Source organism: Labrus bergylta, chromosome 2, assembly GCF_963930695.1.
Source record: "Labrus bergylta chromosome 2, fLabBer1.1, whole genome shotgun sequence".
In the NCBI taxonomy this organism is placed as follows: domain Eukaryota; kingdom Metazoa; phylum Chordata; class Actinopteri; order Labriformes; family Labridae; genus Labrus; species Labrus bergylta.
Window position 1 is genome coordinate 11,747,232 of NC_089196.1, and position 125,327 is coordinate 11,872,558.

A 125,327-nucleotide genomic window follows, 5' to 3' on the forward strand; every position below is an offset into this window, starting at 1 on the left:
CAGATGATATTATTGTAATTATGCACCCTTGCAGGCATACACCCATGCAGGAGAAAAGAAAACTAAGTGGAACAAATGAAAGAAAACACAAAAACAATTAAAATGCTAATTGTTTTGTATGATTCCAACATGTGGAGAGGGGAGTCTGGAGGCCTTTTCCTTGAGAGCCTCCTCCAACATGGACGGCTGCTGCATCTGCTGTGTGAACATGTAAGGAGTGCTGTTGTGCAAATGTATGAAAATGAAAGGGAGAAAACTGTTTAGGGGCATTTTTGAACTTTTTCTTTTGCATCATATGCTGCAGACTAAAGATGATCTTTTGCTACCGGGGCACACCCACAGATCGCCACATGCAGCTTTGATTGACAGCTCATCAGAATAATAGGCTCTGATGTGAGGGACGCGTAACCTCCTTGCACTAAAACATTCCAAACACACAGCCCTGCTAGTGCTGAGCAAACAGAAAGTGTAAACGCTGGTTATTTAACAAGCCTCCACCTCTCCTCAATCCTCACCCCCACTCCTTCTCCTCCCACCTCCTGCCCTCGTCCTGCACCCCTGCCACAGCATCCCCGCCTCTTTACACATTAAGTATGCATTGATTCAGCCTTCCCCTGTGTTATAAATACAGCATCGATCCGCCCTGCGATCAATACACTCATTCACATGCATAGAGCCACTTTGATAACTCTCCTACTCTGAGCCACTCGCAAGCATCCTCCTCCCTCCCTCCCTCGCCCTCCTCCTTCTCTCTTCCATCTAAATAGCTTGACATATTCCTCCACATCATTCATTATTTCATCCCTATAAATATATATATGTGCGTAAAGACACTTAAAATCACCTGAACAAATCCCTTAGATGATAGATAGCTAATCCATAATTCATTCAAATCACTATAACTGTGCACAAGCATGAATATATACAGGCCATTTTAACCTACTGTTAATATTGATGCAGAGAGTAACTGAATGCAGCTGAAATCGGACATTATTTTTTTGGAGTCCAGACCTGCATCCATCTCTGATTTCCTCTATCAATGCAAATATACTAAATAATACAATGAAATAATTAAAATAAAAGTCAACAAAACACCTGTACGCTATGGCTGCAGAACACATCTTTGGAAACACCAACTTATATAAAAGTAGAAAATAAAAATGTTATTGAGTGACAGAGCTGACCTCCACTCTACAATTGTTCTCCTTTCTTTCCAGATTGCTGCATGGAAAAGCCATTTCCAGAAAAAAAAACTGCCCCTGCTGTAAAAGAAAGAAATTTAGTAACAACTGCATTTGTAATCAAAAAGATGGAAACAACTCTGCCAGTTGTAATCAGGCTGCACGTGGTTCGCTGTAGATAACATCCAGGTGCTTTATTGCCTCTATATGTGAATAAAAGCGATGCGGAAACTCTCCCTATCGCTCCAGCTGCTTCACATGACTGAGGCACTAAAAAGCAGGACTTAGAAAACTGCCTTTTTCACAATCACTTCCATTTTTATTTACCATCTTTTGGTACATCTTTGACATTCCTATATTATCCTCCCAGCACTCTCCCCGCTGCAGGATGTGAAGGCTGAGGACGGTTGTTGATGATCTTTACAGGGCTCTGTCCCTGTCGTGCACTTAAGTAGCTCCTCATTGCTTTTATGGCGACTCACTAAAACCTGTCTTGTAAAAAGCAGTCGGGGAAGGTAAGGAAAGGTGGAACACATTCATAAAAAGGCAAAGAAAGTGGGGAAAAAATCAATGCCCATTTCTTCACCAGCTATGAATTTTATTGACGCAGCCCCTCCCTCTCACCCGCCTGTCACTTGGTCACAAATTTACCAGAAAAAAAGCAGATATCCGAATTGTAGATTTGTAGTTTTGTTCTTCTTAGTGCTAACATTTAGAATAAATGGGTAGAGTCAACATGAAACAAGCCTCTTTGGAAGAGGCAGTGGTACATTGGAAATGACTCCTCTTAATGTCAGAAGCTCACTTTACATTAGTCTGGGTGTAGAACAAGCAGACAGATAATGTCATTTTGTCGCTGTGCTTTACAGCTCCTCCATTTTGACGGGGAGAGCCGTGCCTGGCAGTGTGTCTCATCTTAAAGATCAGCTTTAATTGTGCCAATGTGCAGGGAGACCCCGCCGTCCTCAGTGGGACTCTAATTGGCTTAAACTTAACTTAACCTTTCTGCAGCTTCATAGACAAGCAGCAGTCAAAATGGCATTATAAATGGATCTTTTGTAAAGCAACACAATGTTAGGAATCAGTGCACACCTCTAATGCAACACCGTAGAGCGATAGAGGCAAGGTGCAGTGCATCGTGCAATTCTGTGGAAAAAGATGAAATCAAGGGTTTGAGCCTTTAAAGATACTTCAGGTTTCATTAATCCACCTCTGTCAAGATACATCATATGTTCACAAAAAAGTACAAAAAAAAAAACTCAGGCGCAGTCATTACTCTCCATCAGCATGCTCAAATGTTTCAGATTTCTGTTTCTCAGGTTAAAGGCTACACCTTTTTTATTCTTCAAAGACATGCAAATGCTCCGTCTCTCTGTCTCTCACCTTCTTTCCAATAAAGCAGGCTTATTAAATGCATTAAGGAGAATCAAAGTTGAGGTGTGCTTTGAGTGCATTGAAAGTGGTCGCTGATTGGAGCTGCAAAAAAGGGGAAATGATGGGAACCCCTTTTAGTGTCCCTGTGCACATCACTGTACACTACTTCATTTAGCACCAATTAGATTTCCACTTCCCTCTCTGCGCCTAATGCCCAGGCTTGCAGGGTCCATGCTAAATTAAGCACTAGATCTTCATTGCAGGGTGCAAACCAATTGATTTCGTCCTTTAATCAATTTATTTCATTAGTCATACATTCCTCTTTTTCTCCCTCTCTCCGCCGTCTCGTCTCTGGAGCCGGCGTGAGCAGAGTGACCTATCCTGCAGTGTGACACGGAGGAGAGTGATTTGAATGATAACCAAATAGCTAGCACGGCCTCGGCGGTGTTTAAAGATCATATGTAAATCAAATGTCGGGGGGGGGGGGTGGGGGGGGAGAAATTGCTTGGTGGGGTTCTGTCAGAAAACAATTTAGTGATCGTTAAAAGGGAGGCCTCGCCGCCGTGCAAACCTCCGCAAATTAAATCAATGCAGCCACTGGTCTCTGCCCCCTTTCAGTTCTCTCAAACCCCCCTCCTCTCTCTCTCTCTCACACTTTCTCTCTCTCACTTTCTCACACACACACACACACACACACACACACACACACACACACACACAAACACACACACACACACACACATAAAGAGACCCACAGAGGAAGATAGGGAGTGAGAGACTAAACCTGAAAGATTTTGTGGATAAGGATGTTTTTATTACTCTGCTCAAACACACCATGGAGTTTTTGGGGGAACAACTGTGCAAAGCTGAGCGGCGGTGTAAATAACACAAAGGGACAAAGTGTGGCACATGCATGATGACAGGCGTGATAATGCAACATGAGATGCAGGGAGATTGAAACAGACCCCACCCAGGATGAGCTCACCGTTTATCTTAATGAGATGAGTTACCAGAGGCATTGCCACAGAAGACATCACTACAGCAGCAGTTAGGGAGAAAAATACTCTAAAATGTTTGCCCCCCCCCCCCCCCCCCCCCATGAGAGCAAGTCATGCTTGACTCCAATCCTGAAAGCCTGTATGTGTCAATCACAGTCCCAGGAGAGAGGCTGCGTGTTTCATAAGACTAAAGGAAATAAAAACATGTTGTGGAAAATCTACATTTGGAAGATGGAGGCGACATCACTCGCTTGAACATGTTTGCAGAGTTGTGTGCAGGCTACAGATGTGGTTTGCAGTTAAAAAGCAGAGTGTGTTTTTTTTCTTATTTGCAGCCTTATAAAGCAGGGAATGTGCAGGCAGAGATGTGGGTGGGCTGGCATGTATGCATGCCCACACGTACGTTTGCTGTGCTGTCTGCAGGGTGTGCAGTCATACACAGTGTCACCATGAACACATACTGTGAGAAAGAAAGAGAACTACCCCATGTGTTGTCTTAGAGGCTTGTAGCAGCACCGGGGATGAGGATAACACACACACACACACACACACACACACACACACACACACACACACACACACACACATAGATTCGGCTTGTCAAATGGCACCTGATATCCGCCAGCGTCTGGGAATCAAATTAAGTGAGCGATTGTTGCCGAGGCCTCCTCCTCTTTTTTCCTCATCCGCCGTCCCTGGGCATAATTAATTTTATCATCAGCGTCATTATTATTGTTAAATTGTTTTTCATATTTCTTCATTTTTTTCTCCCCCCTCCCTTGCCTGACTGGAATACCAAGTGTATGCTAATGTGTTTTTGAGATTGCCAGCGTGCATGCACACACAGAGATGGAGGGAGGTAGAGAGGAATGAGAATGAGAGAGAGGGTCTGAGATGAGCAGAGGGGTTGGAGACGTAGGTGAGGAGAGAGAAGGAGGAGGAGGAGGAGGAGGAGGGGGGAGCAGGGAGCAATGAGGTTGGAAGGCAGGTGGAGGAGAGGGAAGGGAGGGGAGGGGAAGGTGGGGGGGGGCTGTTGTGAGGGAGCGCATTACGTATTCCGTCGGCATATTTGGAACCCAATTAATCAAGCAGAGGAGAGGAGAGATGCAGAAAGGATGAGATCGCCCTTCACGTTGATGAGGCCTGGCCGGGGCAAACGCTCAACCACCTGAGCTCCTAACAGCCATGCCGACACACAGGAATTATGGCAATATCTTCACTCCTTTCTCTCTCTCTCTCTCTCTCTCTCTCTCTCTCTCTCTCTCTCTCTCTCTCTCTCTCTCCCGCTCAAACATACACTCCCCAGCTCTCTCTCTCCTCCCTCCTCTCTTCCCTCGTCTCTCTCTCTTTGTGCAAATGCAACTTCCAGTCACACCTTCTTCTTCTACCACAGATATTTACCTTGCACATTTTCACTTCATGGAGGAAAGTCCAACTGTTCATTTCTTTATTTGAGCTTAAAAATAAAATTGGTAAAACAAATATTGGAATACTTTGAAAAGTTATATTGAAGGGAAAAGTTAGATAGGTTAGAAAAGAAATGGATTTATATTTCCTTTAAGAAAAGGTGACGGAAGAGTTTTTTTTGCAGCACTACCTTTACTGACTAAGACCTAAGACTTGGGGTCAAGCCCGTGGCGTCCAGCCACCACCAGCGATCGTTGGGAAATTGACTGTCTCATAGAGGAAGAAGAGAGGGGAGAAAAACTCCAGTCCCTCGTTGACTTAATTTGATTCCCCTCCCTAGAATGCGAGCCAATAGATCCCGTATCTACATAGAGCTCTGTGCGGGGTCTATAAATATTGACCCTCCATTTCCTGTGTGTGGCGTTAATGAAGCATTTAGTATACCCACAGCATTATGGAGGACCTATGTAAAGCCACCTCTCCCTCTGTCAATGCCAAATCCTCCCACACACACAAATACACACTGACACAAACACAATAGATGGACTAAGGTGTAGACAGACTAAGATGAAAGCACATGTCAACAGACATATGTGATTACAACTTTAAACACCCTCATATCAAGCAAAACAGAATCAAGTGCTCATGATGTTTTAAATTAGTTTTAAAAAGAACCTGACCTCTTTTTCTTTGACTCAAACTTTGAAACTTTTAATTCAGTTAGGTTAAGGCTGAAAGCAAATGCATCTACTGTTCCAGCACTCTTTAGTCCTTTTGCCCCTGTATTCCATCCCATTTTATACATACTGCAAGATATTGCAGTAAATTAAATACTTTTTAATTTTGCTTTGCTCTTTTATCATGAAGTTAATCATTACGCAGAAAAAAGTCCATGTGAAGGATGAGAGGTGGAAAGCATCGGCCTTATTGAAACTGTAGGACCCAGCAGCTATTGTGAGACAACAATTTTGCTTTATATTAATCTAGAGCTAACAATGTAGACATTGTCTATCAACCCTGATCCTATTCTCTCATCTCCAGTTGCAAGTCTGACTGTAGTAAATTGTATCCCATGGAAAAGTACGCCTCAGACAGATGTATTTCATTTGTAACCACCATCTACTGGAAGTGTTGACAAGTTTCTTTGCTATGTCGTAATGGATTGATGATGTTTGATCAGAGATTATGGAGAAAATAATGACTAACATGACTGTTATGGGAAAAGTTTGTGTCCGTCTATTAAAAGCGATGTGTAAAGGGGGTTAAAACAAACTGCTGATGTACAACATAAATGAACAGCAGATGGACATTTGACCCACACTGAACTTTGTTTTGGCCGAAGCTGGCAGCACCCACCCCCCAGCTCTGAGTCCTCACAAGCCTTTATTTCATCGCACATTGAGTGTGAAGGACAGTTTTCCCCCCCAAACGTCCTCTTGCACTCCTTCTCTCTATCACATTGCTTCCCACATCTTTCTGCTGCACCTTCTCTCTGTCTGTCACCCCCACTTCTCACCTGTCACCCCCCCCCCCCCCCCCCCACCCCCCCCCCCCCACCTCACAACCAAACAACCTCTGTCCTTTTTTTGGGGGAAAAATGAAATAATTTTGTTGTGGGGTCCCCGGGCGGTTTTGTAATTTCATGCCTGTGTATGATAATTTTATGCTGTCCTGCGTCGCGTAACTCAGGGCTGCCAAATGCTGACAGGTGATAAATACGATCTTTTCCGCCCCGTGTGCAACAGACCTTAAAGAAAAAGACAGACAGGAGGGGGTCTGGGGTTTGGGAGCTGAGGGTTTGGGTGGGGGGGGGGGGGTGTAAAGGTGGGCTCCTGGCTGAGGCCTTGGTGTCGTCGGTGTTGGAGCAATTTCACGGCTTGCCCACCCCACCTTCCTTCACCCACATACTTTCATTCACTTACAACCTGCCTACTCACATCTCCCTTATCTCTCCCTCTTTCTCTCTTTCTCCCTCTCTTCTCCTCCAATCTTTTTCCATCTCTCTCTCCCTTTTCCTCCCCTCTTTCCCCTCCCTCTGTCCTCCTGAGACACTGAGAGGACAGGAACCTTCAGGTAGCCTTGAACAGCAGGGATAGTGATCAGTGCATTTTTTCGCTACTCTCAGGAAATCACAGGAAATAAACATGCGGACAAGGGGCAGTTTTCCACCCTGTCAAGGAGACTTTTATGTGGGGAAGGGGCTGAAAAACAGACAGAAAGGAGGGGGGGGGAGAAGAGGGAGGACAAGGAAGTGACCCAAGCGTGGAGGACTGATGGTTTTCTGAGTGACGTAATTATTCGCATGCTTGCATCCTGCAGTTAGAATGATGATATCCAGAGGAAAAAAGTGCACACATGTCACGCGTACGCAGAGTACACTGCGACCTTCACATTATACCTGCATGTCATGTGCATTATAGTTTATAGGTTAAGGCAAACACATCATAAAGCAAGATCCTTACCTACTTGAAATTCCCCTTTTGACTTAATTATATTAATTCCGTCAATGTTTTTTCCTTAGTGCAGGTACAGGATCCTGATGGCATTTTAACTTGCAGTAATAAGAAAATTGAATATCATCATTCCTTGCAGCATATCTGTGGATTCTGCACCATGTCCAAGAAATCCACTCAATCAATCTGGAGATGTGGGCGAGGGGAGGCGGGGGTCTGCACCGCCGAGGTTCCAAGTCATTAAGCAGCCAGAAATTAATTGACTTCACGGTGCTTATGCTCCTGAGCGTGGGTTTAACCCAGGCACAGCAGCCACTATTAGCATTGTACTGCATGTACTCAGAGCTGCAGAAATGGAGGGACACCGAGCGATACCAGTCAGCAAAAAAATGTGTCCTGATGTCCCGTATAGTGTGATTAATAAGGTGATCAGGTAGTGATAAATCGCCTCAATGATACATTGTAAGCCAAAGGTTAATAATGTGCATGTACGCATATGATCTGAGCTCATTAAGCTGCAACTAGGTTTATGTCAATAAATTCTGCAATGAGGTTTCTCAAGTTACTTTTAATTGTGAAAGTGCACATGAATTGACTCAATCAGGCATGTGACACACACACACACACACACACACACACACACACACACCCACACACACACACACACACACACACACACACACACACACACACACACACACACACACACACACACACACACTCACACACTGAGATGAGGACTGCCCTGAAGGCTCTGTTTGACCTCTATGTTCGATCTCTCTTTTAGAATCCAATCAGGCTGAAGTCTCCAGAGGGAGAACAGAAGGGGGGGGGGGTGAATGAAGTTTGGAGCATTGAGTCAGAGAGCAACAGGAGCTTTAACACAAACTGTATGTTCATGCATGCAGATGGTAAGCAGAGGTAGCAGGGGGTGTGTGCTGGGTGTTGCAGTGTAACATCAGGATCAAGAGTTCACTAGAGGAGATAAAGAGTAACTGTACATGTGAGGATAGTTCTGTTCAGATCTTATCTTATTTATATGCAGTCTGCCACTTGGGTGTTTGGTTTTATTTATTTTCTGATTCTGGTGAATCTAAAGTGAGTTTGGGTGCTCACCTTGTTATGTGTGGAGCCCATAAGACCCTGCTGCTTTTGCTGTCCTTGCTGCAGCAGCCTGGATTTGATTCTGGTCCAGGCCCCTTTTGACGTGTCATGCCCTCTATCCCTTCGTTGCATTAACAGTCTTTCTTTTACATTGCTCAATATACAGACAGAAGCACAGACAATGGTTACACAGGCATTGAAACACTAAACTAAAATGTACAGGCCTATAGATGTCTATATTAGTGCATTGGAGAGTGCAAAGATGCAAAAATGATTGTTATGTATGAGGTTATTATGTCACAAGAGGAGGAAGGTTTGTAGTATTTCCTGTATTTACAGAGAGCATGGATTTGAATGACAATAATTGATAAGGAAATATAATGTACAGTGAATGTTTCTTTCCTCGGGTTATTCCACATGAATTGTTCCTTGACACTTTGCGACTGAGTAAACTGTTCATCAGAGGCACGGCCTGAAAAATAAACTATTTTTGTGTCTGTTTTTGGAAAGAAAAATCTAAACGCCCAAAAAACGAACAGGAAAAAAAGTTGAAGACATTTTTCAATACCACCTTTGTGAACAAGAATAAGTCAATGAAAATGTCAGCAGCTGTGGCTCAGGAGTCTGACCTTGTTAGTTTGATGCCCTGTACCTTCCATGCATCAAGTCCTTGAGCAAGACACTGTGGCCAAAAATATGAACCCCAGCCCCTCACATTGAGTGTATGAATGAATGAATAATATGTATTATAAATAAATGCAATGGACTCTAAATAATCTAAAATATTTGTTTTCAGTTGTTAAATCTTTGAATTCAAACCACTTCACTCGATAAAGGCAGTTGCATGTTTAGATAGATAGAATAACAAATGATCAAGGGTGTGATATACAATACAATAACACTCAAGTAAAAATCTATATGATCTGCAGTGATGCATAAAAAAAACAATGGTATAAATCAAATCAAATCAAATCTGTATGAGCAACACATTCTTCTGACCTACACACAATGTGGTTACAACACAGCCAGCATGCTGGACAAATCATTAAAACTATGTCAGGGAAAAAAATCCCAGAGAGCTTAATAAAACAGTATGATTAAAATTCAAGCAAGGATGGACGTTTCTGCGCACACAACGGCTGTCTGCTTAACATACAGTATGCAGGCCCTGGGTCTCTGTGTCCCAGACAGAGCAAGGTTCTTTTTTACATTTTCAACAGCAGGTCTGAGAAAACAAGCAGCTCACACATTCACTGTCCACAGCGGAGGAGAGGTTTGGATGACGGGCTGCTTCACCTACACATTCCTCCTGCTCCAGCCCACAACACCTGAATGCATCATCTTTCTTTCTCTCTTCCCCCCTGTCTGCCTCTCTTATAGTACACTCTCTTGCTCTTTTTTTTTCTTTCCTCTTCTGCTGTATTTCTGTCTCAGAGGCAGCTTTCACCTTCAGAAAACAAAACAAAAAAGTCAAACAGGTCTGAATGTCAAGGAGAGAAGCGGTCTCTAGCTCCTGAAACTTCTTTTTCTTTTCCTTTTTTCCCCCCCGATAAAGAAGAATACGTGAGTGGTTCGAGGTCCACACTTGACTGACAGTCTATAGCAATGCAGTGTAATGTGGGAGGTTGATGGAGATTTTCTTGAAAGGAGTGTGTATGGGTTTATGTTTTGAGAATATGCTTTGAATACACTTTTTCACATAGCTGGTTTGTGAAGCGTTAGTACAGCCATTGATTGCAGAGTGCTTCATATAAAAAAATATATTTTAAGATGAGTGTTGAAAGCTATTAAAGCTATCTTCTTCCCAGGAATATTCCCATTGAGAAACATCATAATTTTTTTGAAGGGAGTCCTGATAAAGACAGCGGGGGGTAAAAAAAGAGAGAGAGAAATTACATTTAACAATGAATCGGCAGCATTAAAGTCAGGTCAAACAACACGTGCATTCACTGGTCAAATAATCATGTTTTTGTCAACTCCTAGTGAGGGAGTCTAGTTTCAGGTGACTTTGTAGCATAGAACAAGACGAGGGATCATGAACACATTAAAACAGAACAAGTTCATGGAGTATCATACAAAATGTGTTCGTGTGAGCAGAGTCTGCAGCTTCTGAGAGTTTTAGGAGTCAGACCATAAATAAGAAGGCTGTACATGTTGTATGGCCTTCATGTCCATGTAATTTCCCCTGGGTCATTGTTAATATAAACAACATGTTATTTTTGTAAAGAAATTCTGTGTTTCCAACCTTTTTGGAAATATTGTTTTTGCTCTCATTTCAAGGTTTACTCACTGTACTGATAGTAAGTACTTTGATGCTGAAAAGCTACTTCAAGGGAAAGTTGCCTAAAATGAGTCCTTTATATCCTATTTCAAGATTTTATTATTTTTAATGACAGGTATTATCTCACTTATTTCAAGGCATCTTCACTACACAAATTTGCTTAAAGGAGCACTATGTAACTCTGACACATAGTGTTTAAAATTGGTACTGCAGTCCAAATTCAAAAAGTATTGGAGAGACCTGTCTCCCCCAGCCCCCTCCTCCCTACCTCCTCCCTAGAGTCGATGTGCACGACTCTCCATTTTTAAGAAAGCATCTCCAATATTTATCCTAGTCTTACCTCGTTTCTGATCGTGGAGCTTATTTAAAATGATGAGGTTTTTTTTGGATCACTTATAACTGAACCACTTGGCTTGCTCGCTTCCATCGCTGCAACACCTGTTGGTTTGATGATTGCTTTGCAAACCGAGGGGGGTCCTAAACGGCCGTGTAGGGGTGCTTGAAAACTGCCTACATTCTTTCATCAAAACAAGTAGAGACTATTTTTCGCAACGGAGTCAAAACCTAGAAGGAGAACATGACTGCTGCATTGTTGTTAGAGAAGCCAGCCCTTCAACAAAGCATGTTTCCTCTATGTCTAATGATATGGTTAGATCTTTTTATAATTTAATTCAGGAGCTATCTTACATATTGGTCCTTTTAGCATTGATATACTTAAAATGTTCTGTCTTACATTTGAAAGTGTACACTATATGTGCATGTACTGAGCATGTGTATGCTCTGTCAGTTCCAGCTAAAGGGAGCTCCTGAACGGATTGGGTCACTGCTGATCACATGGCAGAGATAATGGTCCAAACAACCTTGACGAGAGTGGAAGAGGTCTCTCTATTTAATTAGAAACTTTAATATTTCATTCTCTGCTATGCCTCATTAGAGCCCTTCCATCACACCCTCCCAGGCCTACACTCACCACTCACCACTGTCTGTCTGTCTTTGATGATTCTCATTGGCCAGAGCTTCTGAAGTGGCATTGAATATCAAGCTAAAACAATAAGAAAGAAAACACAGTTTGTCTTTGGTTCACAGTTTGTCAGTTGCTGGATGATTTTGTTTTGCCCTCAGAGTTTTACCAAATTGATTTGTTGCAGAAACCTCAACATTGAGTTGTGCTTTCTTTACAAGTGTGACAGGAGATAAAAAAAAAAGAAGTGGGAGCCCATTCCTCTTTATTATTTGATGCGATTCTTGCTTCTTTAGCAGAAAATTCAAGGTGATAAGGTAGGAGACCTTGGACCGACCACAACAACCTGAAGGTGAGAGCCAAGATGAGACAGACAGATAGCTGGATCCATTATTGGCCGTCTTTTTTGTACTAGTTTCTCAGTAGAAGAAGACAAAGGTAAACAGTGAGAAAAAAACACAACTGTCCTTCCAGAATAATTAAAACTCCACACAGAAAAGTGCCAGTTTCTCACATTGCTTACTGTTTAAGATTTTATTTGAAATCCATATAAAGGTCTTTGTGTTTAAAAAACCATAACATTTTTTCACAACCAAAAACAAGTAGAATGCCAGATGTATGATGTACAGTATGCACAAAGATGTATGCAGAACTATCATTCATTTTAAATGTATGGAACCAGGAAAACCTCATTGATATTTAGAATCTCTTTGACCAGATGGACATGGGAGCAGCACCACTGAACAAAGTAACAGACATACAACACAAAACAATTACAACCAATCCCAGGTCACAGAGCAGAAAGTCATTAGTCACAGCATCTACAACCTGATGCATCTTCCTCCAACGCCTTCAGTCCACTTTTAACTAGATGTAAAGAGACCAGCTCCCCCAGACCCTAAATGGATTCCAAGCTGCAAGAGCAGCGTACCTGAAACTTCTTCTCCCCATTTCAAGACCCTTTTTGTGGACAGATAGCAAAACTAAGTCTTGTTAATGGGTCACAGAGTGAAGATTGTAGCCTCCAGCATTTTACAACTAAATAAAATCACACAAGTATGAGGAAAGCAAGTTAAGTATTGTGTTTTTATAAACTGAGAGTGCATTGACAATCTATGCCTTAAGATTAGTGATGAACCTCAATGCTCCATATTCCAAAAAAATAATTTAGTGGATGCACAAATCTATAAAACATCCCTGTAGTCAATCAGAGGTTTGAAAGTAGCAGCAACAAGTCTTTCTTTTATGCAGCAAAAGAAAAACAAGACTATAAAAACTCAGTTTGTAAAAAGAGGCTTGGCTGCCACAAATCACACACAGGCGTGTGGTCCTGTACAAAAAACTATAAATCCATCTATGGCAAAAGAATGAACCATTCAACTCTGCCTCTGATTAACTAGTATTCATTATGACCTTTATAGTTGTGGTTGGTGAGATTTAGGACTGAGATTGATTAAGGTTAAAGTAGAGCAGAGAATATTAGGCTAAGCCCACTTGATGTAGACATGTGCTGTCTTCCCCATAGATTGGGGAAAAACTCCCATCATTGATTGTGTTGGTAAGCTATCTATAGCTTGTCTCCAACATCTGTACAGTTGATGTACAGAAGGGAAGAATAGGAAAGAATTTTCTTCAAAGAATACTACTCATGAATGTTCAGGACAAGATCAGTGAAGAGATCGGACACTTCACTTTGGCCCCTTTGGGTGTGCCATAATCCACACAAAATGAAACTCTTCACAGTATCTTTTATGAACTAGTCCGTCACCAAGGCTAAGGCTTCACTATACTCTCAACTAACTCACATTGTGAAATGGAAGATAGAAAAGATGAACATCTTGCTTGTATTGTAAAAAAACAAACCGATTTCTTACAAATAAATTCTTACTGTTATTTCTAAATCAGTAAATGTGGAGCTGATGGTTTTTTAGCAGATTATTAGTGCTACCTCCACACTCTCCGTCAGTTTTGTGAATCTCCACTGGCAGGCGATTCTGGTAGATCAGCAGAAAAAAAGCGTTGGCACTAGTTTAATGATATGTGGCTCATATGTGGAGGCTCTTCACACAGAACTCGTGCAGGTATTCCACTCAGTTTCATAAACGTCTCTGCCTTGGGACCAATAAGACCTCATCTACTGCCTCTCCTTTTTATCTTTTGTCTGGCACCACGGGGTGCTCAAACCCGGTTAGGAGAGGGAACGCTTCGCCCAATCACTCTCTGTCGTCCCAGCGGCCCCCCTGGCCCTGGTAATGGGAGGCAGGAATGTGATGACAGGACACTTTAAGGGTGATTCTGTTCAAGGGCACGTCACTCTGTCAGTGACAACACTTTAATCCTGATCAAGGTGTCTGAACGACCACTTTACACCCTTGCTGCCTCTGCTGTTTCACTGTACATACAGTACATACTGAAAAAACACCAAGGAAAGAAACCAAAACATTTCTTTTAAATAAAAGAAGTGGAAAAACTCTGGTTTTCTACGACTAAGAATAGTATTTAATTGCAAAATACCAGTCTTAGTAAATATTAAAAAGGATTTATGCAAAACAGTATTTCAATTGTTCGTCTCTGAATGATTGCATGAGATTTTCTGTGTGTGAAAATGTTTGCGACCAATATGGTATGTGTGTGTTTATTTGCATGTGTGGCACATAATATGTTTGTGTGTAAGCAGGCATGGAGGGGGGCATAAAATATGAAGGATAATTACCAGGAAGAGGTTGGGCCGCAGATGAAAGGCCTCGTATTGATTCTTGAAAGGACCTGACAGCTTGCCTGAATGTTTTATTTCCTCCGCATTGTTTGTTTTGCATATAAAGGATTCCATTTTCTTGTGAATTTTGATTGCAGTGAAGGCGGCGCACCCTCTGCCTGCTGCGGGGAGGACAAGAGCCGAGTTAACTGTTTAGAGACAGAAAAGAGATGTGAAATTGTGTGTGACCCCTGCAGCGGGCCCTCTACCTGTCAAATCACCAAGCAGCAGAGCGAGATGACAGACATGTGTGAAAATATCCTGAAACAAAGAAAAAGGGATGGAAGCAGAGACACCAGAATCCTACATGTTCCTGCTCAGAAGCTACAGAGCGTTCTGCTTTTATGAGAGAACACAGAATCTTGTGACACACTCATTTAACACGTTTAGGTAATGAAAAGTCAAGCGTGAAAACATGGATCCGGATCTGGTGAGCCCACCGTGAGCGCTGGAATGCATCGGCGTGTAGCGTCCAGGCCCAATGTAAACAGCTAGAGCACGTGTGTGCATGCCTCTCTCCTCAAAAGCTGCTTTCCATTTCCCCCTGGTACCCGTTTCTCCTCATTCAGACCTTTGTTCCAACGGCTACCACAGATGCAATCCCACCACAGGATTTCATACACAAACACAGCATCGGATCCTCCCTCCTGAGCCCTCCGAGTCCACCGAGTCCAGCTGTCATCATCATCAGGGTGTAAGAGGAGGAGACGTTTGAGATTTTGGTGAGTTTTACACTCATCAGAAATCATTTGAAAACAGAAGAAGAATTTGATCATCAACTCCAAAGTAGAGATATTTCAGTTGTTTATATTTGCATTTTATGGGATAATATATTTTGAATCACTCTCTTGTTACTTTATTTTTTTAAGATTTATTTTTGGGCTTTTTGTGTCTTTATTGGAGAGATAGGAGAGTGGATAGAGTCAGAAGTCAGGGAGAGAGAGTGGGGATCGACATGCAGGAAAGGAGCCACAGGTGGGATTCGAACCTGGGCCCATACATGGGGCGTGCGCAATTTTTTTTTTTCAAATAAAAAACAAAACAATACTGTTTTTAATGCGGAAAACGATGCTTTACCCTCCGACGTCAGAGGCTGAGTGGTTATTTCGCACAACCCATGTAAAGAGGCTGTAGTCCTTGAAGCAGGCGGCCCGGGTTCCTTCGGCACCTGTGGCTCCTTTCCCGCATATCATTCCCCTCTCTCTCTCTCTCTCTCTCTTTTTTCCAACTCAATCCACTGTCATGTCTCTCAGATAAATGCACAAAAAAGACCAAAAATAGATCTTATAATAAAGAGAAAAAGATATTCAATCCTTGATACAAACGTATTCAATCAGCGATACGGATAAATCATGTGAAATTATAAAACTCCTATCAAAAACTAAATGTCATGTTTTTTTTTGCCATAAAAAATGGCCCGCTGCATTAAATAATAAAATCTCTTTGTAGTTAGCTAACATCCAGACATTTAGAGAAAATAGAGGAAAAACCTTCTGCAAGGTTTAAGCATCATCTTAATAATACCCTAATTTTAAATGGTTATGCATTTATTTATGTTTTTTAAATCCAGATGTTTAACTTACCTTTCTTATTTTTTCACCATAGATGCTCGCTTGGCTGCGCAACTAAAGCTAGCCATATCTATAAAGATAATAATTTTTGCCTTAGTTGGCTTCAATCACTTTAAAACTCATAAAATCACATTTATGTAAGGATGCAGACATCTCAAAATCACAATGAATTACTGTTTTATTTATATGCTCTTCCTTAATCATTTCCAGATTGAATTTGCAGGCCTTTGAACCGTAATAAATATGCAATACGGTATTGATCTTTAAAGGAAATTCTCCTTTTGCTTATGCAGCAGGGTCAAAGGTCTGGGTCAGTCACAGCACATTGACTCTGGAGCTGATGTGGAAGATGTGTGTTTCTGGGGAAGGCTTCAGAGAGAGCAGATACATTTACTGGAGCATGATGTTTCTCTGGGTGAAGGATTCTCTCATTAAACAGCAGGCCATGGCAGTGCCCCATCATCTATTTATCAGAGGATGAATGTGCAGTACGACATGTTCTCAGTGTAATAGACCTTCAAGCCCACACTCTTGCTGTGTCTAAGCCTGACTTGTTTTGCAGCATTAGAACAACTTGAGGAATTTTCCAACAAATTCTTGTGGTGTTGAGTGCAGCTGGATAGTGAACAAATGCAGCTGACTGGTTGTAGAGGAGGTGCAGCACACAAGTAATCCAATCAGACGTGTGCTTCCAAAATTTTCCATCCAGCAAGATGTCTTTAAAATTGTACAATCTGTTCTACACATTCATCTCTAACTCCAACCACGAAATTGTGAATTTCGTATTCATATTTAAATTTGTTCGCACAGGTTTGAACCCGCTAATTTATTTTTCTGCCTTATTATGAAGGACTTTAGGAATTCTGAAGCAATAAAAAGATTTAACACTTTCATCAGCTGACAGGAAAAAAACATCTCAGATTAAAGTGAGCTAAGGGACATGAATAGTACTTTTATTCTGCATGCAGAGATCTATTCCAGGTTATTGAAGCACAGGAACATAATGTTTGACACATCCTCTACTTTTTCAAAGCCTGATCCCCGCTGGAAAGATACGTTTTACAAGTTGATACACTTTTTTTTTTGGTGCTTACACGTACTCATTCAGCCTCACACCCCCTGATTCTTGTTCAACCTCTCATAAAGTTAAATTCGTAACGCACACTTAACAGTTCCACATTCGAAAATGCCAGTCCTCATCTCACCGTCACCCCCATTTCCAACCATCACCCCCATCAATGCCATTTGGCTCCTGGGCTGAAAAGCAATTGAAACAATTTTCTTGCCGAGAATTATTGTCCTTAATTGCAATGAAGGGCACATTTTCCCGTCATTCCTTGGGAGTTTTTCTCTCTCTCTCTCTCTCTCTCTCTCTCTCTCTCTCTGGTTAGAAATGGAGGCACTGCCACTGAGCGTGGTCTCTCTGAAAGAGGTCATAATTACATCCTTCAGTATGCTCGCCGTCGGCAAGGATTTTACGCCTCATAATTATTAAATGGCAGATTCTCTCTCTTTGTGGGTGTGTGTGTGCATGCCTCTCTGCGTGTGCATGTGTGTGTGTTTAAATGCAGGGTGATAAGAGTTTGAATTTGTTCTCCAATACAAGACTGAGAAGAGACTATTTAAGTATTCTTTGGGCACACTTGCCAAAAGTTGTCCCCGGTGAGAGAGGTTAAAGAAACTTTGTATTATATCTCCAATTACACTCAGTGTTATTGACTCTCACTGAGCTAAACAAAGCACAAACAGCATTCAACTCATTTATCTGTTTCAAGAAGCACATCAAATTGATTGCAAGTGTATTAATATTATCGCTTAGTTCTAAATGAATGCATTAATTTGTAATTGTTATTATAGTAATTGATATTTGAAATGATGGGCAATCCCAGCAATTTAAAGCGCCAGTCTCCTCAACTGTCCTCTTTCAGAATGGTTTCCATATCATGATTGTATCGTCTCGTTCACAGCTGAGATAACATCCCACACTCTACATTCTTAATCTCTCTCCAATCTCTCCCCTCTCTGTCATGCTGGCTCGGGCTGCTGTTACAAACTTTACACTTGAGAAAAAAGAAGAGATCTTAGAAAGTCATTAAGTTCTTATTTGGTTAACGAAACAGGCAAGCTCTCCAAGACATATCTCCTTATTGATAAGCCATTGGAAACTGCTGAAAGCCGCTTAAACAACCTAAAACAGAGGACACTACGCTGATCACTCTGGTCTCATAATAAGCAGAAAACAATCATATAGTTTTTTTTGCTAATTACAGCATATTTACTTTGACTGCCAAATAACTAAGATGATTTAGATTGAACACAACATGAAAAGTGTCAATAAAAGTGATGTTTTTTTTATTTGTTAAAAGGAGGCGCTAGAAGGAAGTTAAACTGGGGCTGATGAATGATTTCTAAACATTACAGACCTTGCAGAGGCCCACTCCTCATGTCACTCCATTCCCTCCTGCAGGAATTTATTATGCAAACACAACATTTCACTTTATTAAAAGAAAAAGGAGAGTAAACAATTAAACTGCACCATTATACCCTCCCTCCAGCTTTTTTTTTTATTCAACAAACTCTATGTGCATGTGATATATACAAATACATACATAATGACATTTATATACTGTACACATACACACCACTAATTACTCTCCCTCCCTCTCGTTGTGTACTGTCCACTGACTCTACTAACATGGTCCCCAGTGAGAGCTATTAGAGGTAATTAGGAGAATAAAATTATATATGTGCTGATGGGAAGCAACACAATCTGTAACCATGGAATCGCTGGGTTTATTTGTGAACTTTAGCTTACTATGTATGTATAGATATTATTCTCTGAGAGCTGGGGAGGGAAGCCAGTAGAAGTCTGGAAAAGTTTACATTTTCACAAAGAGGGCCAAACACCTGGTTTACATTGTCAAAAAATGTTCAAATGGCTGCAAATTTTCAACTTTAGAACTGAATGTTGCAAACTTTGCCAGTACTGTTAAGTTAACTTTTGCAGTTCAGTGAAGGTTCATTAGGTGGGCGAATGATTTCAAACCAAGAGTGAAAGCCTGAAATTAAAGATCCGTATGTAGTTTCTCAAAAAGAGTCCAGTGTCCTTAAAAAAAAAAAACGTACCCGCACCTTTTCTACCAAGACTTACACATCCAAAGGTTGCAAAAGATAAAGAATAAACACGTTAACTTTATAAAATACTTTTACAGTACACTTTTTTTTATCTGATCTTTGAGTAGTCGCTGAATAGTCTTTGTTGAAGTTGCACGCCATATCTTAGACTTTATTTGATCTTTTATTGGGGGTTTGTGGGACTGAGTAATTGATATATTTACCTGAGTCTCTTACGCTCACGTTTTTGTTTTTAAGGGGTCTTTTTTAGATGTTTTCTCAAGGTGTCTTTCTCAAGAGAAACTGTCCATGCTTTTACAGTTATACTGCTAAAAAAAAACCTTGCAATCCACAATTTACACACAACACAGACTTGGAGAACAAATCTAAGAAACAATGATAGCAGTTGGAACACATATGATAACAGTTTATTCACATTAGGGCTGAAGACTGTGAAAGATTTAGTCGCCTCATTCATCATTGTGCAAAAAATGTCTGGTGCATGTACACTATAAAGAATGTCCAGCATATAGGAAAGTGGTTGCAGAAATGTCCTTAGGTCCTTGGAATTGTGTTTAACCTCTGATGTAGCTCAGATTTTACACCTTGGATGTACACTGTGCTGCAGTGTGATGTGTCTAAAGGTTATCTATGAAGGTGAAGTCATTCTGTGGGTTAGTCACTCAGTAATGATGCTACTTTGAAGCACAAGTCAAGTCTCTGAGCAGCATGACTTCACCCTCAAACAGGAAACCACTTCAATGTGGAGCCATTTTGAAAATAATAAAATAAGTGTGTCTCTGGGGAAAAAAACAAACATTTCCTGCAACAAATCAAAACTTTCTCCCACTTCTGCGGAGCGGGTGTCGAAAACGCCCTGTTTAGTCGTGTTCTATTTCTTCACAAACGTGCATTTTTCTGGTGAAAAGGAGGAATCAAGACTTTTCAGTTGTCTCTCTGGAAACAGACACCTGAGTTGGAAAGTGGGAGAGAAGTTGAGCTGTTAGATCTCAGTAGCACACGCTCCCCTGGGGAAAGCCACAGCTCAGGGTACTCATCCTACGCTGCTGTGGAGCTAGCTTAAAATACTGTTGTCACATAGCGATCACAGGCTTCCACTGATGGTACACAAATAGTCCCCTTGCGAAGCTCTTAAAAGCCCATTAGACGTCACCACACACACGCAGCACTAAAGATGCCTATGCTAAGTGCTCCTGATGCCAAAGGGAACACATGAAGAACAGACCTGATGCAGAACAATTCCAGATTTCACCTGTTTTTTTTCCCTCCTTCCATCTGAATATGTTTGTTGACTTTTTTGCTCATTTTATGTGGTAAACATGTGAGAGAGTGGCAGCCGGTCTCAGATCAGGTGGTGACATCTCTTTATGTGTAAAGTGCGACACAGATGTGTTGAAAGCAGAATTCTCCGGAGTATTTCACTCATATCTGTCTGCTAACATCTCACAGTGTGCAGTGCAGAGCTGACTACTAACCTGCGCCAGCGTAGAGGTCAATGGTGACCTCTGACCTCAGGGAGGAAGCTGCAGCTGAAGTTCTGCATGAGAGGAAACAAGTATTAACATGTTCTTGTTGAAATCTTCATGCAGCATGTGGAAGCTAAATAGTGCCATCTGGTGACTTTTGAGAATCAGGTGGTAAACAGAGCAGATAATTAAAATGATATCATAAAGCAGCAATAATGAAGATGTACTGTATTCATTAGGAGAGCTCATACAAAGAATAAAGCTCATCGCTAACTTACTTTTACAGCTAATAAATCTGCCATTACGATAGAAACAAGTGAAATCCAAAACAGGTGCTGTGTGTGATAAACAGAAGTTTGAAATGTCATCTGTCATTCAGCTCAGCGGTGCCTCATCTTTGAAACTGCAAACGCCACGAAATCTATTTGAAATACAAAATCAACTCTAGAAAAGAGCTCCTAACACGTCGCTTGTTTGGTAGCAAAATGAGGAAGCAATAAGAGGCAGAGGTGAAAATGTGAGAAACTGTAGAGCAGAGTGTGTGGTGGTGCAGGTGGTGTGTGTGTGTGTGTGTGTGTGTGTGTGTGAACTCTGTTTGAGTGTGAAAATGCGTTGGCAGCCTCAGGAGCTCAGCGATCACTCCTCCAAACGGTTGCTGTGGGGATTGTGGCTCCTGGAAGTGGAAAAACTAACAGGTTCTAAAGAGGCGCAAGCCCGAGGGGAGGGAAACAGTGCTTACAGCGAAGAACGGGCCCAGCCAGAGACTCTAATTGCACTTCATTATCTCATATTGATTTAATTAGCAGCTGCCTAGCCCTGTGTGCTCAGGGTTATGGTATGCCTTCACACAAAAGATACATATCCTCCGCTGCATAGGAGCACCTACTCAATAAAGCATGTCATATGACAACACTTAGCTGTGTCACTAATTACGTGAATGCAATCCTGCGCACACACACACACACACACAAATAACATGTGTTTTCTTTGGAACTCAGGCCATAAAGCCAAACTTGGAGAACAGCAGGCCAAAGTGTTGAAACACTGCACAGACATGGAGTCAAGCTTCCTGTTTGCTCTTCATGTAAATCAGTGAGCTATAAACATTATTTAAATAGAAAATATCTGAAAGGATTCTTCTTTTTTTCATGCCTTCAAACATAATTACAGGCTACTTTCTATGAACACATGCTATGTGTAGAACCTTCAAATGAAGATGGCAGCACGCAGACAAACATTTGAAAAAGTGAAACAGCAAAAATACTCTCTAACGTCAGAAGGTGAATACATTACAATGTTTGCCTCAATGGGTACTCTTGTCCCGCTTTGCCATTACACTGACCGCGCTGTCTTTAGTGTTTACTTCAGAGCTCGAAAAAGAAGCAAAGGCACAAAAAAACCACTATGAACACAGTGAATGGGTTTCACAGAGGCATAGAGGGGATGAGAGGGCGCTAAGAGGATGACCCAAGTTGAGCGTGTGTAGGTGGAAAGATTGTACATTTAAAACCCACATGTAAACAACACTTGTGTGGTCGTCAGACAAAAATTGGGAGGACAAGCTGAAATTGACAGCTGAGTGAATTTTTTACACAAGTATTTTTATATATTAGTGTTTGAGATTTAAAATTAAGCAACAATAAAAGGGATGGAAAGCAGAATTTCAGCCAGTATGAACCTGGGCACCAAACCACCCAGGGTGATCAAATTATTTTTTTCTATAAACATGCCAGAGCTGAAGCCTCTGCAGTTCAATGCAGTTCAAACAACAGTGCTGCTAACCCTAAACCAAAACCAGTGCTGCTGCAGCTAGCAGCGCTACCATTAGCACTACGTTTGTCAGCTTGATCATTGATCAAATGTGTTTATTTAGTGTTATAGTATGTGTTCCTGTGAAGTACTTTGTGTTTTGTTGGATCCATTGTATCGTAATGAACTGTGGGTTATTGTTGAGCATACAGGGTAAAATATAATTTGGTAGCAGCTAATGCTCTACTGTTCAGACTTTTCTCCTGACAAATAGTTGTTAGCGTACATTACTGTAACTCTTTGGTGATATGAAGGTCTGTGGTTCCAGTTTCAGTGTGCTTTGTCTGTGTGTTTTTTTATGTTTACAGTATGTTTATGTTTGGCAGTTTGTGATCCCAGCTTTTCTGCTGGTAAGCAGGCACCTGAAGAGTTGTGAAATGTTGTGTCACTCAGACAGACTGAGAATGTAAGAGGAGAAGATTAACAGGAGAAAGGAACAAATACTGCAGTGGTTCTGAGAATTTCTGTCTAAATCATCCAAAAAGCTTTCCATGTACAGACATCTTTGTATTTAAATTCCCCTACAGTTCTCCAGAACACACTCACTAACATTACAGCAAGCTGTACCGTGCGACAAGAAAAAAACTGTAGAGATATATTTTAATCAAAAAGTGATGTACTAAAGCAAAAGTTACAAAAAAAAGAATGAATCTGCAACTCTGAAAACTGAGTTATTAATTTAAAACCTACTTAACAGCTCAAAGTTATACTTTAGTTATCAAACAGAGCAGCCAACAGAGGGCTGATCTTACAAAGGAACTCTCAGATTTATTTCATATCCAGGCTTCCCTGATTGTCACAACCTTTTGAACCACCACTCTCTCTGCCTCTTTGACACGACCGCTTTGAAGACTTCAATATACCGATGGAATGAAAAAATAGTTCAAATCACTAACAGGGTTTAAAATGGGTGAACCTGACTTTACCTTTCTGTTTTTCATCCAACAGACATGCAGTCTTTTTACAGCTGTGTCCTCTATTGACTCGTCTTTAGTCGTCTGACCTTTGACATCCCTAACTCGACTCAATGTGGTGTGTTTAGAAAAAAAGGAGCGGATCAACTCTTAAATATTTAATCCTGGTTCTTTTTTACCTTTGCTCAATCCTTTTCAGACCCTACCATCGTCTATCTGCGTGAATAACCCAATGCAAGTAGAGGCACAGTTTGAATTCAACTTAAATACTCTGAGGTTGAGAGGGAAGGAAGGGAAGTGAGGGTTTGGTTAGCAGAGTGCAGCAAAGAATGGAAAGCCCCAACAGCAATCTGCTAGCACTTAGAGCCCTGAAAGCAGCCTGCGGGGTCAATATCTAAAGCCAAAGACTTAAAGATACAGACAATTTCAACCACTTGGAATTGTAAAACAAATATAGGTTGTTTAGAAAGGAGCAAGGAAAGTATGATTCCTGTATTTTCTTTGCATTCTATGTGCCTTTACCTTTTTTTTTTCCCACTTTCTCCACTTTTCTGCACTTGGCAATAACTTCTCCGAGAGTGAGTCTCTGTGCTGGCTTGGCACACGGAGGCAGAGATAGATGGACGGACTTGGCAGCCACACACAGCCAGCCTGGTAATGTGAGAAAATCTGGTGCCAATACAGAGATGCTACAGATGGACATGACATGTTGCTGTTTTCTGTTTTTGTCTAATATTTCTATATTCTTTCCACGTCTGCCTCCTCACATGTGTTTAAACACACACTCGGACTGCTCTCGCAGGGGCTCGTATATAGGCTGAGGATTGGCCGTTAGGGTATATGTTCAAAGGACAAATCATCAACGGCTAATTAACTATTATTAACTGTTCTGCTGTGAAAGAAGACAAATTATCATAAATTACTGCCTAATTAAAATGTGATTGCTGGCTCAATAGTTATAAATCATTAAATTTTAACACCCTTATCACAGGCGGACGGGACCAATTCAACAAAAGGTCTATTAGACAAAAATGAATTCGCTGGATTCTTTCAACACACACCCCTCTTTCTGCTCCTCTCTCCCACTGTACTCATTAGCTTTAATTACTCTATAACACACTAGCTTTATCCATAGATATTAAAGAACAATTAAACCACTGCCTAATTGCATTAAGTGAAGTCTTGTGTCTGGGCTGCCCAATCTTAAACTCTATACAATTAGAGCAAGATGTAGGGTTTAGTGGGGTAACCAACCAGGCAAGTGCAGGATATAAAGACGGTTAAAAATAGTGAAAGTCTGACATCCTTTAAAGTCAATACTGCAAAGTCTAAAAATGACTTAAATTCAAGTAATTTCTGGTCTGGCTGCAGCTGATATATAATCAGTCAAAGTAAAGTAATTTAAGTAACAACTCTTAAGTTTCATACATATTTCCAGACAGTTATTAATTTATTACCTCAGTAGTCACTGACATTTTTAGTGGTGAGTTATCTTTTCAAATTGCCAAAGGAAACATTGTTTTCTTTGAATCCATCTCAATCGTATGCTCACAGGAAACAGTCTGTTTACTGATTGCTCTTCTGTCACTGTATTAGAACAACAACCAGCACAGTCACTGCTAATGCTAACTGAAGATATCTTACTGCATCTACTTCCCAATCAAAAGCAGATCCGCTTCAGATCCTGGAGCTTGCTTTGTGATGCAGCCTCAAGTAGAGGCAAGGATTTGTTTGCACAGTTAGTGCTGACTATGAGCAGTCATTAAAGGCTTTATATGTGATTTTTCAAGTATCAAGTATATCCTCTGAAAATCACTCTGTGAGTCATGACTGTCTACAATGGGTGTAACACCCGAGTCCCACTGTCTGTGATGATTTCCGGGTTTTCCGAGTCCTATCTTCAGTTTGTTTACATCGCCGGGACCCCTCGCGTATAAAAGTTGTTTAATTGAAGGACTAGCGAAAAGAAGAATAACATACTGTACTCACTGCTTAATTAAATGTCACGTAAGCGTTTCTAGATCACGGTCATTTCGGGTAAATTTACATGCAGTGTGAAGATACAAGCATAATAAAGATTTCTAGCATTAGCATGCTAACACAACAATGCAGCGCAAGTTGTTTTGGTTTCATGCTGGTGCTCAAGGGCGACATCTGCTAGATCAAAAACATTCAAAGCCTTTAATAAGGCTTTCAAGGACAGTCACTTTCAGTGTTTTGTTCAACGAAAGTTCAGTTTCCATTTAGAGCGGCCACAACAGAAGAAGTAGCGGATGATAAGAGCTGCTAGATGAAACCAATCACAGTGTCCAGCATCAAGGCTGCTCTTAATATTTACTGAATTCTTGAATACAATCTTAATTTTTTGCTGCAATGTTTATAGATCACTTGATCTTCTGTTATATTTCTGAACCTCAGTGTTTTCTGTATATTTGACTTGACTTACTGTTGTGATGAAAGCCAGAGTACCAGCGCCTGGGAAAGTTCGTATTCAATTTTGATTCTTTGGGTCACGATTCTATTTGATATCGACTCGATATCCATTCAATCATACGCATAGATGACTGAAATACCTCTGAGGGTTTTAGATAGCGCTATAAATAAGCTCAAAAGGTGCCTAAGGATTTGACAACAAAATTATTGATCTCAGAATGGAAAAAAATATATTGCAGTGCATTGAAGAGTTAATATTTTTACTAAGCCCTAGTCCCATCAGAGTAAAATGTATCTTATTTACGACTTAAATAAGGAGAAGGAAAAGTATAAAGTTGGAAAAAAAGCAAGAGCATACATTACTTACATTGCACATTATTTTTCACTTTGATCACCTTTATGTGTACTACTACTGTACTACACTTCCTCAAAAAGCCAACATCATCCTCTCATAGCTGTTGTGTATTTGTTATCCCAGGGCTCCTGTTTGTGGGATTTTTCTGTCTATTTTCCTCTGCTTTCGATCCCTCTTCTTCCTCTCTGTAACAAGCTCGCTCTGGGCCCAGCGAGGTGAGCAGAGGTGAGGGTGTAGGGGTGGGGAGGGAGGTGTATTGTTTAGAGCTGCTTCCTCCTGACATGCAGGTAAATGGGTAAACGTGCACTCTCATCCATATTCCAGCAACCCGGGCCGAGGCATTTGGCCAGAGCGCAGCTGGGGCCAGGATATGAAATATTAAAAGGGTGAAGTGAAAGGTGTCGGACCCAGAGGGCCTCTGGACAGTTAAACAGCTCTTTGTGTGGATGCATCTTCACTGCATGTATCCCCACCTGGCATCCACCTCTGTGTTAGCAAGCCAAGGTCGCACTCAGTATCCAGAGTTAGAATCAAACTGAGCTCTATGATCAGCTCTTACCATGCTATAGCACCGCCAATGATGGAGCGTGTTCACAGCTCACAAACAAATCAATAACGCTCTGGATTGCATGACTGGAGAAGAGACATGGGCTGTGGGAAGATATAAAAAAAAGTAAAAGATGGAGCTCTTTCCTGTTCAGCAGCTCTTGGCAGGATGAAACCTCGCCTGCTGCTCCACTGGTTGTGCGCCAAGTAGGGACTCAGATATATCAGATTTCAATTAACGACAGTTCATGAGGGCCGTCCACAGAGGTGACACAGCCCACACACTCTCCATCCCCTGCTTAGCTGCAGCCCCAGGGAGCAGGTAATGAGATGGCATTCTATCTGGCTCTCCATCTCCTCTCTCTTGCAGGTAAAAGCGGGGAACTCAGGGCCAGCGGGGCCTGTTGACACCTAAGGCAGGTGCTTGGCCCATTTGGCTCTGGCCTGCAGCTTGAGAACATGTTTGGCTTGCAGTGGCCGCATCGTTGGCCCCTCTGGACCGCTCTAGGGGAGGAGATAACGAATAGTCTGAATGCAGGTCTGTGCAGGTGCAAGAGTACGTGTGTGTGTGTGTGTGTGTGTGTGTGTGTGTGTGTGTGTGTGTGTGTGAGAGTGTGTGTGTGTGTGTGTGTGTGTGTGTGTGTGTGAGTGTGTGTGTGTATGAACTATATATGGGTAAAGGATATAAAAATAAATGTATCATTTTATAAAGCAGCAGAACAACTTTCACAGGCTTAAAAAATGACATGTTTTTTTGACAAACCATTCAGTCAAATCTCAACTACGGTGGCCTAAGAGGGCCAACAAGGGCCTGATGACCTCGACCCCCTTGTGATTCAAAATTTCTACACGTAAGTGGAGTAAAAAGCAACACTTCCGTGGTTCTCAGAGTTAACACACAGTGCAGAGTGGGGAAAAACGACTGCTTACATCAGGAATAACTTACGTAGATCCAGAAGCTACACTAAGCAGCGGTAACTTTAGCAAGAGCTATTACACTACTAGAAACCATTTTTATGTAAAAATATGATCAATTTTAAACCAAAATGAAGGCTGTGGTTGTGTGGAGTCATTTGTGCTCTGATAACACACCAGATGGCTGGAATTCCGGTGTTTCTGTATTTTTGAATTGTGATTGTTTATGTGTGTGTTTTTACAGTGCTTTTGCTTTTGATGGCTTTCATTTTTTCAGCTTTGTTCATGTCTTTTGTTCTGTTATTTGTATTTCTGAATTTTTTTTATTTCTAAATTTGCAGCACTTTATCCTTATAAAAATGTTTTTGGTCGCTATAAGCATGTTTCCCGTTGTCAGCCCCTGTACATAACAATAACACACGAATCCTCAGGTCACATCTGTCACTGAAAAAGACAAGAGGCCTCTAAACCTGCAGTTCACTGCTCAATCACTCGAGCCTGATCTGTATGCAGATGAAATCACAGACAAGGAAAACAAAGCAAGGTAGAGAAAGATGACAGACGATCACTCAGAGAGAGAGAGAGAGAGAGAGAGAGAGGGAAGATCTGCAACTCTTCAAGCAAACACAAGCTTTGTCACATCTGCTCAGGGTTACCTGCTGCATGCTGGGAGGTGCTGGTAGATAGATGCCATGTTAGGATTAGTGTTGGCATTCTGGGCTGTTTTACACCCAATTGGGTGTTATGAGTTTGGCTGCTTTTGTCTATATTTGGTGTGACATGAAAATATTTTATCAAGCTGTGATTTCATGGTCAAAATCACACATACAAGTTCCATTTTCCTTGACAGCTTCATCATAGTGTTTAGGGGATTGTTGATGAATGTATTGGTCAACTAATCTGGATTGCAGTGACTCCATAAAAGTTCTTTTAGATATGAAAATAATCAAACCATTAGAGACGATGTTGAATGGTAACCTTATTCATATTTAAATTATATGCAATGTGATTGATAAGGCTAATTGAAGTTGATTATTTGCAAGCAATTTTCTGATCAATTTAGAAGTCTATCGTTTCATAACTTTTTGTTAGCAGGCTTGCAAGGTTAGGGAAGCTTGTCATCCCTTTATAAAAAATGTCTTTCTGATTTTGATGTATTTGAATGGCTCACATATTAAGCCAGTATTTGATTACCTTATCGACTGCAGCGCTGCAAATTTGTGTCTCTTCTGTCGTACTGCCCTCTTTGAGATGAGATAGAATGTAATCTTAAATGATCTATCATATTTACTTTGTCCATTCAGATATACAGATTTATATGCCTACAATATGTTTCCTATAAAAAAAAATTAAATGTTTTTAAAAATATTAAACATTATATTTATAAAATTTAGTATAAAAGGGTTTTTATTTACTTTAGATTACACTTCCTCTGAATTGGACATGTTTGAAGTTTTGATTGGTCCGGAAGCTTTTAACTGGTTTAGACATCGCTTGTAGCAGTCCAGTGGGATGTGAGGGGTTAAGGATGAAACTTTGGGAAAGGACCACGGCAAAATTATCCTTTTTAGCATTTTTGACTGTGAGAGAGAAAGAAAATGAAAACAAGTGTAACTTCAGACACTATTTTTTTTGCCATCTGATAGTAAGTTGTTGATGCTTTTGATTTAGCTATGTGAGACTAAAATTCAGCCTTGCACAGAAAGAAGTGAGGAAAAAGACTTGCCCCAGTATTTCCACACTCTGCCAGCAACATTCATAACAGGAGAGGGGCAGAGAGTTTGGAGGCTCCAGCAGTGCATCCGTCACTGAGAGGAATGGTGGTGTCATCACCAACTGTGGTGTGGAATCACAGGCAGTCGCTCCGCAATACACTTCTTTATGGAGGCACTTTTTACATTCTGCTGAGTAGCCCTGGAAAAATAAAAGCTAAATCTTGGCTGTCACCATCACGCTCTGCTGCACTTTAACACTGTCCGTGTATGAACACTGAGCACAGAGTGAACAGAAATACAGAAATTTCACATATTCATGGATGCTGCATGCATCATACAAGAGAAATGAAGAGGCTGTTGTGTCTTTGTACGCTTCTCTGCGTGTGCATACATGTGTGTGTTGTGTGCGGGTGTGGTTTGTGTGTGTGTTTTGTGTGGTGGACAATAATAGGGATGAGAAGGTCTCAGCGTGGCTGCAGAGGCGCTTCACAAAATCAAATGGCTGAGCAGTCAGTAATGAGGCAGACAACACAGACTCAGACAGACCCTGAAGATTTGAAGGGCAGACGGAGGAGAAAAGGGGGGAGCTGAGGGGATGATAAAGGGAGGAGAAAATTATTGAATTAGTCAGACAGTAATAGTAGAAAGACAGGACTATAATGAAAACATGCACTGGTGGGAGAGGGGAAGGAGGGTCATGACCAAAAATATGAAAAATTGAAAAACAAAAAAATCTAAACTAGCAGAAGAAAGAAAAGATGCAGAGGATTGAATTAGTAGGTGAAGGTTTCCATTTGGAATCATATTATCAAATAAAAGGATGTAAAAAGCATACAAACAGTCCAATCTTTATCAGAGGAGAGGAGAGGAGAGGAGAGGAGAGGAGAGGAGAGGAGGCTTATTTAAATGCTGTTGATCCTCAACAACTTGCTCACCGATTTTTCCAGCCTAAAAAACACAGTCACATCTGCAAATACATTTTAGTTACTGACAACTTCTGTGAGATACAGTATGTGTGATGGCTCAGCAGGATGAGCTCACATTGAAAGTTGGATCGTAATGTGTGTGTGTGTGTGTGTGTGTGTGTGTGTGTGTGTGTGTGTGTGTGTGTGTGTGTGTGTGTGTGTGTTGCTTGTTTGTGTTATCATTAACAACCAATTCCCTCTGGTAATTTGATAAAACCTTAGCAACTTAAGAAACAACCTTTTTTTGTTGGCACAGCACTTGGCTCGGTCTTGCAAGTCAACACTGACGAGAAGTTTGAGACACGATGTGTTTTCTAAAGAGAACACTAGAAGTAGAAATGTAAGAAACAAATGTATTGGGATTCAACGTTTACCAAGAAGTCAGTTTACAAAACTTAATCAGTAATACATGTTTTTCTTATAAAAGCCTTTAAAATATTTTGTATTCTTATTGTAGTAATGTTGGTGTATAGCTTAAATATTTATATGCAAAAACATTCAGCAATAAGTGACAAATCCTATGTTTCATTGTGATCCAGAGGTATCTCAAACAAAGTGGAAACATTTTTTTTAAATCGCTGATATTTAAACTTTCTATCAAAGCACATTAGTTCTTAGTGACTGTTTTTTTTGAGTCACTGAGGACTTGTAACATGTCAGAGTGCGAACACACAAACCAGCAGACCACTGTATTTGTGTGTGTGAGAGAGAGAGAGCGAGAGAGAGAGAGGCAGAGAGATGCAGCCTGATGTATTGTGATACTTCCTGTCTCCCGTCTCCCCGGGAGCCCGGCTCTCTGGTTTTCCTGGAAGGTGGTGATGTGGTGTCTGATTGTAGCTTCCTCTGATCTGCAGTCACACGGCGGATTCCCAGGGAGCGTGTCACTGAGGGCGGGGGGAGAGGGGGCTCAAATGCTCTCCTCGTTACTCTAAACGCTGCCTAATTAATAATGTATCAGAGAGGATGCGCTGAGACACAGCAGGGCTCCTCTGCTTGTCACACACACACACACACACACACACACACACACACACACACAAACACACACACACACACACACACACACACACAGACACACACACAGACACACACACACACACACACACACACACACACACACACAAACACACACACACACACACACACACAGACACACATTTGGGAAGAGACTGATCAAGCCTCCCTCTTCCCACAAAAGCCCCCCATCCGCTGCTCCTCTCTATATTCAGATATAGAAGCAGGAAGAAGAGGTGGAGGAAATAGACACTGGGCTCTGAATATATATGTACATGCATTGTTGATGAATCCTCCATCCTGCTGTAAATACGTATATGTACATATTTACCACACACACACACAAACAGGAAGTGAGCACAATGTGATTCTTGTGGGCTTTGTTTTCTGCCGCATGAATTTTCATAAGTGATATTTTATGGTAAACTGAGCTTGTTTATGGAACAGTATAGGAGAGAAGGTTTAGACTCACATACTCAAACACACACACACACACACACACACACACACACACAAACATGCACATGCACACACACACACACGTTCAATCTAACACACATGCAACTCGGATGTAGCGTGGTCTCTAGAGAGGTGTGAAAGGTGTGCTGGTGTTGAGGTAAAAACTTCTCATGTCCAGGTGAGTCTATGGCAAATAAACATTAAAAGTTTTGAAAAAACAAACCTCTAATTTAAACGTATATAACCTGTGAAACCTCCATTGGTTAGTTTAATCTAAAATCAGATGTCTTTTTGAGGGAGTCAAATACTGATACAATGAATTTGTTGACGAAAAAAGACTTTCCCTGATGTCAATAATCGCTGAAATAATTTGAAATAAGAAAATATTATTCATATACCTTGCTGCAATTCTTTTTTTTCTATAAAACTCTACACTCTTTTAATTTTGATCACAAATCCTTTACTTGTTTTGAGGACTACATGTTTGTGTTTTCATATAAGCAATTTACAGTTTTTGACCATACAACACCCACTCACACAATTTTTTACTTTCTTAAATGTAAGAAAGTGTCTCCTATATTTTTGTGAGGATCAAATAAGCTAAACTGAACTTAAATACACCTCTTTTTGATGTATTTTAGTTTGATAGCTCTCTGTCAGTTTGGTCAAAGATAATTATTGGCTCCTTAGGAGGGAAATGTCATCATTGCTGCATCCTTTCAGCTATAATCTATAAAGGTTATCACTATTGCTTTGGTGTTGTATGCACATATATGTTCTGGGACTGATAAATATCCACAGCTGCTTTCTGCCTCCTCCTCCTCCTCTTTTCTTTCTCTCGCCATCTCACATTTGATTTATTTGCTTCTTTGTTTGTGTTTGTCATATGGAGAGATGTAAATTTAGCCACCCCAAGGGAGAGCATCCTCACTAGTGACACAAAAAAGACTGGAAAAAAAATCAGAATAACATAAGCCACAAAAAGTGAAGGGGGGGGAGGAAAAAGTAAAGGAGGGTTGTGGTGGGGAGAGGAGGGGAGGGGGGATGTAGAGAACAAGAGACAGAGGTTTGAGATGCGCAGGACTCTGTAAACAGTCGACGCGTGGGCTGGAAAATTAACGCTGCATAAATTGTGCGAAACATGTCCTATTTTCTCTCCCTTTTTTCCTCTGCACCCTCTTTTAAAAGGGTTCAGGATGCAGGGCTGTCAGATGAACGCCAGACAGGCATTTTCCTACTTTGTTTGATCCCGGCTCCTTTTAAAAAAACACTTCCCAATGACAGAGGGGAGGCAGAAAGCAGGTCATAGATTGGTTGTGTTTGTGTGCGTGTGAGGTGCTGGTGGTGAGCGAGAAGGAAGAGGAGAGACGTGAAGACAGGAGACACACGTAGACAGACTTTCACGGTTATCACACCACCATTGACATCGCCTTGGTCCTGAAACCTCTCTGTGGGAGAGCAAAGAGGATTTTGTGTCTGATAACTGTGTCAGCACCTCAGCACATCTGATCTGTGGTGTGGACAGTGACATATTGTGTATGGCATAGGTCAGCTTATATTCTGAAGGGACAGCAAAGAAAAACAGGACACATACACCAGAAAACTACACTGACTCCATCAAATAAAACTGTGTCAGTCCAGGGTTACGCTCAAAGAGATGTATAGGTGTAACAGTTGATTTAAAGAAAGTATTAGTAATATGTATGTAAGTGTATTTAAAACATACATTTACTTTGGGCCTCTTGCCAGGTAAAATATGCATTTTTCAGGATGTTCTGTCTGAAACACCCAATGACAGTATTTGCAGGGCGGCCATTTTCCACTAAAATCATGTTTAAACGTCTGGAAGCTAGCTCAAATGCTGACACTGATGTGTAGGTTTTAGGTCGAATAGATTTAGAGGTTCTAAGATTGATAAATATCCTGCCTCCAGATTGATGGCAACATTAAACAATATAAATCTGTTGGGAAATCTTGTCAAGCTTTGAGATAAACATCACATAAGGTAACTCGTGCGGCAGTAAAAAGCTAATGTTAGCATCCTGCCATGTACAAGATACTGTTAGCTAGTTTGTTGTTGAATGCTAATATTGCCGTTTGGTAGTTTTACACAATACAACAGAGAAGATATGGATTCCTCGCTAACTTTATTAGCTTGGATCAAATAACTATCCAACTTTCTTATTTAAATTCACACACTAGGAAGTGCTTGAATTCTAGCATTAACTGTCACTTAAAGGTAGCTAATCGTTGATCAAATTGACTTTTTCCTTTAGATTAAGGCCAGATTTCCCTCTTGAAATATACAAAAATGATAATCTGATAACAGTAGTCAGGAACCCAACATTTATTTGACCTAGTATACAGTTTTACAACGTTTGGCAGTTTTTGAGCTTTCTATCCTGAGCCTGTTTTAGAGGAAAATGTCCGCTGTGTGAATATGCTGAATGCTTACTTCTTCCCTTTGCCTCTGCTATTGACTTCACCCTTTGTGTCAAACTACATCTGCCTCTGCTTGCTTCACCAGCTAATGAATTCCAAACAGAGTGAATAAAAGAGGAAAAAACAGGGCATCTCTCATTGCTCTCTTTCTCTTTTTTCTCTCCATCACAACAACACCATTTCCATTTATAATTTCAATTGTTAATTTGCATGAGAAAAAATTAGTTGGGTGACATGCGTGATGTTTCCTCCCCCCCCACCCCCCCTTTTCTTTTCTGCTTAATTTTCCCGCTAATTATAAGCAGCAATGGCACATTATTTACATAAATAATTGTTGTTCCTTCTGTTCGCTCATATTTTCCTCCTTTCTTTCTTTGTCAGAGTTGTTTTGGCATTTGTCGTCCGCAGGGGCAATTCTCCTCTGAGAACGTTTTCACATCTCTCCTGACTGAAATATCTTGGAGTGTTTTTTGCCTGATGTTTGTTGTGGTGTTTTGCTGTCCTTTGTTCAATAAATAGATTCATCCTACATTTTTCTCTTCCCCTCAAAACTTCTGAACTCTCATAAATAAATATGTCTGTTGCGAGCACTTTTTCTACCATTTTTTACATCAAGAAGGATCCCGGGACTCTTCAGAGAGGTGAGATGGTAAAACGGATCAAACACAGACCACAAAAGTGGCAGAGAGTCAAGATACATCTTGTTTGTATATCATCACCATTTTGTTGGGTGTTGTTCTTTTGAGTGTACCAGGGGTGAGTTTCAGTTACCGGGAGCAGGGTACTGATATATGTGTGTGTATCACAGGTGAAGCTGCCCCCCTGCTGCTCAGGGAGCTTTCCTTCTTCATAAAGAAAAAAAAGACTAAACAATAAAGCCTCTTTTGTGAGCCACATAATGCACCCTGCCACTCAATAAGTATGATAATTGATGTGTTTGTAATAATCCCTCTTAACATAACAGTTGATTGTGCCCCTTTGCCCTAGAAAACACAAGATTAATTAATTTACCCTCAATTAAATGTTTACATGCTCTTGTGTATAAAGGAATTCACGAGACATTTTGGCGAGATAAGTATTAAAATTAATAAATATGAAAACCTGAAAGCTAAAATCCATGACTACATATAACATGGTTGAGGAAACTGATAACAGGCCATAACATGGTCTGAGAGCAAGAGAAGCTGGTGTAACATTCACTGGACACCATGCAGTGCTATGGCACTGAAGAATAACCTCTATCCTGGGTGGCAAAGCTAGTGGAATCAATTCAAGATTGGCTTTGGGCTTTTCATTGGATTTCTTTGCAACAAGAAAATGTTAAATGAAGGCAGCTTCCTTTAAGTGCAATTAATGACAATCACTGCGCACTCAGACTGATGGATTGTATAATTCCTCCTGCCTTTAATTGTTCGTTTACCCCACAGCCCTGCAGAGCTCTGATGTGTGGGCCCAGTTTGTTCTCGGTAACAAGGGGAGCGAGAAGTCGTGGGGAACGAGGGGAGAGGGCTGCGTATGGGGTACACACTTTTAATTGAGGGGAGGAAAAATGTGCATCAGTAGTGTTGTGAGGGCGGAGGGCGATCTTCAGAGGCCAATTAATTTGGAATACAAAGCAGCGGCGCAATCTGCTCAGGTTTCTGTCCGGGTGCATGGCTCGCACACATCGGCCATGTCTCTGAGGCATCCGAGATCAAATTAATTTAAACACTCCTCCAACACCCACACACACTCCCCAAGTATACTCCCACTACTTCTTTAGACTTTTGTTCATCGTCTCTGCTGCTTTTATTGCAACTCTGAACTAGAAAAACCTCTCATCATAACATCTCACACAAAATACTTTTCATCGCTGCTTAGCACAGAGAAACCCGAGAAAGAAGTTCACTCGTCCAAAAATAGCACCACTTTCCTCCTCAGGCAAACAGAGAGACAAACTCAATTTGGCCAAAGCTCAGCCACCCTGGATTTTGTCTCTGCAGAGTCACAAACAAAGGAAATCTAGAAATCAGCGATAGGATATTGTTACAAGTACTTAAAAATATTTGAATCTCTCTTTAATCTCTAGGCAACAGGGAGAAGGCCAAAGGTTTTGTCAGGTCAAGATAAAGTATTAAAAGAAGTCTAGATTTAATCTCAAAACAATCTAAAGATCTACTGGGATATGTGTGCAATGTCTTTGTTTTCACATATTTTAGCTTCAAATTTATGTCTTGTGGAAGTTTTCAATCAAACCAAATGTAGCAACAACCCTTACCAGAATCTCAAACTGATTTTCCCAAACTCATGATAAATGCAGTGCACTTGTGAGGATGAGGGTCTGAATAAGAATGGGTAGAGAAGGAAAAAAATCGAGCTATATGCCTGCGCTGATGAAGGCTGGAGTAAAAGCTGGGAGAGAAGGAAGGCTTACAAAGAGGAGAAACCTAATTGTGGGGCAGTGAGAGGGTTGCAGGATTGAGCTGCTCTGTGAGATGGTTAATTTATAAGAGCGGTGGCGGAGGTAACGTGACAGGCCGAGTAATGGTACGGAATGGTTTGAAAGATTCCTTTGTCTCTCAGGTCAGGCATCCATTCCCGTCATTCAATTCCCTCCTCAATCTTCCTTTTTCTCCTTTTTTTTTGTAGTTGTGGGTTTCTCTTCCTTATTGGACACTCTTATATTCCCATCCATAGCAGAAGTAATCAATCTTAATCACAGTAATGATATTTGCCTTGGCTTGGCCTTGGAAAAGCATCTCTGGCTTGTGTCGAGTTGGGTGCTGTTACACTAAAACTCGGGGATCTTTCACCTCAGAAAACAATCAGATGAGGGACAGTCTGTTGTTTTGTTTTTTTCGGAAATGAAATTCTTTTTGGTTTTGTTATTTTTCATTTTGTTTCATTTTTAACCAGAATTGTGTTCATGGTAAATATGAGAACAAATCCTCTGTCTCCTCTTGAGGGTGGCATATCTCAGTCACCCTTCTTCTCTCTCTTTCTCTCTCTCTCTCCTTGTCGTGCTCTTCCTCTCTCGCCCTCCTTCTTCCTCCCACCTATATCTATCTGAGCCTCATTGCCAATGCAGGGAGCATAGCTACAGCCATAGACCTCTGTGTGGAAACACCCAGCAGACAAGAAAAATGACGGCCGGTGCAATCTCATTTTCTGAGGGGCTGCAAGTCAGGCAGGAAATGGCTATTATTCCATCGACACTGTCGGTATTAAGTTATTTCCTTCTCTAAATACGAGAATGTTCATGAATATCTATTGAGTTCCAGGTGCGACGCTAGAGGTTTTGTCGCCACACACTCGGGTGATTGCGGCCCTATATTCTGCCTGCTGCACCCTCACTTCAGAGATTGAAGTGAAAGACAATGGTAGTGGAAATTGGCTAATAAATCCAGAGGAGGCAAAGGGGTGTTTGAGCAATACTGCCAGCTCATGCATGCTTTTTAAGAAGAATAAAACCTCCCGTGCTCCTCAACCTCATCCTTTTCTGAAAGGGGGAGGCCAGGCTAAATGGCTAAATCTCCCTGTCAAAAACTGTGTTTATATTGGTAGGAACACAATTTTGCAGTGTGGTCAGGGGACGGCAAATCATATCTGCATGTGCACAGAATCCAGGAGTGTGTCCAGATTTTTTTTGACTGGGGTGGCCCAACTGAGGCTCTAACTTATACAGGGATGGCATGAAATAATGTTTGCAGAAACACATGTTTGAATGGCATTAATTTACCATTTCTGTCTACTTTAACTACTAAAAATAAGGTTGTACATTTGTTACAGTCCTCTATAGTCCTTTTTTTTTCAAAATAATCACACAAGTTAGAAACTATTAATTATTTAAGGACTCAAGAAAATAAGATGTATCTATAAAAGTCATTGTAGAAAATGAGTTGTAGAAAAGTTGCTTGCACCCTGCCATAATATTGGTTTCAACTTAAGTCCCGCCTCTAACTGGGCTGATTGCCAATTATAGTAACATAAGCTGTGGCTCAGTGGTAGAGTGGGTCATCTTTCTATCAAAGGTTGGCGGTTTTATCTCCAGATTTTGTAGCCCATGTTAAAGTATTCTTGTGAAAGACACTGAACCTCAAGTTGCTCCCAAAGGTGTGTGAATGTGATCGAACTGATTGGCAGTAGAGCGACAGCCACTACTACGTCACTACTCTCAGTGTATGAAAGAGTGAATGGGACATGTGTTCATAGAGATTTGAGAGGTTAGAAGACTAGAGAGTTCTTATTAAATGCTGTAGTTCATTAACCTTTTTAAGTCTGGGGTGGCCGACTCAGGTGTGTGTTTGTATGTTTTTGTGTGTGTGAAGACAAGAACACTATTTTGTTCAGATAAAGAAGAATCTCATGACAGGTCTTAGGGCTGTTTGCATATATATATATATATATATATATATATATATATATATATATATATATTTTTTTTTTTTTTTTTTTTTTTTTTTTCCCTCTCTGCTGTTGGCTGTGTTCTTTGTTTATCATGAATCAGAGACATATATCTGCCAGCCACAGGCTGAGTGTGGAGGTGAAAGCCGGAGGAGGACGCAGAGAAAGGCAAAAAGCCAAAGAAAGGTGTAGGATGATGACCCACAGCCAATCTAGCATTCCAGTGACCGGTTACCTCTCACTGCATAGCGACACAGAAGGCAGCTGGAAGGAGGGGAAAAAAGAGAGAGAGCTATGGAGCTCTGCTTACATGTGTCCAGTCAGAGGCAGTCCATCGTGCAGAGGAGACAGAGGCAGAATTGATTGAAGGTGGTGGACCATAAATGAAGGTATTGATTTCAGGGTCAGAGTCGCAGGATGAGGTCTTGAAATAAATTGAAATAAACATATCAATACATCAAGTATATTACACCCCGAGCAAATACATAGACTCTCAGAGATATATTATGAACCTTGTTTAGCCTAACAAAGTGCTTGATTTATGCACATGCAATGACTGTTATACATAACTGGATGTAATAAGTAAACTATGCCATCATTTTTTATCATGATTGTTTAAAGCAATGAGTATCGTTATGTGCTGCTGGTTGAGGATAGATTTTTAATAATTTGAGAATATAAAAAATACAGCTATTTAAGTATTCGCTTTCAAATTATTTTCTATTTAAAAAGGGTTAAAAAAAAGATAGATAAGATTTAAAGCAACAGATGCGAGCCAACTGACATATTTTATATATGAGCTTCTTCAGAGAATATCGTTTTGAAACACACATTTCACAATAATAGGACAATTTCTAAAATTGCAAAAGTGTGCGATACCACTCACTTTTTTGAAATTTGAAAAATCGACCTAATCTGCATAATAAAAGAATAAAGAGAAGACTATAAAGTCAGCACTCAGGAAAGGTTAAAGCACTTCCAATTTATGGGTCAGAGGCAGACGCTTTAGCTGGAAGAGAGGGAGAAATTACTTGGCTGGGAGACCAACAGAATCTCGGTGTTAAGACATGGCAGCCAATTAAGAGAAAGGTCAGACCATAAAAGAGGAGGAAGCCCAGGAAAAGCTCTGCACACACGGCCTCTCCTCCTTTTCAACAATCTCCCTCTCCACATTCTCGCCGCTGCTCGCAAAATGCCTTCATGTGTTTTATAACGACAATTTGTTTTATGAACCACGATTCATAGATGATTATTCAGATGGATAAAAGTTTATGTCCAGCTGTAGGGGAATTGGCAGTCTGGTCCTGTTCAAGCATTACTGTATATTGAATTAAAATGAAACTTTGTAAGAAGGAATTAAATCAACATGCTGTGCACCAAAGGCCTGTAAATCCTGAGGATGATCTAAGCTGCTAAACCAAACCAACATGGCTGCTGATTTCCAGAGTGATCAATAATCAGCTTTTAAGATCTAGCAAATGGGTGGAACCATATTGCTTCATTTTAAATCAATGAAACCTTGTCAATTAGCCAAATAAAATACAGACAACCTCTCTTTTGTTTCAATAAAAACTTAATTGCATAAATGACTTCCTGCTTTTCTAGTTCCTCACCAGCGCCAGTTTCTGTTACATGACCTCACTGAAATAATCAAAACCAAAGTAACTGCATAAAAATGAAATACAAAGTGAACCACAACACCCTCAATGTGCTCTGCCTGAGGTTGATTGCAGAGCTCTGATGTGTGGGCCCAGTTTGTTCTCGGTAACAAGGGGAGCGAGAAGTCGTGGGGAACGAGGGGAGAGGGCTGCGTATGGGGTACACACTTTTAAACTGGCATATTTTAACTTAGATGCTAACTCACAAGTTTTTCTTCATTCCAGACAAATTGCTATTGTAAAACTTCAACCAATAATGCAGCAGTTTTCTTTTTTTCAAAGAAACAACAGATCATTAGTGGAAAAAAAAAGTTTAGCCAATTAGGGGAGTAAATGGAAAATGGACTTGAGTTTGTATAGCACTTTTCTAGTCTTCTGACAACTCTAAACACTTTCACTCCACATGACACACCTATCCATTCACACACTGATGGAGGCTGCTATGTAGTGAGACCATCAGAATTAACTAATCTCATTCATAAACAACCAGATGCATCCGAGGACGCAAATCAGGGTTAAGTGTCTCGCTCAAGGACACATCGGATATGTTGCTGCAGGACCCAGGGATTGAACCCCCAACCTTCTGGTTGAGATGACAACTCTACCAACTAAGCCACAGCTGCCCAGTGTCATTTTTCTTGCCCCCTAATGCATATACAGTACCCATAACTCTCATTTGAGCTCTGATTTGGTCCCTGTTAACTCTTATCTTGCTTTTTGCTCGTAACTGTTCAGATGAAAATGGTTATTCTTTTTAGTGTAAGTATAAAAGAAAAACTCCAAGATTAACAACCAATTTGCACCACTATACATATTGCACTGCAGCCACAGAAAGCCAGTATGTCCTCATTAGGACAGGCAGATGATGTTTTTCATTCTGTGCTAATGAACAAGTCAGGAATTAAATGGTCGTTGTAATAACTGAAACTGCAGCAGTTAATCTGTTTCGCTGGTTCCCAAGCCACCAGAAAAAAAACAAAAAACAGTCATTTAACAATGTGCTTAGAACACACACACGCACACATACAATCGGTGAGTGATTTAAGAAGCTCGGGGGTTAGTGTTGTTAAATGTCACTCTGTAGAGTTGTCATTAATAACACTGAAATGCTTTGTGGAAATAGAAAGTATGGAGGTAGTATTATTTTCCTTCTCTCTCTCTCTCTCTCTCCTCTTCTGTCCCACTGTGAGGATCATGATTCTGTGTCCATTCAAATGTATTGTTCCATCACTTCCAAATCACAGCACGGACCTCCCGCTCTTTTAAAACCACCTTTAGCAACAAAAACACAGGTACCTCCATGAGACCTTCACAGCAGGAAGTGAGATCATGGTTGCTGTGATAAAGTCTAATCTTGAACGACTGCTGGGTTCTCCTTTTGCTCCCGTGGACGCAGCCTTTGCCTTTAACTAAGGAGCAGTCAACCATAGCCTCTGCTCCCTGCCTCATTTGCCAAATACAGTTTCTGGTTTGTCCGATTGGTGGCAGGTGGGGGTGCACGAGTTTCCAGGTGGTCCAGATATTCTCAGAAAGTAAGGAGTGTAAAAGGAAGAAATACTATCACAGAGAGCATATGTGAAGAAAAGGATGGGAGTCCTAGATTACATTTGCCAAGGTAATGAGATAGAACAAAAGCTGTCTAATATCAAGCTGTTCAAATTTATTCCTCATGTACTTAACACTGCTTTTTCTCCCAGAGGCAGAGAGTGGCACTGATTATATCTTTGCTCTGTGAGAAACCTGGGAAAAATTTGATATTCGGGAAAAACTTTGAGTGAAATTACATAGCTACAGGAATCTGAACCTTAAATAAAAACAGTTGAAATAGATTTTAAATAGATATTTAGCAGCATAAGTCATCTAAGAAGCTGTTTAGACCTGCCACAAACGTGATCACATCGCAAGTTGACAGCACTTTGTTTAGACCATAAACTGTTTCTCAGTCTCAGTGATCTTTCATATTGTACATGCTGTCTCCACCAACTTTACCAATTAAGGCCCAGTGTCCACCAAGCCTTTTTTTTACGGGCAGGAAAGCACCGGCTGAGAACTCTGGAGCTCTTGTATGAAGCGTTTGTGCCATGAGTAGAAAAGCGTTGCATGTCCATCCTGTCTCTATGACAACAGTCTGTTTACAACGGCTGCTTTATGACCGACACTGCTACGTTGCTTTTTACTGTATGTTTTCTATTTGAGATCATTTTTACTCCAGCAGACATGCAGCAAAAAGTATATGGATACAAGACACAATCAGGAGGCATTTGGAAACTCACTCAGGCGAAAAAGGCTAAGCGGATTTTTTGTTACCAGGCCTCAAACATGTTTATTTCTGCAGTAAAAGTTAGCATTTTCATGTGAGACCTGATAGGGATTCCTTGGATTTTGGAGATAACCTCAAGTGGACACTCAGAGAACTGCAGGATTTGCTTTCTTTGGGTTTCAGCTGGTCTTTGTCATATCTGTAAGTTAAATGTTTGTTTTGGTTAGCAGAGGGGGGTGAATTATTGGTGGAGGATACTTCGCGTCCACCAGCCAATCTTTGCTTTGAGGATGGCTCCAAAGACGTCAGCAACACAAGATGGCAGGGATATTTTTCCTTCACTTTTCTACACTGAATGGAAGTGCTGTTTACAGTCACTCATTTATACCTGTACTGAAGGCTGTCCACATGTAATTGTATCACTCAAACCACATGTGTATACCAGGTGTAAACAGCCTCAGAGTTTCTCACTATATGTTATGATTTTTGTAATTAATCATTTCAGCTTCACCAGAAGAATTTGCCCAAAATTGATTTTGTTCATTTAACACAAAAGTTCATGTGACATTAGTACCTATAGTGTCAGTAGCACCTCACCCTGCCCCTGTTTTCCTCCCCCTTCAGAGCAGCTGGCCGGCTGCATGGGCATGGGAGCATGGCATGAGGAATGACATGTGTAATGGGAAGTGGCTTGACAATTAGGGTGCTTATGGGCTACTGGAGGTGGGCTGAGTGTGGAAGGGCAGCCAAGATCCCTGCTGGACTCAATACTGGTATGAATGTGTCAAAAATACAACAAAATGTAGAACAAACCACCTTCTGTGTGACTTAGCAGGATCCTGGCATAGATCACTGTTCTACAAGGGTTTACAGCAAAAAGAGTAAAAGCTTGCACATTTAGAAACAGTAAAAAGTATAAAATAACGTTTTATAAAGATGAAATTGTTTCATTATTTTTCTTTAAACATGTAAAATGTTTAATAAAATATATTTCCAGGAAAGAATCTGGATATCTGGGACAAAAAAAATTCACTGCTTAATACTGAGGCCCACTGTCAACTACACTAGCAGAGACTCGTTGCCACAAAGAAACAGGGCAGGGATGGATTATGAAAACCACGATGAGATATAAGGAGTGTATCATCAGCATATAAAAGTTCAAAAAAGCTGAGACTGGAAAATATCAGCATATACATTGTTCTTTCCTCTGAGGTACAACAGCTTGTATTGGCTCTTTGACCTCAACAAAAACCACTTTCCTTTTTCCTCTGCAAAGAGTTGTGATTCCGGGCAGTGACAGCACCCTGACATCCTGTCACCTCTCCGCTCGCTCTCAGAGGAGCTCCTTCGTTTTATGTTTCTCTTCCCTGTAACTCCACAGCTGATGGGAGAACAACCGGCACCCTCCTGTCTGCTGCTCTCTGTCTGTTGACTCACCAAAGTGTTTTTAGTTTTGGTGACTTTGGCAGAAGCTTTACCATTTTTCATATCAGTTTATGATTACTATTATTATTATCAGTATTTCTGTCCACAGTCTTACCCATTTAGCACCCTTTCAACTCATTTGCATTCACTTTTGTTCACATGCATACTCATGTACAATACAAACTATTTCAGGCACATAAACCCCATGAGAATCCAAATAATTAAGTTTCAGACTGTTTCCAAAGGAATTAAGTCTCTATAGGATGAAAGATGAAACACTATTAAATATTTATGGGAGCACACACACAGAAAGAAAAAGAAAAACAATGTCTTTGTGTTCACACTTGGAAAATCAGAATGATGACCAAAGGCTGTTCTGACTGTGTACGTACCTTCAGTGTACAAATACTTCATACACACAATGAACAACGTCCATAACGCCCCCTTACACTTATCATTAGAATACACACATATTCAGTATAAACACAACAGCATTGTTTTATTAAATATCTCTTACTCTTTTAAAAATATACCCTGAATGAATCAATATGGTGAAAATCTTAAGTACATTTTTCAGTCCTTTCAATAAGTGTTTATGGCCCCTGGCTTCAACAGATACATCTACCCTGGTTTCAAATGTATTCACTGACAACCTGAAGAACTGAGGATACCAGGCCATTTTAAGGCTTTCACAATGCCTTTGCGGTATCCTCCATTAGCTGCTTATCTGAGGTCTAATTTAAACATTAAATCTAAAGAAATGTAACACATTGGAGTTAAGTTGTGTTGAAGTGTCCTGCTGTAAGCCTTGTGTCTAGAGGAAGCAAAAACTTGATTAGTTGCCTCAAGTATTGTATATAAGCTGGCTTGTACCAACCATTTATCACCTGCTCCTTATCTCTGCTTGAAGCTGTAGCTTGGAAGCTGCTTGTAACTTTATTAGTAGCTACTAATGTAACACAACAGATCCTCAGATGTCAATGGTTAAGATGTAATGTGGGCATTAATGTTGTCAAAGAAAAAAGGTTGGAAGATTAGAAATGCACATTGAGTCAGCTGATTTACCTGGAGTACCATGCTGAATTGGTACAACACAACAGAAAGATAATCATGAAAAGTGGGTGCCTGTGAACTACAAAGTAAACTGATATTAACAGCCAATCCAAACATGACAGCATTACATCATTGTAACACCTTGAGCATGCCCATTAACTCCATCAGTGAACAAAAGCAAAACATGTTCACAGTGAAGCATTAAGCTAGACTCCATCGGATTTTGCCCTACCGTTCATATATATGATTACAATATTAGGTAAATAATCTTTGTAATGAGCATGGTGAACTCAGTGAACATAGTTAACGGTTAACTGTACCCTTGTTAAGTAGTTTACTGCACAACAATTGAACCTCCGATAGGGCCGTACAGTTTGGGGGCCATGCTGTTCTTTAGACAGCGGAGCAGAATGGGAGGCTGCGATACAGAGGCCTCACTCTGGGGGTCGAGGGTTTTGGCAGCAGAATGTGTTTACATTGTAATTAGGACTTAATTGTTCTAATTAGAATCCCCAAACCCTGATTACTCAAAGCATGGGATCCTGCTGAGCCCAACAACCTGACTGCGCTTCAGTCGTCAACCTAGACGCTCACATAATGATTGTTCCAAAATGATGGCGTAATATTCACATTACTCTCCAAAAGCCTCTGATGACTATTGAGGGACTGTTAAACTGCCCAGAGAGCATTGAGAAAAATGGATTTCCTGGAAGTGTGTTTCTAGCCTAAGGGGGAGGTATATTATTATATGCACAGACCTGTATACAGCCTTTGTCAAAAACTGAACCCTGCAGGAATCCTCTATTGATTTAGTATTGAGCAGATTTTATTACATCAATTTTCATTTTTGTTTTTGTTTCATCCCATCACAATTTCCCACCCTCTGTCCAATTTCCTCTTTGTTTTCTTTTGTCTGAAATTCTTTCTCTGCCTCCTCAAAAATCAATGTCAAAGGCATCTGGGGGGAATTGAGAGGGGGGGGGGGGGGCGCAACAAGTGGAACATAAACATACCTGTCTCCGTCCACCTTTCTACCTGCCCTCTTGGGGCCTCTGGGCAGACGGCCCCATCAGCAGGTCCATCTGAGCCCTGTAACCAGCACTGCCAAGCCACACTCCCAGTAGAGCTCACTGGGCTGACACTCCACACAGTGTGTGTGGGGATGTTGGACAGACTTGCTGGTAGGGCGGCTGGCTGCTGCTCCTGTGCTGGAGGGAAGAACGGAGCATGTCAAACCACAGCGAGGTTCTCATGGGGCCCTGCATGGCTGAAGGGGCCCAAAGCTCTCAGGGGCGAGGAGCTGAATCGATCCACAGCCAGAGTCATGAGAGGCCATCACACATCAATGATAGCAGGGAGAGAGCATGGCAGAGTGCACTCAGTGACTTTAAAGTAGGATTTTGTCATACTGTACTTTCATGTTAGGCCTCCATGTTCTACATTTTATCTTATTCTGATCATCTAAATATGTTTAAGGCAGCAAATATAGTAAATGTGCTTGATAGACGTTTGCAGACATTTCCTGTAACCGACATTTGAGCTGATATTAAAATTTAACAAAAGTTTTATGTTGTCTGTTTGGCGACTGGAGGTTTGGCCAGATACTGTAGCTACAAAGAAACCTAAAAAGCAAAAGTGACACTTGTCTTCCTTTACAGAAAGGTAAGGTGCAAAAATTATTAGTGCAAATTAGTTCATAATCATTTTAGTTTCTGTTGCTTTTGACAGTTTGGTCATTTTCTCTCACTTCTACTCCACTCAGACAGCTAACTCAAAGTAGATCCCTCAATTATATCTGAAACAATGAACAGTAACAGAGTGAGGAACTTTCTGTTGGTGTTGATTTTGGCGCCCCCTGTGGACTGTGCTGATCTCATCTTGTACATGGGTAAGTTGTGTTTTCGGACAACAAATCTAATCCTGCTTTCATTTAACAGTCAGCTGTATCACTTTTTGTGTTTATTTGATGAGGTAATTGTAAACAAAGGCTGTGTTTGCAGTGTGCTGTAAACACAAGTCGTCTGACACCTACCCCCTGCAGGGGCTTTAGAGATTAAAAATGACTATATAGAAATGATTAATCGTATAACAAACGGTCTTGTTTGCTCTTGTTGGTGATATAAAAGCATAAATATTAATTTCAGTCTGCTTCAATAGCATTTAAAAAGTTCCCCACTGGGCTTTAACTGTAAATAAATAAAGGTAGTTGTGCTTTACTTTAGTATTTCCAGTTCCTGCTGTTTTGTACTTCTTCTCCACTCCATTTTACTTTTTGTGTCACTTTGTTTATCTGTCAGTTATAAGTCAGTCTCATAAAACTTTTCGTATGAAGACCTTATCAAATTGAATATTAACGATAATTTAAAGTGAAATGCTGATAGCAAACAAACTGCTTCAATTGATTAATGAACATAAACAACACTATGTGGGCATGTCTGGAAAAAAAAGGTTCTTTAGCATATAGAGAGATATTACAATGCCCTTCATCCATACCAAACAATGACAGCTGATACTTGTTTGTAAAATGTTTTGAGAATGTGCAATTAATACAGCTATTATAAGCACCAAGTTTCATTTTGTTCCTCACAATTACATACTTTTTGTTTTGACTCCCTACCCAACAAGAAGCTAGATCAACCAATTCGCTCTTTTTGTGAGCGAGTACCCAATAAAAGTCTTCTCTCTATAGATCCACAGGTCACATTAACATGTACCTGTGTCTCAGTTAGGCCCCTTTTTTTTTTCTTGTGTAAAAACTCTAAATATAATAAAGGAAAAACACAGACAGCCTCTCAGTGTGTGATCTGTGCTCAGCCCACACCGTTCACTCTCATCATTTAATGAACCAAGTCCTCTCACTAATGAGGCTAGCAAAGGACTCAAGGGTCAAGTTCTCTCTGTCTCACACACACACATATATAAACACACACACACACACACACACACACACACACACACACACACACGTTTTCTCCACTTCACACTCATTTTTGAAACGCTGCGTAAAAAGGTCCAGCAGTGAATTTCACAGACTCTTAGTTAACGAGTGAGGACAGGTCAGAGCCTCTTCATTAGACTTAAGTTCATTAACCTTCGACAGACAGAGCGCCTCTTTCATATTTCATCATCACACCTTTATGACATCAGCAGCTGCCGTCTGCCATTTTAGCATTTTAAAGGCTGAAATTGTCTGATGCATATTGTTATAAATAACAGATTAGATGAGTCATGTCCGAAGATGAAAAACTTCAAATAATTACCGCCTTGACGAGAAAACATGGATTTTAAATTAACGTTTCATGGCCTGTCTCGGCTTTTCGTATAAAATATAGGCGATGATGATGCGAGTATCAGAGTTGATTTAGACAACAAATCAATGGTAGAAGGATTCTATCTTGACGGCAGAATCTCAAATTTTCAATACGATTATTTTGAACTTAGGGGAAATAAATTCCCGTGTTATCCTACAGTGTGAGGTATGCAGTGTGGTGATGTATCTTGAATCAGTGCATCTGAAGGCATCTTTCTCTGAGAGGTACACACAATCACAAGAAAATAATACTGACATGTTGCCGCACACACACAAAAACCCTTACACACACACTCGCACATTCATACTCACGCACAGACACACACACACACACACACACACACACACGTACACACACACACACACACACACAGACACACACACACACAATCAGATTCTGCATCCCTGCAGGTGCTGTCATGGGCCCACTCTTCAGCCTCCCATCTTTTCCCAGCTCTCCTTTCCTTCCTTTGTTCCCAGACTGCACACCGACATGTCCAGGTCTCGCCTCTGGGGAGTTTTTCCTGGCAGGAGGCTTGTTTTCAGAAGCTTTGCTCTTTTTCTCTTCCTCTTCTTCTTCTTCTTTCTCCTTTCTGTGTTTTTTTTTTCCCGGCTGTACTGGTACTGGCTAATTACAGGCACATTCTCCTCCTGCCAACAGCGTGCTGCTGCTGCTGCTGTCGAGCGCCTATACCCGCCTCCCACCCCCTCCTCTGTTTCTCTCCTCCTCATCACTAGGAAGAGAGCAGGGAGAGAGAGGAGGTGGAGGGGAGGGCGGGAAGGGGTACAGATGTGTATTAATGAAGCAGTGAAGGGCAGGGGGTGACTCATAGAGAAGAAAAGAGAGGGAGGGAGAGAGGAGCAAGAGGCTATTTGCATTCAGAGACAACGAGATTCACCACTCCTACTCCGCCTTTCTCTCTCTCTCTCTCTCTCTCTCTCTCTCTCTCTCTCTCTCTCTCCCAATAACCCTGCATTCTCTCACTTTCTCACTCTCTCCCCTTCTCTCTCTCTCTCTCTCTCTCTCTCTCTTTCCTCTACCTTCTTGCCTCTCTCCTTTGCTCTCCGGCTTGCTGCCACTGCTGATTTGAATAATTCAGCACAAGCCGGTATTCTCCAGGGCCCCATTGTCTGTGCGTGGCAGGAGAATGAGAAGGAGAGAGATACAGAAAGAAAAGGGGGGGGGGGGGGGGTTTGCAGGGCAGTGTGTGTGTATGAGTGTGTGGGGGAAGGTGGGAGGTCCAACCTGCCTGCTTTCACCTAGCTATGGCGTAAATCAGCGCTAATGAGGTAGAGGAGGATTACCTCGTAACATACTAGCAAAGCCATCTCTCTGCAATTGCACTAATGCACACAAACACAGAGAGGTAGAAACACATTCAGAAGTCTGCATGCATACAACACCTCCATAACCTTCACTGCTCGGCTGTGTTTCGGTTATTGACTTGTTGCTAACCCTCACTCCCTTGTGTGCTCAACCCGGCGCACGTTCAATGTCATCCTGCAGGTTGAGGGATATCGGCACGAGAGAAATGGTCCCTGCAAACACAAGAAAAACAATCAGTGTAACAGATCAATAGCTGCATCGTTAAGGTCAACTTTTCAGGAGTGGTCAAACATTGCAAACATTGGAAATGCTTCGTGAATTTGCATTAAATGCAACAAATTCATCATGCAAATGGGTAGTTGACAAAAAAAATCTCTGGTACCGAGTAATTGCTGGCATTCAAAGGCACATGTGACTTTTTAATGTTTTTTTTGTTCAAGTATTGTTAATTTTAAGTGAAAAAATATTTTCCAAAGTGAAATCAATACATAAAGAGAGGCTCTGTAATCCAAAAAGCATTCATAGATGTTTTTTTTTTTGTTTTTTTTTTGTGGGCCTCGTCTCTGGAGATATTCTGATGTAATGTTTTTCATCGTTATGTTTTGACCAAGAGTTGGAATTGCACATTCCATAAACCGCAAAAGCCTTTCCAGAAATAGATCATCAGCTTCAGATTGAACTCTGAAAGACAGTAGGCCAAACCAGAACAGCTGACTCCACAAAACACAACAGATGCTCCCTTACTTTGTCTCTTTGACTTTTGCAACTTTTTCCCACAAATTCCACATCCTCAAACGTCAAACTTCACCTCGCATCTCACCTTCTGTCACCTCGTCCTCCTCACTCCACCCTCCTTTTTTTAAAGTCTATCCATTTGGGGGGGGGGGGCGAGTATTAAACAGTCCCGCCCAATGGGAACTTCCTCAACACAACAGCGCAACACCCAAAGACTGGACTCAGATCAGCTGGATGTGACAAAGCTCCAGAGACTTTACCGCAGTCTTCTCCACACCCTGCTGGTGATTTGTTCCCATAAAAAAATATGTCAGTAATAGCTGCACCTTCATGAATATGGACCAATGTGGAAGCTTTGTTCTATCTGCACAGTGACTTCAGTCAAGTACCTCTCTCTTAGGAGATGACATACTAGCCCGTCAGATGTAGAGGTTTTTTTGTTTCTGGAAAAAAGAAGAAGACGCATATAATGTCTAGACATCAAAGGAATGACGCAAATGTTGTGAAAGGGCTTTCTTTTGTAAGTCTTGTGAACTGGCTGTCAGGCGTGCGTAAAATGTGCATTTTAAAGCGTTAGGGAGTGTAGATTCAGAACTAACTATTGCATATTATTTCTATCAGCGTGGCTCGGTTTCTATATTTGGCTTCTGTGGGTGAAGAACTCAATAAAAAACAATGTGGGAGGCATGATCATGAGTTTTTTATATAGAGGATCTGATTCCCTGGGTGCATTTTACAGCTGTAATAATGTAATCTGGGGAACATTTATTGGGTTGTTTATCTGAAATAACAAGCTAACAACGTGTTAGATAGGCTCAATTAACCAGCGAAATGTTGCTGCCTTCCACTCATTTTCTCTTTTCTCAGTTTCTGCTTCTTCTTTTTTCTCCACCCCTATCTGATTAGAAATCTACACCATGAGGTGTTTTTTTTTTAACCATCAAAAAGGAGAAGCCGTAACCTCACACCATCAAGCTTCACATGATGAATGAACCTACATGAATGTTATGGTCAAATAATCAGCTTCAGGAATGTGCTCAATGAATCAAACTCCATCCCGCGGATCATTTCAGTCCTCTGTGAGAAGAAAGAGCAGGGGGAACTTTTCATTGTTTGCACTCTCACCCGGTGTGCGGCCCCCATCACTCGCCCTGCCAGCACCATCGTCCAGAGGAGAGCGGATGTCCTCTAGGGAAAAAACTGTGAATTTGAGAGAAAGATGGAGTGAAATTAAAAAAAAGTGGAAGAAAGGCCAAAATATAGGAAGAGAGAGATTTAAAAAATGAAAATGATGTTACAGCTTGTATGGCAATCACAGTTTAGCTGTAGTGTCTTATATTGGTGGACAGAAATATGAAGTCATCCTTTTGGGGAGTTAAAGAAAGGAAGAAAGAAAATAAGAAAGAAATTTGACATCTGTTATCCAGCTGCAGTATTTCTTAGGGACACCAGGAGAAAAAGGAATTAAACCCATGAGGGAGGAGCTCTGTGGAGAATGAGAGAGAAGAGAAACTCAGGATCAAGAATGGAAGGATTAAAGACTCACCTTTTTTCTGTCATGTTATCCTGGTTATATTTCAATGTCAGGAACTGAGCTCTCTTTTGTGATTAACTTAAGCCAGCATGCATGTTGAGGTGTAAATACATTATTTACCCTTATAGAATTTTTTGACATCCTTATACGAAAGTTTACCCCTTACAAGAGAGCAATATGGCTACTTCTTTGAATAGGCCAGATTTGAAAAAAGTTGCACAGTGTTTTTTTTTTCAAACCCTTCTTGTTAAACACATTTGGTTACATTATTTTAATAAAATATGCATTCATGTGCTTAAAGCAAACAAGACCATCACTCAGCAGATTGATTATGCATTAATAGTTATTTCTAATGCCTGTAACAGCTGCCTTAGGGTAGGTGTCAGATAAGGCGATTGCCAAAATATCCTTTGTTTGTTTTTTTTCCTCTGCAAATATTCAGAGGCGGTGATACATTTGACTGTAAAGAGAAAGCAGGATGAGAGGAATCATCAGAAAACACTCCTTTTGCATCTACACGTCAAGATCAAAGAGCCAAGGCGTACTTTTTGTCCACTGGGGGCGTCAATATCGACACACACAAAAAGTTCTTTGTCTTAATGGGCGAAATATGCTGCTAACAAATGATGATCTTATAATCGGAGACAGTTCATCAAAATAGCTAATGGATTAATGCACAGCTGCTTAAATTATGTGATAAGTAGTGTTTATTTTTATTGAAAGTAATTACATTTTTCAATATTCTTTCACATTGACTTGTTCTTTGTGAACAGTTAACAGACCACACTGATTCAGCCCGCGGGGTGCCAACTGATTTGGTCAGGTTTATAGCATATGGGGACAAAAATGTAAAGTCCTTAACCTCTTCCTGATTACAGCTTTCAACCAGCTGTAGAGCGGCTGTGAAAATAGACACACACACACACACACACACACACACACACACACATTCACATACACTGGCTGTGCGGCAGAGCTTTGCAGGGCTGCGTCACTCCTGCAGGCCCTGACAGTAATCAGCAGAAGAAGTGAATGCTGAGGAAGTGTCAACAGAAACAAACCCTGTGCTTGGTTTTGGCCAGATTGAACTGATAGCTCATTGCCAGTGACATAATTTAGATGAATGGTGGGTGCAATCCATCAGAAGAGTATCGGCGGTGTGAGTGTGAGGAAGAGGAGGGGTGCGACCCTCTCTGTGCCTGGCTGCCAGTAGGGATCCCATTTACCCTACACCTGTTAACAACACCAATCCCCTTGTATAAACAGTAAAGTGATCCTTTTATCGAAGGCAGGGGGACGCACACAGATAGACAGAGAGACAGAGGGCGAGAATGTGGAGAATGTGCGAGTAAGGAGACGAGGGGAGAGATGAAGAGGAGGAATAAAGAAATGTTTGCTTGTTTGGTTTTAGGGAGACTAGAACCCCTGACATGATGGATGAACCTGGGGTCTGCAGAGACAAGTCATGGACAGATGGCTCACAAACACTCTCCAATCACTGCACTGCAGGCTGCAGACTGAAGCAAGAGGGACATCTAGTGGTGGAGAGGGGAACTTCGGCACAACTATTTAAAATTCCTTCCTGAACCGGAGGAAATTGAATTAAACATTTTTAAATGTCAAGTTTACAACATGTAAATTAAGAGATATCTTTATAAATCACCTTACTAGCTAAATATGCAATTAAATGATTACTGAGAGCAAATATCCATTTAAATCCTCTTATAAGAACATATTGCTGTATTTTTTCAAGACTTAAACAAAAAAATATAATAATGAAATTAAATCTTGCAAAATCAGTTACATAAAAGAAATACAGTAAGAACCAGAAAATATGTATTATTTTATAAGTATTTGGCTTAGTTAATACTCATAATAGTAGGGCCTAATATGCTTAAGGTAACAGTTGTACAGTGGGCCTCGTCTTATGAAGGCCTGTCGACTCTGGAACACGTTACAATCTGAAACAAAATCAAGTGCAGATACAAAAGATTTCAAAACAAAGATCAAGTGCTGGCTGTCATGACCCAGAGCTGTTTACACTTTTAGCTTGTTATATTTGACATCTCTTGTTTTTTTTATAGTATGGTTTATGTATTTTATTATATCTTCATATGTGAATGTAACGATACTAAACAATGAATATTACACTGTAACGGCTTAACTACAAACAATAGTCCAAAATCAGCAAATGCAATAAATTTTATCAAACACATCAAAGTCATGCTATGTATTGTAAAAATGTTAATTTAATTTCCTCCATGAAATAAATACATATTCATTACATTTTTATAGATTTAAGAGAAGAGTGTAGAGAGAGAAAATGGATGAACATGAAGAACATGAAACCTAAACAGGTTTTAAAAGTTGTTTTCATGAGGATGTTTATTTAACAGTTAGCAGTCATTCATTTAAATGATTTAATAGTAGAATTTGTTTATTATCATCAGCTTATTTATTCACTTTTATACACTCCACCTAGAATTAATCAATTATTTTCTCTGAATTTAAAATACATACAAAAAAAGTATTTTTTGTTGATGTTTGTGATGTTGCAAAGTGGCTTTCCTTAAGATATTTTAAGGAAAGTAGAAAAGCCCACTCTGCCATGAAACCCAGTGTTTTTCAGTGGGATACAGAGGCATTTTTTAGGGTTTAGGGTAGAGTATTATTCCTTTTTGAATGCCTCTTTTATGAAAAGGGAAAAGAACGACTATTGTGTTAAAAGCAATCGTGTCAAGCAGAAGGCTAATTGCCCTTTTTCAAACACTGAACATAATAGGCCAAAAATCTAAATTGGACTAAATGACCCTCCTGTAGCTGGAGAGAGGCTTTATGGTCATCACTGAATAATAACACGAGTCAGAAACAGCACAGAGCAGTGACCTGGCAGGTTTTAAGGTAACCATTAGCTGTTTGATAGCTTCATGGAGGTTTCTGCATGTTTTTGTCATTATTGTCCACTTTTCACTGTCAGCCTGATTAATTTTACAGAGAGAAAATAAGCCGGGTTTTCATGCAGGATGGCTTTTTTTAAGCTAGTCTGCCTCTCTTTTCAACTATCTTTACAATTGGACAAGAGTTACTACAGAATGGACTTTAGTGCTGAGGTGTGGACGACGTTCTTCCTCTACTTTGAGTAATGGCAGCATGTTTAGATTTCAGATTTACAACCATTGTACTCCAGAATTTAAATATTGATTTGGGTTAGTTCAGTTTTGTTTTGAAAGAGATTTCAACAGAAAGCCCTTAAGCTCTCGCTTTACAAAACTGTATAAACACATCTTGATAAAACTTTCTATCAAAGTAAGAATATCAGTGAACACAATGCTTCTCTTTGGTTTCTCATGTACACAAATTTGAGAGTACATCAACAAGTTGTTTTACATTACTGTGTCATAAGATCTCGGACAGGAGAAGCAACATCCTGGGGTTTACGCAAGCAATTTTGCAAACCTGCATTAAATGAGCTTGGCTTTTATATGGACAGAAAGAGAAAACAGGAAAAATATACGACAGTGGCATCCTTCTTCTCATCTGACTCTGAAAAGGAAAGCTACTAAGTGAATTTCACGGAATGTCAAACTACTCATCAAGAGTAGATCATTTTATAGCATGGTAATTTATACATAGACTAACAGCCTAAATGGTGACAAAGAACAGAGGCAGTTTAAACCTGGGAAACCAAATATCTCATTCATTAATGAGGCCATCAGTAATTATTAATTATATGCTGATGCAAGGCATGATTAATAGCCTTCTGCGTTAAAATACAAACCTAGGAACTGTAAAAAGTGTTTGTGAACCCATTCATGAACATGTAAGTATTTCATATGTCCACAGTGCTAATTACAGTGCAGCTAATTCTCTTCATTTCCAGCTCATCAGCCCGCTCTTTCACTCATCAATGAGCAAATTGCAGTGTGTGGGAGCACGAGTGTTGAAGACCAACTAACAGTGCGCACTCTCAGAAGAGTTTCTCCTCTCCCTCTTCTTTCCTCCCTCCCCCCGCTCTCCTCTCTCGCTCATATTGTGTCTCTAACGAGTCACGTCCATCCAGCAATTATTATGAAATTAAAGCTATTTTCCATGGCCGATGTTTGCCCCGGTAATAACCACAACGAGATAGGCTTCATTCATTTAGCGTTTTAGTTCAGCTCAATTCCTGTCGCATTAACAAGAAGAGCAAAATCAGAGTGTCACTCAGATATTCTGCTTAATGGTTTGGCGATGGCCTGGCCTTTTTTTCTCCTTTTCCTTTCCACGATCCTCCTAACCCTATCTCCCTGCCAATTACGCTGTTTAATCTATATGTAGATAATGGTGTCCAGGACCTCCCTGTTGAAATGTCAGGTGTGAAGAGGTTATTAGCCAACTTTTAATTACTGTCCATCATTTAGCAGCCAGCCAGACAGATTGGTCCTCGCCGACTGTCCACTTATCTGCTCTGTGAGTGTTGGCTGCAGGCAGGAGAAAGAAAGACATTTAGAAAGCACCAGGTCTCAGGCTTCATATCACCATTTTAACACGATTCAGTGTTGGAGGAAAGACGTGAATGGGGAGGAGGACATGGAGTAAGAAAATAAGATCATGTGATGAAAAGTGTAAAGGAAGTTGATCATGTTGAATGTTTAATGGAGGATTATTTTAAAGTTCAGAAGCAAAAAGGAGAGAACAACATGAAACAAGAATCATCAAAGAACAAAGAGCTTACTGTTTTTTATCTTTACCCCCAATAATTCAACACAAATATATCTACTTTATACAACGATTATTATTAAAACTAGGTCATCACTTTAGCTTCTATCCTTTTGAGGGGAATTATAGATCATTTTTGTTTTGCAGCTTTGCCTGTCTTCTTAACATCAACCTTGATAGGTGGGACAGTATCAAGAAGAAAAGCCTCTTCCTTAGCATATTCATCAGTGCATATCACGAACAACCCTAGACCTGAAAATAACTCTAAAAACTCTGCACCCTCATAACAATTTTAAAAAGATTAAAAGATACAACTTTGATGTCTGTGCATGAAGTAGGCCTGCATACTAAACCAAATACTTGTTTAGCCTAGCTTAGCATAAAGACTGGAACCAGGGGAAAACACCTAGCCTGACCCTTATGGACATAGTATTTCTTCTTTCTTTAACCCTGCGCATACAAATAAAAATAAAAATGATTGTTGTTATGGAATATAAAAAGTAAAGAATATGGCTTTTACTGTAGGTGCTTAAAGCTGTATTTCTTTTTAGAGGCAGCCAATCTAGCTTTAAAAAAAATGTCCCATTCTTTATGCAAAGCTAACTCCAACTCCCCAGCACTCCGACTAATTCCTAGACATTAGATTCACATTCCATTTTATGATCTCATTTTTGGACAAAGGGCAAATACTACAAGATGCGTTGCAAGATGGGGATTTGAAAAAGTCAGTTTCACATTAATGTGTATATCACTGCAGTAAAACTGCTTCAAACATGTAATTCACCATCAACTTAATATAAAACCAAAATCTACCATGAGGTGACTTTATATTTTGTGGGTCCATGGACATGGATTCATGTCAGTCTTTACATTTTTTGGTGCTGAGAAGAACTTGCGGTCTGGTCAGAACAGAGAATTGCCCTGTTCATACAGATTAGCTGGATTTTCCTCTTTTCAAATGTTTTTAAAGTCTGCAAACCATTTTCATGAACCTCTGCCCCCTGTGTTAAAGCCTCTATAGTATATTTAAAGACCCTCAACCTCTGACCCAAATTCTGCTGCTCTGCAATTTCATTCCTGCTCTCTGATACTTATATTGGGGCCCAAAATAATATGAGGCCCGGCCATGAGCCCTGATGCATGTGTGATTGGCTGTGAGGCAGTTTGCATGACCAAACTCTTTTTTTGAGTTTTTTTTGTACAGATAGGACAGTGGATGGAGTCGGAAATCAGGGAGAGAGAGATTGGGGAAGGACATGCGGGAAAGGAGCCACAGGTCAGATTTGAACCAGGGCCGCCCACTTGAAGGACTACAGTCTTCACACATGGGGTGCGCGCACTAGCCACTATGCTACCTGAGCCCCTATCGGCGTTTTATATATGAATACATATGCAACTGTAAAAAAACAACAAAAAAAACAAAGTAAAATTCAGCTTTTATTTAAATTGGGATTTGACAAATTACAAATAAAAATACTCTTTGAGAGTCGGAGCAAAATCATGCAAACTGAAAGTAACTCAGTTTCATTCCTCACCTTTTGCCAAAAAAGGTCAAACATTTATTTTTAAGACTATAACTTCACAGCTCCTGCATTAACGACTCACAACTCTGTGTAAAATATAAAATTATTTGTGAGTGTATAGTGTAGGCAGTGTGAACTATTTAAACTTTTAAAACACATTTAATAACAGTGAATTAAGAGCAGGACTCGTATCCCAAAAATAGAAAACCTCGACTTTGTAACCAGATTAACATGTCTTCATTCAGGCAGAGACACACAGACATACAAACACACATACCTACAGGGGGGGAACTCTTCATTTAGCCCTTGAACTGTATTTGAGAGGATTTACTATTTTAAACTCACGAGAGCAGAGCACTGCTGATTACCACACATCCCAAGCTCACCTTTTCTTCTACCGTCTTCTTCTTCTCTCACCATCTTTTAAAGCTTACAGACAAATTCCGTTGCAGGCAGCGAGCTGTTATTTCAGTAGACATCCTCCCTGTGATGGAGGCTCTGGTTACAAAGAGCTGCCTCTGGATCACACAGAAACAAAGACGCACACACACACACACACACATATAAGCACTGTGTTGTACTCCTTTTGCTCAGGGAAAGACTCAAACAGAAATAGACAATCGGTAAAACCTCAAGAAATTCTGAAACGATGAGATAATTGTGGAATTATTTCTTGCCAGTGTTTTCTTCTGTTTCTTCTCTAAAACTCTCTCTAGGCCACATATGCCTCAGCTGCATCCCAGTCCCTGTAAACCTGAGCATTACTGTGTTTTTTCAAAGTCTGGGGCCAAACTAACCATTCACTGGAGAACATCATTAAGCCGATTAATGTTTTTCATCCCAACATACCTGCCTTTGAACTGCAGTTTGTGTGATATTTAAGACTTTAAGTGGAGCCTCCGTGTTCTGTGAGGGGTTTTGTGTGTGCTAAGACCCTGCTCTCTGAGCTCTGTGCTGAATTACAGCTGACCCATGAAGACCTCGGGCCCCGCTGCTCCTATACCTTTGGAAACCCCTGTCATCTGGATCACATCGGGTTCTAGTTGGGGGCAAAGCAGAGCACTCTCTGTCTGACACAAGTGAAGACGAGGACGATGGAATGAAGGTTCACTGAGGTGGGTGAGTTTGAGCTTTGCTGTAAGAAGAATAAAGCCAGAATGATCAGAAACATTTCTCATCTGCTGTGTTGCATGTTGAGGGATAGTTTTGTTGTCTCTGATGTCACTGAACACTGCTGAGCTCAGCTCGGCAAATGGTTTGAGATGACCTTTGACCTCCAACAACCAAATGAGCAATACTTTATTTGCACATTGCATTTGGATTATGTCTGATTTCAAGAGGATGAATCAAAATAAGTCTGATAACAAGCAAGGTGTCAAAAATATGTTTTATTGAGAAACAAGATATTCCTTTAATCCAGCATGTCTTCACTGTCGCAGATTCTTTTTTTAAGGTCATATCAGTGAAAACATGATTCATTTTTTCTATTTGCTCCATTAAAGATTATACTCCTGAAGAATTTTCTGTGCATGTTTTAAACATAAAATGTGCTGACGCTGACTAATGCTGAACAAAACTATCGGTCATGTTTTATATATGGGTAAACATATTGAGTAAAGTATATTAACATTGTGTAATTCAGATTTAAAAACTTCCACACTCATTAATTCTAAGGAAATCATAAAGGGGAAACTCCTAAATGGAATATAGTCTGTATAATGTGGTAATGGATCAATAGAAATGTGGTTATTTAACTGCACCACAGTAAATATGCTGTTTAATAATTTTTAACAGTTATTCATATGAAGTCATTTCTTTCGTTAATCGAGCAACCGCAAATATAAGCAGGACAAGCAGTACACATGAGGAAAAACAATCACTGCACCAATGATCAACAGATCCTTTCACCTGATGAGTTGCTGCCCCCTGCTGTAACACTGCAAACATGAAATCTTCAAATCCTCATACATGTAAATTAGCAGAAAAACATAGCTGGGCAGCATTAAATTAGGGGATTTATACATAATAATTCAGAGTTTTCACACTGTTATATAGTTATAATGGTGTCTTAGAAATATTCAAAGGCCTTACATACAAGCATACATTTAAAATTCAAAACTTTAACAGAACAGATATGCATGTTTCCATTTGTATTGTATTTATTCTGAATCTGAGACTTCAAACAGAATGGGTTCTGTTGGACTCTGCATGTGTTTCACCTGCTGCGACAGTAATCACTACATTGTATGATTACAGCAATCACGAGAGCAGAGATGTTATTTATTGTAATGACACTCCTGAAGGTGGCCCTCCACATCGCCACAGTGGTAAAATACCTTTATATTTATTGGCTGTGTGCAGAAAAACATGTTCTTTGGAAGGACTTTGCTGTACCCTGTGTTTTCGAATGCTCCTCTGGACTGATTGTTATGTTATAAAAAATCTGTGGATTGCATTTTTTTATGTGAATAATTAATAGCAGAGAGAAATACATTGTTATCTATTTATTCCAAAAATATGTTTCTAAGACAAGATGAATAAGGAAGAAGTGAAAAATATTTGTGAACATTAAATTCAGAACTCTTGACATGCATGATGATTCAAAGTTGAAGCTTTATAGAAGCAGCAGCTCATACAGGCTGAAAGACTGCTAATGGATATATTCATCTGCATTTCTAGACTTGATTATTGTTTAAGACGTAAAAGTGGTCACGCATACATCCTCCACTTTCATTTGTAAGCACAGAAACAAACATACATCTTCTGCCTTCTCTCTCTCTCTCTCGCACACACACAAACATGTGCACACACACAGGCACATTCAATCACTTCAGAAACTCCAAACTTAATCATGTTAGTGCATTCAATGAGTGACGCAGCTCCTTATAATCAGGGTGCTTCGCTAATTCTGCCACTCAGCACACAGTTAGTGTTTTTTTGTTAGTGTTTGTTAGATGATTAGTTTATTAGTGGGTTAGTTTGTTAGTTTGCAGGGAGCCTATATAAGCTCTTTGGTTAGACTCAGGTTTATTGATGTTAGTAGGTTATTAAGAGAACGAAATAGTCACATTTGTTGGTAAGGACTTCTGTTTAGCATATCACTAACACGAGTAGAGCTGTCCGACTTTAGAAGCAGTCTCGTGGTACAAAAAATATATATTCAGATTTCAGCTTTCATACAATGGTGTTAAAAACAAAATTAGTAGGGCATGCTCTAATTTGTAAACAAGAGAATTTGATTTCAAGAATAAAAAAGAAGAGCGATGTTAGTAGGAGTGACAGGTGGAGCTTTGCAGCTTCACCGATGTTAGTATCAAACACCAGAATAATAAAGTTAGTAGAGGAGTTTAGCTTTGCTTGGCTTGTGCTTTTTTTTCCTCATGTTTACAACAAGCCTGGTGCTCATCTGTTAAGGTTGACCACACAGTGCACAGACAGAGAGAAAAACTTAAAAATACATGTAGTTAAAGATGTGAATTAGTATTTAAAGTGTGACACAGTGCACTTATTTCATTTGGAATAAGATCAAAATCATTTGTTTAAAATATGTGGTCAACCCAGTTTGATATCAGCATCTGTTTCTGCTCCTCTTTTCATTTCTTGGTTTATATTTTTCCCAATTTCCTGAAACCCTTCTTGACTTTAGGACTTTTCTTATTGATTGTCTTCTTTAAAAAAAAATCAATCGAAGCTGGTCATTTCTAAGAAGAAGGATTGCAGGATGAAGAGAGAGGAGTGTGTGTCGCACTGCAGGCGTAAAGCAGAGGGTTAGTCTGTGTGTTAGAAAGAAAACAAGGCCAGCCATCAGCATTCAGATTCCAGGTTAGTAATCACTGACTGTTAGCAGCACACATTAGTATTGTTAGATATTAGTGAGATACTGTTAGTAGAAGCCAGACTTGGGTCAAAAGCTATTTGCACATAATTATTAGCAATTGCTGTAATTTGGTCAAGTATCAGAAGATGGGGCTGTGGGCGTTAGGACGGTTTAATTAGAGCCAGCAGGCATCATTTAGAAAACTACACACCATTCATTTACAGCCACACTCTTGTGATTATCTCAATCACAAGAATCCCCTCCATATCTGGCACTTCAATGAGGCTGAAACTGATGCAGCTAAAAAATCATCTGTAAATAGTTTTTATCCCATGTCTGGTACATTCAGAGGATAAAAGAAGAAAAAACTGCATTTTCAAACTTAAGATAGATATAAGAAGATATAAGGAAATCATCAATAAGCATCTAGCAGCTTCAGGACCGTTTGCAAATTTCAGATTCATTATACAGACATAATACACATGCACACACACACATGCACACAAACACACGCATTCACACAGACACACAAGCACCCACACACTACAGTATAAATACACTGACTGTGTATTGTTTTAAGACAAACAAAGAACATACTGTGTGAATAACACATTTTCAAAATGTGAGAAAACTGGTCATCCTTTTCACACACTTTTAGCAGATTTTTTTTTTTTTTTTGTTAACATTACAGGCTGAGAGTATCAGATTTTACAGATCTGGATCTGGCAGAGAGAAGTGAGAAGCTAACACCCAGGACAGCATTATTAAAGCCCCTCTCACAAAGGGAGAAGGTGTTGGACAGAGTAACCAATTTAACAGAGCAGAGAGGTCACTGCACACAGAAGCTGCAGGAAAAAAAGATGCAAAAGAGATGTTTGATTGCTGCAGTGTTGTTTTGATTAGACAAAAAAATAGAGTGGGTGAATGAAGCTACATTAAAATTACCCACAACACATTTTAAGAAGGCAAAAATGTGTTGCAAATCATTTTGGACTCAAAACACCACCCATGAAATGCCTTTCTGCTAAATGTGATCATGCTGACAGAGTGCAAAGCTTTTTTTCTTCTGGAAGCCACTTCATTGGTACACCTAAGTCGTCTCTCTGTTGGGAAATTCTTGGACATGGACCCTCTCCTTCTGCAGCTGCAGGAAAGCATGGCATCGTGCATCAATCACTGCAAGACAAATAACATGAGGGTTGTTTGAGTCAAACGGAAATAAAAAGAAGAATTACAAGTAGATTGTGGTGCAACTTTCAGATTTTTCTGTTTTCTAGCACCTTACAAACATTCATATAGGCATGTTTGTCTTCCAGTCTCCCCACCATGCAAACATTTTCACAGTTAATCCTGCATAATGTTGAAAAGTGAGTCAGAGAAGCTCATTATGTTAATCTGAATTCGTCATATGGTCTTCACTTTCAGGTTGGTTTATCTCTTCCCTTTGCCGTAATCCTGCAAAGGACTGTATTGCATATAGCAGAAAATATGGCAGCGATTTAACACATAACTAATCTTGCATGTTGTATCTGTCCCCTATTTATCTGCACTCTCAGACAGCACTGAGGCTTAGCACACACACACACACACACACACACACACACACACACACACACACAGGAACACAGCCTGTATGTGGGAAAAAGCCATTTATATTCATCTAGACCTATATAACAAGTCTCAGTGTGGAGTGTAAAGTGAATATGAGGGGAATAAAAGTCACCATGGTGTAAATCTGCAGATGGATCCTCTCTGTGAGGCGATGCAGCAGAGGGCGATGGAGCGATGATGCAGCTGCTGGGGTCTGGTGCGAGCCGTGATCTGCCTTTTCATCAGCGTAACTGGAGAAAAACACACAACACACAGCAGCAGAAAAAGTGGGACACGGCCCAACTGTCCTCCAATGACACCCCCGGGATTTCTTTCCATTTTGGTTTGTTCTTTTTGTCCTCTTTTTTTTGACACAAATGAGAGTAAAACCATAGACTGTACGTCACTTGAGATGGGCTGCATTGATACCAGTTATCGAACCAAATGAGTAATGCTATTTAAATATCCATCTGTTACTGTGTGCCAATACAAATGAATATTCTTCATGATTTAAATGAAGATAACTTAGCCTGTACACATAACCTGTCCGGGTGTTAGGTCCTCCCTGTGTCTTGTCTGGAGACATGTCAGCAGCTCTGGAGATGAAGCCTGTGTACGGTCCATTCAACACTGACCACAAGGTCACCTAAAATAAATAAAATCACGCTGAATAAGAAAGTAACACATTTGATGTTACAGTATATGATATTTTTTTCACTACTATTGTTATCCTATACACCTTGTTTGCTCTGTAGGAACAACTAAAAATGTATAAAACCAGATCATGAAACCATTGCTTGGGTTTGAGTTACATTTCTGTGCTCCAGGCTGTAAACACATGGATAATTATATGGAAACAATCGATATGCAATATAGGCTATACTGAATGCACTGTAGGTTAGCACTGCCTAGAGCAACATATTTCTTTATTGCAAATTAGATTAATTCTATCCGGTAAGTGTCCAACCAGGAACAGTCTATAAATAAGCACATTTTAATATTCATAAACGCTGACAGGATGTCAGGTTGAGGAGACACTACAGGCCTTCTTCTGAAGGAAACAAAAGAGTCGAAGTTGATTCAATCTCAGAGATTGTTTAAAACTAACCTCTGTAGCCTAATAAGCGACATAAAAACGTAGCCTATAATTTAAAGATGAGGATAATAATGGCGCAATAAGGTATTTTTTTTTCCTACCAGAGATCTTTGGGCTCTTCGTGCACCTGTCCCGCATCATCAAATGGTGAGAAAACATTAGGTTACATCTTCGTCGTCGTCGTCGTCTTCTTCCATGTTGAGTTTAAGCTCTCTGACTTGCTAAACGACACCGTGTGTGTGCTGTGTGTGACCACCGCCTGCAGTGAGGAGGCTGCTCGCCGTCTGGACGGCAAGCTACGCACCAACATGAGCCGCGGCGGAGCGTCGTCTGTATGGCTGCCGAGCAGAGACGAGCAGATGTTGGGAGTGCCGACAGCAGCTGCGCACTGACTGGTCCGGTCCGGGGAGAAAGCAGGATGAAGTGGAGCCGGAAGCCCCGGGACAAAGAAAATGGATAGGCGGCATTAACGAGAACAGCGACGCCTTTGAGTAAGCAGGGCCGCACAGAGCTGAATAATGAGCGGGCACGGTCTCCAGCTGCTGCCACAGGTTTACGCTCTTTTGTATGCACGCCCTTCATCCACCATCTGTGTTTCCCGGGCAACCGAGGACTGCCTGCAGGCTCTACCAGCAGCTCATCCATTACAACCACCTCCACCCAAGAACACACCAGGATATTCTCATATAACTCCACTTACGTAGGCTTTAAGACTGGGAGGATGTATTCTGTTGAAAGGATAAACTCTGTTTAACAGATTGCAAGCTTAAAAAACATTTTTTACTCTCTTATTTTATCAGTGATTAAAGCGTAGCCTATCTAAAATGTAGGCTATTTGTTCAGTGTAGGCCTATTTAATTTTGAAGTAGGCCTACCTGGTCGTTTTATATGCTTAATTTTCAGAATTGGTTACCACTCGGTCAATATTCCTTTGATATTTAAAATATGGTTATGTAGCCTATTACTTGTTTTATATTGTGTGTCTATTAGCCTAACTTTCAGAGATTTGTAAATGCACATTTGCTCATAGGATGGTAGTAGGTAGAAAATGGAGAACATCTACAGTGAGTATCTCATGAGATTTTGACACTTGTGTGACACTAAATGTGTTTGAAAAGCAGTTTTTCTGTGCCGTTTAATTTGGAACAGCTAGACAAGTGAACTGAACCAGTTTTTAATGACATACTTAGACATCATCATACACCATATGTAGCCTCTGTAAACCTTTGATCAATAGTCAATACTTTTTTGACTGTTGATCAAACACTTAGGCTAAACCCCTTTGGAGCCTACATAACCAGCCGGTTTCTAAATGGAGAGATTGATCATGTGCTGGATTTGTGCATTTCTTTATTTGTACAGAAGTCTTTTCCACTTCAGACAGAAAACCTGTTAGCCTATATCTGGTGTGACCACCATTTGCCTCATGCTGTCCAAAGAATATCTCCTTGTAGCGTAGAGATGATCAGATTGTCGATTGTGGCCTGTGAAATGTTGGTCCGCTCCTCTTTAATGGCTGCACGATATTGATGGACCCAGGAACTGGAACATGCTGTCGTATACACCGATCAAGAGCATCCCAAACATTCTCACCTGGTGAAATATCCGGTGAGTATGCAGGCCATGCAAGGACAGGAATTTCGTCAGATTTCAGGAATATTGTCTACAGTTCCCTTTTAACATAGACCGTGCATGATGATGAGGGGATGGTGGTGGATGAATGGCACAACAATGGGCCTCAGGATCTTGTCCTGGTATCTCTGTGCGTTCAAAATGTAATAAAATGCACCTGTGTTTGTTGTCTGTAGCATATGCCTAACCATACCATAACCCCATCGCCACCATGGGCTACTCTATTCACAACTTTGACATAGCAAACCGCTCACCCAATGCCACATGCCTGTCACAGTGAAAAGTGGAGGTCCACGGTTGACGTGGTTACATGTGTTTTGTGGTTGTGAGGCCGGTTGGACGTAGTACCAAATTCTCTGAAAACTGCTTTGGAGACGGCTTATAGGGCAGAGAAAAGAACATTTAATTTGTGGGCAACAGCTCTGGTTCACATTTCTGCAGTCAGCATTCAATTGCACACCCTCAAAGTTTGGGGTATCTGTGGCCTTGTGATCAAAGTGGACATTTTAGAGTGGCCTTTAACTGTGACCAGCCTATGGCACAGGCCTACCTGTCCAATAATTTAGCTGTCTAATCAGCATCTTGACATGCCACAACTGTCAAGAGGATGTAAAGGAGAAGTGCTCACCAGCACAGATGTAACACATTAGTGAACACATTTAAGAGGAATGGGCCTTTTGTGTGCAAAGTCTTAGATCTTTGTAGTAGCCTCGTGAAAAATTGTGGTAAAACATAAGTGTCGCGTTTACAATTTTTGTTCAGCGTAATATGGTACGAAAAAAATAAGCTATCAAGACAAGATTTTTTTTTTTTGTGTCCGTTTATGGTTTGCTTTTCAGTAAAATAAGTGTGGTGTCGCCTCTCACCATAGACTCCTCTCACGCACAAGAGTGTAATAGAAACCCCATGCAGCAGGGGGCGACAGAGTGTGCGCTCACATAAATGTGGCCTTCCTGTGTTGCCTTACAATTGGCAGATTTTCAGAGAGGCAAGCTAGCTGCAGCGTTGCGCTGGTAAAATTCTCACCATTAATGCACCAGTTGGGTCCTTCTGGGCTTTCCGGCCTGTGCCGAGTCACCGACCACCTATACCTCAGTAATGGTAAAGCGGCTAATGATTCCTCCCAGGTGACTCGATACAACATCACTTGTATAGTGACCGCCACTGAGACCAGGAGCAGCTGCTCTCCTTCTCCAGGGGTGGAGTTCCTCCACATCCCGGTATCTGACTCCCCGGTGTCTCCTCTTATGGAGCACTTCGACGAGGTTGCAGATCAGATTCAGCGGACTGCGGAGTGCGGAGGACGGACATTGGTGCACTGTAACGCCGGAGTGAGCCGCTCCCCCGCCCTGTGCATGGCCTACCTGATGAAGCACAGAGGAGTGACGCTGATGGAGGCCCACAGGTGGGTGAAAACCTGCCGACCAATGGTAAGGCCTAACAGTGGTTTCTGGAAGCAGCTCATAATGTATGAGATGAAGCTGCAGGGGTGTAACTCTGTCCGCATCGTCTCCTCCTCCATGGGAGAAATACCAGACATTTATGAGGAGGAGGCCAGAAACATGATGCCACTGTGAAGAATTCAGTGTAGGCTACTGCTCTGTGGGGACATCAGAGGAACATTTTGTACTGTGTCACATCCCTAATGTGTTCCTTGATCAGAACTTTTTGTTATTATCTATAACATGTGTCTTGGTTGCTCTTCTTGCAAGTTAAGTTTCAAATAAAGATATAATCCTATGTTGGGAAAAAAAAGATTGGTTTGCATTTACTTTTGACAAACAAATCATTCCTAAGTGTTTTATCTGTCTAAAGGTTTGTCCCCTTGGAGTCCATGATCTGTTACCAGTTACCCAAAAAAGTTAAATTTAGGTCTGGATTTTGAGCTTCACTAAAAAGTGAAGAGTAGATAAATACATTCTGACCGTCTGATTTATCCAGACATTACCAACCTGTACCCTGAGTAGAACCTCCCATGTTTCAGCTACAACAGTAAAGTACATACATACTGTACTCATTGTTGAATCTCCAAACTAATATAGTTCTATTATCAGTCTTTCCATGTCCAATATAATCAAATAAAGGTGAGGCTGTCATCTTTCAGCATAAGAATCACTTCTGATGAGGGTTCAGTTTGCTGATAACACACTGTGGGATTTTGTATGAAGGACTTTGTACCTTGTTGTATTTGTTAAATCTTTAAGGAGATTAGTACTTGATGTTCCACCTACTAAATGCTTGTATGAAAAAGGCCCTGAATCAGAAAGGTAACTTAAAAATAACCTAAATGAAGTCAATTCACACACTTCAGACCAGTAAGTACAAAAAGCTTTTTAATTTTTGAATCAATCCTCATTTTAACGCACACACATTTGTGCAATAATCCATTTTTAAGGACAGCAGTATGGACAGCCATTCCTAACACACGTAAATAAACAATTAGTGAAACATGCCTCTTTTCATGCCAATTTGAGCCAGACTGTTCAGAAGAATGACTGATCATTTAATTTATTTATGTTGCTTTGTCACTCATGAAAATAGCAATGAGTTGTAAACAAATCTTAATATTAAAAAAAAAGCTTTATATATTTTTTTAGATTTCACAATAAAAACACAAAGACGGAACACAATTTGAACTCTGCCAAGAAACAAACTACTGATTTAATCTTCCTTCCCTTTTTACTGAAAGGTCTCTTGATATATTATGACTGTAGATTTGAACATAGTCTTAATTAAGCAAACAGGCACAAAAGAATCACACATAAAATCACAGTTCAAATGTTCACACATTGGCACAAGTTATCTGTTGTTTCTAAAGATAACACACACATCTACTCTATCCACAGAAAGACATTTAACCTGATAGTTCATTCCCATCAGTCAATGCAGCTGAGGGCCAGTGGCCTACAACAAAACAGTTTTTAGACTTAAACGTGAACATTACTGATCAGAGATTCAAAGCTACAAGTGGTACAGGTAGAAAATGTTCATCAACAGGAATAACCAGTTACATAGGTCAACACCACCTGTGTAACTGGTTATTCCTGTTAGATAAACATGGGCAGTCGCACATTAACCAGACCGACAGGTTACAGATATGTACAGGCAGAGCCATGATTTTAATCTCAGCACACGGATAGTTTAACATTTACTTTCAGTGTGGCTAAATAAAGAGGCTTTACATGTGTACCCAACACTCAGACATCAGTTCAAAAGTCATTCAGATGTTCTTTTAAAAGACTTCTTCAACAGGTTTGTGGTTAGAAAAGTTGCTTTTGGATGAGAAGATGATCAGTCCTGGATGCTAAATATGGAGCTAGAGTCATCATTTTAGTTGAGCTAAATGCTCTTTTCATAGAAATAGTCAAAAACGTTTCAACCCCTACATGTCCTGTTAAGTGTTTGGAGTTAAAAAACACAATGTGTACACTTTAAAGCTGATGGAAGCCAGTTTTTGTTACCTTTGGAAATACAGTCAGGCTAGCAGTGTAACTATTACCAGAAGCTATGCTAGGCTACATTAACTAACAGCTGCCTGTCGCATTTCTTTTGTATTTACAAGAGAGATATAGTAATGATACTGAGCTTCTCATCCAACTCCACATGAAAGAATATTTCTATAAATGTCAAACTACTGCTTCAAGCACAGTCATAATGTCATATCATATAATAAGTCAAAGCTGGTTAGCACTGTGCTAACCTGTTATTTGGAAATTAAAGGTCTTTTTTTACATTCATTTCGCCAACACCATACGGTTAGGAAGAGAAGCAGAAACCCTCCTGTGATGCTTCCAACCACCTAAAAGGACTCTATTTACATGTTATCAAAGACATTTGAAACAACCTGGAAGAAATTATACACTGTCAGTATTGTACAAGGATTCAGATGGCTTTTTTTTTTTTTTTTTTTAGGTACACCGTGTACTAACTGATGTACTGTACAAACAAGTCTGGAGTCAACAAAGCTAATATTCTCATCTGCTACTGAAATATCCTGAGTCAGAACCTTAACCAGGTCAAGATTGCCTTCTAAGTGGAAAAGACACTAGTGCAAAATCAGCATGCTAATAATACCCCCACTTCATTTTGCTTAACCCCTCAATAAGGCAATGGTGTCATCTGCATAGTCATAAAATAATCATCTAAAGGTAATAAATTCCAATTAACAAAAGGTGAAATCAGCACAGTCTACACCAGGAACAGATCTACAGCCAGCATCCATTCACCCACTTCTGACATTAGCCCCGGTGTTTTCAGCCGCACGAGGCGATGGCTTCAAGAGAATAACTCGAGATCAATTCTGGAAGAAAATCATTTAAAAACTCAACATCACATTTTTTTCTGAATTTGGATATTTAGAAATGGCGAGGACATTCCTATCAACAACTTACCTGTTGTTCAAGCTTCTGGTAGTCACAGGATTTAGGTCGACGTGCTGATCTGGATCTCTTTCCCTCCAAGACAAAGGCAAGTATCTGCAAAGACAATATTGGAAAGGTTTTATTTGTATTGACGAGGCTTATTGAAAGTTTCAAAAACATTTTTGCTACAGGATTTAAAAACATTTTGTCCAAATATATAGGCAAACCAACCAACCAATAATAGTAACATCCACGACTCTTCTAGAGTAGAGGTGGGGGAAAAATTTAATTATGTAAAAATCGAGATTCTTATCTTCTGAGATATTAAATAGATTCGTAACTTCCAAAAATCAATTTAGTTTTCGCTAATCAGTCACTCCCTGCTAAGTGCTAATGCTAGCTCTTTAACTCAGTAGAATGCCAAGTGGAGCAGCAGGAAGTACAGCCAGTCTCACGTTAACTGAAGTAGATCCTGAACTATGTACTAATTCAGAAATAGACTGATCCATGGATCCATGAATCCAGAATTGTTATAAGTCATTAATTGATTCTGAATCGTATCGAAATCGAATCGTGAGACGCCCCGAGGATTTCCAGCCCTATTCTAGAGTACAGACATTTAGGCTTTTCTGTGATTTCAACAGCGCCTTCAGTACTGAGAGGACCTACTGCACTTTTCCATTTCAAATTTCCTTTGAAACTCATCAGCAAATATTCATCAGAGCTAAACTATGACACATGTGTTCCACGGCATAAAACAAAGCTCTGCAAGAGATCTAGCTCAGTCATTTCCGGGGTTTGTTAACGTCAAATGTTAATTCCATCCCATTGCATTTGCCTGCACCATGGATGCACGGACCAGGGTGTTTGACACGAATACATTTGAAACTCAAATCTAGGTGATTGCAAACTCAGTAAGTATGGTTCAGATAGATGAAGGAAACAAATGGCCAAGTACCTTTCTCTTGTTGTGGTAAGTGATGTAAAGTACAGCCACCAACACAGCTGTAGTAACAAGGTAGGCAAAGAAATGGCTGCTTTCTGCCTCATCCCTGATACCAGTTGGGATGAACTGAGATCTGTCTCCTGTTTTTCTATTACTTGATTCTTTTACGTCTTCAGTTTTATCTGAGGCAGCCTTGTCTTCTTCCTTTTCTAATGTGAGATCATTGGGGTCCCCTTTTTCTGTCTTTTCCACCTTTTCTTTTGCCTTTTCCATCTCAGCCTCCTCTCCATCTGTCTCCTCCTCCTTTGTATCCTCCATGATATCCTGTGCCTCTGTCGTGGTCTTCGTGGCACCCGGGGCCACTGTCGTGATCTTCGTGGCACCCGGGGCCACTGTCGTGATCTTCGTGGCCCCCGGGGCCACTGTCGTGATCTTCGTGGCACCGGGGGCCACTGTCGGGTTCTTCTTGGGGCCCTTCACACCTGTATTCTTGGTGCTGGCTTTCTCTGGCTTGTTCTCTGCCCCGGCCGTCTTAGGAATGTCAGAAGAGTCTAAGGTATTTTTATTCTCTTTAACTTTATCTCCTGTTGTCGTTCCCTGAATAATTGTATGTGCAGACTCTACAGTTGCCTCTGTAGCATGAGCTTGTGGACTAGAGATTGATTCCTGCACAGTATTTAGTTCTGGTATAGACCCTGTGAAAGGAAAACATGAAATGGGATCAGAAAAAATGAGATTTTAAACAGTGCTCAGGGCCTGGTGACATAAAAAGAAAATACTTGGATGCTTTGTTATTGTCTAATAATAAATGTCATTAATACTGCCACAGTTTGCCAAGATAAGTCTTTTCATCATTACCTATTTTCCTAAATTTTAAAATGTGTTTTCTTAGACATAACTTGTCTTGTTCTTTCATTTAGTACTTTTTTTTAGTAATACCCTGTCTTCATCTTGTCAGCTTTCCATGCTCATAGCTTAATTAAACAAGCTGAGGTGATTTTATTGGATGATCAAATTATATGTTACTGGAAGCACACACAAAAAGCCATTAGAATATACGGTGAGAGATATTTTTGAAATGCAAAACAGCATGGAGTTTGGTATACAGGCTGAAAATGTCAACAATAACCTCTTTCATTTGTACTTCCTTTTCATAGATGGTTCCTTGAACCACAGTAAAGTTTGACACTTTATTTGGAGGCTTAGGTTACTGACTGTCTATTGGTGCTGACTATACAGGAAGATGGTGTCTTGTTTTAACCTGTCTACAATATTTCTTGTTGGGCCTGTTGGAAAAAAAAAAGTCATGATATAGACTCCATGGCCAATTAATAAAGTGTACACGTAGAATCCAATAGAATTCAATACAACTACTATTACACTAATACTTCATGTGTTGACATTTGCACAGACTTAATTTTTTAGAAGATTTCCAAATGTATGTATATAATCTATGTTATTTGTTGTGTCTTAATAAATCAGCAACAGCAGAGAGACAACAGGAAGAGAGAGAGAGAGAGAGAGAGACAACAGGAAGAGAGAGAGAGAGAGAGACAACAGAGAGAGAGACAACAGGAAGAGAGAGAGAGAGAGAGAGACAACAGGAAGAGAGAGAGAGAGAGAGAGAGAGAGACAACAGGAAGAGAGAGAGAGAGAGAGAGACAACAGGAAGAGAGAGAGAGAGAGATTATTCAGAGGCCACTGAGCATATAAACATCTGTCCAATGTGATTCATTGTCACATACCCAAGATTTATACATCCACCATCAAGGCTTCATTAAAAAACCTGAAAATTACTATTAGAAATTGAAAAAGCTATAGATTTAATTAATAAGATAGTTGAAAAATGTGTTTGGGGAAAACATTAATTATTGACAACCACGTTGGTTCCTGGTAGGCCTACTAACTAAATAATTACCTCGCTCGTTTATTTCTTTGATATAAGTTAATGTTTTCATACTTGGGAGTTTTCCCACCTCGGGCCATGTTTGCTGAAACTGTGACAAGCTGGTTGACATATAAAAACTTAGAGCAGGAAAAGAGGGCTGGTTGTCTGGCAGTGTAATTAAGCTTCTATAAACACACACTCTGATGTGTACACTGCACTTAATGTGAGCTCAGAAGACAAACAGAGAGTAAACGAGGCCCTATTGTTCACAGAGACATCTCACATAATGTAGTATAACTACAATGAATATTTTTCTTAATGTTTCGTATGACTGCGTGTAACGTTGTTGGAGAAAGTGTCATATTTACCCGATAAGAAAATAAATTAATTAATTAAAGCACACTCAGTTTATTTTTTAACAAAAAGTGTTTAGTCACATAAAGGAAACCCCTATTTGAACATTTCCTGTATTGCCACTTTTCCCTATTTATCAAACTAATAGCCTATGTCAAATGAATATATTTGATTTTCAATAAGCTTTGTCGTCACTTTGTTACACCCAGTAGCTTAATTGGCTAGAAGGGACCATGTGGGAGACAATCATTAGCTTATCAGAATTAGGAGACAACGCAGCAAAACGACGTGAAACTTCACTCACCTCTGACTACACAGCCACACGCAAATAACGATAGTATCAGAAAACACGTCCTCATTTTGTCGACACGGCGATGAAAACACACCAAGATATTTTTAAGAGCGGGTCTCCTCTTTGAGCTGACGGCTGAATCTGCGTTGTCAACACAACCCGACAGGTTGGAGGATTTGACATCAGGATCTCTGTTCTGCTTCCGTGTACAAAGCAACTCCTTTTCTTCTGCAGTGCACGACACACACACAGTGGGGGGATGTTACTGCCACCTAGCGGTCAACTGTGATATAATGTTGATAAGCGCCGGCTGCCTCCGTCCATACTTCATCAGGATTTAGCCCCTAAACAATTTCAATGTTTTAATCTAGTTTTAGGCCTATCTGAATTACCGTAATTTCATTACAGCTGCCTTACACATCTCACAAATACACCATTTTTCCTTTAAAAAAATATATTCTATTGACATAGGCCTATGACAAATAGCCTACTAACACCCTTTTTTGCATTTATACAGGCATGTGACGTTTCTCCGAAAACAACAACAATGTAAATGTTTAAATAAGTAGTGAATGTCAACCCTGAATTTAACTATTATTCATTCAAATTCAGTTGTAAGAAGTATTCTGTGAAATATGCCTGAAACTCTGGAAAGTTAAGCAGAAAGAATCATTTTCCCACACATTCAGATATCCTACTGCAGGCTGTTTAGGCTATGTTATCAGTAGCCTATACTGAAGTTTGATGGGTTTCTTTTAGAGTCAGCCTATTTCCTCTGTTTCACTGCTTCGATGTGACCAGTCATTCAAGTGATTTAAACACCCGTGTTTCATCACATGGGCATACTGTGAGTTATTCAAAATGGGAGCATATAAAGAATCATCTTCCCCTTTTCAAAAACTGCCATTGCATAATGCCTCCATTAATCACTGTATGACTTTTTTAGTTGTGCATGTTCGCACATTTTACGCCGTTGACTTGAGCTCTATATAGGCTATTGACTTTCACCATTGCATTATTATTTTTAAATAGGAATAACGTGTAAAAAATTAAATAGCCTACTTAGGCAGGATTATGATGGATTCGACTATGTGTGAAGGAGATACAGCCACCTGTTGTTAAATCCCTGAGTATACTCGTCTGATATCAATTTATAAGGATATAATTTTCTACTGAAAAGTTCAATTTTACTAGGTAATTTTTTCCTGTTGATCCAGCACAGAAGGGGAATGATAATACATTTGTGTAATTACTGCCACCTGCAGGTCATGTACTGGTATGATGGGGATATGCGATAGTGGTGTCAGTATATCACCTTATCAGCAGATGGCAGTATTGACATCTAGAGCAAATTTTATAAACTGTGACAGGAGCACATCATGACACCAGTTAAAGTACATGTGACAAGTACATTATCAAAGTAACCCTAAAATTACTTTAAGGCATAAACAAATGTAAAAATAATAACATTAAGTAAAATAGTAATTGTAAAGTCACCATATATACAGCTGAGCATCATAAGTAATATTTAACAGTTTCATAGGAGAGACAGTGGCAGACGTGCAGCAGTTACAAGATAAGATAATCATGAAAATGTTAATTGGAGGTGTTTAACATCTCAGCTGGGTGCAGAGCACCTGTGGGTTCTTGTAATGAATATGTCTTAATTGTGGCAGGCTATTTGACATTTGAAAAGTCCGATGATCCCTCTCATTCTTGAACATCATTTGCATTTCCATCTTTAAGGTCAAACAGGTATGAATAATACATTAAGGAGGTTCTTAAGCTCACAGCAGCCATACCTATCCACACAAAGGCCCCAGCTGAGTGTTGCTAAGCTCACTGAATGTTACTGAAACAATCAATTAATTTAACTGGGAAACCACATGTGAAGAAACAATGCATCCTGTTATTAATGGGAATATAAGGTCATGAGTCAATGGAAGACACATGGTTCAGCCTTTTCTGCTGAGTTTGACATAGTCTTCTCAATGTGGCAAACACAATGACTTGAACATATCAGAGTCAGCCTGTGTTCTTGTGTCTTTTAAGGCTTAACTTTTGTTTTATTCTGTGGTTTTATATTTAAATTTTTATATTTTCACATCACATGACAGCTCTTGGAGAATTACTACGCCTGAGAACTACCTAAGGGTTAACCTGGAATAAATTCAAGATCAAAGGAAGGCCCAAAAAAGAACCTTGGCAAGAGATTGGAAGAATTTAATGAGCAAAAATTAACATGTATTAAATCTGACCTCGTGCTTACATGGCAGATGTTGAGTGGAGCAGCAACCAGACACGTTATTGGAGATAAACAGCGAGGTATTACACTTTGAGGGGAGCATGGGAATTTGAAGATAACACAGTGTTTATGATAGATAGATAGATAGATAGATAGATAGACAGACCACATCTAACTCTAAACAAAGATATATATTTAGGCACATAAAACTGGACATGAAAATACTTAAATTAGTTTCCTAAAACATGAGACAAGACAATAAAAGATATCTTTAACATGTAATAAAATATTCAGTCTACAAACGTGGCTTAAAATGTAAAAATCGAGCCTCTCAATGCAAATACTTCTTATTATTCAAAGAGTTATTTAGCTAATGATGGATTTAATGTCAGTTTTGTCATATCAGTCATAATTTGCTGATTTCATGAGATGTCCTTCAATATAATGACACTCATGCGAGATAATAAGCAGTCCCAGGCAGGGAAGTGTATTTAATGAAAGAAACACCTTCAGGCAGCACATGTGAAGTCACTCGGGGACTCAGTTTTATAATAAGACTCTTGTCTGAGGAGAGTTGAACATTGCTGGAGATGTTTGGCCTTGAGGAGGCAGATTTTCTGGCTCTTCTGACAACTCGTTACCTGTAATTTCTCTGACCGATCAGTCAATTCGGCAGCAGTGGCAGCAGGAAAGGTGTGGTTTGTGCCAGGAATGATCAACAAACAAGTAGTATTATGGCTAAGGATTTCTTAAACATTGTAAATAATAATAATGATACATTTTATTCAAAGGTGCCTTTCAAAGAAGTCAAGGTCACCTGGTTGGGAAGAAGGGACAGGTCGATCAACACCTTAGTTCACCTGTTTGGAAGAGAGCTTGTTCTGTTTTATCAGCTCAGATGAAAATGTACTTTTAATGATTAAAAAAAGAATTCTGTTTATTCTTAGTAGATTCCTAGATATTTATATCAATTGCAAAGTAATTACAGGGCATATAAAATCAAGATTAGGGTCAACTAACAAAGAATTCTCTGTTGGTATTGTGTATTACTGATGTTGTAAGTTAGCTTTAATTGCTAAAATCCACGTAATGACTGGAAATTGAAAAGTAACATTTCCCAGTCACTTGATGGTGGTGGTGGGGGGTGGGGGGGGCTCAGTGGGCCCCCACCTGCCCTGACATAATTGGTCCATCCCTGGCACAACTCCTCATCTCCAAAGCCACCAAAAACTGTAACCTACCTTGTGTATTTTTCACTAATTGAAATGCCTAATGAGGTCCCAGGGGCTCCATCCCATTACCTCTGAGTTAATTAAAGCCTAAGCCGCGTGCCAAACAGTGAATAAAGATGCAGTAAAAAGTGTGAGAGGAACAGGGAACCTGAGCAGGGTTCGGCATGCGGGAACGAGGGTGACCTGCTTTTCTGTCATTGTTGTGGGACGCTGCACTCGGAGAAGGAGCATATGTCTATTGTTATTTTTGTGTTTATTTTGGGCTTCACATTTTGTTACCCCTGGATCAGGAGCTCATTTTCCACTGTGGTTAGCCTAATTCTGCTTTATTAAACATTAAAATCTGCCACCATCAGCAAGGTTTTTTATAATAATGATCCCTGTTAAGAACTGAAGCACAACTCTAGATTTACAAAACGACAGGTGTGTTGTAGACTTACTCTGTGTGTGTGTGCGTGCGTGCGTGCGTGCGTGTGCGTGCGTGTGTGTGTGTGGCTGTAATACATTATAGGGCTCATTTAATCTTCTGCCCAACTCCCACAAAAGGCAGTCAGCCTTTTTGTTTTGCACTTTGGCCACTATTATGAGAACATTAAACTTGACCACATCACCTTGTTAAAAAAACCTTTTCTTGTGAAATGATGAATATATGGTTAAAGGACAAAAAGAGACATTTTTTTTACGAAACAATTCAAATGTTTATTTAACATGTCAAAGAAGGACACACACTCGTGAATTGGAAAGGCGGGCTGCAATTATTGGCCATTTCTATGACGTCAACTTAATACTAACATTAATTAGGGGTGTTGGCTAAAAAGAAGGTTTTTGTTCCTTTTTGTTTTTTTATAAAGAAACGTTATGTACATTTGTTCTTTTATACAAGAAGTTCATTGGATAAATGCATCAAAAAAAAAAAGAAACCAGTTCTGCAGTAAACTTTACAAAAAATACATTTTTGTTTTTCATTGAGAGATGTAGAAAAGGAGACAGTCAAATATTGACCAATAATATTTCTTCCTTTTCATTATTTTGAAAAAAAAAACTTGTTCTAATACCTATGTAAAAGAAAAGCAATATACAGCACATTAAATGAGAGAAAAATTGCCTTTGCGGATTCATTCGGTTTGTTTGGTAACCAGGGAGAGCGGCTGTGACTGGAACAAGGCATGATGGGAGTGAAGGGCAGCCTGATGGAAGGGAGAAGGCGGGGAAAGCATGGAGTGATGCAGGGAGGTGAAGGGGATCGGCCGGCTGAGGATGGGAGTAGTCGAATGGCTACCTGAAGTACCAATGGGGATGGATATGGCAGGTTGGGATGAGGAGGAGGAGGAGGAGGAAGAGGAGGATGTGGATCCAGATGCTTTCCCAGGTAGGGAGAAGTGATAGTGCATGCGTCCCTCTGGTTTGGTGGTGAGCGATAGCGGCTGAGCCTGCTCCGAGTGTGTGGCAGCGGGAGCAGCAGGGGAGGCCAGAGCGGCAGAAGGAGTGGCTGGAGAGTCCAGCATGCTGCCGTGAGACGATGCGGGGCTGTCACACATCTTCTCCGAGGGCAGGTACTGCACGCACTGCTTCTTGCTTCTGATGGAGAAGTCTGAAAGGAGAAGAGAAGAAGCTGAATTATGGATCTGCAGCCGGCTACAAATCTGGTTCATGTCCCTCAATGCTGCTTGATGACAGAAGTGAGCGAGTGATTATTAAAACAGTGAAGACAAAGGTGGTGAAAGCTGTGAAACACACCGTGTTAAAATCAACTTGGAATCACAGTACAACAGGGAAAGGGAAACAGAATGTTTGACAGATTCAGATGGTATGCATTCACGGTGCAAAAAAAAAAACCAAAACACGACACACTACATTAAAACGTGCATTGAAGTGTGGAACGCTCTCTTTGTTTTGGCGGATTACCATGTTCTCTCTGTCGCAACCCAACACACATACCTGCCACTATTAGCACTGAACCTCATAAGCTGCTTGTCAGAGTACAGAAGCAGGGAAAGAAGTTGGTAAGTGTATGTTAGGGAAAGAATGCATGCAGAAAACGGTTGATAAAAATAACAGAATAAAGGTGCAGGGCCAAAGTTTGCAGAGGAAAATAAAGCTCTCAGTGTAGTTTAAACAGTTTCTCTCTCTTTGAGCAGTTTGTAAAATAAATAAAAGTGGTCAAAAGGAAAGGGCCTCTTACCTTCTGGTTTGGAGTCGGGTTTATTATCTCTCTTCCTCTTTTTCCGCTTTCCCTGCACAGATAACACAATGTTGTTAAAAATTGTTTCACAAAGTGAAAGTAAAAACACCCTTTTTTTTAAAAAAGTGTTGCAATCATATTTGGCTGATTCTATAGAGAACAAGAGAGTTTTAACTCACTTCCTCTCCTTATTTATAAAAGAGCTGATGATGGAAAAGTGTTACTCACGTAGTTGTCTCTTGCTGACCATCCTGGATAGAGCTGGGAGTGCAATTGCCGCTCTTTTCTGGCTAGCTCGTAGTATTTGGCTTGTTCCTCTCTCGACAGGGAATGCCACTGTGGACACAGAAAGAGGATATCAAAGGATTGTTAGGCACACATGCACACATATATCTGAGTGTATCGTAGACTCAAAGGCACATCTGTGTCACTGCCACTTACCCGTCTTCCCAGAATCTGGTTGATGGCGGCGCTCTCTTTCAGAGTGCACTCTGCCACTACTTTGGCTCTCATCTCCTTCATGTACAGCATGAAAGCATTCAGAGGTTTCTTGATATGAGGCCTCCTGTCTTCTTCTTTCTTTGGAGGAACTGGGGATTTCCTGCTAATCGGACACAGAATGAAATACTGTTAATAAAGTGTGAAAAGTGAGGGTGGATTACAGCACACAAGAAGGAGTATTGTGCGCATTTTGATACACCATTTAGTTGTTCTTACGCATGCATTGAGGGGCTTATGTTGTCACCGCTGGGCTCCTGTTTGATGGCCGGGGAGACGATAGCAGGATGGGGAATGCCGGTCTGGTGGAGGCTGTGAGGAGGCGGAGTCACCATGTGAGGGGAGAAACGGCTGGACACCAAACTGAGGGAGCAAAAGAAAGCAACTTTTAAAAGTCTGTTTTTTCAGTGAACGTCTATTAACCTGACAAAGTTCAACTAACTTTGCACACAGCTGCCCTGCCTTGCCCTGAGGGTAAAACTCGACGTGCCTGCTGCATCCGTCTAGACTAAATTCACACTTGTACAATGAGGGAAATGCTTGCTTTTTGTTCAAATAAAGACTTTTACAAAAGCTCTTTTATTCAGCCAGGGCTGGAGAAAAAGTTGAGTGTGTTGTTACCATGGTGATAGCATGGCCGTGACACCTGAAACCACTTTCCTAACCACGATCCTGACCGCGGAGAGCTTTCTGACGGCCGTCCACACAGAACACCTTCACAAAGTGTCTCTCTCTCTACTTCCAATTATTAATACAAAGGAGCATTGTCATAAACAATGTGGGAAATTAGGCTCCATATGCCTCTATCACACACAGGAGTGAACGGAAAATAACTCTCAATCTGAAACATGTCAGACACTGTCATGAGACAGAAGGCACAATATGGCCTTGTACTCACATGAGGTGAGTCCAGTCATCCGTTTTACCTCATTTTACACTCAAGTGTTTACTTTTTTACAGAAATCTTCTGACTGTTTTAACCATCAAACACAACCATGCGTGTCCTGAGACAGAAAAATACCTTGTTTTGATCTCACTGAATAGAAACTGAAACTTTAACAAATAGTGGAACTACAAAAAGTCTGATTAAACATCTGCAATTTAGAACGGATATTTGCCTTTTTTCCCTCCTCCTTTACAACACTCAATAATTCATGTTGTATAAACAAGGAGGGGCCATACCAATCCCTTGGTATTGAACCTAAAGCAACTATATCTGTAAACATCCAGCTTAGTCCCTGATGAGTAACTGAATGCGAAGTGATGGCACAATTTCAGGCTCCACATTTTGATAAACAAAGCTCCCATCAGCATTCATGTAATGGAATCTTATGTATCCAAACCATGTTTTTGCTATAAGATTTCCTTCTCTTTTTTTCTAATATTTAAGTCATATCTTATTCAGGCTGTTAATCACATAATTGTCAGAAATAAAGCAGCTCCTTTTGTTTGTTTTTTTAAAGATTTATTTTAGGGTTTTTAATTAGATAGGACAGGGGATGGAGTAAGAACTCGAGAGCAAGAGCAAGAGAGAGAGAGGTAATGTCATGCGGGAAAGGAGCCAGAGTTTGGACTTGAACACGGGTCTCCAGCTTTGGAGGACTACAGCCTCCGTACATGGAGTGCTACCCAACTGAAGCTTTCTTTGTGTGTTACATTGCCTGGTGTTAGCCATGACAATATTCTAACTGCTGCCATATCTGGAATGCACTTAATTGGATGCATTGAATAGTTAAAAAAAAAAAGAGCTATGATCAGGTACGTATGTTCATATGGTCGTAGAGTCCGTCGCAGGATGGAGCTACACCTGCTATTGATCTCACAGAACCTTCTGAATATTTCCTCTCATGCCAACAGCGGAAGGCTCGCTACAAATCTTTTCTATTTGGAAAGAAGGCGAGAGAGTTAAGTCTGATGGGACGTGTAGGTTCAGATGAGCTTTGATTTGGCCTAATCGATTCTCAGCCCTTTCATCTCTGCACTGTGTGTGTGTGTGTGTGTGTAAGGGTGTATGTGTGTGTATATATGTGTGTGTGTGTGTGTGTGTGGGGCTGAGATCATTGGCCTGACCACAAAAAGTTTATCTCGGGGAGAAAAGACAGGAGCAAAGTTCTGAATGCTAATAGTGTGCTCTCTCTATTTAAGAAGCTGTACTTTTGAGTGGTAGACTTAGACACTGCTTATAGTCGATGACCTGATAATGTTTGACAGAAATGTAAAAATAATAATAATAATAATGCCTAAAATGTTTATCAATGTCAAAAACAGAAGTTTAAACCTGCATACAAGCAATTCACTTAACCACCTAGGGTTTAAAAAGGCAAGAAAAGAGCAGAAATTGAATTACAGCATGACATAAATAAGCAGATATTGTGTGTCACCCTTTGGGAGAGTCAGGGTGTTACTGAACTTAATCCGCTCACCTGGACATGGATGCATTCATGGCTAGCGCTGGATAGGGGTGACGGAATCCCCCCGGAGGGATGGAGTACATGTGCTGACCCTGCCTGAGAGACAGAGGGAGAGAGGGGGGGCAGAGGGAGACAGAGTGAGTGACAGCTGCTGTATGAGGTGAATCAAACACAGCTGACAGCAAACCTACAAGCCCTAATCCTCTACTCATCAACTCAAAACCCCTGCTAGTGTAACCGTGTTGTCAACATGTATATGATTTATATGGATTTGTTTGCCTTTACATTACACATGTAGTTTGGTAGAATAAAAAAAAATATCCTCCTTTTCACATTTTACTCCGAAGTTGAGATTATTCAAAATTATTATTTTCTATAATCTAACAAGCAGTTACCTGAGGTCACTCACTGAAAAAAACAACACTGATTGGATGACATAAGTAATTTACCTGCAAGTGAGGTTGCACTTTTTTGTTTGTTTCTTTTTCCAACAAAAACGTTAATAATAATTGACAACTGTGAATTAAATTAACTTACTGTGGCATGAGCCAGCCCAGAGGGTGTGCGATGGAGCCGACAGCACCAGGAGACAGGGGATAGTATGGAGAGAGCTCCGATGGGTGAGGTGTCCGAGGGATACCTGCGGGTGCCACAGACAAAGGAAACCAGCTTTTAAAATGAAGCACATTTCAACACATGCAAAGAAAAACATGGAACTGCTCTGTAAAGATGTGCTGTTATCTTTGCTATTATTGTCAAGCTATACTTAAATCCTATGCTATGAGTGTATGTTTCAAAGCTAGTTTAGCAGCCATGGTTAATTCATTTTTGCTGATTTGAACAGTAACCATGTTACAAGGGGGAGAAGGAAAAAACACATTTTTATCCACACTTGTTTTTTTTCTAAATCTTGTGAAACTCACGGGTGAGTGTCCCTTTGTATACTTTTTCTAACATGGTGATTAAGTGGCTACTATTTGAATTACCTGGATGTTGTACTTGACATTTGACCATTTAATTTTTTGCACTGATAACTGTTTTCATGTTGAATATCACTTTAAGAGCTTTTGTAAAGTCCAGCTCTAAATCTTTACCTGTCTTTGGGTCGAGGATCTCTGGGGAGAGGTGTGATGGTGGCGTGCCGGGGGAGAAGTGTTCATTGCTGTACGTGATGAGGGGTGTCAGCGGGTGCACGTGATGGGCGTGCTGCACCACGGGGACTTTATTGGACTGTTGGTGAAAAAGAAAAGGAACATAATAAGAACAATAATAATAAGAACATAAATGAATGAGCAGGAAGAGACCAATGTGCAACAAGTATCTTACAATATTCAAAGCAGAGTGATCAATCAAAGTATGTATCTGTGCACAAGATATATGTGGGTCATTGTAGAGGAGAAATGCAGGGCAGTAAACAGGCCATCATGACTGAATGCCCTCCACGGTAAACATCACAGTCTGTGCATGTGACCGGCCCTGTGATGCAATCTGGACCAGCACCAAGCAACACTAAAAAAGGCTGTGCAGACACATGCCAAGACCATTACGGCCATTTAGCAGAGGAGAGAACTGTTTGTTCAGTCCAACAAGAAAAACAACGGTGCCACCGAGTCCAAAAGTCACACCAGCGAGCCACAAACAAACAAAATCACACTATGGCAAACTGAGCAGTCATAAACAAGTGGAGACATCATCACCCACTCTGTCTGACACCCAGAGGTGGATTCAACTGGCATGTTATAAGACACTATAAACACTTGACTTTCTTTATAGCTTTAGATTAATTGTGTCTATGATGATGATGGTAAAGACAATAATATTAATAATAATAATAATAATAATAATAATAATAATAATAATAATAATAATAATAATAATAATAATAATAATAACAACCAGCTCTCTACTTTCACTAGGCCTCACACAGCCTCGTAGTCATTTCCCCCGGCTGCCGCGTTGAATGGAGCACTTGTTGGCTCGACTTGTCACATAGGAGGGTCAAGGGATGGGGGGGCTGGGGGGAGAAAGGAGTCTTGTTCCTCTAGGCTAACCTTTCTTCAATATCCCTACCCAACCCCCTCCTCAACCCTCGTCTCTCTCCAATGTGGTCTGCTCGGGAACAAGGTTTGTATTGAGACTTCTGTACACTCTCCTGCTTCATGCTGCTCAGAATTGTTCCAAATCTTACCTTCTTTTCCTGCCACTTAAAAAAAAATGAAGTCCAACCTTTTCCTCCTTTTTAAATCTTTAGCAAATTGGTTCTCCCTGGTTTAAAGCACGCTTTGATTCTGCTAATGCCAGATGGAGTGAGGAAAATATTTACCGGTGTTAAACATGGCTATATTAAGATCACTTTGCTCTCTTGGTTTATCCAGACTCGGAGCATACGAGGTCAAAGCGTGTGAAGATGTGCAGAGAACACAATTCAACGCAGCAGCACAGAAAAGGCTTTGATAAAGCTTCATGGCAGAAATAGTGTTGACTTGCTGGGTTTGAAATCCCAGGTCCCTCATGTCATGTATATTTGAGTTGTGCTTTGTTGTTCGACTTGGTGTACAATATGCCTGAGTTTTCCCTATATTGTGAGGGCTGCTCGAGACCTCTAGACCTGGGTGCCAACACATTTTGGGAAGCACTTCAGTGAGAATTTAAAATGATCTCTATTAATTATTCATATCCTGGAATACACCAATCCTGCGCTCTAAACATATTTCTAAGTTTGAAGGCATTAGTTACGACTATGGCACCAGAATATTTAGAAAAATGGAGTTTGCAGGTTGCACATGTGCAAAACTATCCTGATCTTTTTCCAACCTGCCAGAATTTGTCCGTTAGGAATAAAGATGGCTAATTCATCCAGAAAATTCCTCTTTTTAATGGGAACATTTGAGAATTAAATCATATTGTATCATCATAAAACAAATCAAAAATCTAAAAAGTTCTCCAGACCTCTCAAATATAACATGTGGTTTTGTAAAATCATGACTTTAAACTAAACATTCATGTATCAATGCCTTCTTTCACCCCGCCTCATGTGTGGGGGTTATATTCCTGAGGCCCATGACAGCTTCATACGTCTGGTTTCATGAGTGTAATAAGGAAACCACAAGGAACATGAGCCGTGTTTTAAATATAAACAACATCTACGTGATAGGACAGATAAGGGGCAACCTGGAACCAGATGGTATCTCCATCCACAGACAGAAATCATGCTCTCAACATAGAAGGGCTTGTTGCAAACATGTCTGCAGCCATGCATAACTCTCAGCTAGCAAGTGAAAACACCCAGAGCAGGTTTAAGAGAGATTAGACATAGCAAGAGGAGGTTTAAAGGGTAAGAAATACAGGAAAGGGTGCAGAGAAAAGATGTCTGTCTCTAAAGAGGGTTTGAGAGTAAAAAGGCCGAGGTGGCAGCACCTCGTCTGGCTGTCCAACTTGGAACGGCGCTAAGAAAAGCACAGTCCTTGGTCAATGTGGGTGGAGGGGTGGATTTCATTCAAGCAAACATGTTTTTGGATCCTGCACATCTGAATTGAATTACTAGGCAAACAGCCGATGGGGAAGAGAGCTTAGAACAAACTGAATAACCCCGCAGCTTTGTGTGTCTTTATGCTCGGTGATTCTGGGTGGGAGGCTCAGAGGCCTTTCAAAACTCCAGGAAAGACAGGCTGAAAAGAATGCCTGGCATGCTGAGAAATCCAAGCCTTGTTTGTCAACGCCAACAGGAAGCGGACGTGAGAGAGAGAGGGGAACTGACCGTGTCGTATGTCTTTAAAATCAACGGCTCCAAAAAGTATGCCATTCATCACAGACAACGTGAGCTTTAGGTCTGGTCATCGCCTCTGAAAAGGTCAATGGCTGTAATATTCTAGCTTGAAATAATACAAAGCAGAAAGCGGCGTCATATTACCAGAGCTAGTGTCCCTGGGGGTCAATAAGAAAAAAAAGCAAAAGTCTCAATTTGTGGACACAAATACGGTCATATCTCACTGAGATCTGGAGTGTTGATAAATAATTGAAAATGGACACAAATAAATCAACATTATTATCTGGTATCTTTTATAGTATCACGCACACGCTTCTTGATCCTAAATGTGTCCGTTTGAGAGTTTGCCCGGTATCAAAGCTCTTGTTCCTTATACCATTTCTGAAGAGGATCTCTTTCCTGCAGAGGCCCAGCAGGACTGCAGACCTCAGATCAGTATTCAGTTCAGTGCTCTCAAAGCCTTTGATTTCATGATGGATCCCGGTTGTTCACTGCCTAATGCAAAACGAGAAAGTCTCACCGGACTCCCAGTCAAAGGTCTGTCGACGGAATATGGGTCGAGAGCGAGCACATGTTTCGCACTGAGAGAAATAGAAAACAGCACATTTTCAATTCACATCTCACCTTTTGTTTGATTAATATCTCGACTTAAACTGTCGAATGGAATCGGAGAGTTGAAGATTGCACAGGCAGGAGGACAAAAAGGTATGTCAGGAATGCTGCTCCAGACATGAACACTTGAATTCACTTAAACAGCCTGGTGAGTAAGTGACTTATGACACGCTGACAGGACCGGGTCCCTCTGCGCCTTGATTAGCCCAGTCATAAACACAATACTGAAACAAAGAGAGCTTTTCTTCTACACCTGTGAGGGAACATCAGCACATATTTGAGCCCTGATCTGATCAGTAAGTGACAGATGGACGGTAGCTTCGGTCAGTTCGACCTCATTTAAAAGTCACAGCTTGGTGTGATCCTGACTAACCATACTGGGCAGTGTAAAATAACGACACATAAGAGTTGAGGGAGAAATGACGAAGGAATGTCTTCAATGAAACAAGTAAGAATTCTGCCTTGACAATCATTATGAAGAGAGTGTTGATGAGTGTGAGCCGCTGTGTCCTTCAAGATGAGCACGTGAAGCACAAGGTTCAAACAGCAGAGACACCTTCACAAAATGAACTTCCATTCAATTTCTCTCTATTAATTTCTTTTAATTTGCTTTCCTTGCATTTTCTTTTTTCTTATCTTTCCCTTCCTCTCCTCAAATATATTTCCCTTAAGTTAGCTCTTATCTCTTGCCCTGTCTCCTCTCCTCTCCTCCCCTCCCCTCCCCTCCCCTCCCCTCCCCTCCCCTCCCCTCCCCTCCTCTCCTCTCCTCTCCTCTCTGGTCCAGCTCGGTCACTCCTGATGTTCTGACAGGTTCCTGTACTGCATCACCTGGCCCTGCAGCCTCTTTGATGTATAATTCATGAAGAGGCAGACCTCTGAACACTGGAGCTTATACAGGGGTGGACATGTGTGTGTTCTGTGTGTGTATATATGGTTGGTTGTGGTGCGTTCACAGGAAGCATCTTCCCAGTCCTCCCACCACCACCACCACCACACCACCACCCTTACTAGCAAAAAGCAGTAGCTAATGAATGTTAAACAAACCTGTGTGTTGAATAATTGAGGATCTCAGGCCAGAGTGGGCTATGATTAGCATACAGGCCTTATGGACCCAATCTGCACAGTGACACCGTTGGTCTTTGCCTGGACTTTCTACCTGCTCAATACTCTGATTTTTATTTTACATGCACTTAGCTTGTTGCCAAAATTACTAGTGATGTCAAAGCAATTTTTATCCACTGTACTATTACATCATCTCTGCAGCTAGATGTAGGAATGTGAGATGCTATCAATCCAGAAAAATCTAAATAATATTGTTTTAAGTGGCAGCTCGCTAATGGAAGGCTATTAATCTGCAGAGCTGCTCGCTGTGCAGGTCTTTGAATGAATAGACTGTAATCAGTCAACTAACATCAAGCACAGTTGACATTGTATGTAAGATATAAGACATACATGTGGCTACAAGCAGGACCTGACAGATATTCCAAACCGTGCCAGACTATCAGAAAAACAAAACAACACTGTCAGATTTAACATATGCGTGCAGAATGACTGCAGGAGCACGGGTCTGCAGCAGGAGTCCCTGCTGGTGTCTCCCGTCCTCTGGTCTCTCTCTCTGTGGCTCCTCTTGGCCCTGGGCAGTAATCCCTGGCCCCCCGTGTGTGCCCATCCGCTCCCCCTGCTCTCATTAGTGCAGTGTGGGGACCTGGGGAGCCTGTAGGCCTGGGGAGCCAGCTTGCTGCTCCCCTCCCACTCTCTCTCTCTCTCTCTCTCCTCCTCGGCTGAAGTAATGAGCACATAATCAGCCTGGCTCCCTGTCAGCAGCAGCACAGCAGAGGGGCATGTGGGCTCCTGGCCCAGAGTGGGGGGTAAGGCCACAGCAGGGTGTTTCGCTCTCTATCCTCTGTGTACCAGGGTTCACCGTGCCTGCTATTAGAGCTTCCCAGCACACATCAAATGACCCTCTACCACAGGTCACCAGATCAAGCATGGCAACTTCCTCCTTTAGTTTACATACTGAAAGCTGTTACTCTCAATGAACTTTCAAAGATGGAAAAGTAACTTCAACCAAATAAAGTAACCTTAGTCTTTTTCTGCATCTAAGGGTGTTTCATTTGGGGTGTTTGGACTTTGCCTGCCTTCACTAGAGCTGTGCAATTCAGCTCTTTTCTCCATTTAAAAGTAACATGGTTGATTTTAATTTAAAATCATGACACAAAAAAGCGTCTTTGTGTGCTAACAACTATGTAAATTGCCTTTACCAGTTCTTATGAGCCAATATAAAGGATTTAAAGTGCATTCAGGTAAAGTATAGTCCTTTCAAAATAAAAAAAAAGGAAATATTTAAGGAAACCAGAGTGAAGTTATTTATCAGAACAACATTTCTGTAAGAATACGGTTTGATCCGCTTCGTTTCTGGTGTGATGATATCAAAAAAGAGATAAGGGCCGACCACCAACAGAAAAGCACAGACACACAAGAAAAGTAGGAGCAACCAATAAAGGAACGGACAGAAAGCAGAAAACGTAACCTCAGTCGACGTGCTTTCATTTCCTTTAAATCCAACTGTTAATATTGCACTCATTCTTTTGACCTTTTCTCTCAATTCTGCCTCACAGCTCTTTAGTGTAACACGTTCGCTGTATTACTTCGAGGGAGTTTTCTGCAACAAGTCTGCAAACAGTAGCTGCTTTGTATCAGCAGGGTCAGCGACAGGTCAGCATTTATTCTAATAAAATATCTTTAATTGGTTCTATTGAGCCTTAAGTCAGTCCTGGATTCCCATGAGCAAACTCAGTCCCCTTAACAACAAGTTCCCTTTGACTGCACTCAATGAAGACGTTGTCATGTGCATCACTGCGATTATGTGATCCAGCGAATCAACCACAAGCTCAGAAAGCACGTCTAGCCAGGATATCTAAGGTCAAGCAGCTGAGACACAACAGCACTTTTTTTTACTGAAGTGTAGGGACAGTGTTTTGTTTTTTTTGCTGAACATGCAGGCTTCCTGGGCCAGAAAGCGCCCTCATACAATCGAACAGGTGAGATGTTAGATTAACTCTCTGGGATTTATGTTGTCCAATGTTTTCAATCCCGAACACACACATCCCTCAGCAAAAAAAAAAAAAAACACAAACCAAACAGGTCTGCTGAGGCCCCGCATTGTCTAACTGGAGTGAGACACCCTGATGACTACTTCACACCTGTGTGGGAAAGTTCAGGAACGACGAGGAGGTTCAAACTTGAGAGATTTACGATAGAGACTGAGTTATAGTGCTAAAGACAGACATGCTGATCAGCAGTTCAGCCTGTGGGTGCTGCGGGGCCTGTGTGTGGGTAAAAAGATGTACATGGATGGATGGGAACCAGAATATTTACATGAGCACAATGAACTCATTATAGTGAATAACTGCAGTATAGTGATCTCTTGATTAATGCCCTTATACAGTTTCCACTAAACGGTTTCCCCCAATAAGTTTACATGATTTGTTTGATAATTAGATGAATGTCCCGTAGGAGACAGCCGGGAGGAAACATCCTATTAGTGTGACAAAATAAGGAAGGGGAGGCTGGGACACTGTTGGTGTTCTCAGTAATGAATTGATTAAGCTCAGGATTGAACTTATTTTGTGTTTTTGAAATTTGACATAACTTCTTTCACTTCTTCAAAAATACAAATCGTTTTTTTCAAACCTTTCTGCCATGTTCATTAAATTAAATGAATACAACTTCAATGTATACAGGCAACAAACCTCAAATATTGATACAAATTAAGAAAAAACATGATTCAATCCGGCTTCCATATTTGATCCTTACTGTTTGCTTTGAAGATGTAATTACAGTTTGTTTTTTTTGGCTTGAACTTGTAATAAAGAGATGTTTTTCGGATGGATTCGTTTTTCCAGCAGTATCTACTTACTAAATGTCCTGGTGTAGGAGAACGGGAGTCTTTCAATCCTGCAGATCCAGGGACATCCAGAATAGGCCATTTCATCTGCAGGTACTGTGGGTGAAAGGAAAATAAAGAATCTTTAGATAAAAACGGACAAAACAACCATTCAGACTCAAAGCTATTGTAAAGAAGTGATGGCTTGTGTCAACCATGGCGATCCCTGTTGACAAACCAATATAATGTAAGTCTCTCTGTAGATCTTTGCTGTCAACATTTTAATAAAGACATTTCTGGTCTGCTTTGTGTGAATCAACTCATCTGACACTGATGCTGCAAGCATTGAAAATAATATTAAGAACAAGTCTTACTCCCTTTTGTTCCATTTGCATTTTTAGGTCATTTAGAGGTTTTAATATTTCTGTCTGTTTTATGTGAAATTAACCCCACCACCTAACAAACAAATACATGAATACAAAGTTTTAACAAAATGCATTGGAGGGAACGTCCAATACACAGAATAAAAAACTGACACTCCGACTCTTATTTTTAAATTCTCTCATTCTGATTCTATAAGTTTACAGTTACTATGCAGTGAGGACTGAAACTTTTCCTGCAGTGTGTAACAGTGGTATGAACGTTGTCAAGCCTGCAGAGGTCTGCAGCAGACACCTGTACGAGACCCACATTACCGCTGGAGTCAGACAGTGAGTTTTGGCACAGGGAAGAGCAGGCAGAGCGATGTGAACACAGCGGACTGGTGGACGACTGTGAAATTGCCGTTTGTCAAGGAAAAACAAGAGGCCAGCTGTGGGCGCCCATCGTCGAGCGGGTGGGAAGAGACAGCTGGAAGGAAGCTGCATGTACAGAGCAGCAAATTCAACGCTAACTCCTGTCAGTCCGTCTCAATTGGTTTGGCCTTTTGACCAGCAAAATAGTCCCCTCCCACTTTTAGATATACTATTTCTCCACATAGGTATTAAAGTTATCAGAAAGGGTTGTGCAAATGTTTGTTTAGCCTCTTTTATTCTCACACTTTGCAAAGATTTCCAACATATTCCTACTGCTGCTGTGCCATGTTAGAGCTGTGTACTGCAGGATTTTTTTTCCAATGATTTACTGCTTGATACAACGAGCTGAGCATGTTTTTTTTTTTTTTTTGTCCTCAAGCAATGGAGATAGCATGAAGCCAGAGCTCTGAAAGCACAGCTCGACCATCTGGTTTATGAATCAGTTTAAATACCGGACACTGCAGCTTGTCATGCATGTGGATTTTTCTCCCTGGTGCAGTTTCAAATTAATTAAAAAAAGGTTTTATACCATAGGTTATGTTACGCTCATCCAGCCCCATGTTGGGTAGTTCTTTATTTAAGATGCCTTTTGGGTGCGGAAGTGTGTTATGGGTTATAAATTCAGCCTTTAAGAGGCTGTTGCAAAAGTCTTAGCATGCATCCTCTGTTATCATTCTACAGCGTATACTAAGGTTTTTATTTACATAGCGCTGCCCTTATGAATTCCTGTGTACAAACAGTCTGACGTCCGCCCAGAGCAAACATCTGACTAATGGAAAAGACAAGAAATAGTCCCTGACACTTTTTTTAAAAATGACTGAGAGACACAGTTAAAGAATATATGCAAAGCCTTGTCTGCTATTCAAAAGTTGCTGCAGGATAAATGATGACAAACAAGCAAACTGGAGGAGTCATGCATTCAGGTTGTGATTTTTAAAACTTCATTCATCACTCTGGGTTTGTAAGGAGGAAGGAAGCTTGGATGGCTGTGGGTTAAAAATGGAAAAGACATTATAGTAGGAGGGGGGAAAGGGAGAGGGGAAGGAGGGAAAAAAAAACATTTTCAGGAATGAGTTTGTCGGAGCAGGCAGAGGGTATTGTTTCCTGACAGCTGGGGTCCAACAGAGCGCCGAGGCAGGGGGGAAGGGGACCCTTTTTCCCTTTCGAAAAGAGGGGGAATTCTTGGAGTTGACATCAGCCCTCTTCATTTTCACTATACTGCTCAGGGCTGAATCGCAGGTTCCAACTAATGGGCCCGAATCCATACAACTGTCAGGAGGCAGTTGCTTTTAGAGGCTGCTAGCTCCCTATTGAAACTTTCCTCTGCTGTGTGCAGGGTGCCTAATGAATGCTGCTCTCCGGAGAGAAAATCCAAAACAATGCAGTTTTCTCTGTCTAATCTGTGTCAATCATGAGTCCTTCCACAAATGAAACAAGCGCTATTGTGAGCGTTTGGTCTTGCCCCGGCTGTGCCCACCCCGGCTCTCCCATCCTATCCGTCCCTTTTTTGACAGCTTCTGCCAGGACGGAGGAACATAGCCCCAGGCGCTATTTTTTCTGAGCGTCTACTTTTCTTTTTAATTGCCGGTGTGCCCTGTGGAAAAACTGTTCACACACTTTCCTGAAACACACAGCCAGGTAATGCCAGCCGCTCACTGTCACATGAGGTGCTAGCAGCACAACGCTCGCTAACACATGAGAGCGAGAAATAGAGAGAGAGAAAGAGAGAGAGAGAGAGAGAGAGGGGGGGGGGGGGTGTTCTGGTCTGCGAGGTGTTTCAGGAAACAAAAGGCGAGGAATTGTTGGCCATGCTGCTCTGCAGAAACTTTCTCAGTGTTGCAGTGAAAAAAAAAACAAGGGAAGTTTAAGGAAAAAGTTTGAATGAGAGCCAGTACTTCAATTCGAAGATTCAAATAGTTATGACATGGCTTAAGTCATATTCAATGTTTTTAGAAGATTGAACTGGAGGTAGTTTAATATCAATGTAGCTGCAAGACATTTTGTAATGCTTTACACATGCCCTTATTTTATTGGAAACAAATACAGACATATGGTCGGGCCTGTTGCAATGTCTGCTTCAGCCTGGGAGCTGGGGGCTCTAGTAAATACACTCGGACCGAGTACTGAAGAAACCAAAGAGAAGTTTAGCTGATCCATTTCCGTCCCTCTCTAATTGTCTTCCAGCCCTCCCTGCTGCCTCCAACACTCAGAATAGACTTCAGTAGATTGTGCTACTTTTACAGGACCCAGATGCGACAAAGGTGGCAGTGATGCCGCTGAAATTTTCCAAAAAAGCTACACTGGAGCCCTTTGGTTTTTTGAACACAGAGAATGCGACATATGCTCTGGGGCATGTGGCCTGCCAGAGCCGGGTTCTAATTGTTACATTGCTCTCAGAGAGCACAGGAGAACTCAGCCAAGAGTCTTTGTCATCTCTGAAGTGTGTGGTGCCATACTGCAGACCAACATCAGAGCACGGAGAAGAGACAGATGTCTGGACATTTGCTGTCAAACTAAGTCAGACACGCTGCCAAAGGGGGAGAAAAAAGTTTGCTAGCAACTATCTGCCGCTTCCAGGGCCGCAGTGAGAAGTCGTAAAAAGTGTCATTCAAACTAAAAGTTAAGTCCGAATTAAAATGATAGAGAATTCTGCAAAAATAAAGAAATGTCCCAAATTTAGATATATATAAAACATATGAACTCAGAAGCAGATATGTATCACTTTTACAATCCAAAACAAGTTTTCTTTCATGTTTTAGTGAATTGATTTAAGTCAATTAGTCAGACAAAGTCCAGCAGCAAATAAAAGAGCGACCGTGTATGAAGTGGCAGCTCAGACAAGGCGTGTGTAATGGCATTGCCAAACTTGTGTTGAATAGTGAAGCAGCAGGAATGCCTCCATGGATCGCTCCAGCAGATAATGTCAATCACCCACTGTGTAGAGAACCCCTCCCAATTGTTTTCTTTTACCCCCCAACAGAAAACAAATGGGCCGCACAGCTTGCTGTTTGGCTGAGGTGTTAATTACCGTCCCCTGCCCATATGAACAGCAGCCTCAGACAATAGCCCTGTCAGACCCCCTGCACAACAGCCCCTCCCTGGTTTGCTCTGCTGATATCACCTGCTCATGCGGGGCCATTGACACCTCAACCTGATCTTTGCATGAAACACAATTACAGCCTCGGGGACAAAGACGATGTGATAAGCAGTCCCCGCCTTGTCTCAGAGTTTGCATTAAGGCTCATTGTTTGCCAACATTAGAAGCAATTACAGTGACAATTCTTAAGCAAACCTCTGCAGTCATTGTGCTAATTAGTGTGTAATTGATGGGGAAACGACAAGCGGCTCAGCCGGTCAGAGCCACAATGCACTATTGGGCCACTGCAAATTTTTCTGAATGGGGACCATGTCCTATTATCCGGTCCACTATGAAGTAAGTAGATTAGTCAGGGAGGAAGTTATTAATTAAAGCTATTTTAGAGGAGGTTACAGAGAGAAAGACACAATAAAAATCCAGACAGACTGGATTTATGACTGTGGTAAAAAAAAAAAAATTTTTAACTGCATTTAGACGCTCTAGAGAAATCATCAGGCCGCAATACAACCTTGAAGAACTTTTCCCTCTCTCAACTCATGCCTTGAATGCCATGTCTCTTGGTTTACATTATATCAAGCCAGAGAAGCCTGTTGGTCCTGTGGTGGAGATAGCATCCTGCTAATGGCGAGCACATTTGAAGTGTCCATTAGCCCATAGAGGAATGAAGTTAAGTGACTATGACAGGGGCACTCCCTCGGTTTGCCGGGCTTCTATTGTGACCTGCTTGGTCGTCCCGCACTCTTATTCACAGCCAGTAAAAAAACTGGGTCAAAGGTCAGACATCCAGAGTGCTGTGGTTTCTATGGCAACGTGGCCTATTAAGGCCAGGCTCATTGGCCTCTTAACATGCTCTTGTACACAAAAGAACTATTAGTGCAAAGAGGGGAGAGGGGAGAGTGAAGAGGGGAGGCAGCTCAGGGGAGGTCCTAACAATATCGCGCCAAGGTTTGTCCAAGATTTCCAAGATGGTCGACGCTCTGCAGCTCCAATCACAGCTATTTGATTAATACTTAGTTTCATTGGATGCATTAAGTGAAATTAATGTAATTTTTTTATGTTTCGTCCAACCCAAAGAAATACATGCTCAGCATTTTAGCAGTAAGTCTGTTTTGTTCAAAGTTTTTCTAATCGACTTTAAAAAAAAAAATGAACGAGTAATGGTGTCATAAGACTTCCTCATGCATATTCTAAACAAGGCCAAACTAGCCGTCAAACTGAGTTTATTTGAAACCTGGGAGTAAATTCACTGCTGTTTCAGTAATAAAGCAGCATTAACAGAACACAAGGTCAACACAGACCCCCCCCCCCCCCCCGAAGCTTCTTTAACATTCTGTCCCACACACTGAGCTGCCACTTCAGCAGGAGTTTGCATTTTTGCAACTCAAGCAATTATTTGAATCAGGGTTTTTTTTTCTTCCTTTTGCATGACATGATCCTGAGTTACTGCTTCCTGTATCCAGAGCTATAAGTGTGGCAGTGGAGTGCGAATGAAGCCGCCATTGTTCTTTTTCTGTCTTGCTGACTTTCTGCTACTTTATGCGATGCAGTTAAAGTTCCTCAGTCTAAGGCTGAAGTTTGGAATAAGTGAGTAATTCTGTTACACAGCACACCAGCAGGTCATATAAAACTCACTGTATAATTAGACACACAAGAAAATAATTATGCATCTGGTGAGAGCAAGGCCATCTCATAAAGACAGAGAGGAGGGTGCAAAGCTATTCAAGTCAATTATGTGAAGTCAGTTATGTGGTTTCCCGTACCTGGGAAATCTGCTTTCAATTGTGACGGAGAGCGCCACTTAATGTCAGTGTGATCTGATGTCAGGACGAGCTTCACACAAATGTCAGAGATAGGGTCCTTTCCTATGTCCTGTGGCATTGTTTGTCCAGGAACACAACTTTTTATTGTTTGGGGAGTAGCCTTGTTTCATTGAAGCACACAGCCTTAAACGTCTGTATAATTAACTCCAGAACACGAGGTGGTTAGCAGCGAGGGCTGGATGTTTACTGTAAAGCTCGACTAAGAAATCAAATGTGTGTGTCAAAGAGTAGGTGTTTGCACGTCCAGGACTACGCAAATGACACACAAGTGAGAGCTGAATTTTTCATTTATGACCAAACACAAATTGACTGGAGACAGCATGGGTTACCAATATAATACAGTGTTTCCTGCCAAGACTTTTAGGAGGCAATAATACGTCCAGCATGAACCCCTCACACTAAACCAGGCAAATACCACAGCATGGTAATCACTCAAAACTCTCTGCATAGACACAAAAAAATATTTTTTCTCTTCATTTTCCAGATAAATATTTACCTCCGCCCTCAAAGAGTAAATTTGAGTGCGTCTGCTAAAAGTGTCTTTTTTTTTCTGACAGAGCACAGTCGCTGATTGTATAGGATTTTTTTTTCCAAGCTTTTCGTGGCTCTTTTTTTAAACTTCCTAAAAGCAGCTGACAGTGGAAGGAGAGGCAATGAGACATCTTGAAGGCAGAGCGTCAGAAAAACTGAGGTGGGCATAAGTGGGTGTAGCGTAGAAGGCAAGCGGGAGGGGGAAAAAAAAAAAAGGGCCTAAATTAAACACATTTGTTTCTGCTCTCACATACCACAAGTCTTATGAAAACAGAGGGCTGATTGTGTTCTCTCTGCAAGTCCACCCCTCCTCCTCTCTCTCTCTTCGACACCACCCAGCTCCACACCCCCACCGCCCTGTCCTGAGCAGCAGCACAATCCCCCCCCACACGCTAACACGCACTTACACACAAAACACACACACACACACACACACACACACACACACACACACACACACACACACACACACACACACACACACACACACAGCTGCCTGCAGATGCCTCCTGTGTTTGCTCTCCGAGTGCAGGCGCAAATCTCCAGGACTCGCAGACTTCTGGGCCCTGCCTCATCTCAGATTTTACTACCTGACATCCCTATCACCTCATTGCTAACCCCTCTCACTCCACTCTCTCCATCTCCTCTCCACCCTGCCCCTTTAGCTCTGCCCAAACAAACACACACATTCACACCCTGCAGATATGCACACACACTCTGCCCTGTTGCACAGAGACTGACATTCAGGATCACTATTGGAAACATAAGAAGAGATCCGAGAAAAGAAATGGTTTCATCTGCATATTGGAAGACCATATTGTCTTTCTCATTGCAATCAATCAATCAATCTTTATTTGTAAAGCGACAATTCATAACAAATGTTATCTCAAGATACTTAATAAAAAATGAATCTCATTTGAAAGATAAAGCCAAGTAAGTAACACAGGGTCTAACTGAATAAGTAATTCTAAACTTTCATGGGGTTTCACACAGCGCACAACTTACCACCATTACATTCCCAAGGATTAGTTATGCGCATTGTCAGACGACTGCAGGGAGGTCTGGACAGTCGCCAGAATCATTTTGTACCTGAAACATTTGCAGAAGTAATTTCTCCTGCAATGTACAGGCTTCATTTTCATCACACTGTGCGGAGTGATACTGAGCTTTAAGTCAAGAGAATGTGATAGGTGTGGCTGTAAATCCAATTCCTGTTCACATCCAGCGATTCTCCTGCATGTCTGAAACTTTCTAGAAGAATTAAGTTACGTGTGGGTTTTAAGGGCAGGAGGAAAACGTCTGAGAAGAATAATAAAAGTGTGATGAGGTTGGGTCAGGAGGTCCTCTATCTCATAAAGGTCTCTTGGAAGCAAAACCACCGAGTACAAACACAAAAAAAGTTCTATCTGCAGAGACTGCCATTTTTCCTTGTCCCTTGAATATTAAAGTAACATTTTTTGTTAAGAGTCAGTTATTTTCAAGGAACTAGCATTGATTACTTTAGCTGTTCCAGTTGCAATGTTGCAGAAAAATATCCTCCTAACACTAACCAGACCGAGAACTCAAGGCTGGACATGCTATTTAAAACAATATATACAGCTGTTGCGATCTTTCAGTTTCAATTCAGTCTAACGAGAACAGCAAGGTGATTACGATCTTGGGGCTGCTGTAAATATCAAATTCCCAGGGACAGAGTTTAGGAGGCCCCTTACAATTACACAGTTTTCAGGAATGCAGAGCATGAACCGCAGCAACATGGAGCTGAAGACAAAATGCTCACGTCCCATTTTGGACGTCGATCCCTACCACGTGACAGAGAGAGATTACGGACAGCATTGAAAAAAAAGAGGGAAAGTTTATCTTTGTGGAAGTTATCTGTGAACCCCAAATCTGCCCCACATTACAACAAACTTCTTCACCATCTAAACTGCAAACTTCTGCAAACAATTAGTGTTAACCCCAGAACTGTAAGCTGCTCAGAGATAGAGAGAGAGAGAGAGAGAGAGAGAGAGAGAGAGAGAGAGAAAAGAGAAAGAGCAAGAGAACGAAGGGGGAGTGACTGGAGAAAGAGAGGGCTGCTTGTGCACAATTACAGCAGGGATTTATGGCCTGAGAAACAATTTATAAATCACAGCGCCTGAGCTAATGTGCTCCAGATTGTTCTCCATGCAGCTGCAATTTTGGTCTGCGTGAAACAGCATAATAAACCTGGCTGGAGGACATGTTTGGGTGGTGGTGCTGGGGGTGGAGGGGCAGGGAGAGAAGTTGAGATTGTGGGTGGTGGCTGATGCGGGAGAGGTTGTGGGCCTGAAAAGCTTCTGAGGTGTTCCGTACAAAGAAAAACTTTTTTCAAGGAGTTGAAGTGATGTTTCGCTGATGTTCAACAACTGATTCTTATTAAAGTTGATGGAGAAAGAGAGAATAAGAAGGCTTTTGCAGAAATTCACATTTTCAAATCATCCAGACAAACCCATAAAAGTAAGTTTTCACAGTAGCTGGACAGCAAGAGCTACAAAATGAGGAGTGTTTCTGAATAGTTACACGTTTCCACAATGAAACAATTTAAGTTTGAAGCCGTAAATGTAAACGTAAAACTGTTTTATGACCTCATTGTGAAACTGTGAAGACGTATAAATCCTGAAGCAAATGAAGATTAATTTAGGGTTATAATAAGAAGAGACGAATGTTGCAAACTGATCCCGTCAGTGTGGCTGCAGGCTGGTGTGGACGCGGGGATCGGATGTGCTGAGGGGAAGCCTGAGCTTTTGTGGCCACTCAGCCAACTGGCCCTGAACCTTGACCTCTAACCCTTCACCCTGGGGGGCAAACAAAGCTCTGAGTGACATCTGAAACTAGACACTCTGTGGGGAGAGAGTGTCTGGACAGGACTCAACTAACCCCATTAACTTTGCAGAAAAAGATTTATGGCTTTTCATTCTGCCCCTGCAAATCTGGAAAAGCTGAAGAGTAGCGCAGACCCGTCAAAAATAATCACGCAATTAGAGGTGTGCGCCGGGACTCGTCTTGTTTACTCGCCAGCGTCTCCGTCTTGCACAAAGATAAGCAGAAATGCTCCATAATTAACGACCTGGAGTAGAGTTGTGATTAGCAGAGATACACACACATGCCAGCAGTTAGTCTGTATCCAACTAAAGTCTCTTTAATACGAACAACATGAAGCGAATCTTGAGGCAGTTTTAAGACAGTCACTGATGCATATTCACCAGCCCATCTGATGGATTCTTTACAATGGATTACGTAAACAGCCCTGGCATTAGCATGGTGTAAACAAAAACAGAGAGAGAGAAGTTGATGGTAAATGTGCAGCGGTTGAATGCGAGCCTCCGTCGCCAGAATGCTGAAAGCCACTGTAGTATTTAAATCAGGCGAGGAGGGAGGAAGACTCGGCCAAGCATTCTGTAGCTCAGCTGTGAGGCTCTAAGCCGTTGCCCTAGGGTCTTTGTCCTGCCTTTCAGGGCAAGTCTGAGGTAGTCAAAGACCCTATTCATGACCGGCGCTCCCCCTGCCAACACACCCATACAGCCCCGTCAAGTCAGCCGAGAGCTATAGAGCCTTCCCATTTCACACGAGAATCAGACCTGCCCCTAAAGCCTGCTTCAGGGATTTCCAATAGCCAGCCCCTCCAACCCATGTACAAATCAAACAAAGGGGCTCCGTGGCCTACTCCATGTCATATAAGGCTGATTAGATCTTTTTTTTTTCCTAATGAAGCAACTCTAAATTTGAAGCAAATAAGTCAGGCACATTTGTAGGGATTTGGTATAAAGCCAAGGAAATCCTTCCATCCAACCCTACATCATTAATCATCTGTTACAAGAATTTTACAGAGTGAAAGCAACCAAACCCAAACCTGAGTGTATCAAGTGATAAAAACTCAGTACAAAGAAACCCTATCTTGCTGCTGATCATCTGAGTTAGGGGAATCCCACTATCAGTAGAGGGTGTCTTGGGTCTGAGGAGCACAAGGTCCTCCACTGCTGCCCTTTCTCTTCTCTTATCACCAACATTCGCTCATTGTTATGAATGGAGCAGATAAGGTCAGGAAAAAAGTGATATTCAAAGTAGAACTATCAGCCCATCAGGAGATGCTGCTGTTTAATTTGACAGGATCTAGAAGTCCATGGTTCCAGATAAGGAGGTTATACACATTTGAGATGACTCGGCTTTAATTGAATTTGCTGCACTGCGGAACATTGTGACTTCTTAACAAGCACAATTGGTTTATGAGGGTAACTTTGGGAAAGCGAGGGCACCCAGAGGTGAAGATATTATCAAGATGAGGACAGGCAGCCTGATCTCATGGGAAAATGGTCAAAGTACTTGTGATATTTAACAATTAAAGAGCATATGGACTTGGGTCACTGGGTTAACTTTACATGGATTATGAATTTTAAAAAGCGCTCCGTCCTTTGTCTATTTTAACTACATTGAAAACATTTTTAATAACCATAACTTGAGAAAATAAAACATTGTCCTAACTTTATTTTTTTTTAATACAAAAAACATTTAAAAAATACACTTTTATGGCATTATAAAATTACAACCAAAGACACACAAGGTCTTGCATAAAAGTTTAAATGTACAATACTCAATGTTCAATTTAAATTTTTTACCGTTTTGACCTTAAACTTATTCAGTATTACTTATTCAAAGTTTCCTGCAGCTTGTCCTAAGTTCGATGTAGTCAAACATATGATCTTTCACAGAGACTACTTTGTTTTTAGAACTGGTGTTACATTCAGATGACACACAAGTTACCTCACCTAATACAGCTGTAACAGTATCGTTATGTATTCAATCTGAAGATTTTCATGGGTATCATGAAGATCTGTGCTGTAACATAAGATGCATAAAACATAGAGGAGCAATAGAGTACTAGTTTGATAAGCTATTAATATGCAAAATTAGAGCCAATAAATAATGACCTGGTTAGGATCTGTGTGCAGGAGGTTGCACGTGTTTGCAGGTGCAATGTGTTGACTTGACATCCGACCGTCAGGGGACACGAGCCGCCCCAGCAGTCCACCGTTACAGGACAAACTCAGTGGGAAGCAGCCAAACTGATTTACAACTTCTGCTGGAAGAACAGCTGCTCTGCTCGCTGTCAACTAACCTCATCCTGGACGGATATCCATCCACTTCTTAATTTAGTATGACCACTACAACCTCCCTGATACCGCTCACACTCTGCAGGATGAAGCCTGTACCAGACCCATACTGGGAGAGACGTTTCTGTATGAACTGAAGCAGAGCAGGATACAAATCTGACACGTACTGATGCAACATGTGTGCATGATCTGATAGCCTCATGCTGTGTGCTGATTGGGCTGTGACTGTAAGGGAAGGGCAAAGCATTGTGGTCTACAGTGAAGGAACATTTCTCTGTTGGAGACAGAATCCTTCAGATAAACGAAAGCCTCAAGGTCTGGAAGAGGGCCCATCTCGGGATAACAGGCAAAGGACTAGCAGTACCCGTATCTACCCTGGTTCATGCTCCCACCACCACATCTCATCAACAATCTCTCTCCCTCCCTTTCACTCTCTCTCTCTCTCTCTCGCTCACTCGCCTGCTGACTGCAGAGCTTAAACTGAAAACAGCTGCTTGGAATACCAGACCGATGAAACCCTGTTTAGAGCGTTTTCTTTCTCTTCCTGCTGTACAATCACGTTTTATTAGCATGGAGAGACGCATTTAAGGTACAATTATGGAGGGAAAACATTTCTTTATGTGAGCTAAACAGTAGTGGTTATAACTATGGAGGGCCAAATACATTTATATGGGACAGTCCAATAGCACAGTACAGTGTCACCCCACCCTACCTACGACCCGTCTGGAGACACAAGAGTGGCTGCAAGTATATGAACGTACGTATATATTTATACATATCTGAAAGGTTAATTCAAATGCCAAGAGATCACAAGACTACTGCATAAACTGATGGGTCAATTTAGAAATTAATTTTAAACTTTTCGATACTCATTTGATTGTATTGAGATTTTGAAGGCTAAAATTCCCAGAATGCATCACTCTCAGCTTTGCAAGTGTGAAAATGTGTTGGTTTTCCTTCTGTAAATGGAACACTTTTGCTAAAGGGCTGTTAGGCAAAACCAGTGTTGTAAATGTGGCACCATTGGCTCTGAGTAGTTACAATGGGAACTCTGGTTACAATTTGACAAAAATATTTTGTTTGTGGACTTGCGTGCATGATTTTAGAAAGTAGACAGGAAGCGCAAAGAGCCTTGCTTGGATATAAATGTTTTTACTGGAGGAATTGTCGAGTTAGTTATTCAATTATGGGAAACTGTTTCAGGACACCTGGAAGCGAGTCTGACCACCCGCCTGATAAATCGAGGGGCTCACCCCTCCCCCAGCTTACACCTCCCCCAGAGCAGACGTGACTAATGTGGTACTCAAGTCATATGACTCACCACCTCCATTTTCAAAACGTTTCTCTCCTTATTTCAGTGACCATCACCTACACAAGGGACCGAATACATGTAACTAACGAGACCAGCTTCCTTCGCTACAGATTTTTGTTTGATGATATCTTACTACACCAGGAGTGTTTTGTTGAAAGCATGTTGGACATACATGCTAGACAACACACCTTTTAAGTTTACAAAGCTCCAAAAAGAAGATATTTTGGATTGCACTGGGGCGTGTTAGGGATTCCCACCTTTGGCTAAATATCTTTCAGCTAAAAACACTGAAGTGTTGCCCAAATTTTCATGGGGAAAAGCAACACACCAAACTCCAAAGAAGCACCGGCCAAACATCTCAAACAAGAAAAACACATTAATTGATAAAAACACATTTGCACACATATTCATCTTAGCACATCAAAGGGATTCATTGATGTCACTGAACATGGGGAGCGTTGCGGCTGGAGAGGGGAGATGTTGGTTCTCCTTTCCTCAAAGGGTGCTGAGATGCTCCTGATGGGCCGGCGCGCGAGGAGCCAGAGAGAGCTATAAACAGAATTTCTAATGTCAGGCGGGCGAGAGGGTGGGTTAGGTAGTGAACGAGCAGACTAGCCGGGGTAGCAGGAGGAATTGACGCCAGCTCATGCTTCCCACAGAGACCAGCAGAGGGAAGGATGCAGACCAGGACTGACACCATTTCACACAATCTGTACGAGTGATGTTAGGAAGCCAGTCAGAGCATCTCTGAATCTGTTCATGTATAACTTCATCAGATGTGTTGTATGTACCACTTCTTAGGATACAGATTACAGAAAGTTGATTTGCACCACTAACACACGATTACATGATTTATATAAAATAGCATGTAAAGTGGAATACTTATCATGTTACGACAACGTAGTCACACCTATAAACTGCTTTGGTTTGTTTTGCACTAAATAGACATGACCTTGTTTGTATCCGTCTACCACTGGGACGATTAATCTATCAATCAAGCTACAGACAATTGGTGGACATTGACCATTTTGTCAGTCAATTAATCATTTTCAATCATTAAGTCAAACATTTGCAGACTCAAGCCATTTTGCAAGTAAAAACTCTCAGCTTATTAATGATAGAGTTAAAAGACGCCACCTTTGGCCCACTGGAAATCGTGACGAGCAAATGTGTGACTTTGTGACATTTTGTAGACTAAATGATTAAGAGACTGCAAAAAAAGGAACATGCATATTGATTTTAAATGCAAAAAAGCAATACCACTAGCAGACCTACCAACACAGAAACATAAAAAAGATTGCTGAGAAAAACAACTGTTGCAATACGTTGCATACAAATGTTGAAATAAGTAACAATTTATGTTTTCTGATCTCGTCAAATGTTTCTCTTTTGAAATAAAGAGTGAAATCAACCCCCTTCTACAACTAAATGATGAATGATATGTCATTCAAACTTTTTGCCAAATTCAATTAAATGTCCTCTAACGCCTAAAAAAAAAAAAACATCATAATGTAGCACTCCAGGCAGGCTTTCTCAGCCAGCGATGGCATTTCTGCGGCTTCTGGCGATGTGTTTTTAATTGAACAGAGCCACTAAACTGATGTCTATGTGTTTGCCTTTGAAGGAAAAATCTTTTCAAAACTATAAACTTAGTCCAAACTGTTCGCTCTGTTGACACAGTGCTTGGCTGAGAAAATATTTGCGCGCCAACATTCAGGAACACAACACTGAGGGTTGTCAGAATATGTAGCAGCACACTGTTCCCTCTGTTGCAAAAGTATCCACAGAGCCTCACCTGAAAGCCCCCCCCCCTCCCTCCACTCTCCTCCATCAACTTCCCCACCACCACCAGACCGTACAGACACACAAATGCACACACAGGCAGCAAGGTGAGTGAGCCACCTGATGAAAAGACACCTCCACACACAAACGGCTTTTGCTTATGCAGGGAGAGGCCCCTTTTCTTCAGCGGGACAATGTCTCTGTTGACTTTTTCTTTGTCTGCACATTTTTAAGCACCCAAAGCTGCAGAAAGAATAGACGTCAGAGAGGCATGCACATACAGCCTTCAACATGCTCAGACTTATTCAAGCTCTCCATTCATATCTCAAACTATTTTCTATTCAGGCATCATGCTCCGCAGCTCGAGTTTGTCCTAAAGATATATTCGAGTGGCTAACCTCGCCATCTCCTACTCCCACACATATGAGGCATTTCTCGCTTTGGTGACGATGATGATGCACCAGCAAAGCCATCCCAAAGTGATGATGAAGCTGACAAGTGTTGGCGTCAAGCTGGAGTGTGTGTTCACCAATTAAATCTGGCACCAGTCTGTCACTACAGGAACAATGCAGCGATAATCACTTCAATGAGTCTACAAACAATGAGCTAGATTTGTCCTAGAAAAAAAACAACAACTCTCTCTCTCTCACCACGGCAGTAGGCAGGAGTCTGGTGGTAGAACATCTCTGCAAACATTAAACCTCCTGCTCAACTCTCAGAGGATTACAGCAGAATGTCAGCTCTGAGCAGGCTTTAAATCAGTTATGCTCGGCCCTCAGGGGAACTCTGTGCTGATCCCATGTAGGCCTGTCCCTCATTGCTCATGATAGGGTTGCCACATCCAAATTTGAAAGTTCAGGCCTCAAATCCTTCAACATGCAGCACATTGCAGAGTTTAATCACTGTTAGGCAACCTGGAGTTTCTATTTTTTTCCACCGCATGTCTCTTTAAAATCTGATTTTTATTACAAAGAGAGTGAATACACTTTTAAAGCGCTTGTTTTTACAAAAACAAAACACTGTAAAGGTCTAAAAGTGGGGGTTTAAAAATAGACACATGCAGAAAAGGTAAAATAGCTCACACTTAAGCACATATTTTCACATTTCTCAAGCACACGGGGACTTGGTTTCGTGCTATTAATTGCATGATCTGTTTAAGAAGCAGATCTTTATTGTGTCCCATGCAGCACAAAAACAACCACATACCACACCACACTTATAAAACAAATCTGTCAGTCCCAGCAGGCCCTTCCAACACACACACACTGTTATAATAAAGTGTTTGCAGGCTCCAGGGATTGTTTGTATCTCAACCCCAGAGAGGTGACAACGCAAACGAGGTTAGCCTGTGGGCAAAATTTTATCTCACGAGCCAATCAGCCTGTTCCACACACTGATTATGCAAGATAAATGTTAGCCTGGAGCTCATTAGTCAAACCAAGATGCTGGACCAGACGAGGGTGCAGGCCGTTGAGAAATATCACCCAGAAAACCCTGACTGTAATGAACTTCACCCACAGGTGTAAACAAAAAAAAAACTCCTAGAATGCAATGCCTAAACGGTACTAAGTTGAACGTCTAATCAATCACATTTGGAGCATTCACGCTGAGCCTTGTGCAATGCCGAGACCTTAAGAAGGCTGCTAAGTATGCCAGCTATTGTCTGCCTGCATGTTTTCTGCCACGCTGATGATTGACAGTGTCAGCTCACTCTGTCCCATTGACCTCATTCTTTTTTCCCCCTTTCAATATGGGGGATTATTCCTCTGAATTTTAAATCCTCTCCAATTATTTGCTACTTTGCCTTGAGCAACAGTTTTTAATTTTCATCATAGTTTAATCTGGACACAAACACAAGGGAATAAAGACAAAAACAAAACGGAGACTAGATCTTAAAGTTCCAATAATTCTGTTCCTTAATTGTACCAAAAAAAACCCATAAAGGTGTCAGGCAAAATCCTTCATCACTTCCAGGCCAGCATGTTTATCTCCAACACTATTCTTAAAAAACTCTTAAGGCAAAAAGTAACTACGTAGACGATCTACACGTATCACTGAGAGCGGGTAGAGTAGCCATTTAGTTAATGAGCCCCAATGGAGACCTCCAATGAAGCCATCAAGACTGCTCAGAATAACAATGGTCGACTAACGCCTTTCTAATTGAATGGAAGGTAGAGGGAGGCGAGGGGAGTCGTGGGCCTGGAACAGTGAAAAGGAGACAGAAAAAAGCAAGGAGGAGGTGGAGGTGGGGGGTGTCTTTTCAGTCAGATGCCTGCCAGGCCTTAACGAAAGTACTTGTTTTTGGGGGGGATGTGACATAGATTGGGGGAGGGACGAGCTCTAGGGGGGGGACACAGATCTCCAGCCGGGATTATTTCAAGGAAGTTTGTATAGCCATGTATAAACTGTGGCAATAAAGAGTGCTATTTTAGTGCTAAAATGATGCAAATTGGTTAGAAAATCAGTTTTTAATGTCACAAAGTACAGTCCAATGACTCTCTGGCCTCAGTTTGGGATTTATTTGTGTGAATGCAACAATTAGTCTTGCTATTGTCGTTGCTAACTTATGTGAAATTAATGCAAAGTCTCAATTAACCTTTATTTCTATAACACATGAAAAAAGTAACAATTTTCCTGCAACTTCGTCAACAACACGCACTTAAGACTGTCAACCTTATCTAGAGTTTCTGCACAGCAGCTGTCATGGACGGTGCATTAGAATCCCTCCCATGTGTGGTATTACATTGTTGTAACTGTAGGAAATGACTCCAGGAAAAGCTTTTTTTCTTCATTCACTGAAGCTCATTTGTGCAAAAAAAAGGCTGTAGGTTCTAAAATACACTTGCAAGCATGCAAAGTTATCCTCAGGCAAACTTAGAAATATCTTGCAACCTTAAGATAAATCTTTAGCTAAATAAATGCCTCTTTTCTGTAAATTGCAAGTCCCTTCAGGAAATTAATAGTGCAAGCACATAAATCAGCTTTAGTAAAGTATATAATCAAGATCCAGCGTGAGTGTTGCAGGGTATTTTCGACCCTGCTGCCATAAATCCTTCAAAATAACAAAGAATGACTAATGTGTCTGAACTTTGAGCCAAAATGAGAAGTTGTCAAATACAGGCCCCGCAGAGGATGGGTGGCAGTTAGAAATGTAGGCTATATCCCCCCAAAAGAACAAAGAAGTAGTTAGTACTCCTTGAGAGGCCACTCAGAGGGAATATGGCGGTCTGGCTGTGCGCAAGGAACTTTTACGCACGGACAAAGTTTTCGCAATGTGAAAATGAGGAAAATAGAGAAAAGAGTACATTAGATCCAAATATGGACACTTACTGTTCTTGCACTAGGAGAAAGAGACCCATTGGATAGGTACGGGTTGGTGAGGTCTGGGATCATGAGAAACGGGTAGCCAGGATAGTGGGGACTCTTGAAAAAGCCTCCATCTTGCTGCCTTCTCAGTGCTGCAAGGAAAAAGGAACACCCCGGGTTAATAGAGACAGAAATGGGACAGAATTGCAAAATAATAGCACAAAAGGTGACGATGAAGTTCTCAGTTTTACCTTCATGGAAGTAGTCTCTAGTTTTTTCATAACTTTCTAAGTCTGGTCTGGCTCGGGGACGCCGCTCAGCCTGCTGACAAGGAGAGAAGCACACACGGAGGGGAAGACACTGTTGAAACTTTTAACACCATTAAATCGTATTTGTTCCGATGCTGAGCAGTTTTGGGAACTAGTTATCTTACCTCTGAATCTGACGAGCTGCTGTTGTTTTCCGACTCGTTCACTAACGAGGACTTCACATCATCCAAATCCCTTTCCGCTGACACATTTTCGGATATCTTTTCTTCCTGCTCTCCTTCGTCTTTAAAAGGAATCATCTCATCATTCGCCCCCAAATCATCCCCACCGCCTCCGTTCAGCTGTGGCATTTTTGCAGAGTATCTATTATCAACAGAGGGAAAACAATCGCAAGAAGAATTTGCGTTCTATTTCGGGTTTTTGTAGTCCAAACGCGTCTCCGGAGTAGTAAACTAACTACAAGAAGCTGTTCATGATTTAAAACTCCGTTTTCATCCTCTAATCGGGGTTCCTCGGTCCATGGCGATCATAATCCACAGTTAAAGTTGCAATAAAGACGCTGATATCGATGACTATTTGGCGTCGGTTGCCGGATGCGCAGAGAGTTGGCAAAGTTTGAGCTCCTTCGCAGCTTGTGGACAACTTGTGGCCCCTGTGTGTGTCTCCTTGTTGTGCTGCTGAGGAATGGGACTCTCTCTCCTCCTCCTACAGAGCCAGGGGACCACATAAACTACAGCCCAAGCCACCGAGAGGTTACTCGAAAACAAGACACACGTCCGATTTCATCTCCTAATATCCATGTGTGAGAAAACAATGGCTCGAGTCACCAGAAGAAAAAAAAAAAAAGAAAGAAGAAAAACAACACGAGACGGCGTGGCTGTAGTTTCCTTCACTTGTAACACTGCTTTCCCTCACGGAGGAGTGGATTCTGTGTTTTCTTAATCAGGCACAAAAGTTAAGAAAGTATTTAAGAGAAATAAGGTATTAAAAGTGTTCAGCTGGACGTGATCGCCCTTTCCCTCCACATTGCTGCCGGGGAATGCGCCCTGAAAACTACTTGGTTGTTCAAGTGGAAGAAACGCGCAGCCCGTCCGTCCGTAGGGGAGGAGTTTGTGCTGAAAACCGACACTTCATTCAGCAGCACGTATAGCAGCAACTCTCAAGCCACCACACCATGAGACAGAAGAGTAGAGGTCTGAACATGGACAAAGAGTGTCAATCAATAACGTGTTTTAAAATAGGAAAATATTATAGCTGCAGAATTTATCACTTAAAGGGGCAACTCCTCCAGCAAACTTAAATGTCTCCGGTGCAAAAAATTCTGAAAACAATGTGTTCTCATGATCAGAGTTGCAGTAAACTTTACAGTCTATCATGTGGTGTGACCAGCTGATAGCTCCAGTTTTGCAGAGACCACACAGTCTCCATCTGTGTGAAAATGACAGACCAGGCTTAAGTGAGAAAGTCATAATTACACACTGCCATGTAAATTGCACGTCTGTGTGTCTTGAAACAATACGCTGGGAAACACAAGGAGCAATAACACCTGGGATAAGCATGGCCCATTATGGCACAAATATAGGCATGACAGAATATCCAGGCCTCCTGTGACAATCAGGCACGGCTCACTTCTTTTTCTCTGCTCTGACACACATGGCATGAGTGTTCATTTGAGCATCGTGATTAGAGGCACACCTTTTGCAAGAAATCTTGGAAGAACATGGGAAGTGGTTATAACTTACAACCTGCAAATAATTCCTTAATCACTACTTGGAGGTGTGTTAAAAGTCCAGTGTTTGCTCAAAAAGCCCTAAAAGTTGCAAAGTTTTCCCACAAAAGTTCACTTTTTCTCTTTAGCTCTTGCAGCAGATATCCTTATTCACTCAGCTCTCTCTCAGTCCAAATCCAGTGGACCTCAGACTCGTCTTTACATCTGATGCAATCGGACAGGCCTCCCCTGTTTGAGAAAAGAAGTCATTGATGTTGTCGACTGCGTGTCAGCAAGGCTGAGGGTTGACTGACAATTCAGCAGGGTCTCCACGGGCCTCATTAGATCTCCTCTCCTCCTGGGTGTTTGTGTGTGTGTGCGCGTGTGTGTGCGTATGTGCACGTCGGTGTGTGTATTTGTATTCAGTTTAAAGCAACATATACGCTGGTTGCATACTGCATTTTCTATGAATCGCTTGCAGGGTCGTTATGGAGAGTGGGTTTCTTGTAGTTTACACTTGCATGCACACTCACAGGTGAATATATGCCCTCAGGGTGCAGATCATTGTTTTCCTGGGCTTCAGTATGCCGAGAATGTGAAAGAAGGCATTTTTCCAAATGATGCTCAGGCAACATTGTGATCATCCCAACTGATGATGCAACCTTTACTTTGACACTGACCTACAGAGCAGATTTCTACACCCCAAAAACAACTCCAAACAGAGAAGAAATAGATGATTCTCTCGAAATCTAACTCATGTCAGAGACTTAATGGACTATGTCTGTCCCAGCAGGTGTAATTACAATTATTCAGAGCTCATGCACCATGGCCTCATGAATGATTAATCAAGAAATCAAATATTAAAACAAGTCAACACACTGAAAAATAATAATGACATGCATAAGCAGTTTCTGACCATGGAACATCTCTAAAATCCTGACACTTCTCACACACGCACAACTTTCAGCAGTGTGCTATTAAACACACCGGCATGCAGTGAGTAGAAGTGAGCTGTAACAGCAGAGTGAGATGTTACACCTCTGTGATAAATAAAATAAACAGATTCAGTGTATCTGGAATGTTTTACCTCGAAGAAGGAGCTCCAAAATGTCTAAAAATGTAATGATGAGAATTCAGCCATTGCCTTTCCTTGCGCTTGAAAACATGAATTGTCAGAATCACACTACTGCTATTTGACTGAACAATGCACTTCAGGTGTCTTTTATGTGTTTTGCCCAAAGAAAGAACCAGCACTTTATTGATGTTCGAGTATTTAATGGCAATTTAATCCCTCAAACCTGCAACAAGCTAAAACAGATGTATTTCTCTCCATAATTTTACCTTTCCATCCCCCTTTTCCTCTCTTTTTCTGCCTTGTTAGAGCAGGATTGGTTATAACTGGGAGCTGATGAGGGGTCAGGAGAGATGCGAGCAGCCACAATCTTAGCCTGGGGGCAGATCGACTGGTGGCCAGAAAATTTATTCAGAGGGTGCTGTCCCTGCATCTGCCTTACTTTGAAGTTGCTCTCTCAACTCCGGCTTGTCGTACGTGACTGTGTGTTCATTTTTTTTCTTCTCCCTCACTAAAGAGAGCGGGCTAAAAAGCTGGAGAGATGGCGCACTCATGTGTGTCGATATCCATGTATGTGCTTCTCTCCATGTGTGTGTGTTTGTGTGTGTGTGTGTGTGTGTGTTTGTGTGTGTGTGTTTGAGAGGAGAGGAATGGAGAGGAAGGAGAGATGCTGTGTGCCAATCCATACTCGCTTTGGAGAATTCAAGGTCATTCTTTCATGTTTTGCCAACCACCGGTCAATCAGTCCCCCCAATCAAAGTGGTGCTTAATTCAGCAGTAATTCCCATCCTCCTCATCACGCTCTCGCCGCACGGTTTCAGAGGTGTTCAAGCTTTTCCCTTGTCTTTCCTTCTGATCTGCTGTAGTTTGTCCAACCCGTCCTGCCAGGGCCAAACGCGCCCTGTCAAGCTCTCTAACAACACTAGTTAAAGTGTGCGGAGGACATGTCAGATCATACAATGTGCTGCTGCATGCTGCTGCTTCTATCCATCTCACTTCTGGAGATTTAGGTCTCGCATGATTGTCTTTGAAGCATACCCAAGTCATGTTCTTTTATTCATCCAGCGAGGCCTCCAGAATAACTCAATTTGGTGCTTGAGCTTAAATTTAGTAAGAAAACTGTCCAAAAATACAAACTGGAACAATTAAACTATGTAGATCAAATCCTTATATTCCTGAGTCTTATATCAGCCAACATGATTTATTTACAGAACGTAAACCAATCAATATCATCCACTGTTGTTGATTTTTCTTGGATTAATCTAAACAACCTGAAATGTGTTTTTCCCGTATATGAGCTCATGGTGCAAACATCCAACGTTACAGAATGTGAAGCAGATTTAAATGATTTAAAAAAGATCAACTGTTTGTCTTTTAGTATTCATTGCATCTGCACTGACATGAGTCCTTTTTTTTTTTTTTTTTGCATCACCACATTAGCTCACCTCCTCAGTCATCACACTAAGTCAGCATGGGAGTGCCTCATGCAATCATAGATCTCACAAAAATAACCTCATATCCGTTTTAATCCTCAGAAAGGTCCCCTTTCCAGGCTGGTATGGGCGTATATGGCATTTAAGACTGTGTGAGGATATGATTAGACGACAGTTTTTACTGCCTACAGGGTGTAACTGAAACACTAAACTGTGCAGGGAAGAGGAGAGAAAAAGAAATGTTTTTATTCGTGCCTTTCTGCTCCTCTCTGGCGCTTTGTTGCATTAGGAGTATCCTTTTTCAGAATGACACTGCTTTCAAGACAAGAGGGAGAAAACACTTACATTTGAAGAGTGGTGACTTTATCTCCAAATTAGAATGAAGATAACGCTAAGCCAGTGAGACACAGAGTGATTAAACATATTTATGTTTTGTGATTTATACGCTTAGAAACCTCTCAGTAAATCTAATGAATGATTGAGAGAGACTGAATGAATGAATAAAGTAAATCAATGCAGCTTGTGTAAAGGATGTAACATCATAAGACCTAAAAGACATCAAACATGTTCCAGGTCCTCCAGCAGGAGGATTTACATGGTTGCTAAGGGGAGGCTGCTCACTCCTCTTTATACATGTTGGTGTTGTTCTGTATTGCAGGGGATGCTTTTAAGGAGCATTATTCCCGAGAACTTCAAAGCCTGCAGAAAGCACTCTCCTTCTGGAGTGTGCAGCAGCTTGAAAATGTACTTATATTTTCCAAATGGACAGGAAGAGGCCCTCGCTGGTATTGAGGTGATGCTAATGCAGTGTGGCGCTAGTTTTCAGTGAAACTCGGTTTACAGCAGAAAATGCAGCCTGAATTTAACGCTATTAATCTTTTACAGGCTTTGGTTTATATTCACTTTAATTTCCCGTAGTTTTAATTACAAGAGGACAGTCGTACTTTTATTTCGCTGTGTCTACATGGAAAGTTATGGTTAAAGAGGAGAAACAAGCTCAGCATACAATGCCAACAGGTCCTCCTGGACATTTTCTTTTAACTACATGCAGCTCTGTGACTACAATAATTGTCCACAAAGCCTGACTCAGACTCTTTCCATATGCTGCACCCAGACTTTTGGTTTTATTGATCCAGTTAACACTATCGCTCGCAGGGTCACAGTCTTCATCCGTCTGTGTTTTCTCAGCTGAGGACGTGCTGCACCGCTCCTCGGAGGACTGGAGATTCTTTCCTGTGATGCAAACTCCCTCGCCCCAGTGAGAGGCTGTTGACTTTATTTAATATGTCCGCCAGATTTTTTTATGAGCATTACGCATATGCAATGGTTTGCATTATGCGTGGACCATACATTCCACAGAGGCATGCATGGCTGCAGACAGCTGGAAGTAACTCGAGCCGCTCGGTCACTTATCAGCACTGGCATCCCTGCCATTTCCCATAGCCATCTTCAGGCCCGAAGAATCCAGCCATTGTTTCTGTCTCTGTGGGCCCTGTGTTAACTCAGCACTGCCCTGCTGATTGTTGCAGAGATATTAAAGAAAATGGTAGATTTGTCTTTGTCCATATAACCCTGTCTTGTGACATCCAAGCCCTATGTGTGTGTGTGTGTGTGTTTTATGTGTGTCTTTTGAGGGGGTTCTACTTGATGCGGTTGTAGAAAAGCAGCTGCACCTGCTCTGTATGTCAACAACAGGGTCTGGAGCAGACACTCAAGAAGAGAGGTGGCTTTCACACCACTGGCCTCGCTGAAGCTGCTTACTTTCCAAAGACAACAATGACCACGCTGCTCTGCTTCGCCACTGAGCTTTCAGGCTCTATAGGATTGGCGCCTGGTCTGTGTGGCCTCCAGATTATCTCCTCTACATACAAGCTTATTTGACTTCCTCATGTCCCCTTGTTTTTGTGCCTCTAAAGTTTCCAGGATGCTTTTTCGACTGTCTGTTTTACACATAGAGACAGGATCCCCCGTGGGGGTTGTTAAGAGGTTACAGGGGGGTAGTAAAGGGGTCAGGGAGAAACTGTCAGTCTATTTCCTTTCTCTGGCCTTGGGAAACTTGCACCACAAGTCCTTTGCATATTTTTAGCGTCCTTGCATTGCTTTTGTCTGTGTGTATCCACAGGAGATGATAAAGTTATTCCCAGTCCACAGGGGGCTTGTCTTTCTCACATTAATAACTCATTACAAGGGGGTTGTCTTTATGGTCCCTTTTTTTAAAAGCCACTATAGAATGACCGTTTTTCAGCAGCACACAATCACAATAATGCACAGCGTCTGGAAACCATCATCTTTATGTGTTGCTGCGTAAATCTTTCTTGCATAGAATAACTGTTGGTAGTTGCCTCATACTTGAGTGTGTGCAGCTGGTAGTGTGTGCACAATCACAGGAGGAGGGGCTGCTGTGGAGCAAACATCTTCTATCTCTGTTTTTCTACCAAAGTTGGTTCACTTACTTGAACTTCGATGTTTGGACATGAGGAGTAATCTGGACACTAAGACGGCATGTGATGAAAAGTAGTTTGTTTATATTTTTGTTGATTTGAGTTTTAATTGCGTGATACGAGATAAGACCATGTATGAGGGCTTTATTAATTTGGGATCACGTGTGTTCTTGTTTCCAAGCTGGTAAATACTGTCTTTGTTAAGTAGAGTTCTATTTTACTTGTGTTATCTAACCCTGGGGGGAAATAGACGCCATGTTTTTCGGGTTGTTTTTGTGCTGGTAGAGTACGCTTTGCAAGGAACTGAGTAATTTTGACCAGATTCATTTGATGGCCAAGAGCTGAAATGTGACAGGAATACATGGGTGTGTTTATTGAGGAAAACAGGTTACCTAAGAAAAAGAAGGCAAAATCTGATGACATGTCAGATAATAAACCAAAGTACTGAACCGAGCTCCTTATCTTTGCTTCAACATTAAGGGTGAGGTGAGGTTAGCGTTAGCTCTCATAAACCTGCCGGGAAGTTGTGCTCATCTGCATTCACCTGAACGGTGCCACAGCCCAGATAATATTGCTCACAGACATGTCTTACCTGCTGCACCACATTTCTTCTTGTGTTATCGTCAGGTGCATCACACATCTCTCTCGCTCTCTCTCTCTGTATGCAGCTCAGTGTGTGAAGATCTAGGTGCTCATGTGTGGTTGTAAATGTGGCTCCTCTCTGTGTCTGTAGTCATTTTTAAACCACTGTACATGTTGATTTATAGAGCTGTCACTATTTGTGTTGTCTCTCAAGCGCTTTGGCTTCATACGGTATAGGCTAAGTGCTGCTAATACAGTCTGAAATAGGCCATGGTGAGAAAAAGACAGTTTAGCTCTAAGAAAAGGAGCTACTGTAAAAGTCCTCAGCGTGAAGAAACTCTGCTGAGATGTTGAGATGTTATATAAACACAAAAAGTGTTAAATCAAATTAAGATGACCTCAACAGGGCTGTTGTTCTTGCTTTTTTAATTCCACAATACAATTATCACCCGCTTAATGGAAAGGTACGTGCCAATAAAAATAAGTCATTTCTGTTTTGCTTTGGCCCACCTCTCTAAACTCTGCAGCTGCAGCACACTGTGGAAAACAAACAGTACACTGCAGCTGGGCTCCTCAAGACAGTGAGTGGGGAATTTTAATCCCATTTTTTTTTTTAACTTTGGCACCAGTCTGATTTATTTGGTCGTAAAGAAAGGAAAAGCACCCCACCATCTGAGAAGGATTGGGAAGTGAGAACGCAAATTATGCCAGAACCCCAGTTGTAGACGTAGAAGCGCAACAGGCCAGGAAATGAATCCCCGATAGGTCAAAGTGCTCAGTGCACAGAGGAGTCTAATTAGCTCCGATAGTGACACATTACAGGAATACCTGTACAGCTCAGATCACTGTCACACTTACAAAGAGCACAAAGAGCAGATATGCTGCAGTACAAGTTTTTTCACTGATATCATTTACAGTTACAGTTTTATCACCATGAGCCACATACAGACTACAGCCAAAAGCTAACCTACACATGTCTCTCATCCATTCCTTGCAGCACGGCCCAGAACACAAACTATCCCGAGAGCCTCAAACCATTTCCAGCTGTCACTTCCCTGCTCCGGTCTCTTACTCCTAACCTGATATGACAGGGCAAGAAGAGGTGAGGGTCGTGCCTCGAGGAAGATTCATGACATGTAACTAAAACTATGAGCATTATAATCATAATTGCCTGTGGTTGAAAAGTGAAGACGGCCAAGTGCTGCACCTATTGTCACTCATGTTACCATCATTAACTTCTCATGTTTCATCAGACACGACAAGTCTTACATACAGACAATAACAAGGCAAAGAACAATGAAAAATAACACACTTGTGCAGTGGAGGAATGTTGCAAGAACATTTACTCAACGTTAGTACACAACAGAGATGTGTTTGTCTTGCAGTTTGGTCGAGTTAGGCTGTTTTAAATGTTCTATAATATATTTCACTTGACTTAACTTGACTTGCCTTTCAATTTATATATTTAATCGACTACAATTATGGATAAATATTATCCTTATTATCCCATTACATGGCATTCATTTGAGAGCTGTCGTTACATATTGCTTTGCCTTTTAACATTTTACTTGCAAACAATGCATTTCAAGGAACTGAATATTTTTTTACAAAACACCCAACAACACAAAACAAAGTTTAGATTTTCAGTAAGATGATACCTCCATGTTTATCAATCCATAATGTAATATAATGTGACATGATTTCAGCAGACACAGGGGCTTTTATGACCACTATGCTGATGATATAGTGCTTTAACTTATACAAGCTGTGAACCCAATACCGTTGATATTAAAGCAGAGATGACAAATTTCTTCGCACACAGCTGCTTATTATTCAACTGAATGAGCAACATAACCAATTATTTTGTGTTTTGTGGCAGACCACCTGTTGAATACAAGTCCAACATCCTTTTTTTACCTTTCTTTTTTTGGTCTACCAACTCTACAGGGAAATATGTAAATGCTAAATGCTTTCCCTCCTTTTCCAGCTATTACTTCTTTTTTCTTTTTACATCATCACATTGTGAATTTTGTCATTTGACTGTACTTTTATACATCAGTAATAGCTGCATAAAGTACGATTTTGAATACATGGAAATACTTTTAAAGCCATATTTGGACACTGACATTTCGCCTTTCATAGTAGTTAAATATTTTCATACTTCTTTCTCTATTGCAACATCATCCACCATTGCAATATGCGATTGTAAATTTGGTTAAAATCTAAATGTCATTAAGATTTCTGAACATGTGAAACTGTAAATGTAGGCAGTCTATCTGTTACCGCTTTGCACTATATGTGGAATGTGGTGTAAAACATAAATGAAAGTAAACTATATCTAGAGTGAGATTCAAACATACAGGATCACAGCTTTTGTGTTGCTGTCAAGGTGCTGTGGACAGACATCCATTAGTATTGAGCAGATAAACTGCATTGCAGCGAGCATCTGGAATATTGTTCAAAGCTTGGGTTAGCTGAGCTCCATAAAAGAGATGAATGTGTCCCTGTGAATGTCCAGAGAATAGCATGTCTCCTCATTCCTTTCCTGCAGCACTCTGAGGCTCAGGACAGGCTGAAGGCCCTGAAGCTCTTCAAGCTCAATAAAGAAATAAGAGTACAGCTCAAAAGCCTTAAAGAATAATCTTCACAGGGCTTATTGCACACAAAAACTTGAATTGAATTTGTGTGTCGTCTGGAGAGAGGTGCAAAAAGTTTCCATTATGGCAGGATGGTGTCTCTGTTTATCATAAACATCTGCTGCTAATGCTATGAGGCGACATATTTAATCGGGCTACAAAAACAGTATTTATATGGCTGTTTATGTAGCTGCGCTATTTAAAAGGTCACTGCAATCAGAGGCATGTATCTGCTGCATTGTCTCAGTCGATGTTTAAGTCACGTCTGTGGTGAAAATGGTACAATGCAAGAATTACTTTCTTGCTTGGCTCATTCTCTTTAATGATATGCTTTACCCTTTTTGTAGCTATATTGAATTTCCCATTTTTGTATGGGATGCCTGCCATGTCTCAAATAAAGATATGCAAAGAATGCAAGACGGGGACAGAGCTCTTCACATGCAGACTAATGACAATCAGGAAGTTTAATATGAAGTATTGAGACGTAGCTTTGTCCCGACTTCATTTCCTGAAACTCTTGATGATGATTGTATGAAAGACAAAAGTGGGAAAGAAGAAGCAATTTTAATGTTTTGTTTTTTGAGGGGTGCATGCGCAGAGAGAGAGGGGGTGGTTGTGGCTTTATTATTTTTTTTTTTATCATCCCTCACTATCCAACCTCTTACCTCCCCTTTTGGGCCTTTAGGAGCATCCTGTGACCCCCGACCTCCCGGACAATAGAGGCCAGGACGTTTCCCAGTGAGCGCCGATGGAGCCAACAACAGGAACATGAGGGGTGCTCCTGGGAAACAAACTGTTTATTGTGCAGCAGGATGGACGCCCCCCTCCCCCCCCCCCCCCCCCCCTTGTCCCAATCACTTACTTTCACACACAATCACAGACACACACTGCACACCTCTGCAGAGTGAAATCCTGTCAAACAACAGGTGGCTACAAACAGAACTTGTCAGGAGAGTTGTATTCCAAGCTGTAGACAACTGTATTTCCTCTTGTGTATAGGTCACACAATATAACCACACTGTGACTAAGATCGTCTTTCTCACTGATTTTTTCATTTTTTACAAGAAACCACTCGTTTTTTTACAATGACCTGTTGCTTTCTCCTTCTTTTCTGCTCTGTCCCAGGCTCCACATGATAAGTTTATATTTAGTCAGACTTTCTATTTGATAACAGTACCACTACGTTTGTTGGTGCTGCCACTGCCTGTCTGTCTGCTTCAGAGGAAATCCCTCCTTTGTCTCTCAAGGAAGCTCAGCAAACTCGGAAAACCTGAAGTTGTCATCAGAACTCAAACAGATGGAACGCATTTGATTATGGAGAGTCACCGCTAAATGTATTAGTCAACACTCCAGACTAGTTATTACCTCTGCTCTCTGGAGTGTACTCATTGCAAGAGCAGCACAGTCAAACAGTTTCCAGAGCTGTCAATCACCGTGCCAGAGCTGTGGTGCAACACAGAGACACACACAGGGGGCTCAGGGGATTGCTCTTTAAGTGCTTAACCCCAAAGGATTACTGCTCCTTTATGACTATATGTGTGGTTTGTGCCTGTGCTCCACATGATGCACATCTGATAAGGGCGGATCAGAGGTGACAGGCACAGGGGAAGGGATCTTAGCTCACTCTTTCGGCTCTCTCCAGGGAAACATTAAATAATCATTGAAGAATTAAAAAGTAAATCATTTTCAGGATGATGACTCCATAACTCTTGTTTGCTCGTTTAGTAACAACAATGTTTGGTGATATTGTTTAAATCCAAATGTGGAAAGTAAAGTATATTTGGACAGGATCTGTGACGTTTGGAATATTAGTTTTTTATTAGTTTTTTATGGTTCATTTCAGGGAAAGCTTTTACATATTTAATTCACTTTATGTTTCAGTTGCTGAATTTACTTTAACCACTTAAGATGTCCAGTATTTAACATATTATAATTAAATTAAATTAAAAACATCCGGAATCCAAACTAACTACACTTAAAATCTGATGCCCTGCAATAGTATACAATTTTCAAGGGAAGAATGAAGAAAGTTTTTTAAAAAAATGCTGATTTGTATTCCGCACATTGCACTGGGAGTACTTTTACTGGAGCTATTAGATGTATGCACTTTTACCTTTACCCAACCACATATTCTAAATAAATGGTGTACTTAAACTCTGATACATTTCACCTGAGAATCTTCATACTCTAAATAAAGTAATTAGGGCAATCATCTGATGATTTTGATGTTCTTTTTTTTTATTTTTTTTTACTGGAAACACAACTTTCAATGAAAGGAAAATACATAATTTTTTCCAAGAGACTCCATTTTTTAAAGGTGCTACGCTTAAAATAAGGATTATTATTCTTTAAATTCTCACCATTTTTTTCATAGACAGCATTTACTTGTAGTTTATGTTCAATACTTAAGTATCATTTATCTTAGAAAAATACCTCATAGTACAGAAAAAATACCTTTAAGACTTTTACTCAATTATAAACCCTGTTTTCACCTACCTGTTGTGATCTGTACTTTTACTCAAGCATGGCTTTCATGCACTATAATCATCATGACAACAAGTAATCCCTCAGTCTATCATTTTAAACAGTTGTGGTCTCTAAACACACTTAAATGAAGTATTAGTTTTGTGCCATGGGACCCCTGCTTACAAATAAGACATCCCGTAACCAGCCATGCAATTAGGCAAATAAAACCTGCAGAGCTCTCAGCAACAGTAACAGCTTATAACACCATTTAATAGGCACATCCTTCGAGCTATAAATGTTTATATGATTGCATCATTCAGGCCTTGTAAGCCAAAATAAAAATGCAGTCATGTACAAGCTTGTTTAAACGTCCAAAACACAAGAAAAAGACAAGGGGGTTGCTTGGGAAAACTCTATTAGTTCACATTAAGTTATTGATCAGAGGCTTCAAACTCACTTATACCGATACTCACGAAAGCAAGAGATTTGAGGAGTAATTCAGAGATTTTCTAGGTCAAAGGCCACCTTAACGCTGCCATGCAAAATCAAATCACAGCCAAGGAAATGAGCCATGAAACACTGATTGCTCCGTTCATAAAGACCATTTTTCCCACTTGCTCAACTTAAGAATTATTTGATTGTGTAGAGTGCTGACTTCACTGCAAACATGAGCACTGCTTGCACATATTGCCTGAGTGTATAATCAAATCAGGACCACTGATACAATGAAGTGAACAAATATCTCATAGTATGTAGGAACAATGGATCTTTGTTCCATAAGAGAGCCCTCAGAAAGCTAATACACTGACCCAAGGTGGGAACACCTCAGGGGACTGTGAGCCCGGCCTGTGCTCAGCATTAATTGGTGGCGCTTTTATTGGATAATTCCCACATAAGCAAGATCCATTTAAGTTAATTTAAAAAAAAAATTATAGCGAGCATGTGTGCTTTGTCGTTGCAAAAGCATGTGAAAGTGCCACAGAGAAGGAATATACTTAAAGTCAGATGCAGAAGCTTTAGCATAATTGCAACAATAAGTGGAATGCTTTCTGTTATACAATGGACTTCTTCTAATGATGATTCATGTGACCAGAAAGACACATCACTCCAGTCTGCTGAGTCTGTGGTTTCAAATAACGGCACTAAAGGCTATTTTCCTCATGAGACAGGTCAACATAGCTCTTACCCCCACCCATATCATCCCAGCCATGACACTTTCACACCTCGGCTCATACATCAATTTGGAACTTAGAGCCCCTGTCCTGTAACAAAAAACTTGACTTCTGGAAATAGGTTGGAAATTCCCTTTACGCGTCAGTGATATGTTGCCTTAAAGAAATAAAACATTATCATCTTATTGCTTTGTACATTTACAAGGTAGCAACATAACCGAAGGGCTCACTGGTGTATTCGTCAACTGTAAACCCTGTAGACTTTAACAGTAGCAAGCAAACCAATGTGATTTGAGATTTCAGAGGAAGCTATAGTAAGGCGACAGTGGGAGGCTTTGTGAACCGAGGCTTTAAGCCAACAAAGTGTGGGCTTGACTTTGTCTAAAAACCTCATGCTGATAAATGGCCTCTCCAAGTAGACAAACTCAGAACACAAGGCCCCTGCTGCACAAGAGCCAAACTGCTACCTCTGCTGCTGCTGGCTGAATCTGATTACAGGCAGGCCCCGAGGACAGGCAGGTCATTGAGAGCACAGAGATGAGCAAACAATAAGATATTATCTGAGGGAATCTTTAGCTTTCCAAAGGAAAATGGTCCCTCTCAGTGTCACATTGACGATAGGATCCTCAACCTGACACTGAATCAGCCATTTAAGAAGAATGAACACTGCCACCCATTCATACACACTCACTAAAATAATGAGAGCTCTTTTTTCACTCTTGTTTAAGACATATAAAGGGAAGCTCATGCGGCTTTGCGAAACAAGGCTGTGCAGAAACCGGAGCATGCAGCTGACTCAGATGAATATGCCTTTACAATGATTGGGTATTGAATGAACAATGCTATAGTCTTTTTTCTTTATTCTTATGTACATCTATATAATACATGTGTTTGGCTTTATTGTACTTTGCTGCTCCATTGTTGTGCTCTTTTGCACTTCAACAGATTACTTGCAAAACATGACTCTACACCTCTATTGAGTCTGAACATGTAATATATCAAATATGACGACAACACAGTGAAATTAGCAAAAATGTATTTCCGGTTAAAGTTTTTCATAATATATTGGTGCCATTTCTGAGTGGCTGTTTTTTTTGGTCTTTTCAAACAAACAGTGACATCTTGTGGACACCTGGCCTCATTTATACTATGAGTTATACACTGTATGGGTGAAGAATATGTTTGTACTATGCTACCTTCTCATGAAAAGTGTAAATGCAATTAACTTTATTGTGTTGAGTCAAATTCTACAATTCATTTAGCAGATTTTGTCCTTTTGTCCAAAGCGACGTAGAGAGTTAGTACAACACAAGCAAGGCTCTAGAGAAGGTAGGTCTATCTGCTAATGAACAAGCTGTAAGTTTGATCGGTCACAGGTACTGACAGGCAGTGAACTGAAGCAAGTCACTGTTGTTGTTTTTTTTAATAAATATCCTCATCAATAATAAGCCTGTAATTAAATCAAGATACCTGTGACATACAAAAGACACATTTCAGCTAAAGTGGCAAACAAAAGGTAAAACACTGCAGAAACCATATTTAATGCAGATGTTTGAATATCAGGTAATATTGAGTTTTGGTTTAAAGCACTGTAATTCAAGTCAGAAAGCTTTATTGGCGTAAATGTGAAAAATCTTGATAAAATTGTCATTTGAACTAAAAGAAAGATGTCACATGACGTTAAAAAAAACATACTAATACAAATTATCAGCAATTATAACCGAAATTTCTGGAATTTTTATTATGAGAATTAGAGCATGTCAAAAAAAAAGGCCCAAATAGGAAATGTGTATATTGAACTACAACAATGGACGCTGTGCTTGTCACTCGCGGTTTGAAATAACTAAATCTCGCGATACGAACCGCAACTGTTTGCCAGGCACGAAGAGGAGTAGCGATGAGAGTAGAGAGCAAATATCTCCGTTAATGTAACGCTAGTCATTGTAATATCGACATTTAACACACAGTTTCTCCTGTAGGTTATTGCAGTAATTAAAAGCTCATAGTCTTATATATGTTTGACGTTATTTCCTGCTTATAAGTAGCTTGGGATTTGTAAGTACGCGGCCACAGAAGCCAAATTGTATGTGTAAAGAGCTAACTGTTAGCTGACAGGCTACCTAGCTTAGCCATTGATGCAATGGCGTTGAAAAGAATTCAGAAGGTGAGTGTGTATTTATTTTATGTTGCTCTCTATGCCTCGTTGTATACTCATGTTACTGAATGCGGGATGTTCCGTGAATGTTACACCGCCCTGTTACATTGTCTTTAGCTCGGCTTAGCATAACTTGTGTGTTTTGTTGTTCTCCTTTAAACAATAATTCACAGACAAAGACGAGCTGGTGGCTCAGTTGGTGCATTGCTACAGTAACGCTTCTATCAATAACCACTCAAACCAGGCCAGTGTTTCTGAGTGTTATGTTGTGATTGTGGCTTTATATTTCATTTTCGACACTTTGGATCTTATGAGTACTTGAGTTAAGATGGCTAAAAAAAGGACATTTCTCTGCGTTAAGATAACTTTGTTTTTTACGGATTGACATCTCGGCTTTTTTTCTTAATTTCGCAGCTTGTCAGTTCTCTTGTTTCCTTGTGGTTGGTCGTCAATAGTAAAGCTGATGATTTGTCTGGTCTCTGAATGACAGCTGCTTGCTGGTTGCCAAAATTGAACCCTAGTGTCGGTGTTGCCATATATGGATTGGTAAATGGGGCACTGGAGCAGGCCACGGTGTGTATTTATATAACAGAATAGATACGCTGCCTTTCAGGACATGTTAAATAATGTGCTTAATTTAAATTTCACCATCTGT

General features: G+C 40.9%; 4 protein-coding genes and 1 long non-coding RNA gene across 9 annotated transcripts in view; 3 read left to right on the forward strand and 2 right to left on the reverse strand.

Moving 5' to 3' along the window:
• Positions 1-65,044: 65,044 nt before the first annotated feature.
• zgc:153044 (uncharacterized protein LOC751678 homolog) lies at positions 65,045-68,051 on the forward strand. Its single transcript, XM_029281772.2, has one exon. It carries the CDS (start codon positions 67,326-67,328, stop codon positions 67,869-67,871), a length of 546 nt encoding a protein of 181 aa, XP_029137605.1. The 5' UTR covers positions 65,045-67,325; the 3' UTR covers positions 67,872-68,051.
• Positions 68,052-68,610: 559 nt separating this feature from the next.
• On the reverse strand, positions 68,611-74,353 carry tgoln2 (trans-golgi network protein 2). The gene is made up of 4 exons (XM_020657986.3): positions 74,148-74,353; positions 71,614-72,296; positions 70,686-70,769; positions 68,611-70,594 (listed from the first exon to the last, which is right to left on the reverse strand). The coding sequence occupies exons 1-4, from the start codon at positions 74,200-74,202 to the stop codon at positions 70,589-70,591; spliced, it is 828 nt and encodes a 275-aa protein (XP_020513642.2). The 5' UTR covers positions 74,203-74,353; the 3' UTR covers positions 68,611-70,588.
• A 3,932-nt stretch (positions 74,354-78,285) lies between these two features.
• On the reverse strand, positions 78,286-110,081 carry tcf7l1b (transcription factor 7 like 1b). Of its 5 annotated transcripts, XM_065964756.1 has the most exons (13): positions 109,172-110,081; positions 108,990-109,062; positions 108,763-108,890; positions 91,001-91,084; positions 83,798-83,933; positions 83,241-83,343; positions 82,716-82,799; positions 80,512-80,655; positions 80,236-80,398; positions 80,023-80,130; positions 79,795-79,846; positions 79,551-79,579; positions 79,066-79,203 (listed from the first exon to the last, which is right to left on the reverse strand). In XM_065964756.1, the coding sequence occupies exons 1-12, from the start codon at positions 109,355-109,357 to the stop codon at positions 79,560-79,562; spliced, it is 1,281 nt and encodes a 426-aa protein (XP_065820828.1). In that variant the 5' UTR covers positions 109,358-110,081; the 3' UTR covers positions 79,066-79,203; positions 79,551-79,559. The 5 variants fall into 5 exon arrangements, with proteins under 5 accessions (XP_020512678.1, XP_020512664.1, XP_020512672.1 ...); XM_020657022.3 differs by lacking the exon at positions 79,551-79,579 and having other exon boundaries at positions 78,286-79,203; positions 80,236-80,395; positions 108,990-109,059; positions 109,172-110,077; XM_020657008.3 differs by lacking the exon at positions 79,551-79,579 and having other exon boundaries at positions 78,286-79,203; positions 108,990-109,059; positions 109,172-110,077.
• A 5,558-nt stretch (positions 110,082-115,639) lies between these two features.
• Positions 115,640-121,096, forward strand: LOC114921525 (uncharacterized). The gene is made up of 3 exons (XR_003809826.2): positions 115,640-115,845; positions 117,241-117,345; positions 119,565-121,096. It is a non-coding gene; the product is annotated as an uncharacterized lncRNA (long non-coding RNA).
• A 3,282-nt stretch (positions 121,097-124,378) lies between these two features.
• The window catches only part of ube2d4 (ubiquitin-conjugating enzyme E2D 4 (putative)), a 6,024-nt gene continuing 5,075 nt past the window's right edge, over positions 124,379-125,327 (forward strand). The window contains exon 1 of the mRNA XM_020657520.3: positions 124,379-124,681. Coding sequence (XP_020513176.1) covers positions 124,658-124,681 — 24 coding nt within the window. The 5' untranslated portion in view covers positions 124,379-124,657. The remainder of the gene's footprint in view (positions 124,682-125,327) is intronic.

What these genes read in the sequence shown, in the direction of transcription:
- tcf7l1b (XM_020656998.3), bottom strand. Translation starts at nt 109,357, where the DNA reads ATGCCACAGCTGAACGGAGGCGGTGGGGATGATTTGGGGGCGAATGAT. An exon ending in GCAGCTCGTCAGATTCAGAG is followed by an intron (nt 109,063 to 109,171) that starts GTAAGATAACTA and finishes TCTCCTTGTCAG; the next exon opens with CAGGCTGAGCGGCGTCCCCG. An exon ending in TTTCTCCTAGTGCAAGAACA is followed by an intron (nt 91,085 to 108,762) that starts GTAAGTGTCCAT and finishes TTTCACCCACAG; the next exon opens with TACCTGCAGATGAAATGGCC.
- zgc:153044 (XM_029281772.2), top strand. Translation starts at nt 67,326, where the DNA reads ATGCACCAGTTGGGTCCTTCTGGGCTTTCCGGCCTGTGCCGAGTCACC.
- tgoln2 (XM_020657986.3), bottom strand. Translation starts at nt 74,202, where the DNA reads ATGAGGACGTGTTTTCTGATACTATCGTTATTTGCGTGTGGCTGTGTA. An exon ending in GTGTGGCTGTGTAGTCAGAG is followed by an intron (nt 72,297 to 74,147) that starts GTGAGTGAAGTT and finishes TTCCTTTCACAG; the next exon opens with GGTCTATACCAGAACTAAAT. An exon ending in CTTACCACAACAAGAGAAAG is followed by an intron (nt 70,770 to 71,613) that starts GTACTTGGCCAT and finishes TTGTCTTTGCAG; the next exon opens with ATACTTGCCTTTGTCTTGGA.